This window comes from Lotus japonicus, chromosome 4 (genome assembly GCF_012489685.1).
Source record: "Lotus japonicus ecotype B-129 chromosome 4, LjGifu_v1.2".
NCBI classification, from domain to species: domain Eukaryota; kingdom Viridiplantae; phylum Streptophyta; class Magnoliopsida; order Fabales; family Fabaceae; genus Lotus; species Lotus japonicus.
Window position 1 is genome coordinate 11,199,945 of NC_080044.1, and position 144,179 is coordinate 11,344,123.

A 144,179-nucleotide genomic window follows, 5' to 3' on the forward strand; every position below is an offset into this window, starting at 1 on the left:
TCATACCTCCTTTCTCTCTCCAATTGGACGTCCACGTAAGCCTCCTCCATTAAGAAATAAACGGTAGGACTAACGTTGCACACGGCCTACAACGTCGGGGACCATCCATGTAATTAAATTAAGTGGGGGACCAAAATCGTGGTATTGGTAAACGTTGGGGACCAAAGTTGCAATTAAGCCTTACTAAATATATCTTTTAAGTACCAAATTAATTGATATTATAATTTTCCAAAACAAAACAATCTTTTTTTCGTAAATTTAACAAAAAAAAAACTACCATTTTCTCATTTGTGAATTTCAAACAATGTATGGAGTAATTTGGGGTTTCAAATGGATGACAACTTATAATAAAATGCACTGTTATTAGATATATCATCTGATAATACATGAGATCAGTTATTGCAAATGAGCTTTCTCTTTAAATATTTTTTTTGATAATTTATTTATTAGTTATTAATATTTATTGGTCCTCGAAGGATAGCTCAATTGACAAGGATTGGGGTATATATGAGTTGGGGTTGGAAATGTCCAGAGATCAATACTTAAAAGGTATAATTTATCTTTCTGATGTAAAAAAATAATATTTAAAAAATAGTTTAGCCATAAATTGATTGAATTTTTTTCAACCACACTAAAAACACAATTAAGTGCATGAATTAATTGTGTTGGACATGTTTTTATAAATGTCAATGTAACTGTATGTCTGTTCTATCGGAGTTAAAGCACCCTTTGTGCTTCGTTAATAATATTTTGGTTTTTAAAAAAGAAAAAGTGCATGAATTAATTGATAAAGGGTTCATCAAATTTAATAAGATATATTTAGTCCTTATTTTTCGATTCTATCTCTATAAATTGGATTAAATGATAAAATATATCACCCTTAAATGCATTTTTGGTCCCTACTATTAGCTTTGAGTGACATTAGTCACCTTATTTTAATTGCATGATTTTAGTCCTTTTTTTAAATGCTGAAATAAAATCCATTTGTTAAATCAATAATGATCAATATACATACACTTTGTGGTAGACATCTATTAGACATAAACTTGTGGGGGGGGTTATTGCTACAAAGTATTATGGGAGTTAAAACTTAAAAGTCACCACAGATGTGTACGACTAATGGGTGTCTCACAAAAAGTGTATGTCTACCCATCATTACTCTTGTTAAATTACAATATAAATTTTAATGAAAATTGCACAATTGCAGACACGTCATCTTAACTGACATGTCACATTAACACATCATCTTCTCCTATGTGGAACCATATCACGTCAACTTCATCCTATAGAGACCTCATCTCAACGAACCCTTGTTTCCATTCAGATCACCATGTGACCATTTAGAGCAACCACCAAATGTTTCACTTCATCGACTCCTCCACCACAACCACGAAGAGCAATCACTCACCACCACCTCATTATTCTGCCACTATGAAACCCTCCCCACAACATTTTGGACATTTGGCAACACATGTGATTGCTACAATCGAACAAATGTTTTCGTAGAGGATATAAGACAATTATTTATGTTAACATTGCCTGAATTAGCAAAAAAATTCTACTTTTCTAAAGCAATGATTGTAAAAATATTTTCTTAACTGTTATCATTAACTTTCACCTACGTATTAAAATTGTTTCCGACAATCCCTATATTAAACTATATTTTAGTACAATTCATTAAAAAAATTACAACGCTCAGTTTTTCATTTTATCATATTTGTCTTTGTGATACTCTTCTCGGCTTCATTTCGACTTCGTCGCACACAATTTCTCCTTCCTAATCCATCAACAAAGAGTGTGATTTCCAATTCCTTCTTATACTAGGGTTTTTTCGATTTCTTTGACACTCTATGTCGCTAGGGTTTATTTTCGTGCTTTCATTCCTTATAGGCTTTCTACTATGTGGTTGCGATTTCTGTCGTGTTAAAATAACCCACATTTTAAGAGCAGGTGCACTCCATCGCTCAAGTAATATAAGATTATAAATCTCAATTATCAACCCCAATGGACTAAGCAAATACATGGTTAAGCTAGATTCAGTGTTTAGGCAATCGAATATTTGAGTCTTAGTTTGTGACCACATATGAAAGCAAAGCGAGAAATTATGAAGATTAGTGGATCATATAAAAGAAACCTCGAGACTACGATGCAATTGAAACATGTAAGACCTAGATTTTCAAAGAATCATTAGTTAATTAATTTTCGACTTACGCCTAGGGTTTCGTGTCGACGTAATAATGTTTGCAAAAAGTGTGTGGTTAAAGCACAAGTTACATTTCGAATGCTAAGTTCTGAATCGTGCTCAGAGACTGGTTGCAACTCGGAATATTCAAAAGGCAATCTCTCGGTGTAAAAAATACCAATTAAGTCTCGATCTTAATTAGAGAGAGAATAAGAACTTCTTATGATCCGATTGAGAATTTTTGTTTGATTTCGTGAACTTTGACAGGTTTTATTTTGGAACCCTTCGTATTCAATTTTGTACCAGTACCCCTCAATCATAACCTTTCCAATTATTGGCTTAGTCAAATCCAGTTCCACACAAATCCTAGCAAACCTTCCCCTATTACCCTCCAAGTTGTTGACATCCATACGGATCGGAGTTTCAATCACCTGAGAAACGAAGAACAGAAAGCCCTCATAATAGAAAGCTACATTGAAGCTCGGAATACAGATCCATGCTAGCATCTTGATTACTGTGGCTTCCGAGGAAATGAACTTTGCACTCCAAGTTGACACAACGAAGTGATGATCAAAGATCATCCATGGGCCACCCCTCATGACTTTATTCCTCCTGTCTTCATGCAAATCAAACTTTTTTTTTTGAAAAGAGAAAGGATAATTCATTGATAAAATAGCCTTGGGAACAAACTCTCCCAAGTAAGATAGAAAAGACAACAAAGCAAGAAAAAAGAAAGAGGAAACTACATAACAGCTAAAGGAAAATGACTACAAAGGAAAAGATACAAGAAAGCTAGCAATAGTGAGCATGAGCAACTAGGTACCACACGCTCCAAGATTGCACCCCATAGAAGAAAATGAAGCAAGCCAGCAACTAGGAGCAACACCTCTTGAAAACTCAGCACCTGTACAGCACAGTAGGCAACTCGTACCATGGTCCACTTCACTACAATACATTAAGAAAGTTAGCTGCATAAATAAAATACATGCACAACAACCCACGCAGCTAACTTCCAAGTGCCAGTGGCCTCTCAAATTCATCAAGGATGGAACCTGGAAATTAGTCATTGCCTTAAGATTTCATTAGCAGTGTCTAAACCAGCAAAGTAAGACCAGATATGCAGCTCTCTCCAACATCCTGATTTCGCTAAATAATCAGCTAAAGGATTTGATTCCCGATAAATGTGGCTGATGCTAATACAGTCCACCTCTACACATAGTGCATCAATTAAATTGAGGTCTTGAATCAGTTTCCAAGGCCTGTTTACCTGGTTCAAGGTCCAGCCTACTGCAATCGTTGAGTCGCTTTCAATTTGGATGTGCCTTAGGTGATATTGTTTGCAAAAGATTAAAGCTTGGAGAATGGCTTTCACCTCTGCTTCGTAGGCCCAAAGTTCTCCCACAGCCTTGGAGAATACCCCAATAATTTGCCTTCTTGAATTTCTGAGAACACCACCCACTCCACTTCTGCCCGGGGCTCCTAGTGCAGAGCCGTCCACATTAAATTTCAGAACGCCTACCGGTGGAGGAAACCATCCATTTTTCCGATTCCTAACAGCCCTCACATTGAGCCTTAAATTCTCAAAGTTCAGAAGGAAGTCACTCGCTGTGTAAGAACAGTCCCTCCAACAAGCTTTTACCCACCAAGATATTCGGGATAAATGCAAGTCCCAAGTGGCTTCCATCGAAAATGGCTTATTGTTAAATATCAGATCATTCCTACTTAACCAAACAGACCACATCAATGCATATGGAATGAGTTCCCATAGGGTACCATCAGATTTGGCACACAGTTCAGGCCATTCAATCAGCAAGCTTTCCAATTGTTCCGGGCAGCACCACACCAAACCTTCCCTATTCATAATATCACACCAGAGTTTCCAGATTTTTGTGCAATGCAGTAATAGATGCTTCGTTGATTCCATAACCAACCCACACAAACTACATCTCCCCTGATTCTCAACTAACAACCCACGTTTTACTAGATTTTCCCTCACAGCAATTCTGTTCAAGGATGCTTGCCATACAAATATGCTGATTTTTGGTGGTACAACTTTACGAATCCTTTTTGGTACCTTGAATTCATCACTTTTCATGGTGTTTTGTTCTGCTAGAATGCAAATAGCTTTAAATGAGAAGAGGCCTCTTTGATCACCTTGCCAGAAAATACCATCTTCCCCTTTACTTGGGAGATAGGAATTTATTGTGCTGTAGAAACAACTTTCTTCATCAGTTTCCCATCCCAAGCAATGTCTTCGAAGCTCTATAGACCATGTCCACACTCTCTGTAGGCATATTCCCATCTCATTAACAAAAGCATCCTTCTTAACCGCCAAAGCATAGATCCGAGGGAAGGTCAGATGGAGAGGAGCTTGCGCAACCCACGGGTCAAGCCAAAACCGCACCGCACTTCCACTTCCCACTTTACATCGGATTTGATTCCGGAAAGCTTTGGCTAAGATCGAGTCCTCGTATAAAGTCTTCAGAATATCTTGCCAAACATAAGAGCAGTCATTGTAGCGATCAACCACTGAGTGAAGGATCAAACATCTGTTATCCCACCCGTATTTTGTACAGACCACTTTCCTCCACAGCGCATTTTTTTCAGTACCAAATCGCCAAGCCCATTTGAGGAGCAAAGCCTTATTTTTCCATCCCATAAATCCTAATCCAAGACCACCATATTGTTGAGCTTTGCATATCTGCTCCCATGCTACCCAGCTCACTTTCCGTTGACCCTCCCTGTTGCCCCAGAGGAATGATCTCATCAATTTCTCAAACTGAACTACCACTCCCACAGGTGCTTTAAAAATTGACATGTAGTATATAGGGACCGCAGCGATAATAGCCTTAAGGATCACAAGTCTCCCACTCAGAGAGAGAAATTTCGATCGCCAGGGAATCAATCTGACCCTCATCTTCTCTATTAGGGGCATCCAGGCTTGTTTTCTTCTAGGATTTCCACCAAGGGGGACCCCAAGATAAATGAACGGTATTTGACCAACACTAACCTCAGCTATCTTAGCCAGCTCAGTCACCCTTTCCGGGCAGATTTTGCACCCAAACAACTGCGATTTGGTGAGATTCACCTTCAACCCAGATGCCCAAAGAAATGCCTCCAAGGTATCATTTATTTTACCTAGCTGTATAGGACTGTTTTCACAAAATACGAGCGTATCGTCTGCGAATTGGAGATGGTTCATGGTTAATTCCTCACCTAATTTGAAGCCACAGTAGTGTTCATCTTGCAGTAGCAGGTTTAGCATACACGATAGAACATTCGCGCATATGTTAAAGAGCAAAGGGGAGAGTGGGTCTCCTTGTCTCAACCCTTTCTCAATAGCGAAGAAATCTGTCGGCGAGTCGTTCACTAACACAGCAAGCGTAGCTGATGAGATGCACCCATGGATCCATGTCATCCATCTCCTCCCAAACCCCATTTCCTTCATAGTGCCAATAGGAAAATTCCAGTCCACATTGTCGTAGGCTTTTGCAAAGTCAATTTTCAGCATCAATCCCCCATCCTCACATTTAGACATCACATCCACAATTTCATTCGCAATCATTATGCATTCTGAAATCTGGCGACCCCTTGTAAATGCAAACTGGTTTTCAGTGAGAATGCCCGGCATTACTAATTGCAAACGTCTAGCCAATACTTTGGCAATTAGTTTGTAGACACTGCCTATTAAACTTATTGGCCTGAAGTCTGAAGCTGAACAAGGATCATCCGATTTTGGTATCAAGGTAATAAAAGCAGCATTTAGCCCTCTCACCAATTTTCCATGAGAGTAGAAATCGTGGAATACCAGGGCAATTTCATCTTTTATAATGCTCCAAAACTCTTTGAAGAAGGTGAAATTAAAACCGTCTGGCCTAGGCGCACGGTTTCCGTCACAGGATTTAACTGCTTCCCAGATTTCCGCTTCAGAGAATTCCTCCTCGAGCAAGTCCCTCATAGTCGTGCTTAGCTTAGGCAAATTTGGACATCGGATTACTACCTTCGTTCTACCCTCTTGCTTAAAGAAGTTGTTGAAGTGAGAGAAGAGGGCACGTTTAATTGTTGTCGGGTTATTCAGATCTTCCCCATTATAAACTAGATGAGTCAGATTTTTTCGTGCCTCCCTCACCTTGCAAACTCTGTGAAAGAAGCTTGAATTCCGATCCCCTTCCCTAATCCATCGGATTCTGGATTTTTGTAACATTCGGCTCTCATGAACTCTGTATTCTTTCCAAAGCTGATTCAACGTTTCCAGCCTCTCCTTACGCAGCTGGTTATCAATACCCTTTCTCTCCATTCGATTTACCACCTCTTGCAGCTGATCTTCGAGTACTTTAATTTTTTCGGACCCCCAAACTCCTCTACTTTTGTTCCACTCCCTGATTTTAGTCCTTAGCCCTTTTAGTTTCTTCATTAGAGCAAAGCTGGACCACCCTTCCACTACCGCCGAGCACCACCACCCTTCCACCATCTTCTTGAACCCGTCTTCCAGCAGCCAATAGTTAAAGAAACATAACAGTTTAGGGCCAAAATCATTTGACCCCAAAGATAATGATACCGGTCTATGGTCTGAGACACTCCAGTCTTCTACCGATTGATTGGCTCCATCAAAATAGATTATTGCATCATCATTCAATAGCCAACAATCTATCCTGCTCCAAATACCATCTCCTCTTGTACTGCCCCAAGTAAATTCACCCCTTAAGAGCGGAAGATCAATTAATTCATAGGTCTCCACAAAATGTTTAAACATCATATCTCCAACCAAGCTACTGTTTGTCCCCTTACGCTCCTCGTCATTCAGTGTGGCATTGAAATCGCCGCCTATCACCACTGCCTTGTGTCAACTCTAGACCCACACTAGCAAAGAAAGCCCCTCTATTTCCCTCATCATTCGGACCATATACATTCACAATTAGACAGTTGGAAGAGCCATTCCCAAAACTAACCTCAAGTACCAGGAAATGTTGGTTTTTTACTGTTCTGATAATAGAGATGCTGCTCCGTTTCCAAAGTGTTGCTAGTCCCCCAGAAGAGCCTTCCGCAGCTACCGCTGCGAAGTCCATATTCAGAGATTCAGCCCATGTTCTCAAAAATTTCTCTTTATCACCATCTAGTTTTGTTTCCTGAAGTAAAATTAAATCCGGTTTCAGCTTACCCAGAGCTTGTTTGACTACTTTCCGTTTAGAGGCCTGGCCAAGTCCCCTAACATTCCATGAGATCCATGTCTTCCCCATGATCACCCCTCCACCTTGCACTTCTAGGACCTACGGGATTGGATTTGTGCTGCAATTCCTTTCACTGCTTCCTCATCACTGCATTCGTATGCCATACCCATGCTCTTTCCCATCAATAAAGCCCTTCTAGCTCTTGTCATGGCTCCGTTAGCCTCATTGGCCCCTTGTGGAACAACTATCAACTGGTTCTGTACTGCATCTGTCGAGGTAACTAAGTTCTCCTTGCGTTTGTTAAGGCTTCCCTTGGGCCTCCCTCTTGATCGCACAGGAGTCGCGGGTTGAGCGACTTCTTCCGCTAGGGAGGGGGAGCAAGCCACATGTGACAAAGGTTGAGGAGAAAGAAGGTAAGTATCAGAATTTGCACTGCATCTGTTTTCCTCCCTCGATAGAGTCTGGTTCTCTCTAATCCACACATTCCCCTTGACCCGGTTTTGAGCTTGGAGCCCCGGGTTAATATTCCTAACCCATACATTTGTGGGGTATGTAATGGCACTAGGATTAATTCTATTTGGGCACCCATTGAGTGAACCATCTTGGGCCAAATTTTTTGGACCATACCCTTATGCACTGGCCCACAATAGCTCTTATCTTCACCCCTTGGAGTTTCGGTTAATGAGTGTACAATAGACCCTCCTTCAGCAATTTTTTCACACCCATTAGTCCTCAAGTTTAGGTTGTTGGGACCTACATCCGTGTTGGTTACCTTCTTAATCACTTCTGACAGTATGCTTTCAACCCATGCAGGGACAGTACACCTTTGTAACCACCTTGGGATAGTGTCACATCCCAGAATTACTCTGTTCAGGTAGACATTTCCTGTTCTGCCTCTGAAGTCGGAGTCAAACCTTTCCATCTGTGGTCTCGTGTCAACAAGGCATCCCTCAATTAAGTTGTTGTCGCCTTCATACTCTGGTACCAATTTGAAAATAGTTGTAATTATGGAAGTTTGACCTTCTTCACAAACCATCTCTGATACTGTATTTCCCCTTTGGTCTATTGACATCAGCCCTGAGTCAGCCTCTGAGCCACCGCCTTGGATCTCGGCGTCCAATTCCTGGCCTGAAACCACCGTTTCCATCACCTCTGTGTCCTCTGAATGTAATTCATGTTCATCAGCTCTGTTTTCCACTTGAGAAGAGGTAGTATATCTCGATTCCCCTAAAGCGAATAATGGGTTCATTGAATCACTTTGGACATTGTCTAGTTCCATCATTACCTCAACCACTTCCTCATCCACTTTGATCTTAATGAGTCTCTTTTCCACAGTCGGAACCGAAGTAGCTATTAGCACCCTCGCCACATCATATCTTGCACACTGCTCTGTTGCTTCATCTAGGCATACAAACTCACCCATAATCCCTGTAATGATTGCAAAGAATTTTGCATTCCAAACCACAATCGGGACATTTCGAACCCTTAGCCAGATAAGATGCCTTGACGGCGTTGTTGTCTTTGAGGCAGTTGAGAAACCTTCGAATTTATGTCCCAGAAAGTCACCTCCTTTGGCAAAGAACTCCTTTAACGCATCCCTGTCCGGAAACTCAATCGCCACTTCTTTAGCCCCAAACGGAATCACCTTAGTAGTCGCCATTCCTTTAGCAATCAAAAAGTTCCGTATGGCCCCCATATTCTGGACCCCTATAAGCGTTGCTATCATAGTTCTTCCCAAACATTCTTGATCAATCTCCTCCGTTGTATACCATGCTTGACATTCAGAGAAGTCTGGCTTACTCTGTTTGGGGAGAGGCTCTGTTTTTTTTCTCCATTTAGTTTGCTGCTTCTGGGTTTTTCTCCATATTGGCACCCTCGAAATGTAAATATATTAAAAGGAAAGGAAAGTAGTTGTATCAATTCTTTCGCGTAAGATACTCAACTAAGACAACATGAAAAGGAAGAAAAGGAAAGTAGTTGTATCAATTCTTTCGCGTTGTAAAAAATAACACAGAGGGAATCAAAAGTGAAGTGTTTAAGACCATTTACAATGGTTCAACACCCTCAACACCATTTTTTCTCTTCCCAACACTCCACATCATTTTCTCTCTCCAATTGAACACTCATTCAACTTTTACCCACTCCAATGGTTTTTCATTCAACACCAACACCCTACCACACCACTTTTTTATTTCATATTTTTATTTAATTTTATATTTTTGTTTTTATGATTTACATAAAATTACAATTATCGATTTAAATTAAATTAAAACAATAAACACTTAAAATTTTTTTTTTTAAATATAGACAATAATTTATTTTATTTCCTTAACTTAAAATGCAAGACAACAAACTACGCACACAATAATTTATTTTATTTTCTTAACTTAAAATGCAAGACAACAAACTAAGCACACAACACACAAATAACGTAATTAGTACGATACAAATCATCTTCAATCACGAAACATTCCAAACTTTGCCCATATGTGCTTCACTAGATCTGCTTGCAGTTCGTGATGAACACTTGGATCACGCAACTCGGATCTAACACGCACATGATTTGCAAAAGCGGGTAACACCTCGGTCGAGTATGGTTGCGGTGTACTAGATCCACCTTCCCCAGATTGCTCAAAATCGGTCCACGTTGAGAATATGAATCTCGTTCATCCTCAACAATCATATTATGTAATATGATGCATGACCTCATAATGATACCCAAATCAGCTATGTCCTACAAACGAGCTGGTTCACGGATGATTTTAAAACGAGCTTGAAGCACTCCAAATTCACGTTCGATGTCCTTCCGACATCCCTCCTGATTTTTTGCAAATAACTTATCGGGTTCACTTTGAGGAAGTCTAATCGATTTGACGAAAGTTGGATAAGAAGGGTAGATACCATCAGCTAGATAGTATGCCATATTATAGGGACGTTGATTCACAAAGAAATTCACACTTGGAGCCTTTCCCTGTTCCACGTCATCAAACACTGGTGACCGATCTAGAACGTTTATATCGTTCAACGTTCCCGGACATCCAAAAAAGGCATGCCAGATCCATAGATCATGAGATGCAACTGCTTCAAGAATAACCGTTGTGGTTCCCTTATCCCCTCTAGCAAATTGACCTTCCCATGCTTTAGGACAATTTTTCCACTCCCAGTGCATGTAGTCAATACTCCCGATCATGCCTGGGAACCCCCGCATTTCACTAACATGTAGTATTTTTTGCAGGTCATCTTCGGTTGGTGCTCTAAGGTACTCTTGCTCATACAATCGTATGATTCCTTTACAGAATCTACGTAAACACTCCAGTGTTGTACTACCTCCTATTTTGATGTACTCATCGACCGCATCTGCTGCCACACCATATGCTAACATTCGCATTGCTGTGGTACATTTTGCTAAGGGTGATATACCTTCTTTATTGGCTGCATCAACTCGCTGGGTGAAGTAGTTATCACTACTTGAAAGGTCCGCAACGATTCGAAGGAAAAAATGTTTTTGCATCCGGTACCGACGACGAAATGTTGCATCGTCATATGTAGGCTCATTGGCAAAGTAGTCGTCAATTAGCCTTTGGTTTGCCGTTGCATGATCTCTACTGACATATTTTCTACTACGAGGTGCACTATCTTCCAATATTTTGTTTCGACGCTCTCTAAATCGGTTGAGTATATAAGTTTATTCAATTTCACAACTTTGAAGGTATGTTGCCATATCAAAATGATATTCCGATGGATCCATTTGTTGTGAAATTTGAAGTAGATTGGAAGAGATTTGGGATATTGGTACATCAATGGATCTATGAGTCCATATATATAAGTACATTGAATGGTGGACACTGACGGATTCGAAATAAGTTATCAACTAGAGTTAATAATCGGATAAGGACTATATTCGAATTGAGTGGTACATATTCAAACACAATAACCCATACATTAAAGCCAAACACTACAGACTTGACACCACTTGAAAATCATTAAAGCAAACACTACAGACCTGACGCCACTTGAAAATTATTAAAGCAAACACTACAGACCTGACACCACTGACAAATTATTAAAGCAAACACTACATATCTGACACCACTTGAAAATTATTAAAGCAAACACTACAAACTTGACACCACTTGAAAATTATTAAAGCAAACACTGACAGACTTGACACCACTTGAAAATTATTAAAGCAAACACTGACAGACTTGACACCACTTGAAAATTATTAAAGCAAACACTGACAGCTTGACACCACTGACAAGTTTTACCGAATACAGACAAATACTCGATTGAAATTAATTTCCAAATAACTCTTGGGACAACTGCTTCAACAGCTCTTTCTTACGGTCATCGAGATGCTCTTCGGAACTTAGCTTTAGATAAAATTCCATTTTCTTAGTATGAGTCTTGTCTTTCATCAATTGGTTAGCCTCCTATTGCATCGATGTTATCTTGTCTAATCGTTCATGCTCTTTCTCCTTGAATTGTTTGTATTCAGCCCACTCTTTGTCCACCACCTCCAAGGCAACTTCTGTGCTTTTCTTTTTATTACCTTTTTTTTTAGCTGCCTCCCTACCCATTGGACGAGCAATCGATTCTATAGAGTTTGAGCCACATGCATCACTCTCGTGAGATCTCTTAGATCCACTACTTCCTGAGCCACCATTTCCTCTTACTTGACTACAAAAACGTGGTTGATCACGAAGAGCGTGTCATTCTGCCATCAAAGTAAATTGAACATTCTTCCCACTTGCGTATAATTCCTGCGCTTTTGCCAAGATATCATTCTCCGACCAACCGCTTCCTTGCAAACGTTTAGCGCCATCATAAGCGCCAATCCATTTACCCAGTATTTTGTTCATATAATTAAAACGGTTTCGGCATGCAACTTCATCGCGCGGAGGATCGAATGAGCAATGCTCATTACAATACTCAGCAATTTGACCCCAATATGTTTCTCCTTTCTGGTTTCTCCCGACAACACTGCTTGTTCCATATTTAATCCACCCACTAATTAGCACCAAATTCTGTTCAGTGCTCCATGGTGGTGACTGGATTTTCTTGCTCTTAGGAGTTTGAGTCCTCTTGATTTAGAGTGACTTCATTAGTAGCTGTCATGCCACCAAGAGTTATTTGTGTTGAAAATTCGGGAAATTCATGTGCACCAACACTCGGAAAATTTTCATTCACCATTGGCATATAACCATTAAACGAGGGTGTTTGAGATGGATATCTCATCCTAGATCCATGATGTGGATGAAAGTTTGAAACAAAGGATGACTGGTTGAAATTTGGTGACAAACCAAAATTATGTATGTTTTAAGGACGTTGGTTGGAAAATTGATTTGAATCTTGATAATTGTTGGGATTTTGGTAGTTGGAAAATTGATTTGGATCTTGATAATTGTTGAGATTTTGGTATCTAACTGGATTAGAAGAATTTTGGGTGCTGAAATGGTAATTGTTGGGTTCCATTTCATAACAAAGACTAATAGAAAGATAATAATAATAGTGAAAAACTTGGTTTTTTTTTTGTCCAAATCAAACGAACCAAGTCTCTATTTATAGAGGAAAAAAAATCATGAATTTTGGTTAAAATATTTTTTCCAGAATTTTTTTTTTGCAATGAAATAATTGAGTTCAAAAGATTAAGATGATAAAAATCCAGAAAACGAACAGAAGCTGACACGTGGCTCACCCAACAACCTTATCTCTTTCTCTCTCCGCGTCCGAGGATCCTCACACGCCCTGTCGGTGCGTGTGGTGCACGCGCCTAGCGTGACCACACGCAGGGCGCCACGTGGCTCCGGGTGCAGCCTCTCAGCATGTTGAAAACTCTCAACACCTCTATCCTCCATCTCATCTTCAACAAAACATCAACAAACCACTACACCCTCTCAACTACCCTCAACTCCCATCTCAACACCACCAGTAATGATATATACACACCTCATTATTAAAACACTTCATTTTCACCTCCTTTTGTTTCTATCTCTCTCCTCTTACCATCTATCACATCTCATACTTTCTCTCTCTTACTTTTTTCTTTCTTCCTATCTCTCTCCTTATTCCACCTCTTCCACCTCAAAGAGAGGTGTGTAGGTAACATTATTCCAACACCACCATTGCACTTGGTCTTAGGATTTGCAGAAAATTGAACCTTAAAATTAAGTACAATTATTGATTAAAAAATAAATACCATTAAATTATATTATTTTAGAGAGAGAGAGCCCACGAAAATTAAAATGTCATTATTGTTGGATTAGCAGGTACTGTCAAAAAGGTGAGTTGGATGTTTTCAAATAAAATGGCTGAGGAAAAACTCAATTATAATTAGATCTTGTTTCTTTTTGCCGTAGTAGCAATTTCCTTTGGCCACACGGTGCCGCTGTTATCCCAACGCCTGTGCCACAACGCCACTCTATTTGTTCCATTTTACTACTTCTAGAAAAAGAATTTGTTGCTTCGAAAAACAATTTTGCTTAAAATTTGTAGGCAAATTCTCTAATACCCTCTAAAGAGGGAAGGAATACAATACTTTTAACCATACCTTTGACTTTAACTTTGCATTTTTTCCTGTATAATAAACTTTTTAAATTTACAATCTAATTATTTATATTAAAATAAAGGGTTAGATATCCCAGTCAGCATGTCATTTAAGCATTCGCCGGAGCTCATTAAACTTTTTAATCATACCTTTGACTTTTTATCTAATTATTTAGATTAGGATTAGTTAATTTTTCTGAATGTAGGATTAGTTAATTAATTTTGGTTAATTGAGGTCATTAATCTGAGATGGAATTTATTTTTTATTTTTTATTAAATCCACATAAGCATTTTTATCCCAGTCAGCATGTCATTTAAGCATTTGCCGGAGCTCCGACCTCTGGCGAGGATTCGCTCCAAAAAAATTACAAAGACGAGGATCATTTACAATAATTTTTTCGGTCAGGGACCTACATCAGACGACGACTCAAAGACATAGACTAATATGATGCTTAACCCTAAAATAAATGAATTGAAGCTAACTTGCCCATATCTTTGAATTCTGGTTTAACTCTCAACTTCTATAACTTGTAAGTCTAAATTTTTGTATCTAGTTGGTATTGGCTTCGGTGTGACAGTTAAAAACTGAATCACCGTGGTCCAGTTAAATTTCAACCGTCCGATATAATATTAAAAAAATAAACGGCATGGATACAATCACTTTTAAATGTGCATTTACATGAATACCCCCTTCTTTTTCTCTTGTTCTTTTCGTTCTTCTCTTTCTCTCCACTCTCCAGCCATGTCCACCACACCATGTTTGCTGTCTTCGACGCCGGAGTAGGTTGCAGGTTGGTGGCTGAGATGAAGAAGCAGAGGAGGGGCTGAGCGATTTGGTGAGGCAGTAGAGTATTGGGCGACGAGGAAGCGACACAACAATCATGGTTGTGACTCATGATTTCCGGCCACCGTTGCTGCTAAGAGGTCGATTATTCCGGCACGGCGGTGACAACAATGAATCTGTTGTTGCTGATCAAAGGAGCTTGTTGGTGGTACCAGACAAGGTGCAATGATGCAGATCCTTCATGATCAATTGTTCAGAGCAAGCACGAAAACAAGCTCAAAACGCATACCCACAAGCTACAAATTAAATGAAGTCGATTGAACCAGTGCAAGTAAACATTGATAATCAAGGGGAAGAGATGAAATTTTTGTACACTTGTGAAGTGGGAAAATGGTAGAAGTGCGAGATTGATTATCTTTCTGAGAATGCAGGGAAATTAGGTTGAGGATCAGAGAAGAGCAGAGGCAGATCAGAGTGAGAGGAAGAAGGATGGATGGGTATGGAATTTTTAATATTATGACAGGGTAGTTTTGGACTTTCATGTTAATTCGCCAGTGTTACACCGTGTGTCACTAATCCAACAGACTCACCAAATCCTTCGTCAATTTTAGTTGATGAATAATTCTATGAGGAAACTCTCCTAGTGTGTTCCTATCTAACTAAAAGCGTGTCTCTATTGTCCTCTTTATCATGTCGTTAGCACCTATCATTCTACCATTTTTAAACCAAGAAATTTTTTTAATGGTACTGATGTAGTGACTAATTTTTTTTGGTATATCGGAAAGTCAAATTGCACTTGTCAGAAATTAATCTCTGAACCTATCCGTATTTCACCCCGTTCTTACCACTTAAGGCTTGAGCTATCTTTCAAGGACACAGACACTGCCCAACATTTTAAACACATGATTAGGCCCCGTTTGGAAACACAGTTTAATTAAGTGCTTTATGACATAAGCGCCATAAACTATTTTAAAAATTTTATTGAAATAAATTGAAAATAAGCTAATAAGCATAAACTCTTTTTCATAGCTATGAAAATAAGCTCAAAACAGCTTATGATAGGTCATAAACTGTTTGCATAAACTCTTCCAAACACTGACATAAAAACTTATGCTATCAGATAAGCTCAAATAAGCTCTTCCAAACAGGGCTAAGGCTAAGTATTTTTTTTAAACACATGATTGAGTAATTATATACAATTAATTATGAGTAAAATACACTCACCCCCTCAAGATTTGCAAGAATGACACTCCACCCCATTTTTTTAAAAAATCTACACTCCACCCCATTTTTTATAAAGGCAAATTTTAGTGACGAAAACAAATTCCTCACTACTAAAAACTAATTACTAATTAGTAAAAATTTAAATAAATTTAATGCATATACACTATCATACATTAATTTATGAAAATAATTTTACTGAATTAAATTTAAAAAAACCATTCACTCTATCTGTTAAGTCCACGTCCCATCTATCTCCAAATCATATTTCTCACCACAAACGGCCACCACCAAGCCTTTACTCCCTTTAACACGGCTCCACTGTCCCACAATGTGAAACCCCATGGCACCTCCATGCCTCAAAGTTTTGTTGCGACCTGAACCCAAGAACGTGAATCGCACATCCCTAAAGCCACTTGTTCAACTACTTCTTGTGAATTTCACCCCTTGAAGTTGTGAGCGAACGCTCTGTTGGTCTTAGATATTGTTGGATTTTGTTAAAAACGATGCTCCACCGCCTCGTTGGGCTCTAATAACCTCAGATCCACTTCATATTTTCATAATTTTGTTTCTCTATTTTCTTCACCCATTTGTGTTGCTTTTTTGGCCTACAACCCAATTTTGAAAATTGGAGGTATAAAGAGATTATTTTGATTAAAATTGAATTATTACCAAATATGAAAACACAAGCATGTTTCACTATGTTCGAGATATGATTTGTAAATCGGGCAGGTGTGCTATTGCATAATTTGCATTATGAATTTACGGAGGAAAAACGCGATTGAGAGAATGAGGAGGATTGTGATGTTTTCATTTTTAAATTTATTGGATTATATTGATTTTTTTTTTGAAATTATTGATTAACAATTTAAATAATAACTAATTATTAATGAAAAATATTTTTCGTCACTAAATTTGCCTCTATATAAAATGGGGTGGGATGTAGATTTTAGATAAGAATGGGGTGGAGTGTAATTCTAACAAACCTTAAGGGGGTGAGTGTACTTTACTCATGAATTAAAAACCTTTGATTCCTCTATACGAAATGAAAACGCTGCTTTGTAGTTATCACTACCCTGCTTTATAAACTCCCTAAACCCATTTTTTCATTTTCGGTCTCACTCTTTCTCTCTCTCTCTCTACACATTCTCTCTCTAGAAAAAGAAGGGAAAGGGAAAGGAGAGGAAAAGAAAAAGGGTTTGTTGTTGTTGTTAGAGAGAATATAGCAAAAGCAGAATCAACCCTAAGAAACCGTTGATCCATAGATCTGGTAGGGAAGAAGAAGAAGAAGATGGGTCAGAACCAGAGATCTCTGATCTACGCGTTCGTTTCTCGCGGTAGCGTGATTCTCTCTGAGTACACCGAGTTCAGCGGAAACTTCAACTCCATCGCGTTTCAGTGCCTTCAGAAGCTACCTGCTTCCAACAACAAATTCACCTACAACTGTGATGGCCACACCTTCAATTACCTCGTCGATAACGGCTACAGTTAGTTCCTCCTCCGATCTATGCGAATCGGTCTTCTCAAACATGATTTCATCATCAAAACCAATAATCAATTCACTAGTAGTATTAGCATATGCATGATTTTATGTTAAGACTGTTGTTTATTGAAATTCATGATTTGTTATATGTATAGGGTTAGTGGTAGGTGGTGATTTTGTTTAGAAATTGATTGATGGCTCATGCTCGGTGTGTTTGTGTTGTGTTTGTAGCGTATTGTGTTGTCGCGGATGAGTCGGCTGGAAGGCAGGTGCCTGTGGCTTTTCTGGAGCGTGTGAAGGATGATTTTGTTGCGAAATATGGCGGTGGGAAGGCCGCCACAGCTGCTCCTAACAGCCTGAACAAGGAATTTGGGTATTTGTTTGAGTTTGTGTTGAGATTAGCTTAATTGTGATTGTGTTCGTGATTGTGAATGATCTTTGCTTTGTGCAGGCCCAAGTTGAAGGAACACATGCAGTACTGTGTTGATCATCCTGAAGAGGTTAGCAAGCTGGCAAAGGTGAAAGCTCAGGTTTCTGAAGTTAAAGGTGTCATGATGGAGAATATTGAAAAGGTAACAGATACTCGGCTTATTCTGCTTTGACTTGAGAGGATCATGATATTTTTTGATCAGATTGAATTGATTTATAATTGTAGAATGTAGATCACAAGAATAAGAGGTTGTAATAGAAATTATGAAATGATTGTTTTTAACTGTTATGAAAATAAAAACAACAGAGGCCACTGAACACAAAGGGTGGATTTTTTAGAAAACCTGAACTTGTGATTACTTATTAAATTTGTTGGGCCAGCATTTTATCAAATTTTGTGCATTGTGCACCTGCTGCGCTGAGTCTGTAATACTTGTTTGGCAGCAATTCTTTTCATGTGTTAAACGACAGATGGCTTTGAAATGTGAGATACATGCATAATTTTATGTGTTGTGTTTAGTTGGGCGTACTTTAAGTTTTCCAGTTCTATTAGCGGGGGTAATTAGGGTTTGTTGAGTTCTTGTAACCCTACAGAGACCCTGAAAATCGAATTAAGATTTGTGCTACCTCCCTTGGACCGTCGATGAGGCTCCACCAGCCACCAATGAGCCTCTGATTCTCGCCTCCTTCTTCCTCCTCCTTTTCCTCCTTCTCTGTCCTGCTTCTTCCTCCTTCCTCCTCCTCCTTCGGTGTAGCGTCCATCCTGCTTTACGCTATACTGCTAAGTGCTAAAGCGTTTTTTGGGCTTGCCGCTCCGCTCCGCTATCCGGGGTTGACAAACCTGTAATTACTGATTCAGTTCCCTACCTCTGCACCAGAGTAGAGCAGAATTGGGACAAGATGAACAATTTCTTCAGAATCACTCACAATCACTTGTATTTGAGAGACTAGCACCATAGCACTCACCTCACTAGATCTGATTAACAACAAATGACCAACCTCCTCTCCCTCTCAACCCCTCTTCCTATTTATAGCATACGTACCTTATCTAGTGATCCAATTACCTAACTATTATTCTATTCACTAACTGTACCTATCACTGCAAGGGAAATGAAGAAGGGGAAGAGGGATGTTGCCTGAGAATATTTATTGACTACAGATCTCAAATCAAATAAAATTATATTTCGGTGTCCACTAGCAATGTGGGGCAGGGCATTGGCAAGAACTTCCATTTAGTAGGAAGGAGCACACAAAATTTATGACTTATGATATGAGTTCACTTGGTTACCTTACTTTTAATGCTATGCACCTAAGGGTTTTTACTTTTTATTTATTAGCTCCTATATAAGTTGATTGTGATATTTGTTTATGACTTATGGTTATGGCTATGATTTTGTTTTGTGAGACATAAGTTCCGCAGTCTATCCTAGTATGAAATTATTACATTAAGTTCTTATAATAGGTTAATGAAACCTCTATTTGCAGTTTATTTGCTGCCAAAAAGAAAATTGCTTGTCTAACTGAAATATAGATCACATGTTACTATATGATCACTTTAAATCCAAAATGTAATGATAAAGAATATCTTATTGATATTATTCAAGATCCACATCTGACATGCCTAATTGAATTGATTCATTAAATTGAATCAATTCAATACATTTCAAATATTAGTCAAGAATATCTCATTTGTACCAATAGGTGCTATATTGGATTTCAGTAAGAAAAGTCAGTTCAGTTAAATTACTGTTCTTCTACCTCTGGTTTGCTGATGATACTATTATTGTATTATCCTTTTTGAACGAGGATGACTTCTATACAAAATTTATCTATTCTTAAGTTCTTCAAGTTATCACTTACCTAAATGAATCTGCTAATGTTAGTTTGTTTGATAACTAATACAATGTTTACTGACTTCTCATGTCTTTAGTTAATATTAGTTATTTGAAAACTAATACAATGTTTGTCTTTTTCTCTTGTTGAAATGTATCAAAATCTAAATCTTAGGGAAGTTTTGGAGGCACAGAAATTCTGCTCCTCATAATAGTTAACAATTCATCTACTGTACTTGGGTTGTAGCTGTATTTTGCTTTGAATATGACAATTTAAGTTTACTTCTGTTTTCTCAGCTAAAAACTAAAAATAAGCCAAGATATATTTGTTGCAGTTAATTGGCCTGCAAACTAAATTTGAATATGACTATTTAAGTTTACTTCTGTTTCAAAGGAAAATTGAAACTGCGGCATTTCAGTGACATATGAAGGAGCAAATTCTTGTCTCTCTTTTAAATGCCACAGTGAAAATTTATTATTCCATAGGTATGCTACATAAAAGCAGAGATCAAACAAGTTAATACACATTAGAAGACATAAATGTTATTCAAGTTTTTAGCTTCTCATACATTCAATCAGATTAAGATATCTAATGCATAAGGACACATTCATTAAGATTGTATTGACATGTTCGTACTTCAATGTAGGTTCTGGACAGGGGGGAAAAGATTGAGCTTCTGGTTGACAAGACTGAGAACCTCCATCACCAGGTTAGTATTTTGTGCGCTTGAAAGTTCTTGAACTTGTGGAAGTTTTTAAATGCTTCAGGATCAGTAGTAACTATTTTTTATTTAGTTTCTTTTTTATTGGTGCATCGGAAGGATAAATTGCACCATCCAGGGATTGATCCCTGGACCTCCCCCACCCTAACCCATATGCCCCAGCTCTTGCCACTTGAGCTATCATTCGGGGACTTTCTATTTAGTTTCTAAAACTCTTCTGATTATATTTTGTATTCTATTTAGTGTCAAAAAGCATTTCTTATGATACTTGACACCCTATTGGAAGATCTTTCCCCCCCTTTTCACACCACTCAAAAGAAAAAGGAGGGGTTAAGATGCTAAAAATCGTCACTTTATCGAAGCAAACTGTTTTTCACTTGTTTCCTTTTCGTCATTTTGGGCAGGCACAAGACTTCAGGAATTCTGGGACCAAAATCCGCCGAAAAATGTGGCTGCAAAATATGAAGATCAAGCTGATTGTGTTGGCGATATTGATAGCCCTGATTCTCATCATAGTCCTTCCCATCGTCCTTCGTAAATGAAAATAAACCTCATTCTCAGTCATTTTATCTTGTTATTTCGACCTTATTGTGATTATGCGAGGAAAGGTATCAAATGTATGACATGATTTTGTATGTAGTAAAGATATCAGAACCCGTAAACTGTTAACCTTTAAGATTTTACAATATGATTGATATAAGAATGCTTTATATGCATTTTGATTGTGCATTGTAGATTGATTTCTATTCACTTGCCATGTTATCAATCACGGAAATAAGTTATTTTGTTATTTTGTGCATGAATGTTCTCAAAAGAAATTTCGTAGACTATGAAGGGTCCACCTTGTATGAAATGTTATCGATTTCGTGCATGAATGACAATCCACCATGTGCTGAAATTTGGCCCTAGATAAGAAGTGAAGCCAGTTACGTGGATATGATTAATTGATCATAGGCAAATTTCTGAAGATACTACTCAATGCAGTGGTTAATAACTTCAAATTAACCCTCCGTTTTGTAGATAAGAAGTCATATTCAAGGGCAAATGGTATCATCCATTGATTTTGGCGTGTCATATAATTTCACATGTTGAACAAATTTGTCAGCAGTGACAATGCTATTAAAACTGTTTTTAAGAGGAGTCAGATGAGCATATTTAGATGAATAATCAATGACCACCATGGAGACAATGGCCTAGCAATGGGAGAAGTTAGTATAATGGTGATATCAATGACAATATATGGACATATTAAACCAAAATTATTGGTTCATTTTTTTATATGCCTGACATTATGCTTTTTTTTCCAATCGAACTCGAACCTATCGTTGAGCACTTCCTAACATTTATTGTTGTATTGGCTTGAGTGGAAGGAGCTTAAGTCTGTTAAGGATATGGTTCAAGGATCGATCCTTGGATCTATATGTATGAAAAAATATACGGCTGGAAAGGGTCTCCACTTTGGTGTCTAATAATACTCTTAGAGATTAATCGCTCACCTATTGGGTAAGAGGATACTCTGAAAAACCGTAAAAATCAAATCTCTCATCTCAGTCCTTAAAACATAATCCTAATTTAGTGCATGTAGTGACTAACTTAGTAAGCTTCCCTCAAAAAAATGTATGCAATCAAATCAAGATCACACTCTCACCAAGCTTTGCTCCTTGGATGTACAAATTACAAGACCAGCTCCTTCCCTCCTCAAGTTAATCACAAAGACACAAAAGGGGAGAGGGTTTAATTGTGTCTGGCTAGATAATAGATAACTCGTGTAATGAGATACTCCAAACATCCAACTGTGGGTCGAGACAATAAAGAAAAGAAAACATAAAAGAAGAACAAATTCAAAAAACACGAGAACTGAGGTGCAATAGTATGCATGTTTGAAAGGAAGACGCGGAGGGACGCGTCGCCTGCCCAAAAGATGAAAGAGACATAAAAAACTAAAAGATAAAACACCACAAATACTTAAGCCAGAGACGAAAAGATCCAAGCGATGTAATAAAGTGGATTTAAGCTTCTTTCCCTCGGGCATTTCACTATATTTGTAAGCCTTGTAAGAACATTAACAAAAGTCTATTATCTGTATACATAGAGTAATAATGCATTTGATAATGTATAAACAACAGTTTTATATATATGTATACAAAGTTCACATGGTATATTGTTGTAATAATTTCTTTTTCGTTATGTTTTCTCTCCCAATATTTCCATTTTTCCTCCTCCCGTCAATTAGCTTGGAAAAGTGGAACCTCCTATTAAGAATTAAGAATTTGTCACAACTTGAATCAAGCTTATTCAACCCGTTTAAAAAAAAAGAGGTTATTCAACCCCACAACACAGCACTAATATGACTGAGCTGCACTCAAAAGGTATTGCACTTTTCAACTTTTCAAAAAAAAGTTAGTTTTTGAGTAAAATTGTATTTTACACTTTCCATTAAAGAGCGACTATGCCAAAAAGAAAAGAAAAATATATTTTCTTGTATTACTGTATAACTTCCTACCATACTAGCAGACATATATATTTTTATCATATACATCAGATAAATTCATGCCAGAGATATTGAATGCATTTTTTTAATGGCAAAATTGACAATAAATTGCTCAACCTTTTGAAGGTTAAAATCCCACTTGTAAATTGAAATGGCTACTAACCGTGAGGATACCTTATTTAACAACAAAACCGTGAGGATACCTTGTTTAACAAAAAAAAATTGCAAGTTTGCAACTACCTTCAATGTCTTAGGTTTCATCTTGATCAACCAACAAAGACTGATCTTTTTCATCGAGCAACGAAGAATAATATATAGTCTAATTTATATATATATCCTTCCTATTTCGCAAAGTATCCAGGGTTAAATTAATTCAACTAAACAAAAATAAGGCTAAGCTTATAAATTTAGTATGTTATACATCAATCAATAATATTAACAGGAACAAAATCATTAAAGATAGAAAAAACAGAAACAGATAAGTTGAAGATGAACTAAGAAAGCCTTCAATGATCCAGCGTCGTTAGACTTTGCAGGTTTGGGTGACCCTACTGGTGACCCTGTTGGTGACCCTACTGTATCCGGATTTTTAACCTTTTGTTTGGGCCCTTCAGCTGAAGATACATACGTACACGTCTCATAACCTGCCCATATTCACATTCAAATTTAATGACTTTTCCTCTTCCAACAAGAAAAACATATAGCATAACTAATCATAGCAAAATAAAACGCAGCCATATTGCTGAAGATCTCTTTTATTTTTTAAGAGTTTTCTTTTTAAAAAAAGAAGTTACTTTATATTTCTTTAAATATATTAAATAACATTTAAAAAGTTAATTTTAAATGTAAAATATAAAGACATTTTTTCATACAAAAAGTACATTAAAGAACATAAACATAAAAATACTTCTTCTGATAAATATATTTAGATTAAAAACAGTAATCAAAGAGGTTGATAAGATCATTCAGGGTTAAAATCTCAATAGTATTTGAGAAGTGCTAGCAATAGTCTTTTAAATACACACTCTAAACACATTAGATTATGAAAAGTGAACACATTTTTAACATTTCAAAAAATAAAACAATCACAATAAGTGTGTTGAAATATGCCATTAAAAGAGTATATTGTTACTTACTAGCACTCCTCATAATATTTTGATGTGTCTTTAAAAAGACTACTAACTTATAACACTAGTTAAATATTATTGAGATACCTAAAACTACCCGACATTAACCCTTAGCTATTGTGACAACCTACAGTTAAGTAACATAGCTGCACATAAAAAATAGAGATTCTAATTATATTAGAATTAGAATTACTTTTTTAAAAAATGACTTGTCACTAAAAGTTACTGAATATAACTTAAAAAAATTACTCTACTACATAAAATAATGGAGGAAAAGGTCAAATTTGCTTTAAAATAAAAGTCAAAGTTTTACTCACTTGGGTTGATGGAAGTGACGACTCCAGTGTGTCCGAAATCACAGTCGGTATCATGGCGGCCAGATGCCTGGTAATACGCGTTCATGGCGAAGGACGCGTGGGCCCTCACTGTATTGGGCTTGAAGCATGGCCCACCTTGCTTTATGGGCCCACAGTCTACCCCTTTAGTACTGCACGCGAAGTCAATGTTGGCCTGCAACGCCGCTTCACTTGCTCCCTGCTTCGCCGTGCACCACTTTGAAGACGACGGCGGTTCACCCGACCCTGACGACGGTGCTTCTGCTGGTGCCGCTGTGGGTCCAGCTGTGGGGCCAGATGTGGGACCCGCTGCCTGCAGTTACGCGCATTAATTACACAACATCCAATAAAGTTAGATACTATCAACCTATCTATAGCTAACACTGTAAAGTGTAAATTAAACCACTAAAGTCTAAACCTCATTATGCTACACACTGTTCACGTTGAATAACAATGCTACTATTAAAACTAATTATTCAAACATTTCTGAATCTTGTAAAAAGCCGTTCAAACAGGTACAATATGTTATGTCATTTTATGTTTTAAAAGGGGTTAAATAAGCTTTTGGTAGCGTACAATATGTTGTTGAAGTTAGAAAATGCTCTCTAATCAAAATAAAGTTTGGTTTTAGTTATTAATATTTTGAAGGCTTTAATATGTTTTTGTCCCTTTAAAATTTAAAATTAGGGTTTTGGTTTAAGCTCCTCTAAATAAATTTTTTAGTAATACACTCTTATTTTGAAATCTAATACGGAGGGATAAGTCCCTACCGTTACTTTTACCTAACGGACAATGACATGACATATTTTAAAGCAAGTTAAATCAAGAAACTATGATTTTAGAGGAACCTAAGCCAAAAAAATCATGATTTTAAGGACCTAAACTCAATTTTTTCATGTTTTAGGTCTCTCTAAAATTATGGTTCTTTGGTTTATGTCCCTCTAAATGACGTAAAGTGACAGCAGAGGCCGAAACCTCAGTATTATTTTTAATTTTAGGGTGTATAATAAAAAAAAAATAGAATGACCTAAACCAAAAGACCATAATTTTAGAGGGACCAAAAATATATTTAAGCCTATTCTGAAAATTGCTTAGTTTTAGTACTCCCCGAAAGTGGTGGTGTGGTAACCTTCCTATATAGCCTCAATCAGTTTAGTGATTAGGGTCACTAAACCACCATTTCTAGCAAGATCAAAACTAGATAGTTTACCAAAAATACGAACTAAAACCAAATTTTACTTCCACGATTGATCATTTTCAAACTTGATGTATTGCACAATGACAAAAACTTAATTAACCCTTTAACAAAATTATGAGCATGTGGGCTTGTATCAGACTCTATGTCTCGCTCTTTCTTTTGGGAATAAAAACACCCTCCATGTGCCATTGCACTACACTAGATATGCACATTTAAAAAAAGTTAAGTGAAGAAACAAACAAAACGGGTAGTACCTGTTGAGTGAGAAGACCGACGTCGTAAACAGGAGTAAGATCAGGTTTAAACAAGCCATAATTCCGCTCCGAAACCGTGGCCTTCAAATTCTCATTAAACAAAGAAAATATAAAAGTCTCAAACGTTCTATTAGGCATCAACGGTGTCCCCTTCCCAGAACTCACGTGCTTAATCAAATTCCCATTATACGACGCCGCATTGTCCACACCCACACCCGCTTGGTTCGGGTCACCCGCCGACGGCCAACCCGTTTCCGCCACCACCAACTCCACGTCACCATATCCAACCTTCTTCATCGCAGAAAACACCGCGTCCATCTGCGCGTCGAACATGTTCGTGTAGTTCACGCCGGTTGCCGCGTCAAAAACGCCGTGAAACGGTTTGAACAGCGCGTAGTTGAGAGTATCGGGTCGGGTTGACGTGATCCCGAAGAATGGGTATGGGTTTACCATGAATGGGGAGTTTGTTTGGCGGAGGAAGTTGAGAATGGGGGTGAAGATGGTTTTGTCGTAGCCGCGGCGGAACGCCGCCGAGCTGGGTGGTTCTGAGGAGGTTAAGATGCCGAGGGAGTGAGGGGTGGAGACTTGGATGTGGGTGAGGTTCGCGAGTTGGAGGGCTTTGTAGAGAGCTTCCATGGCGGGGAGAGTGTGTGCGATGAGGGTTTTGTCGGAGGTGGCGAGGATTTCGTTGCCGACGGCGATGCGGTTGATGGTGGTTTTGGGGTGGAAGGGGAGGATGTTGCTGGCGACCCATGACTGGGCTGCTGGTAGCTTCGCGAGTTTAGGGATGTCGCCGTTGCCGACGGTTACTGTGACGGCGATGTTGGTTCCGGCGAAGGCGCGGAGCATGACGGGGTTTGTGTCGAAGATTTTGACGCGGTCGATGGTGGTTTGGGATTTTAGGAAGGTGGCTACTGTGGAGGGAGGTGGGAGGTTGTCGGCGACGGTGCCGTAGTTGACGCCGATGGAGGCGGCGAAGGGGAGGAGGAAGAGGTGGTAAGTTGGGAGGAGAAGCAGAAGCAGGTGAAATGGGTGGGCCATGGTTTTGGAGGAATGTTGTTGCTGTGTTGGTGTAGTGGTGTGATATTTATGAATGTAGTGGATCTCAGATTCTAGTCAATGGGGCCATCAATGTTCAGGTTCAAACTTCAAACTCACCATCATTGATTTCAAGGTAGAGGTTGTCTGATTTTAAAATTGACTATCTATTCATAATGGAATTTAATAAATTGTTTTTTTTTTTCTTCATATTTTTCCAATGTTTAGGTTCAAACTGGGCTTGGCCCATTTTCAATCAATGAAACAAGATTCATGACCAAAAAAAACTAAGCATCATTCATTCCAATGTGAAATGTAAATGTAAACCCATTACTTCCTTGCAAGTTTGGAAGCAAAAATATTTTTGATTCCTAACTTGGACATTATTGAACTGATAGCTAGGAGTGGCATGCTTTAGTAAGCATATATGTGAGCTGTTGATGACACATGTATTAGGTTTATCAATCCAACATTAACCTTTTCAAGGATGAAATGACAGTCGAGCTCTATATCACAATAAACAACACAGGAAGGAAATTGAATTTCTAAGTCTTTTAGCAAGTATTCAAGTGAATATGACTGACGAGCGACTCACTATTGTTTGCATTTTATATTTCCATGAATGAGTGAGTTGCCTAAGAACAGTGAAAAGATTTCGTAGTGGGAGAATGATTGAGGGAAGAATGAGTCTCACAAGTAATCAAAAGCGGTGGAGAACAAACTTCATGAGAGAGAAGAGCGAGAGGAAGCACGTGACTTGATTAATTCGGTGTTTTAATCTCAACCGTTTATTTCAATCTAATGGTTTAAAAATCATTCTCACTTTCTCATATAAGAAATTTTTTCTCATTTTCAGTTTAAGTAATCTCTCCCCATCGTCATCTTCTTCTCTAAGATGAAACTATGTATTTAAACGGATTTAAGTGTTTTTTTTGCATTGAACCGTTTATATATATATATATATATATATATATATATATATATATATATATATATTAGACACAAATAAATCCAATTTATTTCATTGTAAGTGTTGTGAACACCGTTAAAAATTTACATGTTACTGTTGGGCCTTTAGCCCTTTACATTGCATCTTATTTGAATTCCACAGGTTATCTAATCGGTTAGTGAAATGCTACTCCCAGAACCAGAAACGTACCCAAACCATGGTCTGGTCAAAGCAAATATGGATTCTGCCGACCTAGTTTTTTTATTTTTTTATAGGCAAATGTTCATTGTTAGTAATGTTAATAAATTAGTCCTCCTCAAATTGGTAATATAATATTGATTGCTGCAACGAAATTTCATAGCCTAGTGTTTGGTAATTATGAAAATTCGTTTATTAATTTTATAAAAAAAAACGTTTATTTAATTGGGTCAGTGCTAACTTGTTTACTGGATTTTTACAGGCCCAGGATGTTTAATTTAGGGCTTAATTTAGAGTATATTATTTTGTTTTGATCAGGTTCCTTTTTAGTTCTTTTTGTCGCAAGTTTATACAGGAATTTTTTTGTCAACAAGTTTATACTAGTTTTTTTTGTCTTAAAGTTTTTTTCTTGGTCAAATTTGTCTTAAAGTTTATAGGGTGTGCTATTTGGAAAAAGACTATGCTGGTAGGAATTGGGCTCAGCCCACTTAGCAATTAGCATTGCGTAAATGTTCATTTCAATGAAAATGATTTTTTGACAAAAAAAAAACAATGAAAATGATTTGTTGATTTCTTTCTAACAAAAAACCAAAAAAATGTGTGTTTTAATTTTAATTAAGAGTCTTAAAAAGAATTAAAAAAACCTCTTTCAAGTTATAAAAGTAGCTTCCCAAAACTAAAACATGCAAAAAATTAAGAAAATATTAAAAAAAAACTACAAATATATACTTTTTCTTGATCTCAAATATGTATCTAAAAGTATGAACTATGTAGTCTTGATGTCTCTTCACGCAAATATTTTTTCAAATTTGTTTGATCTCTTTTACTTAGTGCTTGAATGAATTTGTTCGTGAAATTTTAAAACACCGAGGTTAAGTGTTGGTTTATTAAAAGATAACCTTTAACTAATGTTTTTTTTGTTATCATCAAAACACACATAAGGTATTTTTAGGTACCTAAACTTAGACTTAACAATTGCAATCCCCTTTTCTATGATGACAAACATTTAAGTTATATGTTCAAATAATAAGGGCTTGCGATAGTAATCTCCTCAACAGTCATAATCTCAACCAGAAGAAGAAGAGGAGGAGGAGGAGAGAAAAATATGGAGTTGAAGAAAAAGGAGAGGATCAAGTAAAAAGAAAATATTTATTAATATGGTGTCGAAGAAAAAGGAGAAGATCGAGTGAAAAGAAAAGATTGAATATTTACCTTGATCAAATCTGCAATAGATGTAGAGATCAAAATTATGTAACATTTAGCTCTATCTATTCGTCTTGTAAATACTCCTAAGTAGGCAAAACATATCAAATCGAAAGCACCTTAGAAAAAGAGTATATAAGCTTTCATTTTCTATTATCATCCAAGAAGAATAAATCAAAATTGAACCTCTTTCAACTTGCTAAGCTGAATAAGTCTAAAGAGCCTTGGAAAAGAATACTTGTACACAATTCAACCCCCTTCCTTGTGCCCTTGTGATTAATTAAATTTAATTGGTGTTTACACTGATTTTTGGTAAACAAATATCCTCTTAGTTCGACTAAAGGAAGTTTAGATTCAGGGTCCTTTTGAGAAAACGCTTTGCCAAAGTGTTGTGTGTGTGTGAATGGTTTTCGACAACAATGAACTGGTTCAAACAGAATTGGATTTCATCAAGCACGGGTCAATTACACAGAAGTCATATACATCAAAATAACACGTAAGCTACAAGAAGTGTGGGTTTCGACAGGAAAAGTGCATAAAGGAACTGAAAATTAACAAACTTAATACAAGGAAACTAAAGTGTTGGTTCTGCAACATACTCCTCCATCATCACGTCTTGCTCCTTGATTCTCATTGATGCGGACATTTAGAGCTTTTTGGTGAATTTTCAGAGTTTGAGTTGGGAACCTCTTTTCTGAATCAGATTTTCCTATTTATAGAGCTCCATGTCCCGCGTGTCCTTGGCGGTTTTCTCCCTTGTTGGACGGGTTAGTGGGTCTGATTCCCCACGATCTGATGCTTGCTCGGGAAGTTCCATACGTAGTGGTGGGGGTCGTGTTCCTCAACTGCCTCAACCGTTTCTTGGCCACGTTTTCGACCATCGTGGTGAGAATCTGACTTGGTCAATGCGGCACGTGTTACATGTGTCTGTGTCCAGCAGTAACTGCTATTGTCGAATTCGGCTGCCCCATTTCCTTTTCCTTTCTTTAGTCAGAAGTCGACTACCTTGGGTGTTTTGGGCCGAATGTGTTTTTTCCTTTCTTGGGCCAAAATATTGGGCCAACAGATGCCCCCCAAAAATGTTGATTCTCGACTACCAGACCTTGGAGGGATCAAGCATTTTTTGCTCGTGCATTTCGATGGCGCTTGACAGCTGTTCGCGACTTTCCACTTTCTGATTTCAGGTCCCATCAGAGATCCAATCGTTTGACTTTTGCTCCAATCAGAAGCTTTGACGTCTGACTTCGTCTGCCGTGTGCCGTCTCTATTCTAGGGTAATTATGGCCCTTTTCTAGCCTTTTCGTTAGGGTTTGCGGTTATATAATAAAATAACCGTTGGATTTCAAAAATTTTTATGCACCATCCTATAATGCAGCTTCACGTCCGACTATTCGCTTGCCTATAAATACGCCATTGTTGGCCCTCTGCGAGCTTTACCGTTCTTTCAAACACTCAAGTTTTCAAACACTCAAGCTTTCAAACACTCAAGCTTTTGCCTGATTCCGCTTGTGATCACCTTCAATCGTTTGGTTTCTGCTTTCCTGGTGTATTCTCTGAACATTTCTATGGCTTCTAGTTCTGACAATGTCATCCCTTTGGCCGCTGCATGTGAGATGAATGAAGCCAAACGCACTCCCATTCCAGATCCGCCGTATGAAGTGGAGAAACGGGCTATCTGGAAATCCCAGGTATTTATTCCTATTTCTGTAAATGGCAATTTACGTGCCATTTTAGGCCCTTTGAAGAAGGCAAAGAAGGGCAGGCCTAACAGTCTCCCTGAGGGTTACGAGCATTTTCACCCCAGCATTCGTGGGGATGAGCTCATTCTTGCATTTCAACCTTCTTACCGCTTCCCTTTTTTGAAAGATCCCAAAAGGACTTTCAGGTCTGCGCCTCCTAACCCATCTGCTGGTGAAGGAGCCTATCTGAAATGGCTCGACAGGGTAGAGGCCAGTAAGTCTGGGCATTGGAAAGTTACTGGAATTTTCGACCTCATTCAGTTGTCGAGGTCGCCGATTACTTACAACCCTGCTATGCTTCTGAGTTCTCTTTTCTTTTGGGAGCGGTCCACCAATAGCTTTCATGTCCCCTTTGGAATGCTTTCTCCCACTCTTCTTGATGTTGCTGCAATTACTGGCCTCTGGGTGGTGGGTGATGATTACCATTCTTCTGCTGCTCCCACCAATCCTATTGCCATTCCGACAGATAACATTGCTTTCAGTAAGTTTATCAAAGATCATTATGTCGAGAATGGTGAAGTTTCCAATGCTGAGCATGTCGCGTTTCTGCTGTATTGGCTTTCTGCTTATGTGTTATGCAGCAAATCCTTGAGGATTCCGGCTAAACTCCTTCCTTTAGCCAATCTTTTACATGAGGGTCGAATTATAGCCATGGCCAGGCTCGTGCTCGGTAATCTCTACCAAATGATCAATGAAGCGATAGCTGACATTCGAGATCCTAAGGTTGCGTCTTTGAATGCAGCTGGTCCTTTCTGGCTTCTTCAGCTTTGGATGAATGCAGTTTTTGAACAATTTCTTTCAGCCAAGAACCCTCCTCCTGTAGTGTCTAACACAAGGATCGATGCTTTCAGGCTTGAAGCCCTTACTCCTCCTTATGATGCCTCCACGTTCGAGCTTGACTTTAAGAAGTATTTCACCATGTTTTTCGAGCTGAAACGTTTCCGCTCGAGCTTTGCACCGTATCACAAACCCTCTTATGGTCCTCGGTGGCTAAGGAATTCAGACCCTAATCTTCCCGGTTCAGAGAACCTTTCTCAGCACCAAGTCGAGCTTTGGCAAACTATATTATCTCCCAGGGTGTTAACCATCAACTTTGCCAGTAATGATTTCACTCTTTGCGGTTACAATCCTCAGCTTGTGTCTCGACAATTTGGGCTGAGTCAAGATTTGCCCAATACCTTGTTCGACAAATCCCTCATCCTCTATCCTGGTACCATCACCAAACGTAGTGTTTTCGACACTACCATTGGCTACTACAACGAGGAGGAGCTACTTGGTCTTAGTCCTTTCAGTTTTACTCCATCCTTTTACGTCACCTAGGCGTTCAAGGCGTGGTGGTCTGCTTATTGGCATGATATTTCGACGCCAATTGAAGATTGCTTCCAGCGCATAACAAACATTTTTCTTTTGCAGAGGCAGGCCCCAAAGAAAACCAAAGGTATGCTTACACCTGAGATCAACGTTTTTCAACAATTCTTCGGTGTAGTATACTTTCCGGGTCCTCGACTTCAGGAAACGGTTGCCAAAGCAGCCCAAGTTCTAAGGCGGATGTGGGAAGCTAAAGCCAAAAAAACCCGATTGAGCCTTCCCTCTGATGAGGATGGTCTTTCTTTTATTATTCGAAAAACAGGCTTAAGGTTCCCACCACTGCCTACTTGTAAGTATGCTTTGGCTTTTCCGGTGGTGCTTCCTAAGTGGGTTGATCATGTAAGTATCAAAAACTTTTACCACAGTGCACTACCCCCTCGGAAGCGGGTGACCTGGACCAAGCGTTACCTATGGAATTATCCCCTCCATGTGCCGGTTGAAATCTTCAACCACATATCGATAAGAACGCTTATTGGTCAAGGTAATCATTTCGACCTGACATCTTTGCAATATTTATGGCTTAATTTTCTTTTGTTTTCCTTTTGTAGCTGAACCAATTCCTCGACCGACCCCTCAGGCTTCTCCTCGGGTGGCTTCTGCGACTGTCGAAGTGGAGGATGATGATGATGATGTTGCTTTGGCTGATAAGCTCAAGATTCATAAGGTAAGACTGAACCTTGTGAAACTTTGACCTTTACTCGACGTGTATATCTTTGTGATCATTTGCTTTTGTTTCAGAGTCGAAAACGAGGGGCCACCCCTACTACTTCTGCGAGCCAAAAAAGGGCTAAAGGTGCTGGTGAACCTTCTGCGGGAAATCCCTCCCCGGCTAAATCAGCCAGTCAACGTGAGGAAGTGCAGCAAGGTGATGAACAAGGTGTTGATGAGCAGGCTTCTAACCCTCTGCTTCAAGGTACTGCACCAATTCCTGTCGAGATGGCTCAAGCCAAGAAGGCCTCCGGGAAAAGGTCTAGTCGTAAATCTGGCAGCTCCTCTTCCCACCATTCTAAGAGTTCAACCAGTTCCAGTCCCCTCAGAGCATCTGGCCTAAGGTGAATCATTAGTTCACATCTTGTCTCAATTCGCTTTCTTTTCCTCTTTCTCAATCATTTTTACTATTGTTCTTCAGAGGGTTGGCATGTCTAAAATGGCTGTACCTCGAGCCACGTGGTTTTCTTCTAAACCTCCACCAGTTGCCCTATCTAGCTCTTCGAGCAGTTTAGAGTCCTCTAGCTCGAGTTTAGACTCTACTGAGTCGGACCCTGTGTGGGACAAACTGACATTCTATTTTAACTCGAAACCAATTGCTTGGCAACATCCTGGTTGTGAACCCTATTATACCAAAGAATGTCGAAATAACCTTTCTAATTTTCCTCCACAAGATATGCAGAACTTGCCTTCCCCTGCTCGTGAAGAAAATGTACCACATGATGAGGTGCAGGGTAGTGAGGGTCCAATCATTCAGCCTGACCAAGTGATTGGCGTAATGCCCCCACCCAAGGCTGATGTTCTGGCCTCTACTCATTCTGAACTTTCTCTTCGACAGCTTCAAACTTCCCCTCAACAGCTTCGACTTTCTCCTCAGCAACTTCAACAAGATGCCAGAGCCGCTTTGCTCTCACCTCACGCTAAGGGAGGCTCAGTTTCTTCTAAGACGGCTGCCTCTTCTCATACTTCTAGTGAGAGGCTCAGTGCTCTTTTAGTCGAGGATCCTCTTTCCATCTTCCAGAGCTTCTTTGATGGTACTTTGGATCTTGAGTCTCCGCCGCGCCAAGCTGAAACTACTGAGACTGCTCAGTCTGGTGGAGTGCTCGATGATAGCCGGATTGAGGCGGCTCTTGTTAAGTTAAAAGGGCTGGTTTTCGATACTGGCTTCATCGACAGTGTCCGAGCCACCCCTCAATTAGGCCAGGAAGTGAAAGAACTGCTTGCCTTCCTTTTAAGCCAACAACTTGATCAGACTCAGGCAGATGCTCTCGTCGAGTTGCAGACTCTCGTGGTCGATATCGTGGCCACGCTTGACAAGGCCATTGTGGTGGAGCAATCCATTGAGACTAAAAAGGCACAAGTGACCTCCAATACCAATGGCCTATTGCCCGCGAAAGAAGAAGTTCTCAAGCTGACTGCTAGGAGAACTCTTATTGCAGCTGAGTTGTCGAGTGTTGATGCTCGACTGGATGAGCTTCACAGGGAGGCAGCCAGGCTCGAGAAGCAAAAGACTATGTTGATTGATGAAGGCCCAGCTGTGAATTCTCGACTGAATACGCTGGCTGCTGAGTGCACGAATGTGATGCTATCGACATCTCAACTTTCTAAGGAGGTAGCAGCGGAGCAACGTATGAAGCAAGGCCTGGATTCTAGGATTGCTGCTGCTGGGGTTCAGCTTGAAGCCTTCAAGTCGAGGATTTAGATTTCATAATTGTGGTTTTATTGTAATGGCCATGGATCTATTGTGGCCCTTGTTGCCAACTTTGTAACAATCATTTCTGTACCTCTTTTCGACTTTCGATTAATGGATGAATTTGTGTTGGCAATGCTTGGTATGCTTTATTTCTCGATTCGCATTTTATTGTCGATTAAGTCTTTGTTATATTACTTCCTGCATTGTGTTGCTAAGTTTCACACCATTTAGCTTGGCGCTTAAACTAACCTTTCAACTCCCAAGTTTCCTTGAAAACCACGATAATTTATAACGCTTTTTATCACGTTCTTGTTCAACGACTTAAGAACTTCCTCCACTTGTGGTGGTGGTTGACGTGGTTTGCCGTGTTTGGCTGACGCTTTGGTAACTGCATGCTTGCATTAATGCGGCTGTTTGTTACCTCCCTACTATAAATGGAGCCGTTTTTTACTCGTCTTTCACCAACAACTCTTTTTCCTTCCATTTTCATCTTCTTCCTGCGATCTAAGAACCTTTCACCCTTCACCATGGATAGCAGACTTATTCTTCGTCGTATCAGGGACTTGGCTTTCCAGGAGAACCTTTTCCAGAACCTGTATGACTCCTCTGCTGGCCTTGATGAGCTTCTAGGGCTCATTGATCAACTGCTTCATAGGCCAATCATCGCGCGCGTTAGAATTCCTCTTCAGGAGTTCCAGGGGCTTCTCTTGGAGGCCAAACCTCTGTTTGAAGAGTTCCGGGAACTTTCAGTAATGGTGTTCTTTCAGGAACACCAAATAGATGAGTGGAGGGAGAAATTCGATTTCCTCCAGGCCTCTTTAAATCAGCAAGACCCTGAAGGTCTTGTTCGATCAGTCGTCGAGATACTTGCAGCCTCCCTTGAAGACTTGGTTGCTCGTCAAAAGAAGGCTCGACTTGAGAGCCAGATGGTGGCGCTGGTGGATCGATTAGCACCCATGCAAGCTAGATATGACGGATACAGAGCTATTTTTCCTTTTTAGGTTTCTAGTTTTATCTGTATTTTGCCATACCTGTAATTTTTCCGATCAATGAATGTGATTTGGCAATTTTAACGCTTACGTTTCATTCGATTTTAAGCTCGTGCAACATTGGCTTATATGCTTTTAAATACTTGCCATTTATCGTAACACTTTGACGCTGATTGCTCAATTCCTTAATCACATAAGCGTTATTAGGTAACGTCTTCTCGATTGTATATGGCCCTTCCCAATTGGGGGTCTATTTCCCGTAGGCTTTATCTCTTTTATCCATTGGGAGGATAACTTTCCATACATAATCACCTGCAACAAAAGATTGATTTTTAACCTTTTTGTTGTATGCTTTAGCTATGCGATCTTTTTGCCTTGTTAGAACGTCCAGCGCCAAGAGCCTTTTTTCGTCGAGGTCGACCATTTCGTCTAGCATCATATTCCAGTAAACTTCACTTGGGATTTCTTCTTGTCTTTGAATTCGACACGATTGCAAATATACTTCTACGGGCAGCACGACTTCTTGGCCATAGGCCAGTCGAAAAGGCGTTGTTCCGGTCGCTTCCCTTGGTGAATTCCTGTAAGCCCACAAGACTTGGCTTAAAGATTCATGCCAACTTTTTGGTTTTCGACCCACATGCTTTTTGATTAAGCTTATTAGAATTTTATTAACCGCCTCTACTTGGCCGTTTGCCTGAGCGTAGTAGGGGGTCGAGGTTAAGAGTTTGATCCCCCAGGATTCTGCAAAAGCTGTCACTTTGCGTCCCACAAATACTGTGCCTTGGTCCGTCGTAATTGACTCTGGTAATCCAAATCGATACACAATATGGTTTTGCATAAACTCGATTACCGTTTCCTGTGTTACGTTCTGTAATGGAATGGCTTCGACCCATTTAGTGAAATAATCGACTGCCACAATGATATACTTGTGTTGCTTTGATGAGGCTGGGTGAATTTCGCCAATTAAGTCTATTGCCCACCCCCTAAAAGGCCATGGCTTGATAATGGAGTGCAATTCGCTGGCTGGCACGTGCTGGATTCCTGAATGCTTTTGACAATCTTGACAACCTTTTGCATACTCAATGCAATCCTTCATGATAGTTGGCCAATACAAACCTTGCCGAAATAGGATCTATTTCATTTTTGCCCCTGCTTGATGAGCACCACACAGGCCGTCATGAACAACCAATACAGCTATAAATGCGTCGTCCTCGCTTAAGCATTTCAACAACGTGTCGTCGACATTCTTTTTAAACAACTCGTTGCCTAAAATGTGGGCTCAGCTTTTCCTTGATCTTAATTAGCTCTGTCAGCTTTAGTTTATCTACCATATACCCAGAAGCAATCTGCGCCAATTCGTTGGCTTCTTGGTTCTTTATTCTAGGAACGTGACCTAATCCAACCTCGTTGAATTTAGCCAACAAATTATTTGCTTTTACATAATATTTGGCTAGATGCTCGCTGACGCACTTGTATTCTTTGGTAAGCTGCTTTACCACCAACTCAGAATCTCCTTTTATGACAACGTTCTTTGTCCCCAAAGCTAGCAAGATCTCGAGGCCTGATATCAGTGCCTCATACTCGATTTCATTGTTCGAGCAATTGCCCTTGATCCTAAATTTGAACTTAGTGGGGATGCCTTGCGGGGACATGATGAACATCCCGATTCCAGTTCCCTTTTTATGGCTGGAACCGTCGAAGTATAATTTCCAAGGCTGTATGCCCACGTAAGTTACGATTTCTTTAGGCACAGTGTGATCCGCTAAGAAATCAGCAACCGCTTGCCCCTTAATTGCTTTTAATGGGGCATAAGTTAATGAATATTCGGTTAGGGCCAAAGCCCATTTACCAATTCGACTATGCAAGATTGGTTTGGATAACATGTGCTTTATTATATCATAATGAGAAAAAACCATTACATCGATTGGCTTTATATAATATTTCAACTTTACACAAGAGAAGTACAGGCATAAACACAATTTCTCGATCATAGTGTATCGAGTTTCTGCGCCATTTAACACCCTACTCAAGTAAAATATGGCTCTTTCGTTGCCATCTTCATCTTCCTGAGCCAGCATACTTCCAATGGTTTCATCTGTGGCAGAAATATACAGCTTCATTGGCCTCCCTTTGATGGGTGGTACCATTACAGGTGGATTGGACATGTACTTTTTGAGTTCATCGAATGCCTTTTGGTGCTCTGCTTCCCAGCGAAACACATCTTCCTTCTTTAGTCGAAGAAACGAGGAAAAGGACTTGGTCTTCTCACTAAGGTTGGTAATGAATCTCCTCAGAAAGTTAATCTTTCCTAATAGTGATTGCAGTTGCTTCTTGCTGGTTGGAGGACTTGTGTCGAGAATGACTTTAGCTTTATTTTTGTTGATCTCGATACCCTTTTTATGCACCACAAAACCCAAAAAGTCACCTGCAATAACACCAAAGGCACATTTAAGGGGGTTCATTTTCAAGCCATATTTTCTCATCCTCTCAAAGGATTTTCTTAGATGCAATAAATGGTCATCCCTCGATGGGGATTTCACCACAATATCATCGATGTAGACCTGCATGAAAGTTTCAATAAAATCATGAAAGATGGTATTCATTACCCTTTGGTAGGTCGCGCCAGCGTTTTTCAACCCAAATGGCATGACCACCCACTCATATGTCCCCAAGGCACCTGGACATCGAAAAGCCGTCTTTGACACATCTTCTTCTGCTATGAAGATTTGGTTGTAACCTGAATAACCATCCAACAAGCTTAAGTATTCGTGACCCGCAGCTGAATCCACCATCATCTCGGCAATGGGCATGTGATACTCGTCTTTTGGAGTGGCAGCGTTAAGATCTCGAAAGTCGATACAAACTCTCATCTTTCCATTCTTCTTGATTACTGGGACCACGTTGGCTAACCAATCTACATATCGGGCTGTCTTGATAAACTTGCACCTGAGAAGCCTTTCGATTTCTTCCTTGATTTTCACCAACACATCTGGATGGAACCTTCTGGGTAATTGCTTGACTGGTTTCTTGTCTTCTTTAATGGGCAACTGCAATTCTACTAGTTCTCGACTCAGTCCTGGCATTTCATCATAATCCCAAGCAAAGCAGTCTTTGAATTCTCTGAGTAATTTCACCATCCTATCCTTTAACTCTGGATCAATAAGAGCACTGATGTACGTTGGCTTCTTCTCTGAGCCATCACCCAAGTCTACTTCTTCTAGAGGGTCCTGTGCCTCCATTTTCTTGGAAATGTCGAGCGCTGGCTTCTCGAAACCCAATGGGCTGTCATCGTAGATGCAATCCAGTCTTAAATTACGGAGATCTTCAAATTCTTCGACGCTCTGCTCGTCTTCTTCCAAACACGTGTTATCCTTATTCGTTGTTGCCTCCTCCTGAGGTGTCAACTCGACAGGCAGGATTGAGACATTAGCTTCGTCAATAGCCATTTCGTTGGCCATTCTTTCGGCCTCTAAGGCCGTCCTTATTTTGTTTTCGGCTGCATAAGCCGAAATTCGAGCTATGCTCGAATTAATCATCTTTACCACTGGTTTGCCACTCACTAGTGGCATCCTTTTCTTCATCGCTGTGCCATCCACTCATGGCATCAGGTTTGCATGCTTCATTGAGGTTTAGGCCCCGGATGGGATCCAATGTCACTGAGTACTCTGAGTATGGGTTGAAATATTGATTAGCCACTGTGTCTAAAGGAGCGATTGTGGCTAAACTCTTCTCGAAATTCTTCTTACCAACATAGCCTGTCTCTGCTAAATAGTAGCTTTGATCTGCTTGTACATTTTCGACAACTCCATCAGCCTTCCAAATGGATATACGTTGGTGCAAAGTTGAAGGCACTGCCCCCACGCCATGAATCCATTCTCTTCCCAGTAGCAAATTGTAATTGGCCTTTGAAGGGACCACAATGAACAATGTGGAGCGGGCCACCGTTCCTACAGTTATATTCAACATAATTGCCCCCAGGGAAGAACCTGTCTTTCCTTCATAATCAGAAAGTACCATATCATGTGGGATTAGGTCTGCTTCAGTTTTACCCAACTTTTTGAGCATAAACTCAGGCATCAGGTTGATTGCAGCTCCTCCGTCGACAAGGACTTTGTTAACTCCTTTCTCCTCGACTTTGGCCCAAACAAATAACGACTTCAAATGGCTCTTCATTTGCTCAGTTGGCCTCTGGAAAATAGCTCTCTCATCCTCGACAGATCCTCTCTGCATTACATAATAACACAAAGGATTATCATCTGGTTCTTCTTCGACATAGTAGTCTTCCTCGCTTTCAGTGACCTCTGAGATTCTATCGAATTCTGCAGGTAAGATAGACACTATGCAGATGATGTTAAGGTCTTCCCCATTACTGTCGTCGAAATCTTCGAGCATGTCTTCATCCTCATCTTCGACAACATCTTTCCCCTTTTCTTTGGCTGGGTTTGGTGGCGCAGTTGTTCCCTGTTTGATGGCGTGGTCTAGCTGATTGATAATCGACGCCACACTAGGTTCATTGCGGGGATTATCTTCTGGCTTTTTGTCCCATAGTGAACGGAACTTGCCACCTCTTTCCCTTTCAGCTTTCCTTTTCCTCAAAAAACGTCTGAACTGAGTCCTGGTCATTTGCTCAGGAGCATAGTAGTTCCCAGAGCCATAGGAGTAGCTTCGCGACACACGAGAATTGTTGATGTAAGAGGATCCCTGGCCCAAGTCGATTTTCTGCCACTTTTGGTGTTGTTTTGGTCTAGGAGGCGCTGGCCTGAACCATTGATTTTTTGGCAACCCAGCATCAGGGACGTAAGTCTTGTCTTTATTCCTCGACTTCTGGCCTTTATGGCCATCGAGTTCCTGGCCTCTCTCAACCCACTCCTCATGGGGGTATTTCAACCTCCTAGACACAGGCATTTTGTTCTGGTAATGCCTCTTTATTTCAAAATCTTGGTAGGCTTTGGCTGCAGATTTGTCGAACACGGCGCTGCATCGAGGGCACATCATGACTTCTTTTTCGTCATCTTTGCTCCGGGACAGAAACTCAACAAGAGTTTCTCCAGCCTTGGGGTAAACCTCCTCTAAGCTCACCTCTTTCTCGACCTTTGGTTCTTCAATAGCAATGTTTTCCTCCTTTGCCTCTCCAAGTGTCAAGCCTAAATCTAGCTTTTCAGAAATGTCGACCATGCCAATGTAGAAGGGTTCCACATAGTTGGCTTCAGCTACCTGCAACGGATCAGAGTCAATCTTCATTTGGTTTTTGGCTTTTTCATCATACTTGAGTCTTCCTGAATCCAATGCCCCCTGCACAAGATCCCTGAAACGAACACACTGTGAGGTCCAATGACCAAAAAAGTTGTGATATTTGCAATATTTCTTCCCTTTCCTTTGCTCAGGAGAAGGAAGTTTTTGGTCTTTAGGGACCACAAGCAAACCATCAGACACGAGTATATCATAGATTGCATCACATTTGGTCACATCAAAAGTATAAGTTTTTACTGTAGGAATGGTATTCTTGGGGCTTTCTTCCCCAAGTTTGTTTTCATATGGTTTCAATGCTTTACACACATAAGGATCACCTGGCTGGAGTTCAGCCAGATTAACATGATTTATGTCAACATCCGTAGAGGTTTCTCGATAGACACATGGACTTTGACACACTGGGTCAGTGTCTATGTACGCTACTTTTTCCTTCTTTGGCCATTTAGTGGTCTTGGCCCTTTCCTCGGATTTTTCAGCCAATAATAATTCGATGTGCCTCACTCTGTCTGCGAGTAAGGACATATCTCGAATATATTGAGTATCGATTTTCTTCCTAATAGAATACTCTAGACCACCAGCGGCTAAGACAACTAGCTCGTGTTCAGGGACATGAGTGAAACATCGAGATTTAAGCATCCTAAACCTGTTTAGATAATCATCAATGGACTCTGCTGGCTTTCTTTTGACACTAGCCAAATCTTTCAAACTCACTTTGCACTCTCCCCTAAAGAATTGTTCATGGAAAATTCTTTCCAACTGGGCCCATGTATGGACTGACCTAGGAGCGAGGGTGGTGAACCAGGTAAATGCATTCTTAGTTAAAGAACTCGGGAAGTACTTCATTTTCAAATTTTCATTGATGGCTAAGTCCCCTGCTTCGATTTGGTACCTGGCTATGTGTTCTACAGTAGACTCTCCTGAATCCCCAGAGAACTTAGTGAATTTGGGGACCTTACAGCCTCGAGGAAGCTCTGATTCGAGAACTTCCTCTGTAAAGGCCAACACAAAATGGGGTCTATTCGCGAAACCCACGTTGAAGCCATGTTGGTTCAACAATTGTTCCACTACAGCAGCAACATTTTGTTGCCCCCCAGCGTTCTGGTGTCGAATTCTTTCTAGCACACCATCAGCATGTTCTTCCCTGTTTACCATGTACACATTTTGCAATGGTGGTTGCATTGCCTCGTTTCCCCCAAACAACGGGTTTGCCCCCATATCTTGGCGTTGTGGCGCTTGATAGCGCACAGGGGCAGGGACATGGTTAGGCAATGGGATTTGGTTAATCCCTGGTGCTGGTTGAATTTCGACTGGTGCCCCCAGGGCTGTAGCCAAACGATCCATTTGACGTGTCAAATGCTGATTATTGGCATTATTGTTTTGGAGCACAGGGTTAATTATTTCACCTATTTGACGAGATAGCATGTTAACCATTTCATGGTTACTATCATCGACTTGCTGCCTAATGGCTTGAAGTGAACCAGTGTTCATACCTGTAGACAAATAAATTTGTGAACTAGACCCAGGAATAGGGCCAGGAGGACTAACTCGACTACTTCCTAAGTTCAACATTGTTCCATTTGCCCCAAAGGGGGGTATGCTGAATGGGGGAACATTCTCAGGGAACGTCGAATACGTGCCTTGTATGCCTTGCATCACAGATATAGGCATACCATAAGGCATGTCTCCTCTTGTAACCGTTGGAACAAGTTGTGCCTGCACTGATGTAGATACAGGCATTTCTGCAACTGCAGAAATTGCTACGTTCTGGGTTGGCATGGTGGTGCCAGGCCCCATCCCAGTAGACACTTCTGCATTACCGCTGCTTCCCCCGGGACTGCCTTGATTGCCCACGTTAGACCCTTGGGGGGAGGGGGAAGTTCTTCCTCGATTGCTTGCCATACTCACAGTCTTACCACTCCTCAGGTACATATAACACGTAAATCACAAGTAAAGCAAGTAACAAATACCAGGTAACATGCAATACAATAAACACACAAAACACTTCTGTAAAACTTAGTTTTCACAAAAACGGTCCCACCGGGCGTGCCAATTTGTTTACACTTATTTTTGGTAAACAAATATTCTCTTAGTTCGACTAAAGGAAGTTTAGATTCAGGGTCCTTTTGAAACTAAAGTGTTGGTTCTGCAACATACTCCTCCATCATCACGTCTTGCTCCTTGAGTCTCATTGATGCGGACATTTAGAGCTTTTTGGTGAATTTTCAGAGTTTGAGTTGGGAACCTCTTTTCTGAATCAGATTTTCCTATTTATAGAGCTCCATGTCCCGCGTGTCCTTGGCGGTTTTCTCCCTTGTTGGACGGGTTAGTGGGTCTGATTCCCCACGATCTGATGCTTGCTCCGGAAGTTCCATACGTAGTGGTGGGGGTCGTGTTCCTCAACTGCCTCAACCGTTTCTTGGCCACGTTTTCGACCATCGTGGGGAGAATCTGACTTGGTCAATGCGGCACGTGTTACATGTGTATGTGTCCAGCAGTAACTGCTATTGTCGAATTCGGCTGCCCCATTAACTTGGTGCATTTTCCTTTTCCTTTCTTTAGTCAGAAGTCGACTACCTTGGGTGTTTTGGGCCGAATGTGTTTTTTCCTTTCTTGGGCCAAAATATTGGGCCAACAATTGGTATCAGAGCCTCGACTCTTGGTTGATATCTTAATAGATGTAGAGAATATCCATTGGTGTGGCTCACAACTTACACACATGATGAGCAGCCAACCTTCCATCAAAATCTCCTCTTCTCAACAGCAGCGACCGCATCTACTGGAAAACAAGAATATAGCTGCAAGTTAAAATCACAAGCCACAATTTGTGGAACATCTTTGAATGAGGAGACTATGTCATTGCTATTAAAGCAACTGTAGAACTTAGATCTTAGAATCATATGAATGGAAAATAAAATATATTTCTCTTATATATGCTCATCAATTGAATTTATAGGTAAGAAATTAAGCATTTGTGCTGCTTTTAAGAATACTTGAAGTGCCTCAGCAATGGCATTTTCACTTGCACCCATCTAAGAAGTCAAGCTTAAAGATCTATCTTGAAGAGATGGAGGATGCACCAGATAAATGCAAGAAGAGCCAAATCAATTTGAAGGAATCAAAGTATGGATCATCGATCATGGTTCCTAGACCAATACGGAAAGAACCAGATCTTTGATACACATGAGCTATCAAAAACAGAACAGACAAGCTCTTGCTAGAGAAAATATAATTGAGTATAATTGAAAGATGGTTGCCTATGCATTAACAAATATTCTATATCAATTTTCTGTGCAATTTCTGTGCATTTATTTAAACTAGAAGAAGAACATCAATATAGTGATGTTGATTATGTTGAAAAGAAAAAAGTACAATTAAAGGATGTTATATTGTTATTATTACATTCATATCAGAAAATATCAAGAACTTATCTTCCTACATGTTGAGTTGTGTGAAAAGCATATCCGAGGACTATTTTAATGAAAATCATATATGTTTTTTTTTTTTGAAAAGAAAATCATATATGTTATAACTTATAACATGTGCTAGAAAATATTGATAATCACCTATCCTAGCTATTAGACCTTGTCTCAGCCCTGAGCTAATATAAGAATTTTAATTTAAAGCTAGTACAAATTTTAGAATAAAGTATTAATTGACATGAGCTAATATTAGAATTAAAAATTTAATGTTTATTATGGTGTGATAATAAGATTACACAAAACGAAGCCATGATTAAAAAAAAATGAAAAGATAAAAAAAAATGAACATCAGGTGGTTGTGCAGTTCTAGAGGTGGGGTGACGAATTCCGAAACACAATGGTGAGAAATTAAGATTTGAAACCCTTTCACGGTGTCGTGACGGAAAAAAAGTAATGAATGCAATAAAAGGGGAGAGAATGAGTTTAATTAGGGTGAGGAATAATTACATAAATCACCCTGGATTAACCGATGGAAAAAAATAAGGTTCACCCTGTTCTCTATTTAATCAAATTATAAATAATAGTTCAAACAAATAATAATTCTAGCTAATGGGTGGTGGTCAAAGTTTTTAAAAGTGACTACGTATAACTGTATAAGCAAGATTGTTGACTAGGATCATATTTTTTTTTTCTAGGCAAGAAATATATATTGAAAAAAAGTAAAAGAAATAAGAATTTTGGTTAAAATAATAATAATAATAATAATAATAATAATAATAATAATAATAATAATAATAATAATAATTACCCACTCTTTCATCGTGAATTAGCACTAAATATTTGGTCTAAAATTGTACATGGACCACATTGGTGAAAGTAGAAAAAGTAAGAAAGGACCAACAAGGTGTAGCACAACTGATAGATAGTTTGGCTCCTTAACCATCTAGTCCAGGGTTCGATTCCTGAGCGGTGCGTATGGAGAAGCATTTGTTGGGAGAGGCCTACCCACTTAGCGTGATCTCAGAGCCTCGAAGGATTAGTCTCATGGCCGTTGGCTATGGGATACCTTGGGAAACTAAAAAAGAAAAAGTAAGAAAGGTTTTTTTAGATAAGCCAAACTTGTATTGAAACGAAGTACAAGGGGTACTTCAGCCCAATACAAAAGAGAAGGAAATAAGAGAAACAGTACAAAAGAGGGAAAAGAGTACAAAGAGTAGAGAGCCAAACACCATGGAAGAAAAGCAACTAAAAACGGATCCTAGGCCCCAACAGTACAAAAATTGACAATTCCCAACCAGGTAAAATAACAGACCAACCCACTGAGAACAATTCCAGCCATGCAGCAGTAACAAGTACACCCACAGATCAAAGGCTTTGGATGCAAGAGAGAGGATTGGCATACCAATCATAAAGAGAATAACAAAACCCCTTTATATTTGCCTTAATCCACGACCAAGAATGCCTTTTAACAAGATCAAGAGCCTCTTCATGGTTGAACTGAGTACTTCTAAAAACAATTGAGTTCCTTCCAAGCCAAAGTGTCCACACTGTGGCAAGCCAAACTGACAGGGAAGCTCGTCTTTGGGTGCTGTTCCTACCAACTTTAAATTGAGTGAAGTGCTCCCTTGGAGAAGAAGCCGAAATTAAATCCATGCCAAGCCAATTAGCGCCAAGCTGCCAGAGATGATTTGAAACAGGACATGAAAATAGCAAATGCCAACAGGATTCCAAGTGAGCTGAGCAAAAACTACAAGTTGCTTGATCGTGAACAACCAGAACCCTGCGCTTGAGTAAGTTTTCCTTGCTTGCGATACGATCCAACAAAATTCTCCAAGCAAAGGCCTTAACTTTGGAGGGAGCCAATGACTTCCATACTGCAGAAAATACTTGATCCGGTGCCAAGGAATTTGAACCCTGCAGAAACAAATATGCAGAATGCACTGAGTAAATACCATCACCACTGACTAGCCAAGACCAACGATCAAAGGAGTCTTCCACCAGTCGAATACCCGCAAGATCACTCATCAGACACTCTGCCCAAAGTTGCTCACGGCCCAACAGCGGTCGTCTCCATTTAAGATTCCACTGCCAAGCTCCATTAACCCAATTCCCACACTCATTTACAGTAGACCATTTCAGCTTTGAGAGGTGGTACAAGCGAAAAAATTTACTACGAAAGCTACCAGAACCTGTCCAATCCTCATGCCAAAAAGATGTGCTATTGCCCATTCGAACCAATTTGTTTGAACCTGCGTCAAACCAATTTTCCCCATCAGATTGGCACGCCTCATGAACATCCCGCCACCATGCAGATTCAGTAGGAAAGTAGTCACCTGAGTATTTAGCTCTCATTACCTTGCCCCATAAACAATTAGGCTCCATACGCCACTTCCACATCCACTTTCCAAGCAGCGCCTTGTTGAAAAGGGTCAAGTCCTTAATACCTAAACCCCCAATGTTTTTGGATTTACAAATGGTATCCCAACTTACCCATGCAATCTTCCTATCTTCTTCACTGCCACCCCAAAGAAAGTCTCTCATAATCCTCTGACATACTTTCACCACACAGACAGATGCGGAAGAGCGGAGAGAACACTCTGAATAAGACAAATGCGGCCTCCAAACGAAACAGATTTACGCCTCCAAGCCGAGAGCCTCTTTCTGAGTTTAGAAATAACTAATTCCCAAGTTTGAAGACGGTCCGCCCGGGCACCAATAGGGATGCCAAGGTATACAAAAGGAATGCTCATTAATTTACAGTGAAGGAAAGAGGCAAAACATTGAGCAGAACCAACGTCAAGGGCAATGGCAGCTAATTTACTCTTATGAAAATTTACTTTGAGTCCAGAGACCAGCTCAAAACATCTAAGAATTCCTTTCATAACCACCACGTTCTGAAATGAAGCTTCCCCCATAAAAATGGTGTCGTCTGCAAACTGAAGAAGGGAAACCTCACATGAATTACTCCTTCCCACCTTGTACCCCGTGAACTCACCCAGATTAACAGCATTCATGAATAGGCCATTTAATCCTTCAGCCACAATGAGGAATAAAAAGGGGGCTAATGGATCACCTTGTCTAAGGCCACGTTCCATTTTGAACTCACCAGTGGGACTGCCATTAACTAAAACTGAAACAGAAGCAGACTCCAAACAGCACTTAATCCAAGAGATCCACTTATCATTGAACCCCATGCGTTTCATCATATACAGCAAGAAATCCCACTCCACTGAGTCATATGCTTTTTCGTAATCCACTTTAAAGATTAAAGTTGGGCGCTTCTTGAGCTTAGCTTCATGGACCACCTCATTCACAATTGCAACACTGTCAAGCATGTAGCGCCCACCAATAAAAGCAAACTGTCGTTCATCTATTAGTTTCCCAATAACAGAGCGCAGCCTTATTGCGAGCAATTTTGAAACCACTTTGTATATGCAGCCAACTAGGGAAATAGGTCTGAATTCATTTAGATTCTGGGGAGAACTTACCTTAGGAATAAGTGCAATAAAAGAAGCATTACATCCCTTTGGCCACGCCCCCCGGCGATGGAAATCCTTCACCACCTTCAAAAAATCACTTTTTAATACTGCCCAGAATTTTTGGATGAACTTAAAATTGAACCCGTCCGGACCCGGGCTTTTATCTCCCCCACAGTCCCAAACAGCAGCCCGAACTTCATCCTCAGAGAACGGGGAAGACAGGAAAGAGTTATCCAAATCAGAGAGGGACCTGAAATGAACCCCATCTAGGCGAGGTCTAGGACCAGCAGCAGACTTAAATTTTGATTCAAAGAAGCATTGGACAGCCTCCTTTACTTGCAAAGGCCGTTCATCCCAAACGCCGTCAATCATTAAACCTACAATAGAATTAGCACGTCGCTTCCAGTTTATGGACGAGTGGAAAAAGCTTGTATTTTGATCACCCTCGGAAATCCACTTCGAGCGGGCTTTCTGACAAAGTAGTGACTCATTAAGACGAAGAACCTGCCAGAATTCTGCAGACAGCTCACGATACCTGCCTTGATCTTCCACTGAAAGCGCCCCATTATCCGCCAGTGCATCAAGCTCATTTATTTGCTTAACCAGTGATTCACGTCTGCACTTTAGATTCCCGAACACATCTTTATTCCACTGTTTCAGGTTCACCCGGAGACCCTTCAACTTTTCTTTAAGAACAAAAGCCCCCCAACCGCGTATGCGCAAATCAGACCAGGATTTTTCAACTAATGCCGGCAGCGATAACTCAGATAACCAACAATTTAACACACGAAACGGTTTAGGTCCCCAATCCTCATCCGATTGTCTCAGCAGAAGCGGGCAATGATCGGAAATGTCACGATCCAAAATAAGCTGTGAACAGTTAGGCCAAAGCTCATTCCACTGGTTAGAAACCAAAAACCTGTCAATCCTGCTTGAAGAGGAATTATTTGGCCTTTGCCAAGTAAATTTTTTACCTGCTAACGGGATATCAGCTACCTCCATGGCTGAAATAAAAGAGTTAAATTCCTGCATATCTAGCCTCTGAGAATTAGTGACACCAGCAACACCTCTACGCTCCTGCTCGGATCTGACTGAATTAAAGTCACCAGCCAAACACCAAGCCAGAATCTGACAACTCCCCTTCCAGTTCCTTAATGCTTCCCACATTACTAATTTCTGATCCAGACTACAGGCAGAGTAAATGTTCACCACAACACATTTCTGAGCTACATTCCCCCATGACCCAATAAGGCCAAGGAAGCCAGGACCCTGCATCGAGTCCTCTAGAACAAATGTATTCAGCTTCCAAATACATAACAGGCCTCCAGCAGTGTTAACTGCAGGAACAGCGCACCACTCAAACTCTGAGTCCCCCCACAATTGAGCACAAACATGTCGGTCCACCAATTGGGATTTAGTTTCTTGGAGACACACCATTTCCACCTGATTGTTGCAAATAATTTCCCGAATCACCCGTCTTTTAGCCCCATCCCCCAATCCTCTAATGTTGAAAGAAAGAATCTTCATTGATTATGGGTACTATTCCAATCATTGGCACGGCGTGTAGCATCACCAGTGCCAGCTTCATCCCTGCTTTGGAACTCATTTAATCTACTAATAATTTCATCATCTCCCCCTGTGTATGTTACTCCACACCTTTTGCCCAATTCCCAAATCAGTTCAGCCTGACTAGTGCGGCCCTCCAGCCAAAGAGTCTTGCCAAAATTGTTAATTGCTGGGCCAAGACTTGACGTGGGAAAATCTGGAAGTTTTTGCTGTCTCAAGGATCTCCTCTGCAAAGAACTGGAAGCTTGTGATACTGGCTGCGTTTGCACAGAAGACCTCGGTCCCACCCTCCTAGTCAGCGCCTCAAACTGGTTCCTTAGCTCAACGGAAGCCACAACCTCCAAGGTTCTTGAGTTCAAATCGATGGATCCCTCACAAAATTTGTGTCGACCCCCACCCTGGGTACAAGGGATAGAAGTCTGAGGCGCAGAGAGAACGTTTTGGTTCACGCTGCCCCCCCCCCCCAACCCCATTATCATTAACCTCAATTTGGGGATTAGGATTCCCAACATTCACAGGGGCCTCCCCTTCGATTTCCAGTTGAGTGTGAAGCACTGGATCAATTTGTTGAACCGGGTTTGGGTCAGATTTTTCAGAATTCAGAGGAGACATGGGATGGGTCAAGGGAAGGCCCAACCCATTATCGATATCATTACCCATGGTCTGGCATATGTTATTCAACCCACTAGGGACTTGCACGTGCTGAGGATGTGCACAACCTTCCGGGCCCACCCCTGACTCAGCAACAAAGGAATTCGCAAATTCCATTCCAGGGCAATCATTGTTTTCATCTAGTCCCAAAATTCCCTCATCATTATGTGGCGGCTGATCATCATTACCCTCGGACGTGGTACCATCATAATTTTCTCTGTTATTCCCCAAGTCAAAGCCATTGGTTTCCCCCACCGAGGCATTTATGGTGGCGGGAGTTTCTACGTACTCCCCATCCTCCTCTTGCACCACCGTCATCGGCGGAGAGGCAATATCGTCAAAAAACTCCGACGAGCCTAACGATCCCACATCGTTGTCGTCCTCATACTGAACACATTCATCCTCGCCCTCTTCATCATCAGCATCAATAGCACCCTGGAATGGGCTCCCACATGGTTCAAATTCCTCCATAAGGCGGAGGTGATACACCGTCCCTTGAATAAGGACTCTCCGGTAATGAGATATACGTTGAGGACAATTTGTGCGGACCAGAATTTTAGCAAACTCCAGGCATGAGAAAGATGATGTTTGGCCATCCATTGATAGGTAATCGCCCACAGGCTTCACCATCTCAGTGAAACACTCCTTTCGCCACATGTTTACTGGAAGCCCGGTACATCGTAACCAAGTGACCCTAAATTGAGGTGCATTCGGCGGGGACCAAGGATAAATCACGTCAAAGACTGAATCTGGCCCTTCATCAGCTCCACGCAGTGCTTCCTGTAAGTCTACACCTTCAGGTCCTGTTAACAAGACCATATCATCACCCAGGTATCGGACCTTGATGAGTTTAAATCCATCAAACATAGCAGCATTCTGCAGGGATGAGATAAGTTCCAGGTCTCTGATTATCCCAACCATGCTTCTCTTTAGCCAGTCAAAATCATCTTGCATGATGGGACCATTCCACTTTTCTATCTCAGGAAGGGTCTGGTTCTTGTGAGCATCGAACTTCAGGTCCGTAAAGACAACCCCTGGTTCTGAGGACACAGCCCGTGCATATGATTTCACTGCAGTGTTTGCTAGCTTCTGAGTATGCCTTACTGGGACAGCAGTTCCTGGCTTCTTGGGACCACCCTGCACTGGCTGTCGCGGCACCGCAGACTCCCAGGGCCGTTTCTTTTCAAACCGAGGAAAATTGACATGCATTTTTGTGCACCAAATGATTATAGTATCCAGTTCCCTTTCCAGTTTTGCCGGATTTTTCACGTCAATGAACCTGACAAACCCGAAACGTTTCCCCTTCTTGTCCCGCTTAGGTGCTATGAAGACTTCCCATACTTTCTCATATCTTTGGAATATTTCCCAGAGAAGTTTTTCTGAAAAATTCTCTGGAAAGTTAGAGAAGTAGAAGTGGGTTAGATCCCTTTCCCTTGGTTGTGTCCCTTGCTTGGACGTTGGCTTCCTTCCGCTGCCGTAGTTGTTAGTGTTGAACCACCCTCCGTGTCGTTTCTCCTTCCCCTTCTCTCTCCATCTCTCTCTATTTTTCTCTCTCATTGTATATAAAAAAAAAAAAAAAAAGTAAGAAAGGTGCATTGTTGACTTGACTTGACTGACTGATAAACAATTCCGTCCAATCCATTCCATCTTCCCAAAGCAGATGACGTGCACGGTGCACTATCCCACACCGGATTACTCGCACCAGGCAACTTGTCCGTACAGCGACACAACTGTTTTAATGACCAAGGCAGCGTGGAAACCGCTCCCCAAACAGAAACTGGGTCCCACCTTTACGCTGGGGTCACCTCTTTTCTTTGTCCCCACTCACCTCCCACGTGCACCGGCCCCACCTCTTCCCAAGGGCCAAATTAAATCAAATTTAATGTAAATTATCCAAAACAGTTCCATTTTCTTCCTTCCAATAAATAATAATTGGTGGTAGAATAGTAAATGGAATGCTTGCTAATTGCTTAGGTCAGATCACTCTCTCTAGAAGAAAAAGATAATACAAAAATTCAAAACAGTTTTATTTTCTTCTCAATGGAGTAAATGTTATGCTTGCTAATTTGTTTATCCCTAAAAGAATTATTAATAATTTATAATAGTTTTCTTTTTTTCCAATAAGTAATAAAGTATAATAGTAAATGTTATACTTGCTAATTTGTTTTTCCTATTGACCAAAAAAAATACTTGCTAATTAGCTTTGATCTATACAAGAGAAAAATAAAATAATTTAGTACAATAATCAACAACAATTTTATTTTCTTCCAATTAATAAGTAATAAAATTAATATTAAATGTCATGCTTGCTAATTACTAGCTACCTAGAAGAAAAATAATAATAATACATTAATACTAGTAATAATGACTAAATATTCTCAACTTTTCTTTTCTTCCAATAAATGATAAAGTTGGTTTCAAAAAAAATAAATGATAAAGTGGAATAGTACTAAATAATAATACTAATAAAATAATTTAAAACAATAGTCAACAACAGTTTTATTTTCTTCCAATAAATAAATAATAAAATATAATATTAAATGTTATGCATGCTAATTACTAGCTCTCTAGAAGAAAAAAATAATAATACTAAATGATTTAATACAATGATTCTCAAAACTTTTCTTTTCTTCCAATAAATGATAAAGTAGAATAGTAAATGATATGCTTTCTAATTACTAATTAGCTTAGATCTCTCTAGAAGAAGAAAATAATAATATTAATAATACTAGCAAATATTATGCTTTCTAATTACTTCTTAAAAGCTCATTAATTATTTTGTTTGACCAAAACATTTTATTCAAAATTGAATTATATTAAAGGAAAAAAATAATTTTACTCATTAAGTAATTGGTTGTGATTTGTAGAAATAGAGGTAGAAATAATCTAAAATTTCTAAACCAAAATATGAAAAGTAAAAACAAACGCATACATTAAATTTTTTAAATGGAGTAGTTTATGGAAAAATAGTAAATAGAATGAAATAATCAAGTACAGTTTTGTTTTCCTCCAATAAATAATAAAGTAGAGAAATTAATGGTTGCATCAGCTTAGATCTGTCTCTAGAAGAAAAATTAATAGTAATAATAATGATGCGTTTTGACTTTCTCTCTCTTTAGACTAAAAAAAGTTAGTACCTCACAAACCAAAGCCTTAAATAAATAAAACGTGACTCGTTCATTGTTACTCCCTACTAGTCGCCACCCCATTTGCATGTGAATTGTGAATTGTGAAATTCTCCCTCCCATTTTCATTCCCTTCATTTTCCTCCTCACCAGTCACCCCCTTTGCATTTTCAAGAAGAAACAGAGTAACCATACATAACCAACTCTCATCATGGCAGTTGAAACTCCTCACATGAATACTCTCCTTCAGTTACTCACAAACAGGTAATTATTTTCCTTCCATTTTCTGTTTCTGTTTTCTCTCCATTTTCCATCTCATTATATCAATTGCTTTTGTTCATTTTCCACAGAGAAATGTTCAATCTCAACAACAACAATCACTTTTTCTACAACCCCCAAATGGCCATGGATGGTTCCTCAGTTCCTCTCTCTTCTTCACCCTTCTGGGATCCAACCTCCATCAACAAAGCTGTTACCGGAAGGAAGCGACCCAGAGACAACAACAACAACAACAACTCCATCGCTGAATCACCATTTCTTGACCAAAACCTTCAGTATCAAATCCACACCCACCAATCCGAGATCGATCGATTCATCGCTCAACATGTAATTTTCTCCAATTTTTTTCACCATAACCGTGTAACTGAATTCAAGAGTTTTGAAATTTCAAATTGAATTGTTTGTTTGATTGTTAGATTTTTTTGTTACTGATTTTCTTTCTTCTGTTATTGTTGTAACAGACGGAGAAAATGCTGAAGGAGTTAGAAGAGCAACAACTGCGTCAATCAAGAGCGTTACTCTCGGCGGTTCAAGAAGCAATGTTGAAGAAGATGAAGGAGAAAGACGACGAGATTCAGAAACTCGCTAAGGTGAATTTCGTCCTGCATGAAAGAGTGAACAGCCTCTGCGAGGAGAATCAGATTTGGAGGGAGCTAGCACAGGCGCATGAAGCCGCCGTGATTTCCCTGCGTTCCGACTTGGAACAGGTGCTGGCGCACGTTAGTGATAGCCACCGCGGCGCGGCGGCGGAGGAGGAAGATGATGCTGAGTCGAGTTGCGGCAGCAACCACCACCGTGAGGAGGAGGAGGAGGAAAACGAGGCGGTGGGGAATTTGTGCAGGGAGTGTGGGGCCCAGGAATCGGGAGTACTGTTACTGCCATGTAGGCATTTGTGTCTGTGTACGACGTGTGGGTCCACCGTTCGTAATTGCCCTCTTTGTCATTCTGCCATCAATGCTAGCGTACATGTCAATTTCTCTTAGAAATTTAGAAATTTACATTTTCCATATTGGATTTTACACCATCCAATAACTAGACTTGTTACTAGTAGTTGTTAGCAAAAGAAAACAAATTGACTTTACAATTCTTTTGTTATTAATATAGATATATTTTTTTTTTTTGGTGCTTCGGAAAAAGATATTTTTTGCCTATGATGCTCATATATTTTTTTTTCTGCATGTTTTGGGATGGAGATATTTATTATTTCTTTTAATTAGTTATTGCATTTTTTGGTTTGACATGGATTGCGGTTATAGAATATATATTTAAGGAATATATATAAGAGAAAATATGAGATGCACTGACAGTGTAGGTATACGACTTATCTAAATAAATGTCAAAACTCAAAATCTCATTCAATTTTTTTATGGATTTATAAAATAAAGTAGTGGTAAATATAATATTTTGCCTAAAGAGACTTTTTTCCATTTTCAATGAAAAAAGCAAAGTATACAATTTTTATTTTTTTTCAACTTTGATACCATATTTTTTTTTGGAAAATAAATTGAACTCTTTAGAAATTGATTTCTTCCTCATCCAATCTACATGTCCCTTAACTCTTATCATTTGAGTATTTGATAAACATTTGACAATCATTTAAAAATGGAGGAGTGGAGTTTTATGCCATTTGGGTTAATTTTGTTATGTTTTCTCTTTTATAATTTATAATTTAGTTTTTCTATTCTATATAAAAAATTCAATGGTTTCAAACCCTCATATTTTAAAAGAGTACCATTTTTCTTTCTTTCTAGTGATAAGTATATATTAAGTTCTAGATAAATGAATGGGAAAAAGAAAAGCAAGAAGCTAGATATGGTATGTGTGTCCCCCACTCGGTAAACCTTTGAAAATCGTGGGAGGAGGAAAAAAGAACAGAGAAATTCCACTATTAGGAAAGAAAGTTGTTGTGATGTGATGAAAGATGATGGTGGATAGTGGATACGAATAGGAAGTGCACAACAGAACAGTCATATGAGGGGATTGGTGGGGTGTGTGTGCATGTGACCATAAACAGGCATCGATTCCGGAACGGCTAGCTATGAATGTGATGAGTGGTTTCCTTTTGTTTGCATTCAATTCAATGATATTGTTTGAATGGGTACGAAAAGTCTATAAAGTTGAAACAGGCCTAAAATTCCCATAAAGTGAAAGCAAACGTAGTGAAAAGGAAAGATAATTAATTAAGTTCTGCAGACCGGAGACGACTCTTTAGAGTTTAGATGCTATCATGATCATAACAACACGGGCAATACATGAAAAGTTTCCAATGTCTAAGAAGTAATAACCAATGGGAATCATTATGTATGTTTCATGTGCCAATGTACTGTCATTATATTGAGGTGCTTCCTCCCACCTTCTGCTTTCTTTATTTCAATTTCTTAAGTTCATCCCTTCTTCCTCTTTATTCTATGATTCATCCTACAAAAGTATTGTATTGGTTCCACCACCTTCCCAATAACATTAGGCTTTATTCTCCCACCACCTGATACATCCCAGGAGAACTTGAGCATATCAAGGTAAGTATAAACTTTTCCTATCTATAAATAATAAATAATAAGTGAATGCTAGCTAGCGCTCTTTACATTACTTTACTAAGGCCTAAGGGTGTTTGTTTGTAAATTTAAAGTAAACAAATTCCTTTTTGGAATGTATTCTGTATATACCTTAATATTATCAAACTATTGAATATTTCCATTTTTTATAGTGAGTATAAGTTTGATTCCATAGAAAGCCATTTAAGTTAACTACGAGGTTTAGACCAATATAATTGTCTATATGGCTCCTAATTTTCTTTAATATTATGACCACTTAAAAAAATTTACGAGTGGCGACCACAGTTTTCAAAATGGATGAGGACTGTGCTTATAAGCATGGCGGCAAGAATCAGATCGACGGCAAGATGATTTCCTCACATTTCTTGTAGTCTGAGGCATTTTTCAAAAGATTTTTCGGCGAGGGATGAATTTTAAATCTCGCTCAAAGTTCAAGGACCATTTTCTTATTTAACCCTTTTACCAATTGTAACATTAAGTTGATGTATTTCTTGATAGGGAAATTGAAGGGTTAAAATAAATAAGAGAAATAAATAGTATATTAGGAAGTTAGTTGTAATTTTAATTAAAAATGATAACTTTTCAATTTTTTTCATACATGAACCAAAACCTTAAAGTGATAGGTATTATTAAAAGGAACATGAAGCCCAAAATCGACCATAGACCTTAAAATCGATCTAAACCTATAAAGTTGACCCTAAACCCGACTTAAACCTTAAAATCGGCTAAAAAACCTAAATTCGGCCCTAAACCCGATTTTAGGGTCCTTATCTGGTTTTGGACCGATTTTAGACTTTAGAGCCGATTTTAAGGTCCAGGTCGGGCTTTTGACCGATTTTAGGGCTCATGACATATTTTAGGTTTTTTGATGTTTAAGTCAGCTTTTAATCAATTTTAGGGGTTTGGGTCGATTTTAGGTTTTTCGACCGATTTTTAGGTTTTTGAATTATTTAGGGTTTTTCACCCGATTAAAGGGTTCAGGTCGGGTTTAGGGCAAATTTTAGGGGTTGAACCGACTTTGGAGTTTAGGTTGATTTTAGGGTTCAAATCGAGCCAATTTTAGGATTTTGAGCTGATTTTAGGGTCTAAGATCAATTTTAGGTTTTTTGGCTGAAAGGGTTCAAGCCAGGTTTTTTTTTGTTGGTAAATTTAGGTTTTTCGATTCATTTTTGTAATCTAGTACGTAGGATTTTAAGTCAATTCATTAGAAATCCGTGAAATCCATTAATGATACGTGAAATTTTAATATAATAATCCAATGAATTTTGATTTCAAATCCATTGTTTTATATGAATAAATATAGATGAATTTTATTATGGATGAATTGAATAGATATGAACTCATGAATTATTTTATCACCCTAATTTGGAGTGTACCTTACCTCCACTAGGGAGGTAGAATTCATTCATTGCTTCCAATTAGGTGTTTGGAAAGTGGCTGGAGTAGTGTCCAAGCCAATATAAGGTGGGTTAATGGTACCTGCGTTGTTGGGCATTAACGGGAGCATGTGCTAAGTCGATACTCACACATCAGAATCAGACCCGTCAAAAGCAGTTTCTGACATGATCCCACCACGTGTCATAAAAAATTGATGTGTACTATTAACAATGCCTTTATATTATGACAGCTTGGTTTCACAACCCTGTCCATGTAATGGAAAACGCCACGCCAAATTTGGAAGATATCACAGTACACTAGAAAATATGGCAGAGGAAGAGATTCACAAAAACGATGATAATGCTGCAGGTAGAGTTACAGATAATTATAAAACAGAAAAGAAGGACGTATATTATATATATATACACGTAAAGAAAGAGAGAAGAGCACGATGTGGGGTCACAATCAGCTTGTGGTACAACATTTATCGTCACGCCAAACTGGATAATGAAAGAAGGAAAGTAACAGTGACTGAGGGTATCTGCTGATGACAACATATATTCAATTCAATGAATGGATGATTTTGCATTTATGTGTGATTGGAACCTGCCACTGTCGTGCAAACAAAAGAAAGTGGTAAAAAAGAAATCGATTCTTCTGTCACTTTGTAGCAAGTTTGCCACCATTGACAGGAGGCTGAGGAGGCTCTCTATTCTAAAAATTTGGATGATCTATTTTCGGCTCACATACAGTAATTGAGAATGAGTCAGTGGTAATTTGCAGAGTAGACTTTGAATTACTTTAGAAGCAAAAATCACCTGGGTCATTGATGTTTACGTACAATTGACTTGATATAACTTAAAAATGTAGCAACTGTTAAAGAATTTCTTCAGCCAATATCACATTGACAATGAAAATGACCACCACGGATTGATTCCCAAACTGAATGATCAACAAAGCCCCCTAAAAAGATAGAAGAATTTGCAGCACATGAAAACATGAATCTATCCTTCTGCGATCCTATACCTCCAGTAGTTTCCACCTTGCCCTCTTATGCGGACCTCGAATGCAAACAACCTTCAACGCAAACAACCTCTGCAATCCTTCTGCAAAACTCTGCAATCCAATTTTCCCTCTTTTGGGAACCCTAATTTTGTGAGATTTCTTAATTACCTGTAGGAAGATTGATGAAAAAAGTCAAAAAACAAATAAGTCTTACAGCAAGCACCTTCGAATTTACATGGTAAATCATTGGGGCCTACTTGTAATTAATATAAGTGTGGTGCCTTATATGAGATTAATAAAATATTACACATGCCAGTCTCTCATTGGTCCACACGATCTCTGTACCGTACCAAAAAAATTGCTCCTGTACCAGAGAATTCGCCCACACATATTAAACGAAACAGCTTTGATGGAAAACCCCAAATTGTAATGCAATAAATGTGTGTTTGCATTTGGATTTTTAAAATAGAGTTTTGAGTCAAAGAGAGTTTATAATGATGTGATTTATTTTTTAATTTATTTTAAAAGTAATTAATCTTATGTAGATAATATGAGTTAAAAACACTTTCACAATCACATAGGTGTAATTACTAAAAAAGATATGAGATGAACCGAGTTTGGTAAACGAAAAAGAAAGACTTCGAGTGGGGTAGAGATGAATGTGAGTTTAGGGGTGAAATTGAGTTTGATTAATGTACTTTATACGTTGTCAAATGTGGTAGCACAATGTTCAATAAAGATGAGAAAATTGGATTTGCCCTCGTGCTTTGTTTGTTATGCTAGGGAAAGAGAAGAGAGGGAGGGAGAGTTAGCGTGTTTGGTTGGTAAGGGAGGCGCCACAAGCTTTCATGGAATGAAGTCTTGATAAGCCAAATGTGAAGAGAAGTCACAAAGACCTTGCATCTTTAATAATTCTCAAATGTTTCTTTAGAGAATTATGTGAAAAGTCCTACTCTCACAAAAATTCCTTATGCATTCAAAATGAAAACAAGATCCTCAAAATATAAAAGAAGAATCCTAGTATAGGCTAGAGGGGCGTGCAATGGGTTAGGCCCATGTTGCCTTAAATTGGCCCAAAACAAGTAAAGCCTCACTAATAAAACCATATACAAGTCCAAATCCTATTGGGCCGAGAAACTATCCCTAAGTATTTTCAAAAATAAAAGAAACTACCCCTAAGCCCAATCCTATGTAGATCAAGTGTAGAAGCCCAAACCTACACATAGGTGGACTAAATACAAGCCAGGATCAAAATATAAACAAAACCTTTAATCCTATAAGGTCGATATACAAACCCAAAACAAGAAAATACAAACAAATACATAATACTAGCATAATATTCTATATTGAAGTTTTGTTTTAATGTTCAAAAAATGAAGAAGTTATGTTTTAAACAATGATTTCAATAGGTCTTCTAGAGTCATCCTTTCGTTTTCAAGCATGCATTAGTTGTGTTTATATAATTATGACATTAAATGTTTTAGCGATTTTTTGTTGAGTTTTTGTTACTAGTGACCCTAAAAAAATTTGGGCGTTACATTGTGGTATTAGAACTTGGTTGAGAATACCAGAGCTGCAAATTAAGGAATAGGTATATTAGGTTGATCGAGTCATTATGAAAGTAGGTATGTGGTGCTAGGTTGAGTGACAGCTTATTTGCTTGTGCTTGCTTGATTTTTTGAGAAATAGTGGTGCTTCTATTGTTTGCTTTGTTTGAACAGCCCCATGATTTTATGAGAAATAAATTTCTTTGCGAGTCTGATGTGTTTATTATCTCATGAGGATCTAGATGTGTTACTCGAGATGGATTGGTTGTCCCGATACCATTGTCTTTTAGATTGCACCTCTAAGAAGGATGTTTTTACCGAATGTTATGGTTCCCTTGGCAACAATTCATCCTCAAGCACCCACATTAATGGAAACATGAGTAGACACATGACAAAATAGAACATATCTTTACTAGTAGAGAATTGAAATAGATCGTTGAGTTCAAAAAAAATAAAATTGAAATAGATTGTTGATGCAAAAGAAACCAGAACAACACACAACAAATATTAAATGCTCCAACACTTGGAAATCAACAATTACATCACCAACATCAAATCAAGAAAAATAAATTATAAATAAAAACCCAAATTAGACAAAACCTCTACAGGCAATGGCGACAAGGTGGCGGCGAAGGTGGGTGATGCGGGAACATGGGCTGCGACGGTGGAGGTGTGGCAGGTGGGTGGGTGAGTGGCGTGGTGTTGTGAAGGTGCTAGGGTTGAGGTTGGACTCAAGGCCTCTTAGCGGGGTGGGGGGCGAGTGGTGTCAAGGGTGATGACAGTGCGGGACAACGTGCTGAGATGTCGCAGCTGGGCCAAGGTTGCCCATCATGGTCCTGGGGATTTGAGGGCTGGTGTGGGTGGGCATGTAAAGGGCATGGGGGCGGCGGGGGTTAGTGGGGATGCATTGGCCGATGCATCTTATTCAAGAGAGTGAAGGTTTGAGAGAGTGAGTCCAAGGGTTTGACAGAAGAGGGAGCTTGAATGGATGATCAGAAGTAGAAACTGTTGACTAACTTGAGGGCCTAAGAGGTGTGCAAAATTCACTTTCCATTAGTGTTAGTCAAAACTGACGCTAAATTGGCTGATGATTTTACTATCTGTTTGGAATTTCCCCTGAGGTCTTGGCTTGCGCAAATGTGACTGCCATTTTTGTTTTTTTTTTTCAATATTTTTTTGTTTTTACTTTTTTTTTCGGATTTTTTTTTTTTTTGGAAGCGGAAGTCATGGCTTGGATATTATAAGTTAGAACCACACAACACCACAAAACCTTAGGCTTAAGGCAATGGGTGTGTGTGTTCTTTATTATATATGCACTTGTGCACTTGCTAATCTAGGCAATGTGAGACTTCTTTGAGTCACCACTTTATTATCTCTATTAATAGATGACAAATTAACTAGCAATTTTAACATTGGTTATGATTGATGCTTTGACTGTTACGTAGCATCGACTTGGCTGATTATATCATTAAGTGGAATGCAATTTTAAATTGATGTTTTGTTTCGGTTTAACTGATGTTAAATAGTGAAAATTAACATCGGCGTCATGTATGACACTAATTTCTTACTCTAAAATAAGTGTTTCATGTAGTGACTAAAATTTTGATCGAACTATTCAATTTCATTGAACGCATGGATTTAGAATTTGTATGACTGTGTGGAACTTAATTCAAATGCGATAAAGAGAAGATGAAGAGAGATTAAAAAAAAATCTATTACCTAAAATTAAACACATTGACTAACTAAATGTCTTTCACTCGCACACGTTACTCAAAATAATTAAACCAAATATGTCAACAATGTTAGTTGTTTTTTTCCATTATTCTGGACCCACACGTTTTCCACAATAATATCACGTTCCCTTAATTTTTAATGCACTCCCTTTAATTTTGATTGTTTGGTTGTTTGAAGAGGCACATTATAATATGTTCTTTTTTTATATGCAAAAATTTTATATTGAAGAGGAGTACAAGGGGTACATTATAATATGTGTGTTTGGGTGATCATTGTCACAATTATATATTATATTTTGATAAAATTAGTTATGGTAAAAATGATTTGAAAGTAATACATGTATGATAAAAGTGAGTTATGTATGAAAATGTAGTAGTCACTGCATCCTCTATTATAGGATCCCTTATTGGGTCTTATAATAAGGAACGAAGAGAGTATAATATAAGGAGGAAAACGGAAGATACACATATCTCTATATGTTAAAAACGTTGGATTTATATTCTCGAATGATATTTATCACAATAAAATAGTGTATATAATTTTGGAGATTATTTGTTTCAATCTCTCTCCTTTAGTTACAAACACATCACACGTTACATCTATCACTTCTCGCAGTAGCATGTGATTAGGGAATTTTGGGACAAATCAGTGTACGATTGGGTTGTGATACAAGTAAAAATAGGCTCGGCTAGAGTGAACTTTACTTAAATAAGTTTGGTAGACTTAAAAATGTTAAGGCTCAAGCCTGATCTATTTAAGAGTTTGGCCTGACATGATATCCTATTTAAAGGTCTGTCTTATAATAAAGCATTCGAGTAAACTGAAAAATCTATTTGTAAACATGTCAACAAACTTATAGGTTAATCAACAAAAAATTATTTAAATCGTTATATTGCCTAAAGTAAATAGGGCATCAATCAATTTCTAAAAAGTTTATATGGTTAAATCATTATAGAGTCTTTATTTCTCATTCACCAAAAAAGTCATTATATAGTGTAACATGTTAAACATATAAATAAATCCATAAATATATAATTTTAAGATATTATAATAAAATTAAATATAAAAATAACAAAAGAAATTTCTATTAATTATATTTATTTAAATAGAGCGCATATTAAGCTCATAAGGCTTTTAGATGGTTTAAATCTGGTCTTTTTTTAACAAACTAAGACTTTTTAAAAATAAGCTTTTCCCTTTATTCATTATTCATTTGGTTTGCCTGATCTCAACTTGATGTAGGCTAGGCTATAGACATCTATCGGCAGTGTGGCTTCATTAGTTGTCGGGCAAGCTGAGCCAACACATCAAAGGAAATTGCTGTGCTGTGACTCATCTCAAGTCTCAACTCTAGAACAACATAAAGAAGAAACAGAAACAAAGAAAACAAAGAGAAAGAAAATAACAAACATATAGAAGAAAATGGACTGAAACTTCCCCTTATAGGCTTAAAAGAAAGACAACTTTGATCAAATTAGTTCATCTTTCTTTACATGAGGCCCATAAGAATGTTCATGTACGATGTACGACAAATATATAGGCAACACCAGCAGATTCTTGCAGACATCTTCTCTTTCCATTTCTAGCATCACATCTGAACTCACTCCCCCACCAAAATAGTCAAACAAGGAGGAAATGCAAAACTATTAAAGAAATTCAAACAAAGAAACCATAATCAACCTTTATATGAGAATTCGTACCTTAGTATAAACAGCTGTATTCCATGATAGACTTGTTTACATAAAAAATTATAACAAAATTCAAGTGTTCTAGGTGCCCACTAGGGTGGGGAAGTAACAAACTGGTCCACCGATGGACCAGCCATTCTGACTTGCTCTTCCAGGTTTGTGGGTTTAGGTGTACTTTTTCCTGTATTTGCAAATAAGGGCTTTGTAATTTCCAAAATAATAATGCCCCCAGATGCAAAACCAAACCCAATACACTCAATACATACTGAGGGAATAAGACCCAAGAACAATAACCCTAAATCGAGTCCTCACTTCCGAGTACTCTCCACTGTTCGCTCTCCATTGTGGCGCATCTGGGAAGAACCTGGTCTGTAACTTGGCGAATCTTCGTAACTTGTAGGCAATCTCGGTTGTTGTCTTTTGTACGGTGTTTGTGTTGGAGCGGAGCTGCGTTTCATGCTTGGGTGTTTTTTACAACCAACTTCCGTGGTCGTACTCCGATGGCGGTGTGCGGTGGTGAACGATGGTCAGAGGCAGTTGCAGGGCATACGGTGGTGGTTCTGGTTGTTGCAAAGTTTTGGGCAAAAGAAACAGGTTGTTTGGGGATGGAGGCTTTCCAGTGACGAACATGGGAGAAGGTGGTTGTAAGGAACAATACAGCAACAAGAACAAATTCCAAGCAATTAATGAGTAACAACAACAATATAGAATGTAAGAGATATTTATCTGTAATTCTCTGTGTGAAATTCTTCTTACAATGAAGGAATTTAGTAATTCCTATGAATGGTATGCGTAAGGAAAAAAAAAAAAAAAACAGAGTAGAAAGAAAACTGAGATTAGAGAAGAGGGATGATTCCACAATATTCCACACCCTTCTCACTCTCTCACCCTTGCCTAATATACTCTTCAGGCACACACGTAATCCTTCAATTTGGAATTGGGTATTTTTTCTCTAATGCTTCTTCTCAATTCTTGAGTGCCAGTGTTATGTGTCATGTGACTTGTTTCAATGACAACTTTGTCCCTCACATTAATCCCTTCTTCTTTTGTCTTGGGTCCCTTTGACTTAATAACAATGACCATGGTCTGAATATTGAAGGAAGGAAGAGGGTAGCTATGGAATTGGGAAATGGTGGAGGAGAAGATGGATTGGAAATTGAGGGTGCTGCCATGAACATAGTTGTTTATGGTTTCAGAAGTGAGGTTCAAGTAGCTGTAGCTGGTGTTTGAAAGAGGAGAAGAAGACCCTTTTTATGCTAATCTTTGTTTGATCCTCCCCAATATTATCCGTGTGAAGTCCCTTTCTAACCTGAACAGATCATGTGTAGTCCTTCTCACATTTCTTCTTCCATGCTAGTTAGACGAAATAGGTGAGTTAAAATAGAAGTTTGCAGATAAAACTCAGACGAGTTAAAACTCAGACCTTACACTTCAAAAATGGTGATTTTTTTTTGCCTAGGGACCTGGGACCTACACATAAGACAAAATACAGAACAAGGCACACAGTACATGAGAGAGACGGGTCATTGAGGGGGTGTCGTAGCAAAATATAAAAATCATGTTAGTGACAACCACTTGACCTGTTGCCAAAGTAAAAGGTACAAAATCCTGACCACCAACTTAAAATATAATATATCAACGGCTGGGAGGACTGGTCCATCCATTGAACATTTTGAAACTTCCCCACCCTAGTGGGCACCTCAAAATGCAACCTTTGGAATCAAGATTAATAAATAATGATTTGAATTTTTATAAGATGAGAATTTGTACCTCATATAAACAGCTGTTTTTCATGGTGGAATTCTTTACATAAAAAAAGAATAATATCAACATTCAAGTGCCTTAATCTAAATCGAGGGGATCAATTGAGCGAGGTTGATCTAGTTTAAGCGGACATCTCAAATTTGAGTTCCTGTTAAAGTATTTGCGATAAATACTTGGCAGGAGAGCTTTTCCACCCTAGTGTTCTTACCCGACTTGAAGGAGATTGCTTCATTGGAAGATAGCTATTGCTTAAACCCAAAAAATCCAGGAGTGAAGAACTTTGAAACAAGAGCAGGTCTTAGATGTGTGGCAGGGTTTTCATAGGCTCTCTTTCAAGAAGAAATGTGATTAGTGCCATAGCTGATTGCTTGAAGGTTTGAATCAGACATATTTGTAACCCATCTCATAGGGCCATTTAACTCTCCAGGCACATTATAAGCATAAGAAGGCCATCTCACATCCACATTTCTGATCATCTTCTGTGTTCTTTCAAGAACCACAAGACTTGAAAAAGTGGAGAAACTGTTCCCAACAAAGATATCAGCCCTCAAACACACTTCATAGTCAATTGCAGACTGAATCAGATAAGGATACTTTCTATAAATCTCATCAACACCAAGTTTCTTCTTCTCAAAAGGTACAAGCCCTTCTTCCCAACCTTCCAGTATGGAAGAATTCTTAAGCAGTTTATCAGCCACTGCAAGATAAACAACAACAGGTCTCTTCAAATCTGCAATGTTCCTAACTCTTTCTTTTATCTCTTTCTCACTGCTGCAAATTTGGTTTGTGTTTAATCTCTGCTCCAATTTTTTGCAGTGAATCATCCAATCAATTTCCACCCTCATGTGCACAGCAACATATGGTAGAGGTTCAGTGCTTCCTCTAATCCTAGACACAACTCTATCTGCTTCTTGAGAAATCTCATCCACCAAAACTAAGCACTCAAAAACCTTTGCATAATCCTTCACAGGCCAATGGTCATGCCACAAGAAAGGGTTTTTCCCAACTATCCGAATTGTTTCATGATCATCAAATGAGGATACCCTGCTATGCTGTTCCAATTGATCCAAATCCCTCTCCATTGTCCACTTCCTACCACTTCCTTTCTGCATTTCAAGCACTCGAGTCGCATTCGAGAGATCCGAGTAGCGACCCAGTTGGACAAAACCACTGCAGAGTGCATTAAACTTATCAAATTGGAACACCTTATCAAATGAAATGGGCTGCAAGAGGTCAATTTCCTTGTAGAACAAGGAGGCACTGAGACTAGGCATTAGTAGTGTCCGGTTCAGCATTCTGGCAGTAAGGCAAGCCCTTGCAAATGCAATCTTCTGGTTATTCAGCCCCCACACAATCTGAGGAACCTCCAAGAACTTGTCTTGCCGAATTCCGGAACCGACCGATGGAGATTGGTTGCGGACATATACAATGTTGCTCCATTCAAAGCCAGGGGAATGAGGAAGAAACAGAGTTCTGAGGATCAAAACAGCAACAAAGAGAAGCACACATTTGCAAGCTGTGGAATTCAGATTGCCACCAGCCATAAACTTCAATAGCTTGCAATTAAACAACATTTCCATGTCACAATCACTCTCTTTAAATTTATGAATTCACCAAAATATCAATGAATATAACTCATGTACACATGTATGAATTCAAGATTCAACTATGAAGGCCAGCACAAGCGATTCCCATTTACAATGAATATGTATCTACAAAATCCAGAAAAGAAAAAACAAGAAAAAAAAGAAGATAAAATATTGATTCAACAATCAACAAGCAAGACCTTATAACCTAATATCAATGAAAGAAGCACAAAAACTAACCCTTATCATATCAATATCATCAGAGAGTGATAATAATAGAATTGAAGCGAAAATTGGGATCTTGGGGTGAAGGTGAATGAATCCTGTTAAAGGAAAAAAGTGACGAAACAGGACAAGGTAGAAGGTAGGTTGTTGCCTCAGCTATGGTGTAAGAGGAACCCAAAAAGAGAATATTTGAGGAACAAAAGAGAGAGAGGGAAGAGATGGTGGCAGAAAGAGACAGGAGAAAACAAAAGAGGGAGCAAAAGTGAAGAACAAAGGTGGAATGTGTCAGAAGTGAGAGGATAGATGCAGAGGGTTATGTTCAGATTCCGGGACAGTTGGGATTTGGTGTGTACAGAACAGACCCCAACTAGCATAGCAACCTTCACCAGTTTCGTACCCTTTTACTTTTAGCATTCCCATGTGCTCCGCCACCACAGATTAATGATTAGATAGATATAAAAACAATATTAATTTTCATTTTTATTTGGGATATATTGAATGATATAGTTTCAACTCTAACAAAATTCAAAAAAGTTACGTAATTTCCTGAATGATAGTTTAAGTGGGTTAGGGAAGTGAGGAGGTCTAGAGATCAATCCCTGAATGGTTAAAATGTGCAATTTATCTTTTCGATATATGAAGAAAACACGTGTACATAAGAGTTAGGTAGTTGTTATTGCCACCGCCCCAACATCTATCATTGTCACTTTTAAAGCTGTGAAATTTGAAAACAACATTCAAATTTTTTTCTCACACTTACAAGTGCATAGGTCATGTAATTTCAAAGTGCGTAGGTATTGCACCTTGAACCTGCGTGACCTACAATGCTTGGCCACTTTAACTGTAACTTAGGCAAATTTTGAAACTTCTAATTTTCAAAACTCCCCAATTAACACACATCTTAAATATTATGTCGACTGTTATTTCCTATGCTAATTTAGATTCTATAATTTTGATTGCATTTATCTCTTTCTCACATAATTCTTCCTTCATTTTCTTTCTATTGGAGATGTTCTTCCTTGTCTTCTTCTCCCTTGTTCCTCCTCCTTTTGCATTCTTATTCATTGGGTAACAATGGTTGAGATTCTCTAGATTTCATCCCCAACCTTAGCTACTTCGAGAACTCAAAATTTGGATATTCACATTTAGAGTTCCAAAGTAGTTAATGTATGGGGAGACAATCATTTCTCATTCTGAGTTCTCAAAGTAGCTAATGTAGAGGGTATCTCATAAAACGTTGCTTCATAAATATGAGCAAATAGACCGCCTCATTAGCCACTTGGTCCTGGATCGACTGAGTTAAGAGCCCTGAAGAGCAAGAAGATTTGCCAAAACATGCAAATAAGTTTATGGGGTTTATTGTACCTGGTTGAGTTACAAGTTTAGGGTTTATTGTAATGCTATATTGTTGTTTAGTAAATGGATGCTCTTGTATCATGTTTTATATTTTGTTCATAATTTACTTTTGTACTATAATTAGCAGCACTAACGGTCTAACGCACTTCATCCATCGCACTCTACACACACTTTAAAGTGCGGTTGTAACACACTTTGAAGTTATGAATATATGTTACACATGGTTCTAATTATAGACTTGTATTTAGCACACTGAGCAGTTAGATAAAAGTTGCAAAGACAAGCTTGGCATCAATTGCGAGCATGTTTAGTTTTAATTTTAATTATTCAAGAATTATCTCTCAAGTTGCTTCTAATAACTTATTTCTTAAACTAGAAATCCATTAGATTAACAAACATCCACTGAAACATCTCAAGCAACAACATAAGAAATCAGACGCAATACAATGGTACAACAGTGAATAGAGTTTCAGTAATAGTAGAGGAGTCTAGCTTGTTGAGAAAATAATTACATGAAGAAATCAAGGCAATAACTTGTCATATGCTACAACCCAAAAGTAACTAAAACAAAGGAAAGCTAACGGGGAGTAAACCACATAGCCCCCCACTGTAGAAAGCAACAATTAAGAGAGCAATTAAAAGGACCAACTTAGAGTAGTGGTATGCCACGATAGAGAAAATGATGCAGCAAAAAATTTCAAAACATGCTGAGAGAAAAGGAGAAGAGGAAGGGTTAATTAGAGAACAATTAAACCTACCAGAAGAAAGAGACTGAGAATGAAATAACATCATAGAATGAAATAGCATCATTTAAACAAAGTCTTTTAAGAGGATAGTTAAACATGGTTTGTGCATCTCAATAACTTTAATCTAAATTTACATTGAAGTTAAATTGACTTTCCAATAAAAGCAGAATGCAAAAGAAACCAAGAGCTACAATTTGGCTTTCTGTCAAAGATTCAAGGATGTCATTGTTTTTCAAAACATAAAATTAAAAATTAAAAAAATGAAAGCTATTAGTTTGGTCACCAGTTAATAACATCATAGTTAGGATTCGTATTTAAACTCCAGCAGAACCATTGATGTACAAAGGTAGAGCTCTAGAGGAAAGATACACTTATGAGAAAAGAAATAAGGAAAGGCAAGAAATGGCAACATAATGTATCATAGAGAAGTGACATTTTCACATGGCTAAGAGATATAGAGAGGGGACTCATAAACTAAACTCCTACTCTTACCACGACCAAGATCCCGTTTGGAAGAGCTTATTTGAGTTTATCTGATAACATAAGCTCTTATGCCAATGTTTGGGAGAGCTTATGCAAACAACTTATGCCCTGCCATAAGCTGTTTTGAGCTTATTTTCATAAGCTATTCATGATAGCTTATGAAAAAGAGCTTATGCTTATATATAGCTTATTTTTAATTTATTTCAATAAAAAATTTAAAATAGCTTATGCATAAAGCGCTTATGACATAAGCGCCATAAGCGCTTATGACATAAGCGCTTAATTAAGTTGTGTTTCCAAACGGGGCCAAGTCTAATATCACCAAGTGTTTTGCGGTTCATTCCCTCTGCTGCAACGTTCCAATGTTAAGTTTGCAACCAAAATAACAATTTTTTTTTGATTATTTTGCTGGCAGCCATAATAGTCTGGTGTGCACATGCTGCACTAATTAAAGATGACAAATTGTATTAGATAGAAATCCTTCCCTACTCCTCAAATGGGCAATAATCCTTCCCTGCTCCATTAAAAAAATCCTCGATTGTAATACACAACACTCTATGTCCATTCTTTTTTGCCTCCTCTGTAATCTAATCAAAATTGAAACTTAATGAAGCATATAAAGCATCTTCTCCCCATGTTGCTTTCTCATGTTCATACCTTCCTTCACCGCTACATGCGAGCACCTACTTTCCTTGCTTTCTCATGTTTATACGCCTGCAATAGGGATCGATAAGAGCTTTCAGAATAACAGTTACATTTTGAAAGGATTGTGATGGAAGAATGGTATCTGGTTTATTTGTGAAGCTTGTGGTGGAAGTCTTAGTGAAAGCTCCATGTAGAAGGATTGATTCCGGTGAATGAATTTCCCGAAAAAGTTAAGGAGAACTAAATATAGCATATCAAGAGAGAAGCACAAAGAGAAGAAAAGAGGCAAAATGAGTGCAACTTAAACTACCATTCAGTGAAAATTTAAAAAACTACCATTTTGGACCTGCATAAAACGGGTATATGCTTATAAAGATTGGTGAAGAGTTAGAATATTAAGATAAGTTAGAAAAACATTTTACAATAATAGGTACAATTCTAAGCAAAAGCACGAACACAAAAGATCTCGTGACAACAACTAGGACAAAAATGCATTTGAGTATAAAGAGGAAGCTTAACCATCATAATCATGTTCAAACAAATAGAGATTTTGCAGTCAAGAAATTCTGTATAGAAGACTTAACTCAAATGGTCATTGAGTGCCTGATCAGGAGTGTATACATGTATACATTTTTCCCAAATAGATGGGGACATGGTACAGTGAAGATTGCTTGCATTGTTCCAACAATTTTAGAAATCTTCGAGAGCATCCTGTGTGAAGGAACCTCATAACCCAGTCCAAGCCAAGTATCTCATTTACAACCTGTATACAACAGAACCAGTAATGGTAAGCATGGAAGATTCTAACATGCTGAAATAGAAATATCTTGAAAGAGTGTTTGGAAACGATGCACTGTTTTGATTATATCCAGTTGAATTGGTATGTTTTCGAGGACTTCAGAGTTCTGCATAAGGAAAAACTTCCTAATGCCATGCCATGAAAATTTAAAGGTACCTATCATAATGAGATCCTACATGTGGTTAGTTGGATTTTAGACCGATTAAAGCTAAACCATGTTAATGTGGTAGATTACTACCAATGATAGTTGAAGTTGAAAATCTTTGATTGATTACTAACAATACAAATGAAATTTTCCAGACTTCAAAACTTTTGGACTGCAACTTCCAACTGTGCTTCCTAGGACAGATTCAACTATTCTCTTAGCAGCAGTTAGAGCATCAGGGGGACTTACTTCGTTGGGAGATGCATCAGCCACATGAAATTCTTCATTCAGCTCAGGAATTGATACTTCAAGACTCAAGTTTGTGGCTATCACCATCATGAGCAAGGTTATGACACGGAGCATCTTCATCAGCCTAAGGAACTTCATTAGCAGATTCAGAAAACTGGATGCGCAAATGGTAACACCTTCGTAACCACCACAGGTCACGCAATGTCACAACGAATGACCATATTTTATTCCTGTAGAAAAAAAGAGATCAGAAATCAATGCTCTGTACAAACATAATCAGGAGAGAGATGACTATAAACAAAAACACCATTCAATCAGAAATGTGAAGAAAGTCAAGCTCACCAAGTAACATTGGTAGGGAACTAGGGTAACACGTAGTCCATCATCTGAAAATGATACTGCATCATTACTAACAATGAAATTCATCCTCAAATATTTTCAGGTTGCGATTTCTTGTGGATTTTCTGTCACATCCTGTAAATTTTAGCAAACAGCCTAATAATTAGTTTATACCCATTTTCTTATTCATAGCATAGTGAAGTGTACAATTTAAAAATGATTTCAGTGTGGATGTAAACTGTGTAGCTCCCAGAAATAAACAATGAGGGAACATGTAAGCAAAACACTTAAGATAATAAATGATTTTAATCTTATGAATCAAATGCAAGATTTAATGAACTCTTGCATAGGGAAAGAATAAGAATATTTAGTAATTAATTACCTTTCAGCATAATTAACTTCAAATTTCAAGAGGATTTAGAGAAATTCCCATGAGTCAAACACCAAGCTGACACCAATGAATTATCTTACCTCTCAAGTGGAAGTGGCATAGATGATGAAAACTGGATTAATTGATTAATGGAAGCAGGAAAAACAGAAGAGCGTGATGATGGGAAACCTCCAGCTTGAATAATGGCCTTCATATCAAACTCTTCCATATAGAAACACATAAGTATATGGCTTAGAAAGCTGCCCAATCGCCACAAAAGCACCAGCTGCAATCAGAACCTTAGCAGCAGAAGAATATCACAGAAGAGAACATAAATGCCAGTTCAGCATATAAAACAGTAGAACATGAAGTGGGGTTTCAAGAAATGAAAAAAATAAAATAACACTTCAGACAAACCCATAATTTGCAGACACAAAAAGAAACAAATGGTCAAATTAATAAAGCCTGCAAATAATTAGTTCCATTCTAATCTATGCTCTGAAGTGTAAAAGGTTGAAACTATTCTATGCTCAGCTGATTTCCAACTCTTCTATTTGTATGTATTTACTTTGTAAACCCTTTGGATTTGGGTGTAATTACTTTGGTCCCTCTTGTGTATGAGGAAGCCTGTATGAGAAGCTAATGTAGCGTTTGGTAGACAGGTAGGAAGGGAACGGAACAAGACATGTGGGTTCTGTTCTGTGTTTGTCACGTTTTTAAGATGGAACGGAACAGGACATAATGCTTCTGGAACGGAACACTTTGGTTCCCTGAAAAATGGTGGAACGAAAAGGAACAGAACGGAACACTCTCTTTAAAAAATTACACGGACAAAAATAACCCTAACTTATTTTGAAATCTCATCAGACCCCTCCATTGATTCCTCGTTCTTCTTCGTAAAATGGAAAATGGGATTCCATGTAAATCCTATGAAACATCGATTGAAATATGAGACATATTACCATAGCCACAAAACATCGATTAAAAGCCAATTATATATCTTCCACATCACACTGTTTCCATGTGAATCAATAAATTTGAGGCATGCCCTATGATAGCATATGAAAGAAAGAAACTGCAGGGAAAGAATTTAAAAATCAATTCACTCCCATTGAAAGTAATCACGCACACATTGAATTTGAACATTTGCCCAAAGAAACAAATAAATTTTGAATTATATCTGTGCAGTAACAGTAGCGAATCCATGAGAGGAGGAAGATGCACAATAGGGTCATATATGTAATTTAACTTATAATTCTGTTCTAATGATGTGAAGTTACCAAACACGATACATGAAACATTATTGTCCTGTTCCATTATGTTACATTCTGTTCTGTTCCGTTCCGTCCTGTTCCGTTCCGCTACCAAACGCTACCTAAATAATAACCTCTTCTCCTTTTCAGACCCTATCTAGCTTTTAAGAAAACTCAAAGCTCAAAAGAAAAAGAATGCATATTGATGAAACATAACAAAGGAATTTGCAGATTACAGTTCTCGAATGATGGAAAATTTGTAGTCATTATGCCTTATGATAAAACCAAAATCTTCTATTACTGTGTGGTCTCCATCATACATCTCCCAAAGCTATTGTTTCAGTAATTCAGTTTGAGCAGCAGCGAGCATCGCAAACAGTATGTATAGTGAATCTAGCCAGGTTACACGAACAACTCACTTGGATTGCTCAAGGAAACACATAGTACAATTATAAAAAAATTTAGAAGAAAAAGAAAACTAAGATCACTACAACTTTCTCAACACACGTACAACTTGTCTTTCGCTCCATAATTCTTTTTCTTCACAGTCTAACTCTTCTATCTCCTATAGCCATCTCAATCATGTTATACACATAGACAAAGAAAACATGTAATGGATCATTCCATTAATATTATAACAATGATATATTCTGCAACATATAAAATTGTTCCTGGAACTGGAACTTTAAATAGAAATCAATCAATCATAATTTAAAGCAATAATCAATGATAAAACACTGCTGAAGAAATCACAATCTAAAAGGAAAAAAAGCTTATAATAAAATACCACATCAAACCTGAATCAGAAACTCACCACTCTCATCAGTTCAGATTCCTCTTTCTTCTCTTTTCAATTATTGGATTCCTCTTGTTTCTTCTCATTAAGATTGCCTTCATCCTACTCAGAACAAAAACCAAAAATCCCATAATGATATGAACATAACTCAGAACAGAACACAAAATAGAAAATAAGAACCCAAATAAATAATGAATACCCAAATGATAAGCCATGCAACCTCCGTACTGGGGAATCCCAAAGTTGCCAATGGCACTGTCGTGCGTGCTCTTGATGTACTTCGGCGACATCACCGTCAATCTTCGGAATGCTGCTCATGTTCCCTGGACCCGATCCGGGTCCGAATGGTGGGGCGGGGCTGCACGTGGTGGTCGTTAGAGCACAGAGGTTTCCGCTTGTGATGGCTTGGGAAGGCTGGGTAGTTGGCCGTGGATGAGGTTAGTTGCTGGAATGACAGGATCTGTGAAGCAAATGCAGTGAGGAACTGGGTGTGGGATATGAGGGATTTGGTGGAGGAACATCGCGGAGGGGCGGCGGTGTGAGGGTTTTCTATGGAGAACGCAGGGAGATGGAATTGCGAGAAGTTTAAAATGAGACGGTTAGGGAATTTCAGGTTAGTGGGAGAAGGGGTGGGGAGAAACATCGTTGTGACACGCGTACACTAAAAGTATTGAGAAACGTGGTAACAACACATGGAAAAGGATCCTGTGAGAATTAATCTAGTTGCAGAATGCACCAGGAATTAACACATCAGCAAGTGGCTCTCATAGCCCTTGCTCTTTTCTAATCTATATTGATAACGAAGTTTGATTTTATTAATTATAATTTAAATCGTCATAACTTTTACACAATCATAAAAGATTTATTTCATCAATTATTATAAATAAAATATAATATGCCTGTACTGAGAGCAGTAAGATATCAAATCATAATAAGTTAAGAACATAAAACAGGAGACAATACATTTATTTAAGCACGCCCACCCTTACATAAAAAACTCGCATAGTCTTCACAAACAAAATAACTCCAACAATTACATAGACAACTTTGACGTCCCCGAGGGTTAGCTCAAGTGGTAAGAGCTAAGACACAAGGGTTGGAGGGAATGAAAGGTGAAGGGTCTAGGGTTCGAACCCTGATGAGAGACTAATTTACTAACATCACTAATAACTAACATTTGCCTACAAACTACTTAACATTAGTACTAAAGTAATTTGTCCCAATGCAAAGAAGGTCTGAATGCAAAGAAGTAAGAGAAGTTGCAGAATGCAGATGCAAACCTTTCAAACGAAGAACATTACATTTTCCATAGTAGGGTGCAGCTTGTAACAAGATGCATCATTCGAATATGACGCTATTGAAGAAAATGACGAAGAAGCCAAAGGAGATGACGAAGAAGATGAATTTGAACCTGGAGATTGCACCCCAATCTTCGCTTCATAGTATAGTCGTCCTCTATAAGCAGCAAGATCAGCATAGTACACTGGAGGGACTAAAGATACAGGTTTAGTGCACCTTGCAAAGGTAAAGCACATATCATAGATAAGTTTCTGCAAATCATCAGAACTAAACTTGTGCTCATCCCACAAGACGTGATAGTGAGTAGGCTTGCTCGTACCGAGACTTCCATAGTGACTACAAAGGTAAAAGTCAAATTCAAAGGGATGCACGACGATTGTGTCAACAACTGTTCCAGGGAGCACATTACCACTAGGAGCCCCATCCTTTGCACTAGCAGGAAACAAACGAGTTTGATGTCGCTTTTGGGCTACAATAAGAGTGATGGTTGGGAAATAATTCGAACGAGAAAATGCTCTCCTCAAATCTTGCAGCTCCTCAGTAAGAACCATGAGAAATTGGCTCTCACTTACACCATCACGAAAGATGACAATTTTTTCAGGCCTAACTTTGTTCAGACTTTCATAATACGTAACAAGATCAAGGCAAACTTCTCCAAAATTCACAATTTTCTCAACCCGGTGGCCTTGAGCACAAACACGCGCTGCATAGCGGTTTGCAGCAGGCCAGTTAACAGTTGCAACCACAGCAGCAATTGATGGACTGTTGATATCACGGGAACCTGGATGGTTCACATCAGCCCCGATGAACATAACATCACCTTCACCGTCTATGTGTGGGAGCCGGTTAACAAGCTCCACATTAGTGCCTCCAATTTTTGCATTGATTTTGAGAGCCAGATTAGTGAGATATTGGTCTGATCCTTCATTAGCATTACCAGATAAGCAGCATTGTGTCACTAAGCCAACCTTGGTCTCAGCAATCCACTTGAGGCACTTGTAACCTTGATCTTTGCCAGCCATCACACAAAGAAGAAATTGCAGTCGTTGTCCACATTTTTTTTGAACCTTGTCATTAATTTGTTCAAGTAATTCATATAGTAAATTATAATCCCCAAGTTTCCACATTGCAGAATGTTCATACCAGACTGGCTCCTTCATGTCAATGCCCAATTTTCTGTTGTACTTATCCAAAAGGTTCTCAACAAATTGAGTGCCTCTTAGTTTCCACCGGGTAGGCCCTTTGCTGGTGAAGTCAAGAATGCCCCAACACTCAACTGGCTTACCCTCCACCATTGATTTTTCAACTAGATTCCAGTGAACTTTCTCAGGCCTCAGTGGCTCACTAATAATCTTACCACTTGGATGACCTAACTTCAATGTCGGAGGCCTAATTACGCGTGCAGTCACATCTGTCATGGAGGTCTTGACAGTCATTCCAAAATTCTGAAGAATTTCCCCACTGTCAAAAAAAGATTTAGTGAGGCATTTTTCTGTTAACAAATAAATAAAAAATTGTTGGACAGTACAAAAGCAGGGTAGAGGGCAGTAATGAAAAAAAAGCAAGTTCAAAAATACTATCTTGGCAAGCATCTTATTCAAGCAGTTCCCATAAAGATAAACCTGATATGCATCGTTGAAACTGCTGAGCTAAAACCAATTTGAAAAAAAAACAGCCAAGAATGCATCATTGAATTTGCATGGGAAAGTAACTAAAAATCATGAAGTACTCAATTCAAATTCCAAAAAGCATACACATTAAAAAAATCCCAGAATGTCTCTAAATTGTAAATAAAAAGTAAACAAATGAGGAGAAAGCAAGTGCATAAAACATTTGAATAAGTACAATAAACAGTTTCAAAGCCACGTTGTTATATGCAAATAATAATGCAAAAAAAACACTAAATAAAACATTGTAATTGCACAGTACAACAGCATATGAAGGAAACCATTCAAGACCAAAAAACATTACCCGCAAGGTCCAGCATTTGACTTCATCATCTTCTGTATTATTGATTCCCTCTCACTAGGACGACACAAGGACATCTTTTTCAAATTATTAGCAGGATACTTATCCAAAAGCTCTTTCGGGAATCTCTGGCCATCAACCAAGTCACACAACTCCATAGGCACATAATTCGTCTTGCTCCCCACAAAAACTAAAGAAGGAATATCCTTGTACGTAATGTCCACACCATGCTTATCTTTAAAGTAAGCAACAAGGGTCGTTTTCGTCGGAGGATTTTGGCCCTCAGGGTCCACCTTAGTGAAAGTAATATGCCTTGTATCTTCAGTTGTTAACTTGGCAATAGTGTATTTCTGTTTGGTTCTCCTATGAGTGACATTCACTTTCAGCCCAATAAGTGAAAGCTCCACATCTTTCTTGTATTTCCAAAACTCATCTATATTGAAACCTTGAATTCGAGCATAAAGAAAATCCAACACAGACATTTTCTTGTGGAAAGACAGAACCTGATAGTCAAGGCAGATTGATATGCCCTGAGAGGTGGGCTTGAGACTATGCTGAAACCCTCCAATTGCAATCACGCCAGGCTCGAGGTCCCTCTCTATCAAAGGATGTTCTGTGGGGAAGAAGCACCGCCCCAACGAAACGGTTCGTTTTGACGGATTCTCCTTCACCACCAAATCCATTCCTTGTAAGATGTCCCTTGGGATGTTAAGCACTTTGCCGCTGATGTAATCCTTTAATTTGTGAAGCGGGAGCTTGTTCACCAGGGTTAGAGTAACCGCATATGAAATGGTCCTTTCATCTTCACCTTTGGAGACATCAACAATGAAAGTCTCCTCCGGCAGCAGCACCGCACTGAATATGTTCTTCTCCCCGTCATAGGCTGTCTTCAGCAACGGCAGCCTCTGGGGATCGTCGGAAAACAGCTTGTCCCTGATTAAGGACAGGTCAAACTTCGAGATCTTCTGAGGGCGGCCGTTTTGAGGCGGCAAGGAAGGCTTCACATCCACATCGTAGTGCATGATTGTTCCCTGAGAGTCGAAGCCGACTCGGAAGTGATTCACATGCAACTTGCAGTTTCGAACCGCAAGGGTTCCCCCTTTGTCTGGCCTGTGCACTGGTGAAATCTTCTCCACTGCCGCATCATCTGATATGGTAAGCCTTCCAATATCTACACAAAGTAATTGATGCATTTAAATATTTGCGATCAAGTCAAGATAAAGATTAAAGTGAAGGTTGAGTGAAGGGTTTTAAATTGTTTTTTGCAACTGAAATTGCATTCTCTGTCAAAGATGTTTCCAGTTCCACAACTGAATCCTAACAACAATTACTGCATTTGTTATCAATTTCAAAGATCGCAATCCAAAGTCAACTAAGCAACTGCAAGCAACAAAAATCTAAAACCATAGTTAAATTTACCTGGATGAGTGTTCGGATGGTTGGTTCTAGAGGTTGAAGGAAGGATTGAAGACCCAATTGTGATGTTAGTTTGGACGGAGGAGGAAGAGGGGTTTCCCTTTTGGGACCACAGTTGTTGTTCTTGTTGCTGCGATTGAAACCCTCTGTCACTAGCACCACCTCTACCGCCACCACCTCTGCCACCACCACCACCAGGTTGCTGTTGGTACTGGCCTTGAAACCCTCCACCTCTGCCACCACCACCACCACCGCCACGTTGCTGTTTGTACTGGCCTTGAAACCCTCCCCCTCTTCCATCACCGCCACCTCTGCCACTAGCACCACCACCACCAACAGGTTGGTAATGCTGGCCGTGAAACCCTCCCCCTCTGCTACCAGAACCACCACCAAGTTGGTACTGGCCTGGAAACCCTCCTCTGCCATCACCACCACCTCTGCCACCAGCACCACCGCTACCACCAGTTTGATGGCCGTAAAACCCTCCTCTACCGCCACCACCGCCACCAACCGGTTGCTGCTGGCCTTGAAACCCACCACCTCTGCCACCATTACCACCACCACCACCGGCAGCACCCGGTTGCTGTTGATTCTGTCCAGCAAACCCTCCTCCTCTACCACCATTACCATGGTTGCCTCTGTTTCTGTAACCGGTTCTTTCCATTGGGATTCAAATTGGAAATTGGAGTTTTCGGGAGCAAGAAGAAGAAGTTACTATGAAACTAAACAAAGTGAAAACCGCTTTACACGCTAAGAGTGGAGTCAATCAATTTATAGTGTTTCGAAATTACTGGAATATCCCTGGTTGGGTTAAGGAAACTCCGGTGGAAACGAGAGAAGTTGAGAGTGAAATAAGAGGAAAGGGGTAGGAAGCAACGGAGCAATCGAGGAGGGTCAGATGGACACTTTTGTAATTAGTCAAGGAGACAGACAGACATGATGTTGACAATGACATGATTCCATGACTTCTTATACTGGCTGATTTTTCGAAACCGTTTTCTGTCCCTGTCAATAATATAAAATTAATAAATTGACTAGTTATGTAACTGGTGCATGTTAGTTAATGGTATTCAATTTTTTAATATGTATATATATTTTACAAATAAATATTGTAAAATATGTGTTTTTATTTATTATCATCAATTACTTTCATATTTTAATATATATTTATATATTATATATTTATATAAGTAAAGTTCACATGAATGTTATATCTAATGCTAATAAATAAAACACTATTTGAGTAAAATTGACTTCACCAAGAAATAAATTTTATCATCAATATGAATAACAATATTAGTTAATCCGTTTCTGAATGGTGTAATTTATATTTCTAATGTATCAAATAAACATCAATTATTCAAAATCAATATATATATAAGTAAACTTCATTGATCTATACATTAATAATAATATTAATTAGTTATTAATAAAATTTTATAAGAGTAATCAAATATTAATTAGTGATTAATAAAATTTTATATTATTCATTATATTAATTACTAATTGTAAAAAAAAATTCATTTCTCGTAATTAAAATTAAATACTGTTCTTAATTCAATTTTAATTATTAATCACAACTTGAGGAAAATTTATAAATAATTATAATAATAATAAAAATTTATTTGACCTTTACATTAGCAACAAACTTATCATATAATATCCTATCCTATACAATATACTATTTCCGAAACCAAAAAGTGGCAACTCCGACAAGTGTCATCCCTCATTCTATGTCTTTCTTCATAAGTTTTATCGCTCATACTATAATTAGTAGGTAAATGATGTTATATTTATATTTTATGATTTCTTAGTAATTTAAATATTAAATAAATCCATATTTTTTAGAAAATAATTAATGTATTAATATTGCATTTAATAGTTATCAATATCAATATCAATATCAATCAATATATATATATATATATATATATATTAGAAAAGAAGAACTTTTATCAGGCTGATTTAATGACGTGTCATTCTCACAAAAAATATTTCACGTGTCATTCTCAGGTTAATTCTCATAAAAAAATACATTTTTAAATTTTAGATTTGATTAGGATTTAAGTTGTTTATTTCTTGATTTTATCTTAATTTATTTTTGATTTATTTTTAGAGTATTAATTAATTTTTATGGTATTTTTATTGAATTTTCGGATTTTTAATTAATTCATGATTTTATGAGTTTTTATTGTGATTTGCTAGATTTTGATAGTTTTTATCTATATTTATTTAGTACCTTTTTTAAATTTTAGATTTCATTAGGATTTAGGTTGTTTATTTCATGATTTTATCTTAATTTATCTTATTATTTATTTTTAGAGTATTAATTAATTTTTATGGTATTTTTATTGAATATTCAGATTTTTAATTAATTCAGGATTTTATGAGTTTTTATTGTGATTTGCTAGATTTTTGTAGTTTTTATCTATCTTTATTTATTACCTTTTTAGATTTTAGATTTGATTAGGATTTAGGTTGTTTATTTCTTGATTTTATCTTAATTTATCTTATTATTTATTTAATGTTAATTTCAGGAAATATTTTATTTTATTTTAGAGTTATTTTTAGAGTATAAATTAATTAGGATTTAGGTTGTTTATTTTTATCTTAAATTAATTAATACTCTAAAAAAAATCTCACGTGTCATTCTCAGGTTAATTCTCATAAAACAAAATTCACGTGTCATTCTATTTGATAGATTCTCTTATGTTATGTTATTTTATCTTGAAACCGAATTTTAAAAGATTTGTCATAATTATCTAAGATTTACCTAGATAACTCCTTATTCAATTTATTTCCAAAACAAATCTTGAAACCGTTTTTATTATCTCTTTAAATTAGGAAAAGTCTCAAGCCTAATTTACTACATATTTACAGGAATCCCGTGATTTCTCATTTAATTCTTTCTCATGATCCACAATATAAAAAAATGTAATGCTGAGATTATAATCCATTAAAATTTAAAATATTTTTCCTAATTATCTAAGATACTGCATCAGTCATCTCCTCCTCTATATATTAATATATATTAGAAAAAATTAAAGAGGAGAGCTCCATTTACTCCAGGAGTAAGATAAAAAAACTTACTCCAAATCTTAGCCCTTGATTTTATTAAAAAATAAAGGTTGAGATTAAAACATAAATTCCTCTCACGTGATCTCCTCTGTCAAGATTTCTCATTCTTCATTTTGTGAAAACCTAGAGGAAACACCACCTCATGTTCTTCATCCTCAATCTGAAAACTGCAAACGTAAAAACTCATTTTCTTCTGGTATATATTCGTCATATATATTCTTAATTAATCCCGCCTCATGTTTCTCTTGTACTCATGAATCAAGATTACAATCCTATTATTGGTCACAAGTTTAAGCTCATATGAATCCAATTCTATAATTGGTCAAAATTTTAAGCTTCTTTGGATCCAATCCTATTACTTTTGTGTCAGAAACATTGTGAATTCAACTTTGAATCCAATTCAACCTTGTCGTACATTTATCCATTAATTGTGGAATTCTTGTGTCATTGCCGTGGAGGTTACTCCCGTCCCTGAAAGTTGCTCCTAGAAGTGTCGTTGCCATTGCTCCAGAATTCAGATTAGGGAGAATTTAGAATTTAACGAAAAGAAGGTGTTGATAATTAGGATTAAGAACAGGGGTGGTGTTTCCTCTAGGTTTTCACAAAAAAGAAGAAGGAGAAATCTAAGCAGAGGAGATCACGTGAGAGGTATATAAGTTTTAATCTCAACCTTTATTTTTTAATAAAATCAAGGGCCAAGATTTGGAGTAAGTTTTTTATCTTACTCCTGGAGTAATTGGAGCCCTCCTCAAAATTAAATAACTTATCTTTTGTTGACACGTGTTTCTCAATTCCAAAACAGATCTTGAAACTGAATTTTAAAAGATTTGCCCTAATTATCTAAGATTTAAACAAACACGCATAATCACATTCATGACTAATTGATATATCAAATACAATAGACATATTCCCCGTGCAACACACGGGAAAAAATACTAGTATATTAGAAAAGAAGAACTTCTATAAGGTAGATTTGGTGAGGTGGCAACTCGTGTTTCAATCTCATAAGAAAAATTCCACGTGTCAATTTGTTAGACAGCAAATTCCACGTGTCAATTTGTTAGATAGTTTCTCTTTTGTTGTGTTATTTTATCTTGAAACCGAATTTTAAGAAATTTGCCCTAATTATCTAAGATTTACCTAGATTACTCCTTACTAAAACTATTTTCAAAACAAATCTTGAAACCGTTTTCATTATCTCTTTAAATTAGGAAAAATCTCAAGCCTAATTTACTGCATATTTACAGGAATCCCCTGATTTCTCCTTTTATTCTTTCTCATGATCTATAATATAAACATAAAATATGTAATGCTGAGATTATAATTCTTTAAAATTTTAAAAGATTTTCCTTAATATCTAAGATACTGCATATCTAAGATTTTCCCTAATTTGTGAATTGGGGGGAGAGAGAGAGTGACAATAAATGGGCAAAGAGGAAAAAGATATAGGGAAACTGAAAATTTAAAATGTCAGATTAGAGAAAAGAGAGAGGAACAAAATTGGGGGAGAAAAAGAGACAATTAAGGGGGGAATTAATGGAAAAAGATGAGAGCACATATTGGGAACATTTTTAAAGAAAAGATTAAAACATAGATAACTTAGAATTTAAAAAATAATAACTGAAAACGAACTCGCACAATCACGTTCATGATTAATTGATGTATCAAATACAATAGACATATTCTCCTTGCAACGCACGGGAAAAAAACGCTAGTTAATGACATTGAAATAATTAATAAAAGTCAATTGTGTCTTTTTTCAAAAATAACTACTATATTAATGACATTTAGTGATTTTTAATGACATTAGAATAATTAATAAAAGTTAATCGTGACTTTTCAACCATTAAGATGTATGCGGACAATTTTTTTTAATGATTATGGCAATTTTTTATATTACAAAATAAAAAAATTGAATGCAATTTCTTACGTTCAAAATGAGATCAAATATGTCATAAAAAATGATATCAAATAGTTTTAAAGCATTGATTTGGAAATTAACTCGAAAATTTTGTATTTTATGATTTCTTGTATTTAGTCGGAAGATTAAAATAGTTTTGGTGTATTGATTCAAAACATAACAAATTAGAAAAAAATTGAATTACAATGTGACTCGGATTCATTAAAAAAAACTTAAATATGTGATATACGTATTTAAAAAAGAAAAATGAGAGAGGAAATATGAAAATGTATCATGTATGCCGATAAAATACTCTTATTCCATCTGTGCATGACACGGGATCAATACTAGTATTAACTAGTAGTTAATATTATTTTATATTTATATCTAATATTAAAAAATTCAAGTAATGTCACACTCTCTCTCTCTCTTCTTCCCTAACCTTTGTTAGGATTTCAGATTCGGTCCCTTGCCTGCAGCAAATCGTGCCTTCGTCCGGCGGCGGCCCAACCCCGGGTGGAGACGAGAACGATGATGGCGAAGAGGATGGAGAGAGCGACGACGCAAATCGAGTTTCTAGGAAAGGAGGGTGCGCCAAATCGTCCTTCACCTCGTTCGTCGACGGTAGGGGTGTACAAGACTCGGCCCAACCCGCCAACCCGTCCCGGCCCGGCCCAAGCCTCTAGGGTCAGGTTCAACCCGGATCGATCATTAAAAGATACTGGGTTCGGGTTGATCATTGAGTTATCCTGCTTTAGGTCGGGTTCGGGTAGACACTCGGGTCACCCGGCTCGTCCCACATATATATTTTATAAAATTTTAATTTGTTATAATGATCAAAATGTGATAGATGGTGCTCAAATTTATCCTACCATATGGATGAGATGAAAATGTTTAACATCTATATTGTGAGTTAAATATATGTTGGTCAAAAGATGGACACTTTCATGTTATAATAAGAGAAAATCATGCATGTGCATTATGCACATGTGAGACAAGGGAAGAGAAATCAAACAAAATGAGTGGCACGTGCATATAGATCAAACAAACCTCTCAAGTGCAATAGATTATGCAAGAATTGGATCATTTCAAGTTCTTTCTTCTAAAAATTAATTATAACTTATAACTCTTTTAGTATGTTATTATCTTTAAATTTTACAATTAGTATCAAATAGTCTTAGATTCATTGTCCTTCGGGCCAACCCGGTCTCGTCCTACATAGACCCGCCCTAAATTGGACCCGCATATTGTCGGGTTGATTCGGGTCTAGGGACGGGTTAGGGTCTATAAATTGACCCGGTAAATGCTTAGGGCCGGGTTAGGGTTAATCAAAACTCGTTGAACTCGTCCCTTGTACACCCCTAGTCGACGGTATCTCAGAGGTGGCTGATTACTACCTTATCTGTGGCCTCTTTGGTCAAATTGGTGGCCTGGTGAACGTATTCGTGCAGCGGCAGGGGAGGTGTGGGAGAGCTTTTCGTTTTGGATTTGTGAGATACCCATCTCTAGAGCTGGCCTCTCTCACCATCCATCTTTTCAATGGTGCTTTGTTGGGCGGCTCGATACTTTCGGTGGCTCTTGCCAAGTATCCTCGTTCAGTCAGGTCTGGGAAAAGTGACGTCGCAGTTCCTCTCCGATTGAACGGGTTGGGTATATTTCAGAGGATTAGATTACCATGCTTTCTGGCCTTTCTCGGACTTCTCTTTATCTCTGTTGCCCGCCAAAACTCCTCTTCCCTGAGACTCTTGGTTCTGAAATCAGGGGTGGCGTGGCTCCTGATGTTGTAAAAGAGGGGTGGTGTACCATCGACCCCAAGTTGGACACCTTTGTCTCTGGTGTAACGACTGTTGTGGGGGAACCTTGCTCCTCCCCTACCCTGGCCTGCGGTGGTGGCGGCGTGGTTTTAGCAGCAGCGGTGGATTTGGCGATGACGCAGCAGCGGAAGAGAGGAAGATCAATGAAAGCCCTTGGTGCAGGTATGCTTTTGGTCCCAAAAGTTTCTACTAAGGAGGTCGCTAAGATTCTGATAGTCTAGGTTTCGTCTAAAGAAGGCTCGCCACTGATTCTTCCTGAAGCCCGTGGTGTTGTTGGTGCTTTGACGAGAGCTCGTAGGGATTTTTGATTGCCAAATAGGCCGAAAATCGTCATCATTGGGTCTGGGGAAGAAGTCATTCAAAGCTTCACCGGTCATCTTATTGCTAACCATCCAAGGCTTTATGGAGTTCCTAAGCAAGTTCTTTTTTGTTGGGTTTGGCTGGTCTTTTGTTGTTGTTTTAGTGGGTTCTTTGTTTTTTCAGGGCACAAGGCTTTTGAGTTGTTTTGCTCTGTCCTACTTTCTTTTCGACTCTTTCTAACTTTTCCTATCTTTCTGTCTTGGGTTTTTCTTTTGATAGGTTTTTGTCTAGCACGATCTTGGGGTTTGTTTTTGGAATTGTTGTATCTTTTTGTGTTGTTCGCGATCTTTTTTTTGTCGCCGGTGTTGATTGGTTTGTATTGCCTGCTGCTTAAAGAGTTTTGCTCTCGAGCCTTTTTTTTTTAAATATTTTTATCTTTCAAAAAAAAATCTAATAGTAAAATTTTTCGATTTTTCATGTATTAAAACTAATATTTTTACTACTGATAGCTCAAGTGGTAAGAGGTAGGGGACATGTAAGTTGGGTGAGGGAGGTCCAGAGATCAATTCTTGGAGGGTGTAATTTATCTTTCCGATGTACCAAAAAAGATAATATTATAATTGGGGAATAATAATAAACTAAATTAATTAGTATTTTGAATATATAAATAATTTTTTAATTAATAAAATTAGAATACCAAAAAAATTAATTTAAGTATATCATATATATATATATATGTGTGTATATACTAGTGAAAAAAAAATCATTATAATAGTAATAATATTTAAAATTTACATGACCTTTACATTAATAGCAATATTTTTTTTACAACAGAATAAAGCTTTATTAAATGAGAAAAAAAGTACATGAGTTAAACCCTTTCATGAAGTAAGGGAACATCAAGTCAAGTCCACCCCCCTTGAAAAGTCAGTCGTAAAGGAAGTGCATCATTAAAATTTTACTAGGAAAAATTCATTTGTAGTTAATGATATTTTATACTTATGTCTTTTGAACATAACCTCATATCATTTTAAAAAAAAAATTACTTATGTCTAATTTTAACACTTTTCCAATTTCTCATGCATGAAAATTAAGATTAATATGATTTTAATTTTAATTGTTAATCATAAATTGCAGAATTTACTTGAAATAATAAATTAAATTAATTACACTATTTTTATACATAAAAAATGCATTAAGTATTGAAGTTAGAATAAAAAAATACTAAAATTAAGTGTGTGTATATATATATATTTAACACACAAACATTAGCATTGTGACATGGTTTGATGCATAAGGGAGGGATATTCATATTTGTTTATTGGAGGAATTTTTTAACTCCTTATTTTTGTTTGTTATATTTATTAAAAGATAATTTATGAATTAAAAGAATAAAATTAATTTTAGATATAACAACACATAAATTTGAATTTTTTTTGTGATGAACGTGTTTATTTTTATTTAGTCATTTTTGTCTTTGTTTATTGAAATGATATGTTATTTAATTTAATTTTTTATATAACAATTTAATAGTTTTTTGCAGAGAGTTGAAGTAGCATAAAATTCAGAATAATGATTTCCTTAATGAATTTTCTAGAGTAAAGCAAATTAATAGGGAAAAAACAATAGTTAGTTCAATGGGTTAATTTTTTTTTTGATAGAATTCATTATTTTAAGTGAAAATTTTAATACAATAATTATATGGAGGAGGAAACTTACCGTTGTTATTTTTGTCCTACATTTCCTGAAAATAAAAACATAAAATAATAATTATAATAATTGTATGAGTATAATTTGATTAAATGGATGCAACTGTACTTTTTTATATTAAATGATGTGAATAATTTATTGATATGACATAGCAAAAAACTTCTTCGTAAACTACATTTGAAGTAGTAAGAGATAGGGCTGAGCACGGGTCGGTTTCAGTCGGCGATGGGTGAAAAATACGGGTTTGGGCGGTTTTAATCAAACATATATCAAACTGTTTCCGACTGATGGAAGCTTCAGATATCTCGGGTGCGGGTTGAATCGATGAGCGGGTTGTGCGGGTCGGTTAGTACGGGTATTGTTGAGCTTCGTAGAGAGGTAGCGGCGACGGTCGTCGCAGAGTCACCGCCACTAGAGGTTGTAAAGCTCTCATCTTACAAGGTCTTTTGTTCAAAGATGACTAACAATGGTTTTCCCTAGAAGAGGCAAGGGTGAAAATATAATGTTGAAGGGAAGAATGAGTGTGGCCAAGATGAGGAAGAGGGAAGAAGGAGAAAAATGGCAGTGGAAGTGCGGCTGGAGTCTGGAGAAGGAGAGCAAGAGAAAGACAAGGAAAAATTTATTTGAAGAAGGTAAAGTGATGAATGGTGACTGGTGAGGGAGTATTTGATTTTTTTGTTATTACCTCTTTATTTCTTTGTCAAGCACGTGATGAAAGGCTACTTAGGCTAGTATGGCAGAAAAGAAAAGCTTTGTTGTAGGCTCTAGTCTCATCACACTTATCATAGTCATTAGTCACAGCCTAGTGTGACAGTGCTAGTTGGATCATCACGTGAACACAAAAAAAAAATTAATACCTTGGGTCGGTTCGAGTTCCGATGGATTGAATCTTGCCCACCCGAAACCGACCGGTTGCAACCGTTTCTAGTTGTTTCTTCACCCCGAAATAAACCGAAATCTGACCCGACCCGCCCACAACGATGAAAAATGATTCGGTTTCATCGGGTATGGGTCGGTTCAGATATTTTGCTCAGCCCTAGTAAGAGAGTTGACCATTCATCATTTTCGCATAGTTGGCCAAGTGAAAATATCAATTGGGCAAATATATACCAACAAATTTCAATGACTGTCCTTGATTTTTGTTTATTGTAATTACATTGTTATAGGAAATTGTCTCCTTTGAAACTTAATGTTAATTTTGGTATGAATACTCTATGTCCAGCATTTGATCTAGATATCATCATTGCTACCAATAGATAGTTCACATTTAGTAACTATTAGACTATACCATTACATGTTACAACTGATTACAAAATGTTTCTTAGAAGCATTACAAGAACTCCAAATTTTAGCCTTAGTTGGTGATTAGGCAAACCTGAAAAAGTTTATTGCATTTTATAACGCCTCAACTTTCAAGGGTCACCATAGTAACCTTAAATTGAATTTAAATATGTGAGTGATCTTTCAAAAGTCCTAGAAATGCAAGTACATATATTTTTTAAAATGACATGTTCTTCATTGTGCATTAAATAACTAACTCATCCATAACTAACATAAGTAGAAAATAATCATAAGTCATAAGTCTCTAGGTGAAAGTAGTTTTCAAAATTACAACCAAGTAATCAAAATGAATGTGCCACAACTATGAAATATCTAGGAAACAAAATCCCCTATATCTGACATATTACGTGTAGTCTCCACGCAAGGAGGACCACACAAAACCAAAACATCGACTCTATCATGTCCCACGAAAATGCAAACATAGTTGGTTCTCTCTATAGATCTACTCTATGTCCGTTCTCCCTACCCAGCCTAGCGAGTCTAACTCCGAGACTCCAAGTCCGCAACAAGTATTCCTCTAGTCTCGCTCCAATCTCCGGCTCTGCCTCATCGGCTGTGTCCTCGATCAAAATTATCGTCAAGCATCCGCCAGAAAGCTTATTGTACGCTTTGGAGTTATCCATGTTTCTATGGGCTTCAGCTTGTAGAGTCCCATCTCCATTTTTACCAAAAGGGATAGACCATACCCCCGAAACACTAAGCATGAGAACAATTGAGATCCGTCACAGGAAAATAATAGTTTTTATGAAGGATCACTTTAGCATGCTACTTTCTTGCTAAACTCCACACAAATGACTAATCGACAGAGTTAGCAATGTTTGTAAACCGCCATGATAGAATATTACTTGACTTTAGTTGGATGAAGTATTTGGTAGAGTAAAATAACTTAAATGTTGTGATTGACTTTAAAATATGATAAAATGATTATGATAATTACGATGATTTTTTTCATCTCAACATAATTTTTTTTTCTTCAGTAAAAGCTACAAATGTAAAATACATGAAATAACCTAAACATCAAATAGTTTTTATCATGACTTGAACTAGATGCTAAAGTTAGAATTATTTATTAATTATTGTGGGTTTCAATGAACTATAAGTTTTTATTTTAATAAAAACGAGCTAATTCATGATCGCGATGGAGGTGCATAAATAAGCCAACTTAATTATTTAAGTGATTCGTTTTTATTTTGGCTTGAATATCTGTAAGATTGATTAGTGTGAAATACAGTGTAGGCCTGAACCCATAGGCTCATTATGAAAAGCGACTAGGGAAATTAAGTTTTAGTTAGGTCTACTCTTTAATCACTTATCTAAAACGACTCCACATCTTGCACCATTGACGGCTGTGAAAAGGACTGTGAGATACAAGGTTGCCCTATTCACTTATGATTGTTCCAGGTTCCTGGAACAAGGAGACAATTATTTATTTTTCCTTCTATTTTCATATAATTGCTCCAAACATCGTTTGTTTCTCTAATGTAAGAGGAAAAGTTCATGGAGCAATTATATAAAATGAGAACACCAATACTAACTTGTAGATATCGGTTTAACGAAGAAGGATTACCATAATTGTCTCCTTGATCTAGAAAACGTGCAGCAAATTGAAGTGACTAGGGTTTATTCTGTCTTTCACAGTCCCGTTCACAACTGCCAATGGGGTAAATTTGTGGAGCAGATTGAAGTGACTTGGTAATTATAGTGGGGACCTTGCCAAAACATATTGAACTGTAATCTCTACCCATCATGGCCCTATGGCTTAAGGCCTACAATGTATTTCACACTAATTAATCTTGTAGATATCCAATACCAAATAAAATTAAATCACTTAAATAATTAAGTTGACTTATTTATGCATCTCCATCTGATCATGAATTAACCCTTTTTTTTTATTAAAATCAAAAACTACAATCGATTGAAACCCACAATAATTAATAGATAGTTCTAACATTTACAACTAGTTCAAGTCATGATATAGACTATTTAATGTTTAGGTAATTTCATGCATTTTTCATTTGTAGATTTTATAGAAGAAAATAATTTTTCTGTTTTGATAGCAAAAAACATTGTAATCATCATAATTATTTTAGGTTTCGTATAAGGTGCATTATGTGCAAAGTCTTGCACCGGTGCATGAATGGGTTTTGGCCATAGAAACCGCATATTCTTTCAAGATCCCTTTAATTTTAAATTTATACTTAATTATAATTATTTTGATGTTTACATTAATGCCCTTGTCTCCTTCCTCTTGCTTTCCCTTGATGATGACGCTGCTCAGCCACTAAGTTGTCGTCGCCGACGACAACCGTCCACCGTCACGCCACCGTGGGTATTTCCGGCCTACCTCCTTACCATTGTCGGTTTCAGAAACAGTTCGAGTCAATAAATCAAAAACCGCAACCACTCTTTGCCACCCACAACACCAACGTCTTTGACAACTATGTCCAGATCTAAATTCCATAACCCTTTGCAGAAGAAGAAAACCCATAACCCTCTACAAAAATTATTGCAATGAAAAACACTATTCAAGAGGAAAAGAGGGATAAATCATGAAACAAAATTCACAAGGTTGCTTCACTGTACATATACATACAATGATACAATTTGTGCAAAGTAAAATCAACACAGGAGCAATGAGAAAATTGACAAATAATTGAAAGAAGAAGAAGAGGGATGGGAGATAAATAATTGAGAGGGTCGAAATTAAGGTCAATGAAGATGGCTCAATCACTGTGAATGGGTCGATGAAGATCTTGGCGATTTCAGAGGTTGGTGATGATGGAAGAAGGTGGGAAATTGGTGGTGGTGGTTCTCACCCAAATGTGCAACGCCCCTTGTCTCACCTTCTCTAAATTGGTGTCAGCGATGATGACGGAGAGGAGATGTCGCAGTACTCGTCGTTGAGGAGGACGTCTTGCGGCGACGGCAGAAAAGTTCTGGCACGAAAGGGCCTTGCGGCGTGCTGTGCCATCAACGGGGAAAGGGAGAGAGAAAGGAGAAGACTGAAGGGTTGTTTTCGTAACTTTACTCTTTTTTTATTTTTTTTGGGTGCTCTTGCACCGTGCAAGACATTGAATGCAAGTGCACCCTATAAGCCACCATTATTTTATCATATTTTAAAATTCTATAAAAACATCTAAATTATTTTATTCAACCAAGGACTTCGGCCAACTAAAGTCTTACTATATTATTTTTATAATGGTTATTATTATCACCACCACTTTACAATATTTCACTAGCTTTTTTTATGTTCGCTTATTCTTATTCTTCTTCTTCACTTGCCTAAGCAATTCAAAACTGGTTTGAAGATCATGACACACAAAAACTTAAATCAAAAGGGATTCACTCATTAGGTTTGGGGTTATTATTCTCCTTAAAAAGGAAATTTGGAAGAACCTCCACAATTTTTTTTATTTGTGATTGTCATTCCCATGTTTCCTGCATAGGTTAGTTTTCATAAAACATGGATACTACCCGGAAGAGTCTAATATTTTGGACAAAGAATTGAGAACCTCAAAAACTAGAAAGAAAGAAAGAAGAGAGGTCAACCAGTTTTTCTTAGTAGTAAAATAGGAAAAATAAAATGCAAAATCGATTGGAGATGAGGCAAGTAAAGAAATCGGTCCCGCGGAGTTGAAGCCTTGAAGACTTGGGATTGAAACCATCAAAGGTTTTGTATTGAATCCATCAAAATACATGCAACAAGCTATGATCAGATTAGACAAGAACCTCAAATAGTGAAAGCTACAATGATATTTTTCTTTTGTAAGTTGTGTTTATCTTGGAGAGGGATTAGCACCCCTTTTTATAAAGATTTTTGGTTCATGTTGATCGATGTATATGTATTTTTTTTGTTACAAAAAAAGTCTTTATATTTTATCTTTATAATATTTTAAATTTTAAATTTTTTATGTACTTTTATTTAGTAATTATTATAGTTTATAACACAAAGAGCAAGTAAATATATAAAATAATAATACAAAAGCCTTTACCTGTTGGGAAGAGCTCACAGCGTGGTCGACCTAAGGGCAGCAAGAATAAACCAAAGCCTTTACCTGTTAATTTTTTAGAACCAGTCCAAGGCGAAGATGGCATCACAACACGCGCACAACGTACTTGGCTAATTGGTAAACAATTGAGTTTAAAGGCAAGAGGTTATGAAGCCTTGATGATCAAGGGTCTAGAGGCTCAAATTCGACTCAATCACCCACATCTTAGTTGATAGGCTTCGTCTTTGGCTTTAATGGATCGTTTGTATGGCGGGTATATCTTGGTTGGTTTTTTCTTTTAATATGAGCAGGTGAGGTTTGGTGGGCTTTTCATTTGCTGTTGGAAGCATAGTCTCAAGTTTTATAGGACGTGTGAGGCATATTGGAGCTTGAGGGCTCTCCTATTTTGAGCAGCAACAGATGTCAAGCAATGAGTTAGGTGTTTTATTTTGTATATATCTGGGGTTGGAGGGATGATGAGGAAGGGGCTTGTGTTGTTGTAGTTGTGTGGGGGGAGGTTGTTAGCATGGTATTTAGATTATCAAGGGACGATTTTTGCTGGTTTGGTTTTGTTGTTTTACGGATATATTTCATCTTTAGTGCTGGCTATGTGATTGCTGTTCATGAAAAAGGAAGAAAGGTGTGAAGATCGTGTGCTATGATGCTTGTTGTGGTCATTGTGCTGTGCTGTTTTATTTGCTGTTGTTGATGTATTTCAAGTGCTGGTGCTGCTACTTGGTGCTGCTGTTCTTGCCGGTGCTGTCGTTTGTCGTTGTTGTTGGTGCTGTTGTTGCTGTTATATGATGTTGTTTGTTGCTGTTTATTTCTGCTCCTGCTGCTATTTTCATTTTTCGCTGTTTGCTGGTGCATCTTGTTGCTGTTGTTGTGTTTTTCTGGTTAATTTCAGCAGCATTTTTAGGGGAGTGAATTCGAGTTTTGATTCAGGATTGACTATCTTAAGGATGGGGTACTCTTTTTCCTTGTTACGTTTTTTCTCATTGAGTTTTTCTTAGCAAGGTTTTGATGAGGCTCATTCTTAAGGGTATTATAGAGCAATTTTGTGGGGGAGTTATTTAGGAGCCGTTTAGTTTTTTGGGGGCACAATCTTTTGTACTTTCGAATAGCCATGAGAACCTTATACTCAGGCTTGATTTATTTATTATTAATAATATTACTTTCATTTTCAAAAAAAAAATAATACATTAATTTATTATAATTACTATTAACTTTAGTATTTTCCTAGTAAATTGCTATTATATAAAAATAACAATTTAGTATATAATGTTTATTAAATACTAGTTCTTTATCTTAATAATTGATACACAATATAATAAAAGTATCATCTTATCCTATCATTCCTAAACTGAAACAAAAAAATTGCAATTTCGATAAGTGTTACCCCCTCATTTTATGTCTTTCTTCATAAATTTTCTCTCTCATACTATAATTTGTAGGTATATGATGTCATATTTATATTTTCTGATTTTTTAGTAATTTAAATATTAAATGATTTCATATTTTTGAAAATAATTAATATTACATTTAATATTTATTAATGACATTAGAATAAATAACAAAAGTCAATTGTGACTTTTTTTGAAAATAACTTCTGCATTAATTTATCATTTAATGAGTTTTAATGACATTAGAATAATTAATAGAAGTTAATTGTGACATTTCTACCATTAAGATGTATACTTACAACATCTTTTTTATTTATGATTATGGTTATTTTTTATTTAAAAAAATAAAAAAAATTGAATGTAATATCTTACGTTTAAAATATATCAAATATGCCATCAAAAAATTGATATCAAATAGTTTTAAATGATTGATTTTGAAATTAACTTGAAAATTTTATATTTTATGTTTTCGTATATACATCGGGAAGATTAAAATGATTTTGGTATATTGATTCAAAAATAACAAATTAGAAAAAAAGGAATTAGAATGTAACTATGATTAGAAAAAAAAAACTTAAATATGTGATATATGTATTTATAAAAGAATAACGAGTGAGAAAATATGAAAGTATCTCATGTGCGACAAAGTACTCTTATTTCATCTGTGCATGACGCGAAATCAATACTAGTTAGTTAATTGTATTTAAAGAATTTGACTGAAATTTTTATTAACTATTGACATTTGACAACTTGGGTTTGCAACCTAATGTACTTGTTGCAGATCCCTTCAAAGAGTTCAAAAAGGGAGCAAGTTGAGAGTTCAAAGAAGAGGAAAGCTGAGGCTCAAAAGAAGAAGCAGGCCAAAGTTGAGGAGGAGTTTGACTCCGATTCTGAGAGGTACAATGAGCATGAGTTCTTGTCCAAAGCAGCATAAGAATATTGGGGTAATCAGAGAGGCCTGTGCAGCTGGCCCCTAGAGAGGATGATTGGGGTAATCAGAGAGGCCATTGCTTAAAGAGAGTGGGGAGAAATACTCTGTAAGCCAACAAAATTGGGTGTTCCAATCTCATTTGCGAGTTCTATGCAAATACACAGTATGAAATGACTTTCCCTACAGCCTCGGTTCCCACTTGGATCACCATGAGAATTCAACCAAAGCTTTGGTAATTACACGAATCGCGTGTTCGCATTCGCTTAGAATATCTGATGAGCACATGGTTATAATTGCTCTAACAAATTCAATTGCGAAAACAGATGTTTCTTCTGAATGAAGCATTGTTAGACTCATAATTCCTGCTAACCAAGTTTTCTTCAAGTATAGTCCTGCAAGAAAAGCTCTGTAAGTGGTCCAATCTCTGTGACACTGACCTTAAACAGAGTAGCTGCTGCATAAAACATAATCAATTGTAAAATTTTATAACTACATTTCACAATACCACTTATCCATAAACATATTCAAGCATACATCACTCAACTTTCAAGTCACTTTTATTATAACCAATTTTACCAAAAATCAATTGTAAGTTGTAACAAAGGTCGGTCCAAACTCACACTAACAAGTTTGGGTTGATTGAGGAATGCAAAACAAAAGAATCTGAAGACTTCTTTCTTGATGATCTGTGACTTGTTCTTGATGGCAATAGGACAATGGGAAGAGGAGGTTCACCAGCTCCAACTTTAAGCCACTGCTTGTAATACAGAGCAAACATACTAGTTCCTGTGTCCACTTTGTTATCATACACTTTCCTCAAAGTCTTCATTTTCTTTTCCTTCTCACCATGAGATTGATTTGAACATGAAAGCGCCTCGAGCTCCTCAGTGTACCAAATTTGAAGATGCAGAAGATGAGGAAGAAACAAAAGTTCCCAAAGGTCAGGAACCAAGAAGGTTCTGGCCAAAAATGGAGAATCACAAAACACTTGGATTAAATGCCTTGCACACATTCTCTTGTTTTTCTGAAGCTTGTAAACTATTGCCAAGTAGAGCTGAGCACAAGCAGAGAGATCATGGGAATTGAATATTCCACAAACCCTGTTGTTTTTCCTAGAATTCAATGAAGCAACTATGGTTAAAAGGTCAATGGAGTTCCTCAATGTTTTGATCTTAAGTAGCTCCTCCTTCTTTGTTCCTTGATCCTGCACTAACTTGTCAATATTCTCTATACCCAGTTTCATTTTGTCAAGAATCTCAATCTCATCATCATCTGATTCTGAACCCTTTACTCTTCTGATCAAGTAAGCATTGCATTTTTCACGGATTGTTTTCCTGAAACAATCATCTTTCACATATCTTCCAATATAGCCACCGAGGATAGAAATCACTGCTCTGATTGCAACTGCATCCATAGGGGGTCCCGCACTTTTTGAACCCTGTGACATGAATGACTTCGAATTCGATGTTTCTGAGGCAGACCCATGTAGTTTTTTGTCTATCTTGTGCTTGGAGCATTCGATGCTTTTCCGATCATGGCAGAGATTGTGTGAAGGGAGTGATATTATCTGCTTTGTTGTCCTTGAAAGTTTGTGTTTTGAATGGTAGGTAAGGTTTGTTTGGTTGAAACCTTCTTCTGTGAGAAGTTCTCTGAGGGAAGTCATGGCTTAATTTTGAGTGTGGATGAATGGGAGAGAAATTTGAGGTTTAATAAAATAGCATTTATAGACAGCTGGGTATATATATATATTGTGAGATAAGAAAGTGAGGTGACATTAGGCACATAAATGAAGACAAACAAAGTGTTTGTTGGATTAATAATCAATCATTGATGGTGAATCTTTTGAGGTCTTTTAATTGTAACTTTGTGTGGAGGCCAAATATTCTTTGGATCAGTTTAGCTTAGTAAAATGTGTATTTTTTTTTTAATTCTTATTGCAATAACTCCTACATCTATAATTAAAAAAAAAACTCATACATCAATTCATGTCACCTATATATTTTTAAAATTTGAAAAGACTCTTAATTTTTTTCCTTCGCACTTTTAAAGTGCGTTACTTACACACTCTCAAAGTGTGCATCTTTTACATTTTAAAGTGCGATTGAAACACACTTTAAAATGCAACTACAACGCACTTTAAAATGCGCAAGTGCACTTTCAAGTGTGACATAAACACGCTTTAAAGTGTATTTTTTCATACAAACAGATGGTTGCTAAAACATATGACAGTTAAAATAACCTAGAATACTGGTATGTCCTTAATTTATGAATAAATCACTATTACAATATAACCATTACAAATCACTGTTATAGTCAGGACCTTTACTTAATCAAAGGTAAAATTTAGGATTTCATCGCTCTTCAATGAGTTTTGTTGTGCAAGAGTTCCCTGAAATTGAGCTATGCGATCCAAGTATAATAACTTCGAAGCAAGAATTGTTTCAATACAATAATAAAGATGCAATTAAAGATTAGTAGTTGACATAAGAAATTCATTCTGTAAATGCACCTACAAGAAAAGTATTCTTAGTTAATATCTTTATTTAAATAGCCCTCCCCACCAACCATATTTGGTGGGCAAGGTTGGGGGTTGAGCCCATTAACCCATTTAACCTGCCTTGTTTAAGCCTGTCAATTTACGGGTTGAAACAGAGCATTGTAGACTGGCCCATCGAGCTCTTTGTGTTTTTTCTTTTCCAATTGTGATGCTTCCTTTCTTGCTATTTTAATTTGATTTGGTGGTTCCTTCTCCTTGTGGTTGAACCTGAGGTATGCAGTTAACGTTTTTTCAATTTTTAGTTCACACCCTCATTGTCATAGTGTACTTTCCATTAGAGATAGAAGTATGACAGATTATCGAAAGAGGCCAATGACCTAGCCTACATTAGGTAAGACCAAGTTAATAAATAGACAAGACCAAGACATTTTAAGAGTCTATACTCTATATAGTTAAAAATGCTAGACTTATGTCACCAAAAAGCCTTATAAACCTAAAGACTGACGTATTTATACTAGTATGTTAAAATTATATTTTTATTGAATTATTTATAGTTTAAGTGAGTTTAACTATGTTGAGATTAATAATAGTTTTTTCTATAAAAAAAACAGAGGAAGGGAGTATCTCAAAATGATATTTGTAAGATTTTTAATTTGGATGGGAAGCAGTGGGAGTGGGAGGGACTAGTAGCCGTGACCGTGACAAATATATATATCTGACAGGACAGGGGAGGCCTCCTTATCCTTGCCCACCTTCACCGCAGTTCCTCTTCCTCTTCTTCCCCACTCCACACTTTAGCCTCAAAAGTAGTTTCCGTATACAAAACATGGAGTTAGGAGCTGCTATTCTTCAATCGCCATGTTCACTTCCACCAAGGTTTCCCACTCTCAAACCCGCTGCAGATTTTGCTTCTCCCTTCTCCTTATTCATCTCAAATTCACTTCGACCTTCATGCTTATCTCTTGCTCACAAAGGTTAGTTCAGTACAGTTACTAATTTTCCACTCAAATTTATACCATGTTTGGTTCTGCATTATATTGGGATAGGTTTAGCAGAATGCTAAGTATTACTGGTAAAGTGGGGAATGCAAATTATTTAGAAAATTATTTAATACTTGTTAGTTGTTATTTGAGTTAAGTGAAGATATTTAACTGATTGAATCGGTGTTCGTACCTGTTAGCAAGATTTTGGAAAACAGCTTAGTTAAGCGCTTATGAGTTATGACCATATTTTAAAAAAAATTATCCAAATAAGTTGAAAATATGTTATAAGTAAGTATAAGCTCTTTTTCATAAGCTATTCTGGCCAGCTTATGAAAATAAGCTCAAAATAGCTTATAGGTAGGCAGGCCATAAACTATTTACATAAGCTCTCCCAAACATTTGCATAAGCGCTTATGCTATAAGATATGCTCAAATAAGCTCTTCCGAACAGAGCCTTTAAGTTTTAAATTAGCTACTGGACCTGTTACATGAGATGAGAGGGTCCTAATTCGTAATGTAATAACAGCTTGTTACATGTTCAAGCAGATCAGCAGTATTCCTTTCCAACTGCTGCTAGTGCTCGTGTCACCACTGGGGAAATGTTGAATTGTGTTTGCTTGTGTACTACCGGTACCACTGATGCTGCTAGTTCTTGTGATGATTCCGATAGAGGTGATGAGGAAAGGGACGATGAAGATGGCATGGGGTTCTTGGATAATGACCAAATGATTAGAGACTGTGATGAGCTAATTGAGGCTTTCATGGTGGACAAGCCTGCCTTGAGTGTTTGGAGGGCGTTATTAGTTTTCAACAAGAATTGGAGTAATATCAGGCTCCAATTTTTTAGATACTTCCAAGATAGAATAAACTCCGAAGACAATCCGCTGGTGAAGAAGAAGCTGCTCTTGCTTGGAAAGAAGCTTAAAGAGGTCTGTCGTTTGTGATTGAAATTTATACTCATCACTTTATGTCAGTATGGTATTGGTGACTAATGCAAAACTAGCTAGCAAAATTCTGTCTATTATCTAACATTCATTTCCCCTATTTAGTATCATTTTTTTTGGAATCTGTTGAATTCTAAATACATACTTGCTGCTGTATTTCACAGTACAAGGATAATGTTCACTAAATTCATTAGAAAAGATGTATTATTGTAGAAAACAAAGTAAGAAATGTGATTAATGTAGGAAACTTTTTATAGAGATTATAATATTCCTTTAAGTTTGTTGTTCTCTGCTTTTATTATGCACAAATTTATTTATTACTCCTCTTCTGCAGATAGATGAAGATGTACAGAGGCACAATGAGCTTATTGAGGTGATCAAAGGGACTCCATCTGAAATTAGTGAAATTGTCTCCAGGAGTCGTAAAGATTTCACAAAAGAATTCTTCGTGCATCTTCATACTCTAGTTGAATCTTACAGTGACGATCCAAAAGCACAAAATGGTGAGACTGAATGCTTTCAGTTCCAATTCAATTTTTATCTAACAATATTTTTAGCTTTTAAATACCCATATAAGCTGAATGATATCCATTTTGATGGTAGTGCTTTTCAAGTCTCTAGAGTTGATTCAGTTTAGAATTGTTTAATACTTTATGTTGGTGTTTTTCTATATTCATATCAAAATTATTCACCTCAAAGCGGTATTCCATTTTCATTCCTGTCGTTCCAAAATTTCTTCAAACATTGAGATCATCAAGAACTTATCTAGGTTACCTAACTGTGATCTTTAAGCCTTAAGATTTTTATGTCTGTGCATCATAGAAATCCTATAGTACTTTCCACATTGTAATAGAAAAGTCAATTTTACTGGCTAGTTCAAATATCCCTCTTAATCTGGTATTTATATCACCATTATGTTTATGTGACAAGATTTGGAAAAGCTTCGGAGTACATGCATGGCTGCTGTGAAAGTCTATGATGCTGCAACTGAAAGGGCTGAAACACTAAATGCTGTACAGTTGAACTATGATAGAATCCGCTCTACCCTGGATTCTTCAGGCAGGAAGATAGACAATTTGGCTGAGAATAGTCAGTGTTTTGAACCAGAATTAGTAGGTCGTTGGTTACAGCTGTGTTGTGATGTGGAAGAAGTAGGAAGGGTACACACAATTATCTTGAAAAGTTATAGAGATTCTGTCACTTATGTTGATAATAATTTGATCTGTAGTTATTTGAGATTGGGAAAGCTAGCTCAGGCTCGTAGAGTGTTTGACAGCATGGCAAGAAGGAACACAGTTACATGGACTGCTATTATTGATGGGTATTTAAAATACAACTTGGATGATGAAGCTTTTAATTTATTTCAAGATTCCATTGAGAATGGGGTTCAGGCAAACAGTAAGATGCTGGTCTGTCTCATGAATTTGTGTTCTAAAAGAGTGGATTTAGCTCTGGGAAAACAAATCCATGCACATATCTTGAAAAGCAAGTGGAGGAATTTAATTGTTGACAATGCAGTTGTAAATTTTTATGCAAAATGTGGGAAGATATCAAGTGCATTTCGAACATTTGATCGAATGGCAAAGCGAGATGTCGTATGTTGGACAACTATAATTACTGCTTGTTCCCAACAAGGGCTTGGACATGAAGCCTTGTTGATATTGTCCCAAATGCTAGTTGATGGGTTCTTTCCTAATGAATATACTATATGTGCTGCACTAAAGGCTTGTGGAGAGAACACAACTTTGAAATTTGGGAAACAGCTGCATGGTGCCATAGTAAAGAAAATCTGTAAAAGTGATGTTTTTATAGGAACTTCCCTAGTGGATATGTATGCAAAATGTGGGGAGATGGTGAATTCCAAAGAAGTGTTTGATAGAATGACTATTAGAAACACAGCTACTTGGACCTCCATTATATCAGGATATGCTAGAAATGGGTTTGGTGAAGAGGCTATAGGCTTATTTCAACTAATGAGGAGGAAAAAAGTTCAAATTAATAAAATGACAATTGTAAGCCTCATGGTTGCTTGTGGCACAATTAAAGCTTCGCTCGTTGGAAGAGAAGTTCATGCGCAGATAATCAGAAGTGTTCTTCATACTAACATGCACATAGGAAGTACTTTGGTGTGGTTCTATTGCAAATGTAAGGATTATTCTCATGCTATCAAGGTGCTGCAACATATGCCTTATAGGGATGTTGTTTCATGGACTGCCATTATCTCTGGGTGTACTAGGCTTGGGCTTGAATCTGAGGCACTGGAGTTTTTGCAGGAAATGATGGAGGAAGGGGTGTCACCTAATAACTATACCTACTCGTCAGCTCTGAAAGCGTGTGCGAAGTTAGAAGCTCCAATGCAAGGAAAACTGATTCATTCCTATGCAAGCAAGAACCCTGCGTTGGCTGATGTTTTTGTAAACAGTGCTTTAATATATATGTATGCAAAATGCGGATATGTTGCTGACGCTTTTCAAGTGTTTGACAACATGCCTGAGAGGAACTTGGTTTCTTGGAAAGCCATGATCCTAGGCTATGCAAGGAATGGGCATTCTGGAGAGGCTCTGAAGCTCATGTATAGGATGCGAGCTGAAGGTTTTGTGGTAGATGAGTATATCCTTGCAACTGTGATTACTGCGTGTGGAGGCATTGAGTGTGTAGAACTTGATTGGGATATTGAGTCTACTTCACATTACTCGCATTCTTCCTAATCTTCTACTAGGTAGGAGCACTAATACGCCTGAACATTGTAATAGAAGTGGAAACACCTAGTTAGATGTATATCAGCTAATAGATTGTGTATATGCAGTGAAGGAGGAGGATATAGAAAGATTTTGAGAGATGTGCCACCAAATTTTAGTGTTGACCTTCATTTGTTATTGTTGTTTTATAAAGTGAATGATTTTTTGCAAATTTTTTCCACCTATATACCTTCATTTAACAAATTTTCTCATACTTATCACATTTTATATTAACCAACCACAACTCTTCTCTATCAACTACATTATTATATTTCCAACCAGAATTTAACAGTTGCACATGGTATTAATAAAATTTAATAAGGGTATTTTAGTAACATAAAAAGAAGGAATTCGAATAAGAAAGAAGAAACATTTTCCGTTTATTGCAGAAAAGAAAATGAATAACATTAGTTACCTTAATTTAGATCAACAGCAAAATGTAAATGAATTAAATTATAGTTGCCGATTACCAAATCCAAAACTCAAAGGCATGCAACAATGAAGGCGCACGCAAAGGACACTTCCCGCAAGGGTAGGGCAGGCTCTCATATCTAATCCAAAAGTTTGGCGCGACTTTTCCTAATCTCAGTTTTAATTTAATTTCCCCCACTACTTATTTCAGTTTTTGACTTTATTACATTATTATATGTCCTAACAAAATTTCATTATTGACAAAGACATTAACCAAACTCTAACCTGCACCCAAATCCATTCAGCTATAAATACCCACATCACGAACCGCTTCAACTCCCACCCCCACTACCTTCTTCGACCACTCCATCTTCCAATTCCAACTCCTTATATTATCTCTATTCCAAATCTCACATCTTCAATACTATTCCACCAAATTCCAAAAATGCTAAACTCAATCTCAAAACTAAGTCCTCTTGCAAATACTCTTGTTTTTCTTGTGACCCTTTACTTAGCCACGGCCAATGCAGCAGCAGCCTCCTATAATGTGGTCAGTTTCGGAGCCAAACCGGACGGCCGCACCGATTCCACAAAGGCCTTCCTAAGTGCATGGAACAGAGCTTGCACCTCGCGCAACCCCGCGGCAATTTATGTGCCGCAGGGGCGGTTCTTGCTTGGAAGTGCAACCTTTCAAGGAAAATATTGTAAAGGTGTTTCAATTACTATTGATGGCACCTTGGTGGCTCCCTCGGATTACCGCGTGATCGGAAAATCCGAGAACTGGTTGCTGTTCGAGAATGTTGATGGAGTTTCTATTCATGGTGGGGTGCTTGATGGCCAAGGCAAGCCCTTGTGGAATTGCAAGAACTCAGGCCATGGTAATTGCCCAACAGGAGCCACGGTACGTACGTTTCAGCACTTTTCATTTTACAATGCAGTTAAACAATAACGTTGTAGTTTATCTATAGAAATTTTAACATCTTGATGATTACACTGGTTTATCGTAGGATGGAATTGTTTAATCTACTACTCCTAATTTTCTCCTACCAGGCTTTAATTTTTTTAATTTAATTTTATGTGGGAGTTAACGCCAGGTGATTGATTAGGTAGTGTGTGTTTAGTGGGGAGGTTATGGAACGGTTTGCGACTGTTCAATTTGCTAGAAATTGTAGAAAATAATCAAAATATCAAGCGGGGAGTTAGTACTTAGTACGAACAAATATTCCCTATATATACTAGGAAGAGATTCTCTCATTACCATGTCCAAATGGGGACAGAAGCTATATATATGGATCATATTATATTATCCTCTTATATATATATATATATTTTTTTTTGGACGTGCTTTTATATTTCAAATATAGACTTTCATCCAATCAAACAATTAAAGTGATGGGGGATTTTCATTTGTGATGTGTTTCAGACATTGGAATTCAAAAACTCCAAAAACATTGTTGTTTCTGGGTTGACCTCAATCAATAGTCAACTATTCCACATACTATTTCGAGAATGCCAAAATGTGAAAATGCAAGGTGTGAAGATCATGGCCCCTGGAAACAGTCCTAACACTGATGGTATTCATGTCCAAATGTCCTCCCACGTAACCATCACCAACTCCAAAATTCAGACCGGAGATGATTGCATTTCAATAGGACCTGGCACCTCTAACTTGTGGATTGAAAACATTGCATGTGGACCAGGCCATGGAATAAGGTTTTTCTTTAAGAACGTTGTTTTTGTTCTACTTAATTTTGGTTATTCTTGTAATGACATTATAAAATACTAATTGCATGTTTGTTGGATTTAATTTGCAGCATTGGAAGCTTAGGATGGGATTTGAACGAACCAGGTGTGCAAGATGTGACAGTTAAAACGGTTACATTCACAGGCACTCAGAATGGTGTTAGAATAAAATCTTGGGGGAGACCCACTAATGGGTTTGTGAGGAACGTGCTTTTCCAAGATTTAATAATGGTCAATGCCCAAAACCCCATTATAGTTGACCAAAATTACTGCCCCAATAACAAGGGCTGCCCTCGTCAGGTAAATTTCAATTAAGACTAATGGCATCAAGAAAATAATCATGACGGCCTAAATATATAGTATTTTCCTTGACTAAGATATAAAAATAAAATTAAGAAAAATGGTTCAATTTTTTTTTTGAAAGAAAAAATGGTTCAATTTTGATGCAATGTCAATCAGATTTTAAATGTGTCATCAATTAATAAAACTAAAAAAAAAGTCACTTTTTAAAAATCTGATTAGTTTATTATGTAAAACATCATCACAAAAAATCGTTGCACACTTACACTACCGGTGCATGTAGTGCAATTCACTAAGAAAATATTGGGTTAGCATTGGAATGAAAATGAGTTGATTTTTTCTTTTTTTCTGATCAGGCCTCTGGAGTGAAAATCAGTGATGTAACATACAAAGACATTCACGGAACATCAGCAACACCAGTTGCCATAAAATTTGATTGCAGTTCTAAGTATCCATGCAATGGAATAAAGTTGCAGGAAGTGAAGCTCACATATAAGAGCCAAGATGCCCAAGCTTCGTGTAACCATGCAGGTGGAGCAACTATGGGTACAGTTCAGCCAGAGAGTTGCTTGTAGAGATATGCAAATATATATATGCTATATATCAAGAGGAATATATAATCATTCAAGAAATTTTTTATGAAGCGTAGATCTGTCTTAGTCCTAAGAGTCTTGGGCCGGTCACGATAATCATACATACTGTATCAAAACTACTGTAATATGAGAAATAGTTTCTCTTCATTGCTTGATCATAGAAAGAATTGTAATGGACTATTGAAAGTCAATATTACTTGATTGTACTTCTTCAACTTAAAATATGTGTAATTTTTTAAAAAATTATATAGAAACATTATTACTGTCGGGTGGTATTCGATCGATCACGCCTTTCTAATATTACCTATTCATGTTTTTCAGTTTTTGGTCTTATTCTAATGAGTTTCTTTTATATCCACCGTAAAAAAACATACATGCATGCTTAATCATATTATGCCACATAGAATCGGCTGTAACATTTTTATTATTTTAATTAAAATAAAAACATAATTACGAATATAATTACTAATGTGCTGGAAATCAATTAGGTAATGTGTACATAATTACTTTCAATACATCAAACTTTTTCTCTATTCTAATAATTGTGTATTTAACTATCACATATATACACACAACTTAAAAAAAAACGTATACGCAACACAATTTATTCAATGAGTGTCGGTCACAACTGTTCTTTGAATTTCGATGTAAAGAGTTCGATTTTTAGGAGATACATTCTTGAAGAGGCCTATAATTTTGACCACACTCGATTGAATCAAACATAATTATATATACCTATGATAAAAAATAGGTTTAATCGCACTTTTGGTCCCCACGAATGCCATATGTGTCATTGGGGTCCCTAAACTTCAAAAATCCCATAACGCATCACCAACGTTAACCCCCGTTAACAATTTTAGTTCCTCCTCTCTTTTTCATCCAAAAACTAACGATTCTAAGGTTAAAAATGTAATTAAACCCAAACAAATCCCCGAATCAATTCCCAATCTCTGTTCAAAATCCTCATCCATTCGATTATTCTGAAATTTGGTCATGATTCTGCCACCACCTGCCTCACACCAGCCAAACATGAAATGAACCTCTCTTGACAACACCCAGGACCAGTTCATATGGAACCCAGATCCAGGCACAAGGCAAAAACTCTGTCCAAGACAATTTGTGTTTTTCTATTTTCTTTTGGGGGACTGCTGTTGTACATTTTCAAGACTTCGTTGCCTCACTATTCCCAATTCAATTTAAATTCAAATATTTCTGGAAAATCTCAACCATCGCAATCAAACTTAACAACTTGTAAGAGCATCTTCAATGCTAGTTCTTATTTCTTAGTTCTTAACACTATTTATGTGGGCCCGTATTGCCACATGTGCTTAAGCAACTCTCAAGCAATTTTGCTCCAACCATGAGTTCTTAGTTCTTAGTTCTTATCACTATTCATTTGGTCCCACCAACCACATTATTTATACTTTTTATTTTCATAAAGTAAAAAATAAAACTCATAAAGTAATAAAGTAATTTGAATGAGAGAGAAATAATTAATATTTTAAGCTAAGAACTCAAAAAGCAAAACTTCTTATATAAGAACTGAGTTCTTATTTTTAAGAACTAAGAACTAAGAACTCCATGTCAGCACCTCCAATGGTAAAGTTCTTAGTTCTTAGTTCTTAACTCAAAAATAAGAACTAAGAACCTTGCATTGGAGATGCTCTAACAAGGCAGAAGTTCGTTATCTGTGTAGGTATTAATATGTATCCCAAAACAAAATTGGAATTCAATAGACGCTCACAATGTAAGTTTGATTGGGACTGAATCAATAACCCACTTTATGGAGATGATGAATAAGATAAAGATCAAGTGTTTTTTAGATTTTACTTTTTTTAATTTTTAATTATATTTTTTGGTTCAATTGCACTTTTGGTCCTCAAAACTGTTTAGTTTTTTGACGGAATAGTGAAGAGGGATCAAAAGTGTAAACGCAGGTTAACGTTGGGGATGTGTTATGGAATTTTTAAAGTTTAGGGACCCCGATGGCACATATAGCTTTCGTGGGGGACCAAAAGTGCAATTAAGCCTAAAAAATACTAGTTTTGACTTTGTATGTTCTTCAGGTCGACTTGGTAGGAGGGTACGCAACCGTGAAGTCTAGAGCTTAGAAGTGAATACCAAATAATCTAAGGAGAGGATCATAATATATTGGCCCACAATAATCGAGAGACCCTGCTTTATAGGAGGGTACACAACCCTTATAAAAGCCCACTAAGTACGAGAGAACCCACTCGGTATAGGAGGGTACATAGCCCTTAAGGCAAGAGCTTATAAGCGATTAGACTTGAATGCCCTAAGGAGTCGATGGGAATCGATGAGCCGACCAGAGGGTACACAACCCCTAAGTTAAGAGCTTGGAAGGCAAATGAACTTGCCTGTAAATGTCCGAGCCACGTTTTGTCTCACTAGACGGAGTTGAGTCGGCTTTGAGTCGGGCTGGTCGATGTAATATTTAGAGTCGACCCTCCTGCCGACTCAAAGAGTTAGCTTCGAGCCTTTTAATGCCTTCCCCAACGCTAACGGTAGGCCGACTCAAAATAAACTTTTACGTCAGTTTTTGGTCGTTTAGCGTCGATTTTTTGCCGTCACTATTTCACGTTTTTTTGTAGTAGAAACACAAATATTAGCAAATGCAATTAATTTGTTATTTTTAAAAAAATTATTATTTGTTTTCCCATTTTACGATTTAAAATATATTTTATCTTTTCTTATTTATTGTTCTCATAAATGCATTATATGGAAAAAATATTTCTTGAAATTTTAAATGGACGGATAAATATAAGCATTTTTCTCTCTCTAAATGGATGATTAACTAAATATAGTATATCCCATCACCTATGATATCTTTCAATTTTTTTCTCATATTCCTATATCTCTAAAGCTGAAGGTGGAATGAGGGTAAATAAAATATTTTTCTCCGATTCATATGCTAAATGATGTGTTAGTGTCAACTTTTGGAATGTGACTTATTGCAAACACCTAAATGCTGTTCCTTGTAGCGTAAAAATTTGATTTTTTGTTTTGACAATTGTAGCGTAGAATTGTTTTACAAATGAATGGTTATATATTTTCCTCTTGTAAAAATAAAATAAAATAATGGTTATATATTGATGCAAGCATTACATTCAAAGGAAGACCAGTGGCTCCAAAATAAGAAGAACAAATTACTTCCGGCATTCACTCTCAGAGAATTAATTTTATTGACAATTGTTGTGCCAATATAGATATAGATTTAGTTTGTGCCATTTATGCTTCATTGGTTGGTCAGTTTGAAGAAATCCCCATGTGACAAGCTTTGTGCATATATAGTAGGCTCAATTACGTCATTGAGTGAAAAACCAACAAGATCAGTTTCAGTTAATTGCACATACAACAGGTTATCACCTTTCCCGGACCAATGAAGCATCCTTAATTGTAGCACGGAATTGACTATTTTGGATCAACCCTACCCTTTCAACAGTAAAGGTTCTTTTCTTAGAATTGCAAATGAATATTGGAGGGTCACGTAAGGCAACAAGTGATAACAGAAATGTGCGTGATTAATGAATGTGCGCTTGCGATTGGGACAAACCTAACGAAAATAACTAACGTCTACTTGTAGTACTTTGACTCAATTTTCATCTTTATTGGTATATATTATATAGTAGTTTAGTTAGGAAAAAGCAAGGAACAATAGCAATAAGTCATCAATATCTAAGTTTGATCGAGTTTGCTGATAATTAAAAAAGAAAGGCATACTAAAATTTTCGGTTAGCATGCACCGATTAATATTTAGGCAAAAGCCTTTTGACTTTTTTTAGATTTTAAAGGGATAGACCAAATGTGGTATACGTACTATCATAACGTGTGAAATATTCGGGATTCAATCAGATAAAAACATAACTATATATGGCTAGCCCATAACTAAATGAAGTTCTTGAAATAAGTAGGTTTTATAATTATTCGTTTCGGCTTAGGTGTTAGTAATTGCCCAGGAATATCAATACCCTGCCCAGGGAGACAGGACAAAAAGGCTTGTGGAAAAAGATTATCAGCCAAAGGGTAGTTCCGGCCGGCAGGGAAGGAAGGGGAAACTGTTTGAATTGAATTAAATTAAATGAGGTGAGGAGGCAGCTGGAAGGGCCAGCGTGGCCCAGCGAATCAGAGGCCAGGAATGGGGTCGGCACGGATTGTGCTTCCTGTGTACGGTGGGATGGAAGATGTTCAGACAAAAAATCCGGTGTGAATCTCTCTTGGTTTTGGTGGTGCTTCATAGTGGAAAGGTGTTGTGGACACGACGGAGCTCTAGGTTCCACGATGAAGGGTTACCGACCGAAAACACTCTGAGTGTATAGATAAATCTCAAAGACTCATTAGAACTCAAGTGTAAATGCTATAAATTAATAGCCTAATATGTAAATAAATGATTGAAAGCTGTATTCATTGGGTCACTATCCTTGGCGGTTACCTTGCCTCGTTGGTCTCGGTCCTCTGGTGGCCAAGCAAACATATCGGTCGACGAGATGTTTCTATCTGAGTCATTCAATCCCACCTTGTGGAGGATGTTCGTTGCATGACTTTTGGTCGACGGAGATGTCACAAGGCCAGTGGCTGAGAAACAGACCGCAACAGAAGGCAAGAGTGTTGATCCGACGGTACGTGCTCGTTGACTGTTGGAGTGGGAAAAACTCACTACCTATCTATTAGTTCTAATCCTCCCCTCAGGATGTGAGGTACCAATTCAATAATCCCATCTTGGAAAACTCAACACATTATTGTCATTTTTATAGGCACAAGTCTTACAAAATCATAGGCAATTTTTTCACTACAAGAAAAATCCTTTTTTGCAGACAATAAAAATGACAGTTAATACTTTTAATTACTAGCAATTGAGATTTAGCCCATATATAAGACGTCGGTAGCATCGACTAAAATAATCGTCGCAGAGCGAAGGTTTTAAACATTAGCAGAAATTGTAAAGAAAAATGTGGCAATTTCTAACCATCAGGAACTACTTTTTGAAAAATACAATTAAAAAATGCACCTGAACTTAAGGGTGGAAATAGGTCAAGCCAAGTCAGGCTTTGTGTAGCCCAAGTCTAGCCTGCATTCTATTTTCGTGGCCCAAGCCTAGCCCGTGGCCTGTCAACAAGTCAAATTTTAAGGCATGACCTGACCTATTATAAAGTCTGGCTTGACCTACAAGTCTACTTAAAAGCCTATTTAACAGACAATTACATTAAAAAAATGTCAATAGGCCGACGGTTGGGATGCACGAGTACGGGTACGGTACAGGTGCGGCATTTTTCAAAAAATCATGGGTACGTTAGTATATATATATATATATATTTAATAATTATATTTTCAACATATTAAGTGTAAAATCAGTACAATAAAATCTTAAAATTCACATTGTTATAAAAAATAACAAAGCAAATGGAAGAAATTGAGATTTTTTACATGATGTAAGAAAGAAAACTCAAAATTGAGTAACTTAAATTGACAAATAGATTGATGCAAATTGAAGGTATTAGTAGAGTATATAGGCTTTTATGTGCAATAGAAGTAGAGATAAAAAAAAATACAAAAAAATACCCAAATGATACCAAAAAACTACCCAATCAAATTTGGGTATACATTGTGTATGCATTTTTAAGTATCTTTGAAGTACCTATGAGTACAAGTACCGGGTACGCACCGGGTACGGGTACGTTGGCAAAACTAGAGTACCCATGCATCATAGCCGGCGGGCTAAGAGGTATTTTTATATATTATTGCATTTTCTTTTCAAATAAAAAAACTTGTATATCTTTGCATTTTAAAAAACAAAACTCAGTTATTTAAAACAAACACAACTACAATTAAACATGAACAAATCATTTAATAATAATATGTCTTAAATCTTAAACATATAAATAAAACCAATAATAATAAATTCATAACAGTGGAGAAGAGGAGCACCACATTCAAAATTCTTATTATACTAGAAATTAAACCCGTGCGTTGCACGGGCTTATTTTTAAGTTTTTCTAATTATATATCTTTGTAAAACATACATAGTTTTGTATAAAGGTAAACTAATTATTAAATGAAAGAAGATTAAGAGTATATAAATATATTAAATGTAATTATATTGACAAAATTCATTATTTAACAATGTATTTAACAAAATAATACATCTGTGGCCAAGGACAAAAAAAAGTATATTGTGCATAATATTTTACCTTACTCAATAATATTTTCAATCCTTTTGGCGAATTATTCTCAACAATAATATTTTTTTTTTGTTGTAACATTTTTATTGTGAATTGTTTTCTTCTTAGATAAAATGTCACTTACATAATTTGTGGTAAGAGCTATCCATGGGATAAGAGCTTTGATATCGATGTGGTTGCTTCTTGTAAGTATTTTTCATCTATTATTATCCATTCTTCTATATGTTTGATAATTAATCTTTTCCCATTACGCCTTCCTATGAGTGAATTAATGTTCCTAAGTAACATAATTAATATTCCGATTTTTAGATGCATACAATATTTTAGATATCCTATTAAATATCAAGATTTTAAGAACTTCACCGAATACATGAATTTTTGTTCGATTATATTATGTTTTCCTTTATCCATCTCACACGAACTCTTGTAATAATATTTTGTCCCTTAAATCATATGAATAATATAACACTTGATGTCATCGATCAACTATGTAATTTAAATTTAAGGAGCCCGTATTTGTATTTCTCTAAGAGAATCTTCATTATAAAACTGATTTGGTAAATTTAGATAAGTTCTATCACAACTTTTTTAAGTGAACCACTTGTAGGCTCAAATAGATGTTGAAATGATATATATTCTTACTGTTATTTTATATTTATTAAAAAATTTCATAAGACATAAAATCTTGATATTAAGATGGATTAGGTACCCAATACCGAATAAAATAGATTTGATTAAAAGATTGCATAATTCTAACGTATTCTCTAAATTTGATATGAAATCAGGATATTATCAAATTTCGGTGGAGGAGGAAGACAGGTACAAAACTGCGTTTGTAGTTCCCTTTGGGCATTATGAATGGAATGTGATGCCCCAAGGTCTTAAAAATGCTCCTAGTGAATTTCAGAATATCATGAATGAAATCTTTAATCCTTATATGGAGTTTTCAATAGTTTATCTAGATGATGTTTTAATATTTTTAAAAAACATTAGTCAACACATTCAAAACTTAAACAAATTCATTGAAACTATTAAAGAGAATGGTTTAGTAGTTTCGGCCAAGAAAATGAAACTCTTTCAAACTAAAACAAGATTTCTTGGTTATGAGATTCATCAAGGTACAATAACCCCTATTCAAAGGTCATTGAAATTTGCCGATAAATTTCCAGATGAAATCAAAGATAAAAATCAATTACAAATATTCTTAGGTTGTGTAAATTATATAGCTGATTTTATTCCAAACATTAGAGTCATATGTGCTCCTTTGTTTAAAAGGCTTAGGAAAGATCCACCACAATGGACAAAAGAAATGACCCTAGCTGTTCAAAAGATAAAACAGTCAGTCAAATATCTTCCATGCCTAGGAATACCAGACCATGAAGCCTCTTTAATAGTAGAAACAGATGCATCAAATTTAGGTTATGGTGGGATCCTTAAACAAATATGTCCTAATTCTTCAAAAGAACAAATTGTGCGATTTTATTCAGGAATTTGGCATCCTGCCCAACAGAAATATTCAACTGTCAAAAAAGAGATTTTAGCAATTGTTTTATGTGTTACAAAATTTCAAGATGATCTAGGTTTACAAAAGGATGTTAAAAATTTGGTTTCAAAACATATTTTCGCCAGATGGCAATCATTACTTTTATGTTTTGAATTTGATATTATTCATATTAAAGGAGATCATAATTCCCTTCCAGATTTTCTAACAAGAGAATTCTTACAGGGAAACCATGAGTGAAAAACCGACTTCGAAAGACCATTATGGTCCCCCACTGGGATCAACCAGAAAACTACCAAATTCAACAGCAGGATCATCAACCCCAGTGGCAGTAACACCACTTAAAATAATTCCTAGCCCATCAACACCAATAAAATCTTCTCAGAGGCCCACTGTCTCTCAGATAGTACAAACTCCCTCAAAATCAAAAAGCCCGTTAGTCCCAATATCCAACAAGTATTCCATACTAGACTATCATAACACAATTTCCTCAAAAACTCCAGGCAAGACAGAACAGTATGAGTATCAAGAAAAACCAGAACGCCTTCCGTCAATCATGATCGAAAAGGCTTGGTTTGACTGTCACCCTAGAGAAATTGCTAAACAAGTATTTCCTCCAAACTTTCATTACATGCCCGGGCACCCTTCAAAAGGAAGACTCTTTTACGAGTTTATCTTGGTGGACACTGACTCAATAGAAGTTACCCATAACAAAGACAAAAATGGAGAAATCATTTACTCAAAGGTAAAGATTCTCAAAGTTCTCAACATGCAAGAATGGAACCAACCTCTGTTCCAATCAAAACAGTTCTCAAGAGTATTTACTCCATCAGGGTACAATTATTTTGATTACATGGATGCATGGTACTACTTTCTATATCTCCGACCATTCCAACATTCATGGTTTGTATGGTTCAAAAAGGGAATTTCTTTGAGATTCCCACAATGGTTCAAATTATGGTTTCATCAGGTAGGACTAGATTTTAGCATCTTCCCTGAGGAAGTCCAACCTTTATTAAAACACTTTGTTCAAAAGACTCATTTTCGTCCAGAAGAAAGGCTTTTATATTTCATTGCTTCACAGGCCATCTCCTGGATAATAACCTGGGATTGGTGTTTAGTTCAACTTTATAATGAAACTGATCTCTATCAACTTCAAAAGGCCATCCGAATTAAATGGTGGGCTAAGTTCGACATCAAGTTAATTTAGAAGGCTAAAATTGATGAATGGGCAAAAAATTATCTTCTTACCCAAAAGAGCCAAGCACAGTTAATTGGCACACCATCTACGCCTCTAATCAACCAAGAGGCCTTATTTTTACAAGAAAAGTCAAAGATCATGGCTGAACTAGCCTCAGCCACCTCTCAAGAAGAATTCAGATCTAGATTGGAGCTAGTTTCGGGAAGTCAAAAATCCGATTCACTAGAAGACGAAGCTTCCTCCAATATTCAAGACAATAATTATCTTCAAGAAAATGGAGATTATTGTTTCAATATGGGCTTCCACTCTTTCTATTAAGTGGACGACATAATTGAAAAAGACAAGACATTTTGATCAAGATCAAAGCAAATCATGGCAAAATGACAAAAGTGATAGACGTGGCAGACAAGTTCTATCAGCCATCAACCCAAAAGAAGAAGCAGCCACAATAGTCATCAATAATTTTCAAAAAGAAAACTCGAGTTATTTCAAAAGGTAACCCGAGTTAACATAACCCAAGATACAGTAGTGGTTCAAAGGATGTATAAAAGGAAGCTTACCCATTCAGGGAAGGCATCCGGAAAAAACCCATCTCCTTCTCTCTCTCAATATGTGTAATATCTCTTTCGCATTGTAATCCATGTTTTGAAGTTCTCAATAAAAGCTCTATTATTGTAAGTATTTTACTCTTGTCATTCTATTTTCCTGCCTACTCATTTCAAAATACACATATAACTTATCTTATGTCAAATTTAATAAGCTTCCAATTCTGGTATCAGAGCCCGGTTCCGTGAGGGATTAGGGTCTCTGGTTGATAAAAAAAAATAATAAAAAAAAATCATCATATCAATACTCAAAGACAAAGATTTGAATAAAACCATATTGTTGCTTTGGATCTTTGCTCAAACACCTCTGTAAGTACGTTGCAACGATCATCAAACCATATGGTCTTATTGTCTGCTGAAACTGATCAGGCTCCATTTCATCAACCAATCTATATCACTCCTCACGAAACCTAAATTTGGCAATAACATAATTCTAAAAGTGAAAAAAACTTATGATTACAAGCCATATTTGAGGGTTGAATGCAATAAAAAAAATTCAAACTATTTGGGGGACGAAATCAAGATAGAAGAATTTCTTTTCTATATTAATTAATTAGTAGCAGAGCTTTAATTTAATTCTTCTTGGTGTTTCCAGTATGATCCATGCTTTGAGCATTCAAGAGAGATGGTCATTAAACCTGCTACTGCTTCTTCTTTCTCCTGAAATTAAAATGGTCGGTAAATTGATAAGAGCATAGAGGGGCAACTGGTACCATTTGTTACACCGTGTAAGTGATTCGTCTTTATCCTAAAATTAAAATGGTGAATTGAGTAGAGGGTAGACAAACCATGTATGAAAAAAATTAAGGCTTGAATATTATACAAATAATTGACAACGCAAGTTGAGAAGGGGATAAATAGAAACATGAAGAATTGGCAATTAATATAATTAGCTTTAATAGCATGAGAGTGAGAATAATAAGAATTTTTGAAGACGAAAGGATTGGTTGGAGTTTCAATTATTATTATTACTCTGTATTAATTATATTTTTTGATAAGGGAGTTTCAATTATATGTAATTCCAACTGCGTTCTCAATGGCCCTAGACTAGTGGAAGAAGAAAAGACTCACCTCTAAGAATGAGTCATTCATTAACGGATAATGGAGAATGGAAGTTTTTCATTTTTAAATTTATTCTTAAAGCAATTAAATTTATAAAATTACAAAATTCCTTTTAGAAATTGATTATTTTAAAATGGTGGTTACAGGAAACCAATAGTTTTAGTTTATTGTATTTAAATGAGCATGACAATGATCTTATATCACATAACTTATTGTTATTTATATCACATAACTTCTTTAATGCTAAACATTTCTTTTGCAATAAGCAATTTTTTTAGTAGTCATACAATCACTTTAAGCAAAGTCACAAATACATAAAGATATAGATAGATAGATATTGATAGATATATATTTTTTATTTTAAAAGTATTTTATCTAAATTATTTATTAATAAATATTTAATTATTAATTTTAATTTTTAATATTTGTCAAATGCAAAGCCCAAGTCAATTTTAAGTTTATGAATGTTGTTATTTAATTTTAGTAGTTGAATAGTTTTTTATTATATAAATTTTTTTCAGTTTTTTTTATTTTTTATTTTTTAATATATTTAATATAAATGTATGGGAGCTTTATGGTTTAATGCATTTAATACATGCAAAACCTCAAGTCTCATTTACATATATATATATATATATAGATTATATTTATTTAAATATTAATAAAAATAATGGATGATTAAAGCCGGCCTATCAAGCCAAATAGGCTTATAATAACTTGTGACTGACCTTTTTAGTTAGTTAAGTCTTTTATAAAGCCTAGACCTAGTCTTTTTAATAGACGAGTCAAGCCAAACCAAGCCTCAGCTCTGACGAGTCAAGCCACAAGCCTCTATTGAGCCGCATGACTTATTTCCACCCCTATCTGAACTCATTAAATCTAGGATCCTAATTCGACATTTAACTTTCTCCATGTTGAATCAACACCAAGTATATGGAGGATGAGTAAAGTTTCCTACGTTAAATCTCTTAGTTTTAGTGACAATCTTTTTTATATACTTGAGTGAATTACACTCCACTACTTTAAAGTTTTCATTTATAGCATTAAACTCAAAATTTACTCAAACATTGCACTATACCTCATTACTACTTATTAACGATCTTATGTTCAGACTTTTAAACTTAATTTTAAACTTTTGAACTTAATTAATTTTATTGACTATTGTTGTGCAATTAGAACAATATAGATTTGATTGTCCAATTTGTTTACCTTCATTGATTGGTCGGTCAGAAAGAAGAAATCCCCATGTGACAAGCTTTGTGCATGTATAGTAGGCTCAATTACGTCTTTGAGTGAAAACTGATGCGCCAATTATAAGACCAGTTTCAGTTAATTACATATACAAAAGGTTATATCACCTTTCCAAAGAACCAATTAATGATGCATGCTTACTTGCAGCACGAAATTGGCTATTTTGTATCTTCTTCAGCATAAAGTAATGCTTCTTATAACGCAACCCTTTCAACAGTACTAAAAGTTCTACTTTTAGAATTGCAGATGAATATTGGAGGGTCACGTACGTAAGACAATATCATCTTTATAGGTATATTATAGCTAGTAGTTTAGTTAGGAAAAAGCAAGGGAGAGAATGAAAATAGCAATAAGTCATCAATATCTATGTTTGATCGAGTTTGTTGATAAGAAAAGCATAATAAAAATTTCGGTTAGCATGCACCGATCAATATTTAGGCAAGAGCCTTTTGAATTTTAGAAGATGATCTTGTGCCTAAACTGATGAGTATATAGACTTCGTCTTCTAGCCGCAATATTTACATGCTAGTCAACAAAAATCACATGGCTATATCTCCACAGATCATAGGATTTGCCTATAAGTGGATAGACCTCATGCATGTGTACTATATATCATAGCGTGTGGAATATTCTGGAACCTAAGTAATTCAATTAGATAAAAATATAACTATATATATATGGCAAGCCCATAACTAAATAAAGTCCTTGAAATAAGTAGGTTTTTTAATAATTCGTTTTGGAGATTAGGAGTGAGTAATTGCCCCTGGATATCAATACACTGCATTAGGGGTGCACATGGGTAGGGTATATCCAATGAACCCGCCCGATCCAACCCAATCCAATGAAAAAATGCGGGTTGGATTGGGTAAACGGGTCAATCAGACAGATTTTATTACAATTCAATCAACTTCGGATCGGATATCGGATTTAATAACAATCCACCCAACCCAACCCGAAATTCAAACATATAATAATAATATATTATTTGATATATATTTTTAACAATTTTACCTATCCAACCTCAAAATTCTAATACCCTAATTTTATTTCACGGTTTCACTTTACACAGTCTTCACTCTTTGTTTCAATTTTATTTGGCATATCGGAGAATGAAAGACATCTTAATTCTAAGTATCTATGTCATTGTCGTATTGATTAATTTGATTTCATTGTCGTGGTTGTTTTTCATGCTATTTGAGTATATGTCATTAACGTAATACTATTTCATGCTATTTAGTACAATATTTTGTGTCCTTTTTATGCTATATGGTACTATAACAAATTTACTAGTTTTTTCTAATTTTTTTTCAATATTCCAAATTTATTATTATTCTAATATGTCGATCTAATTGACCCATCCGAACCAACCCAAAGATCGTCGGATTGGGTTGGATTGGGTCCGAAGGTAAAAATTCATAAAATCCAACCCAACCTAACCCAAATAATTTTGATCGGTTCGGATCTTAATTAGCCTAAAAATCCATCCAACCCAACCCATGTGCACCCTTACACTGCGGCCTTGCCCTCAAGGCTTGTTGAAAAAGAGGGATCCCTAGATCAACCACATATAGGTTTGGGGTAGGCCCAGCTGCAGAGGGAGTGGGGACCGTTTGAATTAAATGGGCCTAGGCCCTTTTCAATAAAATTCGATTATTGACCAAAAAGAAATGGGGGTGAGAGGCAGCTGGAAGGGTCAGCTAAAGGTTAATGAGCAGATTTTACAGGGACAAATCTTATAGAACCATTTCGACCAAAAAAAAAATTTCCTATAGAACCATTGGCAATTTTTCCACTACAACAATAAGTCTTTTTAGTAGCAACAAAAATGACAGTTAATACTATTTCTGCACGTTCTATTTATAAGAATGAAAAACTAATTTTTCAAATTTAAGAAACTTAGAAAAAAGTTAAGTGCATTAAATTTGTTCTCAACTATTGAACTTTTAGAATTGTCCTTAGAATGTGATAATGCTTCTTCATTCAGATCTTCAATTGGCTTGCAGCTTCATATGATTTCCAATGGAGGCAAAAGCTTTGTGATAGTGAAAAATAGTCAATCGTTCGAATCTTCATCAATAATGTGGATCTTCTCTACATAGATAAACATGTCAACTTACAGCCATGCTTTAATACCACTTGAATGGTAGAACACGGGGACACAACAAGAGGGCCGGGTTGGATTGTGTCCATATAATTCGATCGTGATTAACTAGATTCAACTGGATGTTGTAAGTTAGGTGTGAGTAACTGCACTGCCCATGGACCAATACCTTGCCCAAAGAGACAACCGGCCTTGTCCTCAAGGCTTGTGGAAAAAGAGAAATCCAAATCAGCCACATAAAGGTCTGGGGTAGGCCCAGCTGGAGAGGGACTGAGAACAGTTTGAATTAAATGAGGTGAGTGTTCAACCCCAATTAAACTTGTTAATTGATGTTAGTTCAGTTAAAGCTTGACTGGTTGTTTTGTTTTAAAGTTAGTTAGACTGATACTATAAATATTAAATAGTAAAGTTGTATGAGACTAAGATACAATTCTCTCTCATTTTCTTCTCTCATTCGTCTCTCGATCCAATCTCTCTTTATATGATATTTACCATCACTATGTGTTGGGGTTCTGGAAACACGTGTGTTCAAACACCGTAATTAGTGTTGTGTTGTTGTGGGGAGAGCTAGGTTTAATAGTGGTTTCAAGAGCCTGATTTTTATCGCTGGGTTCTAGGTCATTCCGCAAACGGAGAAGGTGGTCTGTGATTCAAGAGACGGTGGATTCTTGGTGAGTCCGAAATTGCAGAAAGTGACCTGTAATCGAGGAAGAAAGCTTGCAATTAGGGTCGGTGGGTAACAATTGCACGATGATGAATAACAATGGTTTTGCTATGACATTGTCAGTTGTTGATGGCAATAATTACGATTGATGGAGGACCCAGATGAATGGCATATTTGGGTTTCAAGAAGTCTCTAAAATCGTTCAGAACGAGGACCAGGAAATTGGAAAAAAAAACGCAACTGAAGCTCAAAGATCGATTTGCAAAGAGTCAAAAAAAGAGGGATTGTAAAGATTTGTTCCTAATCCATAAATGCGTTGATTGGGCTAATTTCGAGAAAATTGTTGAAGCAAAGAATGCAATGGAAGCCTAGGATATGTTCGAGAAAATTCATGAGGGTGTAGCGAAGATAAAAAGGTGAAACTTCAAACCATGCGCATACTAGAAGAACTTCTTCAGATGGAGGAGACAGAATCAATTTCTAAGTACTTAACTAAGATTCTTTCCCTGATAAACTAGATGAAAACATGTGGAGAAGTTGTAAAGGATCAATCAGTGATTGAAAAGGTTCTCAGAACTTTAACTCCTAGATATGACCATAATATATATTGTCGTTATGCAATAGAGAAGTATAAGGATCTTGAATCATACAAGATTGAGGAGTTACAGAGTTCCCTGGAGGCTCATAAGCTGAGGTTGAAGGAAAGACATCCTGATAAGGGTGGTGATCAAGCACAATCAAGCAAGAAATCTTATGGTCAACAAGATAGGAATTGAACAAGAAGATCAAGCAGAAGAGGAAGCCCGATTAGCATAGGGTGAAGAATTTGACACTTTGACCCCAATTCCAACCATGACCTTCATCAAACTTCAAATCCCTTCTAAACATTAAAAAGGAACCCAATTTATGGCACAAACCAGGTTTTGAATCTGAATGATATTTGAGTTTTCTAATATTGTGAGAGCTTCCCTTTATTCTTGAGTTAAGAATTAAATTTTAATAACTTTAATTCTACCAGCAGATTGTGGTTAAGGTTAAGTTACTATATATCTTTACTACTACCTCCGTTCCTTATTAACTGTTCACTTTGAAGAAAAAATTGTGTTCTTATATGTCTGTCCATTTATAATACAAGAGACTGAAGAGAGCATTAAATGATGTTTTTCCAAGTAATGCCCTTGTGGAAACAATAAACGAGGAAAGATAAAATGCATTCTAAAGGGTAAAAATGTAAAACAAATAATATTTTTTAAAAAATCAACAAATTAATTGCACTCCTTAATATGTGCGTTTCTTCTCTTTCTAGATAGTTTTTTTTATAAGCTCTTCCTAGACAGTTGAATAAGAACAGAGGTAATAGTTTTTAAGATAATTCATTGTTTTCCCAATTCATACACTCTCCGGTCACTATTATAAGGAAAAAACAAGTTTTTAAATTCATTCAATAAATGATGTATCTAGTCTATAGTAATGACTAGATACATCATTTATTCAATGAATCTAAAATATTGTTTTTTGTTTATAATTGTGATCAGAGGCCTGGGTGTAAGTCGTATTACAAGCCATAAATTGAATTATGCTATCAAATATTATCATGTTATAAATTTAATGAACACGTGATCCTATGTGATACAATTAAAATTGGATCAATATGCCATCGGTTTTTTAAGAAATCATATTGATTCAAGAGACATGAAGACCTCTCAAATCAAACATGATATTCGATCATATTATCCAATTCCATTAATTAAGCGTGACTCACATAGCAATATATAATCAAACATACATAATACCAAAACGTGAACCACATAGCCAATTTTTTTGGAAGTAAGAACAATAGAAGAGAATTGCTTAATATTCTCAACAACATACTGGTGAAACTTCAACTTCTAGAAGCTGTCTAGCTTGGAGCACAAATTCTGGTGAAGAACAACATTAATTATCTGGCTTCTGCTTCTCATCATTTTGGATCACATATCAATATATAATCGAACATATATATATAATCGCATAACGTGAATCACTAAACATCACTTAACTATATAATCAATTTATAATCAAACATATATAATTGCGTGAATCACAACAACAATTTATATAATCAATTTATAATTAAACATATATACTTATATAACATATATAATCAAGAGTTGTTGAGGTTTCCACAACCCTTATAAAGGCTATCTATGCTCTATCTCTAGCCAATGTGAGACTTCTAACACACCCTCTCACGTCCAGAACTGAACAACCTGGAACGTGGGAACAACAACAACGGGTTTGGGAGGCCTATACTCACCACAAAAGTTAGCTCAAGAGTTGAGGTTTGCACAACCCTTATAAAGGCTATCTATGCTCTATCTCTAGCCAATGTGAGACTTCTAACACATCTCTTTTAATTATATCAGTTACAAATTTATATTATCTCAAGATGTAAGAATTATTTATTAATATTTGTTGGCTTCAGTTCAATCAAATTATGATTTTTTGTTTTAATATATATGAATTAATTCATGATTCAGACCAAGGTGCGCATATATAGAAAACAAAAGTAATGCAATTGTAATTGTCAAGACATGGTACCGTTCGAACAGTAATGATATATACACACCTCATTTTTTAAACACTCTATTTTCACCTCTTTTTATTTCTATCTCTCTCCTCTTAACATCTATCACATCTCATACTTTCTTTCTCTTACTTTTTCTTTTCTTCCTATCTCTCTTTTCCTTCCACCTCTTTCCACCTCTCAAAGAGGTGTGTACATAACATAATTCACCGTTCGAACATGGACACTGCACAAGACCCAAATCCATATATATAAATACCATCACTAACAGTTCCAAGTCCCACGACATCAACTTCTTCATCATCCAGCTTCATACTCTAAATATAAAAATCTCCCAAATCTCATCTTCAATAACTAAAATGAGAAACGCCAAACCAAAATTGAGTCCCTTTGTTTCTATTCTCATTCTCATGATCTTATGCTGTTGGGAAAATTCTACCAAAGTCAACGCAGCTACGACGTACAATGTGGTCAGCTTCGGAGCCAAATCAGATGGCCAAACCGATTCCACAAAGGCATTCCTCAGTGCATGGTCTAAAGCATGTTCCTCACCCAATCCTGCAACTATTAACGTGCCACCAGGGCGGTTCGTCGTCGGAAGTGTAAACTTCCGAGGGAAATGTAACAACACGGCTATCTCCATAACTATTAATGGCACCTTAGTGGCTCCCTCTGATTATCGCGTCACCGGAATCACCGGCCACTGGTTGTTGTTCAACAATGTTGAGGGGGTTTCCATCCAAGGCGGGGTGCTTGATGGCCAAGGCAAGTCCTTGTGGGATTGCAAAAACTTAGGCAATAGAGATTGTGGGCCATTTGGAGCCAAGGTACGTTTCATGCATAACCTTGATATTATTATGGCCCCTAATTGGTGATAAGTTAGAGTGTATTAAGTGAGGATTTGTGCGCTGCTCAATGAGGTTAATTGCTAGCTAGAAGTTGAAGCAATTAGAGATCAAGCATTCAAGCATAGTAATATATAAACTAGTAATGACCTTCTCTAAACAAGTCAAAATATATGAGCATAAAATCATTCCAGTTTTATATGGTTCAGGTAATATTTTGATATGAATCTAGGAAATTCCACTTCATAATATATGTTAAAATATTATTGGGTTACTTAGGGTGATTTTACCTCATCTTTAATAGGAGTGATGCAGAGGGCGTTTGTTTCAGTTTTTTTCTTTCTTTCGAAAATAACAACTTTTAAAATTAAATATTAATTATATTTTATATAATTAACATAGTAAGACATAGTGTGAGATTAGTTTATGCAATTTACTATAAGTTTGACATGACTATCCATACCTTTTTTTTTATTACGGTGCATGCACGTGAGAAGACGCTGGAGTTCAAAAACTCCAAGAACATTGTGGTTGCTGGGTTAACCTCCATCAATAGTCAAGTAATCCACATATTTTTCACCGGATGCCAAAACGTAAAAGCGCAAAGCTTAAATGTGATGGCAGCAGGAAACAGTCAAAACACCGACGGCATCCATGTCGACAAGTCGTCCAACGTGACCATTGTCGACTCCAAAATTCACACCGGCGATGACTGCATCTCTAACGGACCTGGCACCATTAATTTGTGGATCCAAAACATTACATGTGGACCAGGCCATGGAATAAGGTTTTTTATTTTTTCTTACACAAATTTCATAATCTTAATGATTAATGATTTACTAATTGTTTGTTTGTTGGGTCTCGCAGCATTGGAAGCTTAGGATGGGAGCAAAACGAACTAGGCGTGCAAAATGTGACAGTTAAGGCAGTTAAATTTACAGGGACTCAAAATGGTGTTAGAATAAAGTCTTGGGGAAGACCTAGCAATGGATTTGTGAAAAATGTCCTTTTCCAAGATGCAACCATGGTCAATGTCCAAAACCCCATTATTATTGACCAAAATTATTGTCCAAGTAAGAAGAACTGCCCTGGCCAGGTTAGTTGATTTTTTTATTAGGGTTAAATGTGTTTTTTTTTTCATCATAAAATAGCAAATTATTGAATTTGTTCCCCTTCAAATTTTTTATCGTTTTTGATCCCTCTACAATAGCAAATTATTGATTTTGGTCCCTCCATCCATTTTTGTGGCCCTTTTTGGACTTTTTTTTTGTTGTTTAAACCACCACCAACACATTTTGTGGCAGTTAAAAAATCGTCAAATATGCACAAAAGCCGCCACAAAATGTGTTAGTGGTGGTTTAAACCGCCACAAAAATGGATGGAGCAACCAAAATCAATAATTTGCTATTTTTTAGGAATCAAAATCGATGAAAAATTTAAAGGAGACCAAATTTAATAATTTTCTATTTTATGATGACCAAAACCATATTTATCCCTTTTTATTAGTAGTAGAAAAAAATTCATGCACCAACGACATAAGGTTTTTTATTTCACATTTAACCAATTAGATTTTAAGGATTTGAAAAAAAAGTATTTTCATTTAATTGATTGATGGGGTACATCTTTTAAAATTTGATTGTGATGTATTGTTAATGTAAAGAAGTTTTACACTTTTTGTTTGTTACATCGGAAAGACAAATTGCACCGGTCAGAGATTGGTCACTGAACCTATCTATCCCAACCTATATGTCCCTGAACTCTTACCAGTTGAACTATCATTCAGGGACTATGACAACCCATCACAGCATGCCACATAAAAAACAATTAATTTTGTTGGAAATTTTAATTAAAAAATAATTTTGAAATTTAGCGAATTTCAATTATTGCATGAGCTGAATGTGCATTGAAGTTTTTTTTAGAAAAGCCAAATGATAATATATTATCACAAAAGGGGCACAATAGATACTCAAATCCAGTATCTATATACTTATTAAAAGAAAATCCTTATCCACATAAAATAAACACATGGCATTCCCATAATGATTTTCCTCCCATCCCTTTCTCTGGCTGACAAGTGTCACAGCCAGAGAAAGTTTCACAAATTAATTATACAAACCAATTTCCCTAAAATTTTGATTCTTTGTCCCCTATTAAATGGTCTCTCCAAAGTAGAATTCATGCACAGCTCACTATAAAGGAGTTATGGATCAACCAAAAGCCCACAACAATGAATCAATTAAAAGGTCATAGTTGCAAAAGAAACAGAAAAATTGTTCAGAGTGGGAATTAGTCAATGCATTTATGAATTAAGCCTTCAATTTCGCAAACGGACATATTAGGAAAACTAATCACCGTGCGTTGCTTTAGCTATGGTTGATAATTCAAACATAAATTCACGTTTTTGTGAAAAGTATTGGAATAACAGTAATTAATTGAATTGACTTATTTTGGGGTGTGATCCACTTTTTTTGGCCTAAATATCCTCCACCTTTTTAAGCCTAATTTAAATCTTTATGAGGTTAGACATTTTAATGCAGGAATTATTTTGTTTTGCCAGTCAATTATTGCTATAATCGTTTTTTTTAAAACCCCATGTAAAATAATTAAGTAAATTTTAATGCATTGATTATTTATTTTAGGAAATTAATATTCGAAATTAATTCATTAATTCCTTCAATTTTCTTATATAAATTAATTAATGACGTGAATTTGTGCAAATATGTTTTGAAATAATTTCCTTTTTTAAAATGAAAAAAAAACGTTTTAAAAATTAATTACTTATTAAATTCAAAAACTATCTATTTAAGGAAATTACTATTCAAAATTAATTTTTAATTTCCTTCAATTTCCTTACATAAACAACTTAACTATAGTAATTTGTAGTCAACTTATAAAAGATCTAATAAATGCTAAATTAGAATAAAAGCTGTATTCGTTTTCTTTTTTAAAACCTCATTTAAAACAATTAATTATATTTTAATGTAGGAATTGTTTCGTTTTTCCAGTCAATTATTGCTATAGATAGATTTTAAAAAAACACCATGTAAAATAATTAAGTAAATTTTAATACATTGATTATTTATTTTAGGAAATTAATATTCAAAATTAATTCATTAATTCTTCAATTTCCTTATATAAATTAATTAATGACGTGAATCTGTGCAAATATATTTTGAAATAATTTCCTTTTTTAAAATGAAAAAAAACGCTTTAAATAATTAATTACTTATTAAATTAATTAGCTATCTATTTAAGGAAATTACTATTCGAAATTAACTATTTATTTCCTTCAAATTCCTTATATAATTTCCTTCAAATTGACGTTTTAAACAATTAATGCAGGTGTATAATGTTTAGCATATATCACAAGTCACATGACTTTGGGAACAATCAAACATTAAATATGACAAATCATATGTCTACAGATAATTTTTAGCCAAATTTCATGCGATTTTTAAATTATTGACATTTTATCAAAATCATAAGTTGTATGTACCAAATTGTACGAACTATGTACCTATACTAATTAATACACTTTGATTTTCACCGTGCCAAATAAAACTGTTTTTGAATTAAAAATACATATTCTATTTGGTAATAGAATATTTTTTTCACCTTTAGTCAGAATTAACCCTAATTTCAACTATATATACCCCTTATGTAACATATCTCCTCCATCATTCCATCCATTTTCCAGCACTTGATATATTTGAAATTAACATTTCTTCTGATGGCTTCAAGAATCGAAGATTTCGCCAAAATCGATGCATCCAAAGAGACCTGGACAATTGTTGCAAAAGTCAATCATTTATGGCTAAGTCTGAGCTTATATGGCTCAAAGCTACCCTTTTCAATAGACATGATTCTTATGGATGACAAGGTATAACACTTTTTTTTAATCACTCAGTTTTAATGTAATTTTTGAAATGCATTCATAAATCGCTTAGTTTATTTACTTTTTAAAGACAGAAGGACGCGTATATCAGATTTCATTCTTTGATATTGGTGAAAGCGTTCGTGATTTTCGTCCAACCTCGCATCCATTCAAGATCAATTTTGATATTCATACATCTGTACGATTGGTTCCTAACAAGGCTATCAACTTAACTCCTTACTCTTTCGTTCCACTTTGTGATATAATGTATAAGGACGTTGATACGTCATTCCTTATAGGTATAAACCCTTATGTAGCCTTTTGAGTTTTTGAAAAATAGTTATTAATTTACCTTACATTTTTAATTGTCAAATTGTAATGCATTAAATGTTGGTATAAGGAAAAAGTTTCATCTAATTTAAGTATATTTTCATAATTTTAAAAATACTTAGATTAAATATATATGAAGTTTTTGTCAAATTTCGCAAGTTGTGTGATACTCATTGTGATTGATTTTGTTTGGTTGAATGCTCATTTTTTTTTTCTTCATATTTTAGTTCATTAATACATGTCTAAATAATGAGATTCATATTCACCGTGCAACGCACGGGGTAAAAACGCTAATACATGACAGAAGAAAAGGAGCAAATAAAGGAGAAAAAATAGAAAAGAAATAGGAGGCAAGAGACTCGACAGAAACACAAAAACAGAACCCATCAGAACACAACAACATGCAGTGTTTAGGAAATCTCTGCCACCAGAGTGCTTAGCGTCAACCAGTCCCAGGCTAGACGAATTGCGAAGCCAAAAACACCCAAGGCTACAGCATACAAGGCCAAACCCATCATCGTTTCAAATGTTTCCAAACAAGCACAAGATGCATATATAGAAAACCAGCCTCGCAGCCACTGATCTTCATCACTACTTTCACCAGGAATTTTCCATCCCCAAACAGAGCTTTGGATTCCATAACCATTTATAGGAAGAACAATTGAAATCATTTTTCTTGCATTTGAGCCACTTCCAAGACCTGAAAATTATAACCTCCACCATTTTATCTACACAGATTGAACCAGAGCTAAACAACACCTTGTTTCAGTGAAGTCAAATGGACCACACTACTGCTATCCATATAGACCACCACCCTGAATTGGATCCTAGAGGCAGATTGAGATCATGTTGTGCAAAGTGTGCTCTAACTTCATCATGGAAGTCCGAACAAAACCCCAGCCATTTGTAAATCCTCATCCACACTTCCCACGCAAATTTGCAGGAAAAAAGCAAATGATTTAGACGTTCCTCTTGTTACTCGCATAATACACAGATACATTGAGTTCTCGAATGAAACATTGCTTCTTGAGATTTGCTTTCATTTAAATTCTGTTTAGAAACACCCTCCAAGTAAAAGCCATGAGTTTGATAGGGCTGCAATATTCCACATCAGTTTAAAGACGAACACTCTCCCTACGGTATAGGTCCAAGCTGAATTTCATATGCAGATTTGACGGAGAAAACACTATCCCAAGAGCCCTCCCATAACCAAGAGTCACGATCCCCTGTTTTAGTTGCATGGTTCTTCTTTCAATTTTTATGTCCCAGCATTTGATTCTCCTAGACAAAAAGATTCCTCCTCCAAAGGAAAGCCCACTTCCACCTCCAATCCTCCCAATAACCCTTGTTTTTTTATAGAACTTAACTGCTGAATGGAAACATCGAAGAGTCTTTTGAACCTTACCCTCAGACTCGCCACACCTCTCAGCCACCGGTTTTCCCAAAATCGGGTTGCGCCTCCATCTCTGATTCTCCTAGTCACATTGTTGTCAAACCAGTTCAGAAATTTGCAGAGCAAATAGAATTGAAGAAGAATCTTATTGAACAAGTAGAATTTTTGTTACGATTTACAATGCACCACCCTTATTTATACTAGCTAAAGTAGAGTACACCATAACTATTCTGTTACTCTGCTACACCCTATTCTATTCCCAAATCAGTTAGCCATAACCTTCTCTTGCTGAGCTGGCTTGCATAGCTGTCAAGTTTGTTACAACAGAATTGCTGAGTTGTCCACAGCTTGTATCAACACTGCTAGGAATCACTTTTGAATTTGTAACCTGTGTGAGCTTGTTTCCTTCATCCCTTGATACTATAGAATTTTCCTGATCTTCATTCAATAGCCTCCCACAAGCTGAACCATGGTAGATGTCTAACATGTTGAGCTTGCTTAGTAGAAAAGAAAAGGGTCCTACTGAAAGAGCCTTTGTGAAGAAATCTGCCACTTGAAATTTTGAAGAAATAGACAGTAACTTCATTAAACCAGCTTCTGATTTCTCCCTTACTATGTGGCAATCAATCTCTAAATGCTTAGTTCTTTCATGAAAAACAGGGTTAGCAGCTATATGAAGGGCACTTTGGTTATCACAGTAAATGACTGATGATCTTACAGGTTCAATCTGAAGATCCTTTAGTAAATAAGTAAGCCATTGTAGCTCACAAGTGGCTGAAGCTAGAGCTCTATACTCTGCTTTTGAGGATGATTTAGATACTGTCTGTTGTTTCTTTGATCTCCAACAGATTAATGACTTTCCAATGAAGAAACAATAGCCAGTCACTGATCTTCTAGTGTCTACACAACCTCCCCAATCTGCATCACTAAACCCCAACAATTGTACTGCATAATCCCTTGGAAAAAATAACCCTTTTCCTGGACTCCCTTTCAGATACTTTAAAACTCTATGAGCTGCAGTATAATGAGTCACAGTTGGATTGGAGAGGAACTGACTTAGTTGTTGGACTGTAAAAGTTATGTCTGGTCTGGTTGTAGTAAGATTGCAAAAGATCAATACTAGGGCCCTCAGCATCCTCATTCTCTGCTGTAAAAACAGACCATGGCATTGCTTCTGACTGATGATAAGGCAGAATATGATCATAGAAAATTACATTTCTTGAGACACTCAAGGCTCTACTTATCATGTCTAGCACAACATAACCCTTTGTACCAGGTCTATATCCTAGAAAAACACACTTTCGAGCTCTAGGATCTAGCTTGTGCCTAGCATTGTGTAGAGTGGATACATAACACAAAGATCCAAAAACCTTGAGGTCTGTCAAGTCTGGTGGCTGCTTGTGTAAAAGTTCATAGGGTGATTTATTATGCAGAACTACAGTTGGTACTCTATTGATCAAAAACACTGCATGTTGTACTGCATAATTCCAGTATTGTTTAAAATGTCCTGATGTTTTCTTTCAACTCTTCCATTCTGTTGGGGACACTCTACACAAGAGGTTTCATGAACAATGCCTCTAGAAGTATAGAAATTATGAAGTGTAAACTCAGGCCCATTATCTGTTCTAATAGTTTTAACATCAGCACCAAACTGAGTCTTAGCATACATCACAAAGTCCTGAACCTTAGAAGATACTTCTGATTTCTATTTCAGCATGATTATCCATAGATATCTAGTATTATCATCAACAACAGTTAAAAAATACTTATGGCCATGTACTGTTGTCATGGAAAAAAGGACTCCAGATATCAAAGTGAAGTAAGTCAAAAGGTTTTACAACTTTATTTATGCTCAAAGAGTAAGGTAATCTCTTTTGTCTAGCCATATGGCATACATCACAAACTAAAGCAGTGGCTAATGCCTTATTTACATGAATATAAGGATGAGACTTAGTCATAGCAAGAAGTTTATCTTTGGACAAATGTCCTAATCTAAAGTGCCATAAGACTGAACTAGGTATTACTGTAGAAGTGGCTGTAGTAGTAGCTGTATTAACTCTTGACTCTCCCTGTGCTTTCTGCTCTTCTGGCTGACCCTCTAGACCATCAACCATCAAGTAGTATAAGCCTCCCTCTTGCTTAGCCAAACCAATCATCTTCTGGGAATTGAGGTCCTGTATCAAAGAGTGTGAATAATAGGATTGGACAACACAAGATAAGTGTTTACACAATTTGGAAGTAGAGACAATGTTAAAGCTGAATTGTGGTACAAAAAGAACATTTCTTATGGATAACATTGGAGAGAAAACAACAGTACCAGCCAAATGAGCATTGACAATGGTACCATTAGGTAACTGGACATGAATAGGTCTTATCTTGTAATATGTATGAAACAAATCCAATGAAGAACACACATGATCAATGGCTCCTGAATCTAATATCCAGGAGATCCATTTGTTGTTTGTTGTGGAGACCTCCCATTATTGGGCCACCCGTTGTTGTTGATCCCACGTTCCAGGTTGTTCAGTCCTGGACGTGAGGGGGTGTGTTAGAAGTCCCACATTGGCTAGAGATAGAGCATAGATAGCCTTTATAAGGGTAGTGCAAACCTCAACTCTTGAGCTAGCTTTTGTGGTTGAGTATAGGCCTCCCAATTTCTAATATGGAAATTTGCAGAGCAAATAGAATTGAAGAATAATCTTATTGAACAAGTAGAATTTTTGTTACGATTTACAATGCACTACCCTTATTTATACTAGCTAAAGTAGAGTACACCATAACTATTCTGTTACTCTGCTACACCCTATTCTATTCCCAAATCAGTTAGCCATAACCTTCTCTTGCTGAGCTGGCTTGCTTAGCTGTCAAGTTTGTTACAACAGAATTGCTGAGTTGTCCACAGCTTGTATCAACACTGCTAGGAATCACTTCTGAATTTGTAACCTGTGTGAGCTTGTTTCCTTCATCCCTTGATACTATAGAATTTTCCTGATCTTCATTCAATACCAGTCATCCTCTCCCCCACTGGTGGTCCCGAGATCCTTCCACCATCAGGAGCCTATATTTGACTCTCTCGCCTCACCTAACAGGTTAAGATCCCCAGTATTTAGCCTCCAATACATGACCCCAAAGACTACCATGCTCTATAAGAAGCCTCCACCTCCACTTGGTCAGTAAGGATTTATTAAAAGTAACTAAATCCTTTATGCCTAACCCTTTCTTCTTTCTGTTGAAAAAATGTTCCCACTTCACTCAAGCTATTCATTTCCTCTTCACCTCCTCATATGAATTACAATTGGAGCTTCGTGCACAAAGAGGCGACTGTATTGAGCATTTTGAAGAAAGACATAAAGAATAAAAGGATGGAAGATGGGCCACTTCTAATCAAGCACACTTTCCCTCCAAAGGATAGCGTCTTGCTCTTCAAAGATGATAGTCTTTTTTTTTGAATCATCGGTTCCCAAGTTGCCCTCCTCCTAGGATTTGCACCCACAGGTATCCCTAAGTGAACAAGTGGAATTTCCATAGGCTTGCAGTTTAGTAACATGGCGTACCTTTGGATATCAATTTGGTTCAAGAACGCTCCTCCTACTTTGCTTGCGGAGAAATTATATTCACTTTAAGACTCGACATGAGTTCAAAGCATCTCAAAATGCTCTTGATGACAAGAGCGTTTGTATAGAGGATTCCCTAATGAATAAAGTATCATCGGCGAATTGCAAAAGTGAAACCGCCACCCCTCCACTATCCACTTTGAAGCTATTGAATAAATTCAACCGGACCGCTTGTCGCATCATTTCCACTTAAGCCTTCTGCCACCATAAGAAAAAAGAAGGGTGCTAGACGATCACCTTGTCTCAAGCCTCTCTCCATGGAAAATTTCTCCGTAGGGCTTCCGTTGACCACCACTGAGATAGACGCTGACTGAATACACCCCTCGATCCATTGAGTCCAAGTATCACAGAAACCCAATCTGCACATCATATAAAAGAGGAACTCTCAATTCAACAAGTCATAGGTTTTTTCATAGTCAACTTTAAACATGACTATTTTTCTTGAAGAAAAAATAAAGAGTTAATTGAGAACATAAAAAGTAGGTGAACTCTGATTTTTCCATTCTTTTTTGCTTGCCCAAATTTTCAGGCCTCTGGAATCAAAATCAGTGATGTCACATACCAACACATTCGTGGAACATCTGCAACCCAGGTTGGAATAATGTTTGACTGCAGTTCTATGTATCCATGCAGTGGGATAAAGTTGGAGGATGTAAAGCTCACTTACAAGAACCAAGATGCCCAAGCTTCGTGTAACCATGCCCATGTATCCGCTCTTGGTTCAGTTCAACTAAAGAAGTGCTTGTAAAGAAAACTAGTGTGTGTATGTGAACTCATGCATCGATAAATAATTCATAAGAATAGAATGTTAAATTTGTAAATGAACATATAAAAAAAGGTGCTTGCTAGGATACTTCAACACTTAGTTGGGGTATGATACAAGATGTGACGTGAACCAATAATATTTAAGTGGATGTTTCTTCTTTTTACCATATATGTTTTAAAATGAATAAAAAATTTAAATACACTGTCAGAAATCGGTTTTTTATTGGTACACGGCAAATCGCGTCAGTCATGTACCATATAAGGGTAACTATGGTAGAATTCACCATAAAAAATGCATGTTTGTTTATGATCAAAATTTGAAGGTGAAATTGGTATATGCTAAAATATTACCTCCCTATTAAAAGTCACTTTAGAATCTGCTCACACACTTAGCAACTTTTTAGCAGCTCGATTGCTCACGTGTGAGTTGATTGCAAGTAAGAACCCCTTGTAAACTTCAGTCAGAGCTGAACGCAATCTACACAAGCATGGTAATAATCACAATGAGCGCACTTCACATTGTAGCCAATCTTGTATTTTACAAACGTACAAAACATTTAGACATTGACTGTCGTGTCTTTTTTGAAAGAGTTCACGATGGTTTCATGTGTCTTCTCTCTGTTTCTACGCATGATCTTAGCTGGTGTTTTCACTAAAATTCTTCATCTCAGGCCTTTCTCTTTTGTTCTTTCCAAGTGATTGAAAAAGAAAGAAATAATAAATATATTCAAGGTAATTCTGTATTTACAAAATACTGTCTCAAATCAACCTATTTCATGAGATCCCGTATGTGATATTGTTTTGATGGATGAACAGGATAGTTCCAATAAGATGTCTATGGTAAATACTTGTTTCATATGATGGATACTCGTTTCACCCGTCATCTTGCAGGGGCTAATACTAGACGAAGAGGATAATTTAAATTCTAGTGATCAAACAGTTAGTTTTTTTTAGATTGTACAATTATACCTTGATCAATTATACAGCTAGATTAGTTACATTTTCTGTTACATAAGTTAGAGCAGTTAGAGTAGTTTGTTACAGAAGTTAGAGCAGTTAGACTAGATTGTACAATTATACCTTGATCAATTAGACAGCTAGATTAGTTACATTTTCTGTTACAGAAGTTAGAGCAGTTAGAGTAGTTTGTTACAGGAGTTTGTATATATATAGATAATACCCTTATTATAATAGTTGAATTTTTCATTCAATATTCAGAAAGCACTTTCATCTCTTTCTCTCGATTCACATGAGTATCAATTTCAACAGTTTTGTTATTCCATGCTATAGTTAGGTATGCAATCTAGACTCAGCTAGCCAGCACTAACTTGAATATATACGTGGCTATGTTTGGTATGTCATTTCAGCTAGCTTATAGCTTATTTGACTAGCTTAAAGCTTATTTGACTAGCTTAAAAGCTCTTCAAAAGTGTTTGGTGAATGAGTTTATTTCAGTAGCTTAAGGCTATGTTTGGCATGCCATTTCAGCTAGTTTATAGCTTATTTGACTAGCTTAAAGTTTATTTGACTAGCTTAAAAGTTCTTCAAAAGTGTTTGGTGAATGAGCTTATTTCAGTAACTATAAGCTATCTCAGGTAGCTTATAGCTTAAAACTTATAGCTTATTAAATTTATTCTCATTTTTATCCTTATTATTTTGTTAAAATTCCACCATTACCCTTCTATATTTATAAAAACACTAAACATATTTTCCCCTCACACTTACGTATGTAGTTCCCGCCACACCGCTGCGCACCATAAGTATTAAAAATATTATATTAATAAAAATAAGTAAAAATGAATGTTATATTTTTAAGATGATAAATAACTTGAGTTAAAAAAAATATTTAAAGTGATAATAATTTTAATATTAATATCATATAGGTATTAATGTGAAAATAAAGTAATGTTAAATATAAAAATAATTATACAAGTATGTACTTTTATATCATTTTACAATTTCAGCTTGTTTAATAGCTAGTTTTACCAAACACTTTTATTTCAATCACGTAGTTTTTCAGCTTTCAACTATCAGCTTTCAGCTAGCTTTTCAGCTTTCAGCTAGCTTATCAGCTAAACATGTCAAACATAGCCTAAATCTTTAAGCTATAAGCTATCTTAGAGCATCTCCAATGGAGGTTGCTTAAATCCAGTTGGCAACTTAAACAACGTTGCTTATTTTGGAGCACCACTGGAGCAACGTGACGTGGCAGTTGGGTTGCTTAAATTTAAGCAACGGTTGCTTATTTAAGCAATGGTTGCTTATTTTCTCTCTCCTTACTTTTTGACTAAAAAATCATATTTTCTCTTTCATTCATGTACTTGTATAGTGTCATTACCTTGAAATAATATAAATATAAGAGGTATAATGAGACCCAACTAAAAGTAAACTAAGCAACCGTGGTTGGAGCGAATTCTGCTTGGGTTGCTTAAATCCTATGTGTCAGTCTGGACCCACCGAAATAGTTTTTAAGCAACCCAACTAGCAACTATGCATTGGAGATGCTCTCAGGTAGCTTATAGCTTATTAAATTTATTCTCATTTTTATCCTTATTATTTTATTAAAATTCCACCATTACCCTTCTATATTTATAAAAACATTAAACATATTTTCCCCTCACACTTACGTATGCAGTTCCCGCCACACCGCTGCGCACCATAAGTATCAAAAATATTATATTAATAAAAATAAGTAAAGATGAATATTATATTTTTAAGATGATAAATAACTTGAGTTAATAAAAATATTTAAAGTGATAATAATTTTAATATTAATATCATATAGGTATTAATGTGAAAATAAAGTAATGTTAAATATAAAAATAATCATACAAGTATGTCCTTTTATGTCATTTCACAATTTCAGCTAGTTTTACCAAACACTTTTATTTCAATCACGTAGCTTTTCAACTTTCAGCTATCAGCTTTCAGCTATCAGCTAAACATGTCAAACATAGCCTAAATCTTTAAGCTATAAGCTATCTCAGGTAGCTTATAGCTTAAAGCTTATAGCTTATTCAATTTATTCTCATTTTTATCCTTATTATTTTATTAAAATTTCATCATTACCCTTATATATATTTATAAAAACACTAAACATATTTTCCCCTCAAACTTACGTATGCAGTTCCCGCCACACCGCTGCGCACCACAAGTATTAAAAATATTATATTAATAAAAATAAGTAAAAATTAATATTATATTTTTAAGATGATAAATAACTTGAGTTGATAAAAATATTTAAAGTGATAATAATTTTAATATTAATATCATATAAGTATTAATGTGAAAATAAAGTAATGTTAAATATAAAAATAATTATACAAGTATGTCCTTTTATGTCCTTTTACAATTTTAGCTTATTTAACAGCTAATTTTACCAAACACTTTTGTTTCAATCACGTAGCTTTTCAGCTTTCAGCTAGCTTATCAACTTTCAACTATCAGCTAGCTTATAAGCTTTCAGCTAGCTTTTCAGCTTTCAGCTAGCTTATCAGCTAAACATGTCAAACATAGCCACAGAATTTTCACTCATCGCCCTTTCTACATATTTTTCATTTTCTAATTATTAGAATTACAAGTTACCTCCACAAATCACCACAAAATTCTAAGTTTAATGTAGTGAATGTGTGTGTTTTTTAATTTATATGCACTTGTTAATCAAGACAATGTGGGACTTCTTGAGTCACACTTGTTACTACTCTAACACTCTCTCTTTCAAGTGGGACTCCGTTTTTTCTTCTTCTTCTTGCCCATGGGTTTGTACTTGTTTTTATTAGAGTCTTAAAGGCGTTACGACTTGCTTCTTTTCCTAAGGTTGTATTCCAGCGGGAACATCAGGGGTTGGCATATTTGTGCTCGATCTCCTTCGTCTGAGTCTCTGAGGCGTACATCAATGGTTGTCGAACTTGTGCTCTTTCGTTTGAGTCTCAGATGTGTGTTTCTTTGTTTGAGTATCAGAGGCCTTACGACTTCATTTATCTTAGGCTTGAGCTCAGCGAAACGTTATTAGGTGTTAAACTTTGTTCTTGAGTCTCAAAGGATTTTGCTAAATATACACTTTCTTCTTCGATTTTTTTTTAAATATTTTTTTAAGCAGAAGCCATGGCCGAGGATCAAAACCAGTTCATGATACCATATTAGAGTTATAAGTTACATCCACACATCACCACAAAACACTAAACTAAAGACAATGGATGTCTATTCTTTAACTTACTTGTTCATCTAGAAAATGTCACATTTGTTATACTTTAATACTCTCTCCGCTCCTTTTTATAAGAAACTCTTTGATAAAATCACACAAACCAAGGAAAATAATAGATTTATAAAATAAACCATTATGTTTAATTCCAATGATGTCTTTCCTTTTCACAAGAACAATTAATCATGTTAATTACCACAAATGTTGACAATGCCTATTGGGTGCTTGCAATTTCCCTCCAAATTTTTGCATGGGGAATAAGTATCTTTGCATTGGAATTGATTATTTGACATAATTTAATAAGAGTGTTTCCTATAAAAAGGACCAAATTTTTTTTCTAAAGTATTCCTTATAAAAAGGACCGGACGGAATACTAATTTTATGTCAGAGGTCCCACATTGGCTAGAGATGTGGCCAATCAAGCTCTTATAAAGGAGAGAGCAACCCTCAACTCTTGAGCTAGCATTTGGGTTGAGTTAGGCCTCCCTAATTCTAATTTGGTATCAGAGTCTATCCTAGATCCATTGAGGGGATGTGTTAGAAGTTTCACATTAGCTAGAGATGTGACCAATGAAGCCCTTATAAAGGGGAGATCAACCCTCAAATCTTGAACTAGCTTTTGGGTTGAGTTATACCTCCCTAATTCTAATATTTTAAATTCTAATATTGAGGGGATGTGTTAGAAGTCTCACATTGGCTACAGATGTGACCAATCAAGCCCTTATAAAGGGGAGATCAACCCTCAAATCTTGAACTACTTTTGGGTTGAGTTAGGTCTCCATAATTCTAATATTTTACTTTACTTTGACCAATGCATCGATTGAGTTAAAGGTAGAAATATGTGTTAGAGATGGAAGTCCAGGGTTCGAATCCTGAGAATAAGCATTTGTAATTACTAACAACTAACCACTAACATTTGCCTATAAAAAAAATGCATCGATTGCATCATATCCTTGGGGGACAAGACAAAGGTATGATGGATAAAGCCAATTACTTGGCTTATCATCGGTTGAGGATATGTCAAGTCATGTCTATATTGTTACTCCATAAGACAAAAACACGATTATTATCATGTTGTTCATGCTTAGTTTGTTTCTGTAAAGTGAAAGTCAACAAGGGTCTTGGGGACCCTTATCTACGATAATAATTTGGTGAAGATTTCACTTCGTATTTGCTTTGTGCACCGGCCTAAATTTATCCCTTTAATGTGTGGAGAATTTGATAGATGTGCCATTATATTGTGAATCCATTCTTTTCTACATAGACAGATCATTGCGGTTGTAAACTATGTATATTTCTTTCCTATGGGAATCTTTTCCAAAACAAACCACTTAATCCAATTTGCTTCAACAACTTAAAGATACTAATTAAGAGGTTTAAGAGCCCTCTCATTTTGCATTTGGCCTGACTAGATATTTTTCGTAAGGGAGGAACCCTTTGTGTAATAGAGATTTCTCAAAGGTCAAATTCATCATCATGCCATTATAAACGTATGCCCCGTGCCTTACAACCTCTCGGAGAAAAGATAATAATAATAATAATAATAATAATAATAATAATAATAATAATAATAATAATAATAATAATAATAATAATAATAAATTATTTATGATGTGTAGTTAGAAAAGAAGGGTGAAGGAAAAAGGGAAAAGCTAGTCAGTGCTATTTGTTTGAAGGTGGACGCTACATTGACCAATGATTTTAGTGTTTTTCATTATTGACGCTAAATGGTGAAAAATTGATGCCAACTTTAAGTAAGTTTTCTTTCTTTGTTTGCGTCCGTTTAGTCAACATAAAGTAGTTAAATTTAGCATCGGATACGTGACTGACGTTAAATTTAGACGATAAATAAGCACATTCTTGAAATGTAAAGGAGGGAGGGCCCGCCGTTTATCTCACTCTTAAAGATCATATCCTCATTTCTCTTGTGCTAATGCGGGAGAGATGGAGTAGGAAAATGGGCGAACGGTGGGGCGGAGGAAGAGAAAAACGAAAGTAGGATTTAAGCAAAATGTGGCAGAAAGGCTTAGAAGAAAGCCTGGGCGGAGAAATCTACGCCTTTTAGCGTCGTCCTGGTCGATGATAACTTTCTTGGTCACAAAGTGGATCGTTCAAATGCGGAGATAATGTCGATTTATGTTGACGCTAATCTGATCGGTGAATGTAGCATCAAAAGCTAGTTGCTGCTATTTGTCTGAGGGCGGACACTACATTGACCGGTGATTTTAGTTTATCATGATTGACGCTAAATGGTGAAAAATCGACGCCAACCTTTAGTAAGTTTTCTTTCTTTCTTTTCTCTGTTTGCGTCGGTTTAGGCAACCTAAAGCAGTTAAATTTAGCATCGACTTAGAAAGCGAGAAGCAACATAGGCTCAACCAAACGGTAACACCTCACAGACTCAACCAAACGGGATCACCTCAACCGCAACTCAATAAGCAAGTAGCAGCACAGTTTCAATCGAACGGGAACACCTTAGCCTCAACTCAACCTCGTAGAGCATCCCCACTGTGACAAACGCAAGAAAACACCCAAAGCAAAAGGGGGACCAAGCAGGTCTGAAAATGCACTACGTCTTCGACCACCACTCCAACTGCAAGACTGAGCAGAAGTTGCCACCGGACCTTCCACGACCCCTGAAACAGCAAGAGAAAATATGGAAGGAACGATACGCAGCGAATAGAAGTATATTCGAACGCCGACAACGACAAAAGGGCTAGGGCGAGCAACCACAATGGTCGGGGAAGCCACCACAATACCACCAAGGACGAGCGGGGTCCGTCAAAGAAAACGAAGCCGGAGCGGATGTTTTATAACACAATTCAACCTCATCTTGTGTTATTCCATTTTATTTCATCTCTGTCGTATGTGTCACTCTTCGCTAACTTGGCCATAAAATTAAACCCAAGAAAAAATTTCCTTCACATTTGATTTACACATACACTTGTGAAATATAATAACAGAGAAAGAAAAATGAAAAATATAGTAGAGGATATGATAGAAAAAGTAAAAATAGATTATGAAAAGAAAATGCCTCAAATTGAGATAGAAGAACCAATGGAGTTTGATTTCAAAATTCAACAAACAAATTAGCCAAAATGAATGAGATATGAAATGATAACATTTGGCATAGATGAAAGGCTTTTTGAGAAATGCATGGGGTCCCCTTTCCTTTAATTTTGAAATCTTTGAGAGGGGCCTGGCCTGCTTTTTTGTGAAATTTCAATTATGAATCACCAACCGCAAGAGAATGGTAGTTTTTTTCTTCCTAACGGTCGAAGGACTGTCCTTGTTGTTTTGATTTGACCTTGGAAGTTGGAAAACTTTCTCAAGGAAGGGCAGCCGCAGCTGCATGTCCATGTTAATTATTATCCTTCCACTGCTGTCTCCTGCCAGGACCATAAAGTGAACCTAATCACGTTGTCGTGGACGGCGGGTTCGTTATTGTTGGTTACATTTTTATGGATATCAATGCCTTACCTAACTCACCTGCCTATGAATTCATTCCAGCCCCAACTTTTATTAACATGCACTATTTTCTTTTTCAATTCATTTCTACCCTTTTTTTTTCTCTCTATATCTATATCATTTATCATATCTTTCACTTCTATATTTTCACTACCAATATTTTTTTAAGAACATCTCAAATGCTAGTTCTTATTTCTTAATTCTTAACACTATTCATGTGGGTCCGTATTGCCACATGTGTTTAAGCAACTCTCAAGCAATTTTGCTCCAACCATGAGTTCCTAGTTCTTAGTTCTTACCACTATTCATTTGGTCCCACCAACCACATTATTTATACTTTTTATTTTCATAAAATAATAAAACAAAACTCATAAAGTAATAAAGTAATTTGAATGAGAGAGAATTAATTAATATTTTAAGCTAAGAACTCAAAAAACAAAACTCCTTATTTAAGAACTGAGTTCTTATTTTTAAGAACTAAGGAGTCCATGTCAGCACCTCCAATTGTAAAGTTCTTAGTTCTTAGTTCTTAACTCAAAAATAAGAACTAAGAACCTTGCATTGGAGATGCTCTAAGATATATGTAAAATTGGTGTGAAGAAAATATTTTTCTTCCAACCCTCGTAAGGCCTGCAATGATTCTATTATTCCATTGAACTCTTGAACGGTGAAGGCATATGAAGATTGCGTCAAATTACAGTCCAACATGTGGAATCAATTTGTTATTATTATAATTTGAGTTATTTTCTTAGAAAGTGAAGAATCACTCAAGTGGAAGATGGCAATGTCTTCAAAAAATAACTAAGTGATAATATCGGGAGAACATATGAATTAGGGTAAGGATATCCAAAAATTAATCCTGAAGGGTAAAATGTATATTTTCAATGTACCAAAAAAAAATAAGAGATCACAAACGTAACTTAAAATAGTTATACTTTAGTATCGGTATATTTTATGTCTTCATTCCAAATATATAATATAAATTATATTAAATATAATTTTGTTTATTAATAGCGATGATGGAGAGTGGTGGTTGTAGTCGTGGTTGTAGAGGTGATGAATGGTGATGCTAAGTGGTGCCGCCGGTGGAAGAAGGTAGTTGTGGCTGTAATGGTGGTGATTGGTGATGGGTCATGGCGGTTAGTAGTGGTGGTGGCGATGATGATGGCGAGAGGGTGGTGGTGGATAGTGTTGGTGGAGTGTGTTGTGGTGGTGGTGGCGGTGTTGGAAGGTTATGGTGATGATGGTGAGTGGAGGAAGGTGGTTGTGACAGTAGTGATGGTGAGTCATAGATGTGGAAGGTGATGATGATGATGGTGGTGGTGGTGGCGGTGGTAGCGGAAGTGGGGTGGTGGTGGCGGTGGTGGCAGTGACAATAGCAATAGCAATGGTGGAAGCGGCGAAGGTGGTAGTGGTGATAGCGCAGGTGGAGGATGGAGATGACAGTGGCGATGGTGATGACTGTGGTGGCCATGGTGGAGGGTGGTGGTGGTGGAGGGTGAAGGTGGCAGTGGTAGAGGATTGTGGTGGTGATGGTAGGGGTGGTGGTGGTGGTGGTGGGATGGTGGAGGGTGGTGGTGATGGTGACGGTGGATTAAATATTTACATGTAGCTTATACATTACACTTTTATCAAGTCTTATTTATCATCTAATATGGGAGCTTCATAAGCACAAAAAAAAAAATTGTGCAAAGTTGCACGAACTTACTTTTTACTCTCCATCACAAGTTAATAATGGAGTAAGAATTGGAGTTTTTTAGAAAATGTCCACAAATCAACTTAAATTAATTTCAGTAATTTTTTTTTTAAAAATAATGACATGGCATGTAATATATCGTTGGATCCTTGTCATTAATCAGCGACACGTCAATGAATTTCGTTAACAATTGGATGTCTTTTTAACTTAAGGATCCAATTTTCACAAATTAGAACAAACTTTAAGAATTAAATTCACTCACTTTGAAGATCAGGGACCAAAAGTCCAATTAAACCTTTCTATTTATCCAAGGTATGTATTTTTAATGATAAACCAGTAAATTCAGTACATGGGGCTAGGTCTTCTCAGTCAAAAAAAAATTCATAAGAAATATTTGAATCAAAATTAAATCTTACTTAATATCGGAATCTCTATGACCAAGCGGTTTAGAATTTGATCATTGTCGTTTCCACTCCCAGTTCATCTAATAAAAATGATTAAAGCACATGGTAGGGGGTATGTGCACTCTCCAGGCTACAAGTCCAAACAGTTCTTACATACGTGCGAGGGTATATTTAAAACAATAAAATAAAATCATTCATATGGCAGTTGGTTTGGTTGCACCATCTTTGGATGCCTCGTTCTCGATGTACCTTTTGCTTATCTTCCTCATATGAGGGCGTCCAAAAAAGGTCAAGAGAGGTTGCAAGCCTCGCTAGGTGCCATCGACGACTTGTGTGAGTTTGATTGCATGTCATGTTGGAGGTTGTTGAGAATTCAAGTGCGGAGTTGGAGTCCCACATTGGTTAAGTTTGCGCGAGGAGAAGACTTTATAAGAGATGTGACTCATAAACCTAATGCCATAAGGTTTTGGGTTAAGATGTGGCGTCGATATCTCTTAGCGTCTTGCTCCTCGGCCCATGGGCTCCCCTGTCTCCCCCAACAAGTGGTATCAGAGTCGATGGTTTGTGGGACCATGGTAACAGCTCCTTGTGTTGACAGTCTTCCTAGCAGTGTGGCTAGGCAGCGAGTTCCGTTGAGCAGCGAACGACGGTACAAGGGTGGATATGCTTCCGCGCTGAGGGGGGCCATAGTAATGTGGAGGTGACTTGCACTTGAGGGGGAGATTGTTGAGAATTCAAGTGTGGAGTTGGAGTCCCACATTGGTTAAGTTTGGGTGAGGAGAAGACTTTATAAGAGATGTAACACATAAACCTAATGCCTTAAGGTTTTGGGTTAAGATGTGGCGTCGATTGGCGTCTTGCTCCTCGGCCCATGGGCTCCCCTGTCTCCCCCAACAAGTGGTATCAGAGTCGATGGTTCGTGGGACCATGGTAACGACTCCTTGTGTCGACAGTCTTCCTAGCAGTGTGTGGCTAGGCAGCGAGTTCCGTTGAGCAGC

At 36.9% G+C, this 144,179-nt stretch overlaps 10 protein-coding genes and 1 pseudogene across 11 annotated transcripts; 5 read left to right on the forward strand and 6 right to left on the reverse strand.

Annotated features, from left to right (window-relative positions):
- Nucleotides 1–3,245: 3,245 nt before the first annotated feature.
- LOC130712282 (uncharacterized) lies at nucleotides 3,246–6,938 on the reverse strand. Its single transcript, XM_057562117.1, has one exon. It carries the CDS (start codon nucleotides 6,936–6,938, stop codon nucleotides 3,246–3,248), a length of 3,693 nt encoding a protein of 1,230 aa, XP_057418100.1.
- A 10,068-nt stretch (nucleotides 6,939–17,006) lies between these two features.
- Nucleotides 17,007–21,083, forward strand: LOC130711119 (vesicle-associated membrane protein 722-like; annotated as a pseudogene).
- Nucleotides 21,084–23,214: 2,131 nt separating this feature from the next.
- On the reverse strand, nucleotides 23,215–26,936 carry LOC130714422 (glucan endo-1,3-beta-glucosidase-like). Its single transcript, XM_057564319.1, has 3 exons — nucleotides 25,773–26,936; nucleotides 24,303–24,633; nucleotides 23,215–23,502 (listed from the first exon to the last, which is right to left on the reverse strand). The coding sequence occupies exons 1-3, from the start codon at nucleotides 26,811–26,813 to the stop codon at nucleotides 23,312–23,314; spliced, it is 1,563 nt and encodes a 520-aa protein (XP_057420302.1). The 5' UTR covers nucleotides 26,814–26,936; the 3' UTR covers nucleotides 23,215–23,311.
- An 18,579-nt stretch (nucleotides 26,937–45,515) lies between these two features.
- LOC130710037 (uncharacterized) lies at nucleotides 45,516–46,687 on the reverse strand. Its single transcript, XM_057559192.1, has one exon. The coding sequence runs from the start codon at nucleotides 46,676–46,678 to the stop codon at nucleotides 45,692–45,694; it is 987 nt and encodes a 328-aa protein (XP_057415175.1). The 5' UTR covers nucleotides 46,679–46,687; the 3' UTR covers nucleotides 45,516–45,691.
- Nucleotides 46,688–53,200: 6,513 nt separating this feature from the next.
- LOC130711938 (BOI-related E3 ubiquitin-protein ligase 1-like) lies at nucleotides 53,201–54,544 on the forward strand. Its single transcript, XM_057561729.1, has 3 exons — nucleotides 53,201–53,411; nucleotides 53,498–53,753; nucleotides 53,888–54,544. The coding sequence occupies exons 1-3, from the start codon at nucleotides 53,359–53,361 to the stop codon at nucleotides 54,407–54,409; spliced, it is 831 nt and encodes a 276-aa protein (XP_057417712.1). The 5' UTR covers nucleotides 53,201–53,358; the 3' UTR covers nucleotides 54,410–54,544.
- A 10,511-nt stretch (nucleotides 54,545–65,055) lies between these two features.
- Nucleotides 65,056–67,325, reverse strand: LOC130712089 (O-fucosyltransferase 23-like). 2 transcript variants are annotated; one of them, XM_057561922.1, is made up of 2 exons: nucleotides 66,920–67,325; nucleotides 65,056–66,640 (listed from the first exon to the last, which is right to left on the reverse strand). In XM_057561922.1, the coding sequence occupies exons 1-2, from the start codon at nucleotides 66,926–66,928 to the stop codon at nucleotides 65,426–65,428; spliced, it is 1,224 nt and encodes a 407-aa protein (XP_057417905.1). In that variant the 5' UTR covers nucleotides 66,929–67,325; the 3' UTR covers nucleotides 65,056–65,425. The 2 variants fall into 2 exon arrangements, with proteins under 2 accessions (XP_057417905.1, XP_057417904.1); XM_057561921.1 differs by having other exon boundaries at nucleotides 65,056–66,805.
- A 4,343-nt stretch (nucleotides 67,326–71,668) lies between these two features.
- Nucleotides 71,669–79,598, reverse strand: LOC130714538 (protein argonaute 2-like). The gene is made up of 4 exons (XM_057564446.1): nucleotides 78,772–79,598; nucleotides 77,356–78,523; nucleotides 72,138–76,845; nucleotides 71,669–71,801 (listed from the first exon to the last, which is right to left on the reverse strand). Exons 1-3 carry the CDS (start codon nucleotides 79,430–79,432, stop codon nucleotides 75,369–75,371), a joined length of 3,306 nt encoding a protein of 1,101 aa, XP_057420429.1. The 5' UTR covers nucleotides 79,433–79,598; the 3' UTR covers nucleotides 71,669–71,801; nucleotides 72,138–75,368.
- A 15,458-nt stretch (nucleotides 79,599–95,056) lies between these two features.
- On the reverse strand, nucleotides 95,057–96,950 carry LOC130713627 (putative E3 ubiquitin-protein ligase LIN-2). Its single transcript, XM_057563407.1, has 2 exons — nucleotides 95,855–96,950; nucleotides 95,057–95,626 (listed from the first exon to the last, which is right to left on the reverse strand). The coding sequence occupies exons 1-2, from the start codon at nucleotides 96,895–96,897 to the stop codon at nucleotides 95,542–95,544; spliced, it is 1,128 nt and encodes a 375-aa protein (XP_057419390.1). The 5' UTR covers nucleotides 96,898–96,950; the 3' UTR covers nucleotides 95,057–95,541.
- A 1,446-nt stretch (nucleotides 96,951–98,396) lies between these two features.
- LOC130713625 (pentatricopeptide repeat-containing protein At4g18520, chloroplastic-like) lies at nucleotides 98,397–102,568 on the forward strand. Its single transcript, XM_057563405.1, has 4 exons — nucleotides 98,397–98,705; nucleotides 99,261–99,643; nucleotides 99,993–100,161; nucleotides 100,589–102,568. The coding sequence occupies exons 1-4, from the start codon at nucleotides 98,558–98,560 to the stop codon at nucleotides 102,364–102,366; spliced, it is 2,478 nt and encodes an 825-aa protein (XP_057419388.1). The 5' UTR covers nucleotides 98,397–98,557; the 3' UTR covers nucleotides 102,367–102,568.
- Nucleotides 102,569–103,168: 600 nt separating this feature from the next.
- On the forward strand, nucleotides 103,169–105,706 carry LOC130713626 (polygalacturonase-like). The gene is made up of 4 exons (XM_057563406.1): nucleotides 103,169–103,708; nucleotides 104,231–104,520; nucleotides 104,622–104,850; nucleotides 105,207–105,706. Exons 1-4 carry the CDS (start codon nucleotides 103,253–103,255, stop codon nucleotides 105,423–105,425), a joined length of 1,194 nt encoding a protein of 397 aa, XP_057419389.1. The 5' UTR covers nucleotides 103,169–103,252; the 3' UTR covers nucleotides 105,426–105,706.
- Nucleotides 105,707–122,294: 16,588 nt separating this feature from the next.
- LOC130710020 (polygalacturonase-like) lies at nucleotides 122,295–133,598 on the forward strand. Its single transcript, XM_057559170.1, has 4 exons — nucleotides 122,295–123,418; nucleotides 123,934–124,223; nucleotides 124,304–124,532; nucleotides 133,177–133,598. The coding sequence occupies exons 1-4, from the start codon at nucleotides 122,951–122,953 to the stop codon at nucleotides 133,393–133,395; spliced, it is 1,206 nt and encodes a 401-aa protein (XP_057415153.1). The 5' UTR covers nucleotides 122,295–122,950; the 3' UTR covers nucleotides 133,396–133,598.
- Nucleotides 133,599–144,179: the final 10,581 nt, after the last annotated feature.

Excerpts from the sequence above, each read along its gene's own strand:
- LOC130712282 (XM_057562117.1), bottom strand. The coding sequence starts at position 6,938 with ATGATGTTTAAACATTTTGTGGAGACCTATGAATTAATTGATCTTCCG.
- LOC130714422 (XM_057564319.1), bottom strand. The coding sequence starts at position 26,813 with ATGGCCCACCCATTTCACCTGCTTCTGCTTCTCCTCCCAACTTACCAC. Across the intron at positions 24,634-25,772 it reads TCGGTCTTCTCACTCAACAG|GCAGCGGGTCCCACATCTGG; the intron begins GTACTACCCGTT and ends GCGTAACTGCAG. Across the intron at positions 23,503-24,302 it reads CGTCACTTCCATCAACCCAA|GTTATGAGACGTGTACGTAT; the intron begins GTGAGTAAAACT and ends GAATATGGGCAG.
- LOC130710037 (XM_057559192.1), bottom strand. The coding sequence starts at position 46,678 with ATGAGAGCTAAATACTCAGGTGACTACTTTCCTACTGAATCTGCATGG.
- LOC130711938 (XM_057561729.1), top strand. The coding sequence starts at position 53,359 with ATGGCAGTTGAAACTCCTCACATGAATACTCTCCTTCAGTTACTCACA. Across the intron at positions 53,412-53,497 it reads CTTCAGTTACTCACAAACAG|AGAAATGTTCAATCTCAACA; the intron begins GTAATTATTTTC and ends CATTTTCCACAG. Across the intron at positions 53,754-53,887 it reads ATCGATTCATCGCTCAACAT|ACGGAGAAAATGCTGAAGGA; the intron begins GTAATTTTCTCC and ends TTGTTGTAACAG.
- LOC130712089 (XM_057561921.1), bottom strand. The coding sequence starts at position 66,673 with ATGGAAATGTTGTTTAATTGCAAGCTATTGAAGTTTATGGCTGGTGGC.
- LOC130714538 (XM_057564446.1), bottom strand. The coding sequence starts at position 79,432 with ATGGAAAGAACCGGTTACAGAAACAGAGGCAACCATGGTAATGGTGGT. Across the intron at positions 78,524-78,771 it reads CCATCCGAACACTCATCCAG|ATATTGGAAGGCTTACCATA; the intron begins GTAAATTTAACT and ends TACTTTGTGTAG. Across the intron at positions 76,846-77,355 it reads TCAAATGCTGGACCTTGCGG|TGGGGAAATTCTTCAGAATT; the intron begins GTAATGTTTTTT and ends TTTTTTTGACAG.
- LOC130713627 (XM_057563407.1), bottom strand. The coding sequence starts at position 96,897 with ATGACTTCCCTCAGAGAACTTCTCACAGAAGAAGGTTTCAACCAAACA. Across the intron at positions 95,627-95,854 it reads ATCAACCCAAACTTGTTAGT|GACTATACTTGAAGAAAACT; the intron begins GTGAGTTTGGAC and ends CTTTTCTTGCAG.
- LOC130713625 (XM_057563405.1), top strand. The coding sequence starts at position 98,558 with ATGGAGTTAGGAGCTGCTATTCTTCAATCGCCATGTTCACTTCCACCA. Across the intron at positions 98,706-99,260 it reads CTTATCTCTTGCTCACAAAG|ATCAGCAGTATTCCTTTCCA; the intron begins GTTAGTTCAGTA and ends ATGTTCAAGCAG. Across the intron at positions 100,162-100,588 it reads CGATCCAAAAGCACAAAATG|ATTTGGAAAAGCTTCGGAGT; the intron begins GTGAGACTGAAT and ends TTATGTGACAAG.
- LOC130713626 (XM_057563406.1), top strand. The coding sequence starts at position 103,253 with ATGCTAAACTCAATCTCAAAACTAAGTCCTCTTGCAAATACTCTTGTT. Across the intron at positions 103,709-104,230 it reads ATTGCCCAACAGGAGCCACG|ACATTGGAATTCAAAAACTC; the intron begins GTACGTACGTTT and ends GATGTGTTTCAG. Across the intron at positions 104,521-104,621 it reads GGACCAGGCCATGGAATAAG|CATTGGAAGCTTAGGATGGG; the intron begins GTTTTTCTTTAA and ends TTTAATTTGCAG.
- LOC130710020 (XM_057559170.1), top strand. The coding sequence starts at position 122,951 with ATGAGAAACGCCAAACCAAAATTGAGTCCCTTTGTTTCTATTCTCATT. Across the intron at positions 124,224-124,303 it reads GGACCAGGCCATGGAATAAG|CATTGGAAGCTTAGGATGGG; the intron begins GTTTTTTATTTT and ends TGGGTCTCGCAG. Across the intron at positions 124,533-133,176 it reads AGAAGAACTGCCCTGGCCAG|GCCTCTGGAATCAAAATCAG; the intron begins GTTAGTTGATTT and ends CCAAATTTTCAG.